General features: G+C 39.4%; 2 protein-coding genes and 1 non-coding gene across 6 annotated transcripts; 1 reads left to right on the top strand and 2 right to left on the bottom strand.

Annotated features, from left to right (window-relative positions):
- Window positions 1-52,660: 52,660 nt before the first annotated feature.
- On the top strand, window positions 52,661-52,733 carry TRNAR-ACG (transfer RNA arginine (anticodon ACG)). Its single transcript has one exon. It is a non-coding gene; the product is annotated as a tRNA-Arg (tRNA).
- Window positions 52,734-54,258: 1,525 nt separating this feature from the next.
- LOC104216114 (DNA-(apurinic or apyrimidinic site) endonuclease 2) lies at window positions 54,259-69,323 on the bottom strand. Of its 4 annotated transcripts, XR_708400.2 has the most exons (11): window positions 68,962-69,323; window positions 67,391-67,618; window positions 67,069-67,154; window positions 65,608-65,723; window positions 65,415-65,495; window positions 64,906-65,106; window positions 59,533-59,684; window positions 58,166-58,761; window positions 56,201-56,345; window positions 55,540-55,649; window positions 54,259-55,054 (listed from the first exon to the last, which is right to left on the bottom strand). XR_708400.2 is itself a non-coding variant. In XM_009766087.2 (9 exons), the coding sequence occupies exons 1-9, from the start codon at window positions 69,194-69,196 to the stop codon at window positions 56,265-56,267; spliced, it is 1,776 nt and encodes a 591-aa protein (XP_009764389.1). In that variant the 5' UTR covers window positions 69,197-69,323; the 3' UTR covers window positions 55,829-56,264. The 4 variants fall into 4 exon arrangements, 1 of the variants encoding a protein (XP_009764389.1); XR_011402189.1 differs by lacking the exon at window positions 55,540-55,649 and having other exon boundaries at window positions 54,260-55,054; XR_708399.2 differs by lacking the exon at window positions 54,259-55,054 and having other exon boundaries at window positions 55,056-55,649.
- Window positions 69,324-87,268: 17,945 nt separating this feature from the next.
- On the bottom strand, window positions 87,269-93,000 carry LOC104216115 (calcium-dependent protein kinase 18-like). Its single transcript, XM_009766088.2, has 12 exons — window positions 92,340-93,000; window positions 91,070-91,200; window positions 90,918-90,959; window positions 90,715-90,826; window positions 90,551-90,629; window positions 90,232-90,401; window positions 89,624-89,750; window positions 89,338-89,453; window positions 89,135-89,242; window positions 88,901-88,963; window positions 87,974-88,147; window positions 87,269-87,832 (listed from the first exon to the last, which is right to left on the bottom strand). Exons 1-12 carry the CDS (start codon window positions 92,766-92,768, stop codon window positions 87,677-87,679), a joined length of 1,707 nt encoding a protein of 568 aa, XP_009764390.1. The 5' UTR covers window positions 92,769-93,000; the 3' UTR covers window positions 87,269-87,676.
- Between the last annotated feature and the right edge of the window lie 25,936 nt (window positions 93,001-118,936).

The raw sequence follows: 118,936 nt of genomic DNA, 5'->3' as shown, positions 1-118,936 counted from the left end.
TGATTGTTTGGAATGGTTTGAAGTCATATATATAGGGGAGGTGTTGTCCGTTTCATCGTAAAATAGGTTGTGGTCGATACATAATAGTTATGACGCTTAAATGATAACGATAGTATCGTTTCTCTTATTGTAGACTAAGGAGTTTTGACAATTGCATAGCTTGAGATTGGGGCAGTATATACAAGGTATGTGAGGCTATCCCTTTCCTTCTTTTGCACGACTCCGATTGTACATAATGTAATGAACGAGCTTCCAAGATACTCTACTCTTAGAAGCTAGCAGTACTTACATTGTTTTCCCTCTTATGGAACGATTGATGTTAATGTTGCTTCTCTTATTCTTATGTTATCAATGTTATTGGTACTTCCTGATTCTTATAAGGTTCATAGTGAAGAGTTAGTCCTAATAACGTGTACAGAGGATACCGACCTTACGTCACTCCGAAAGGTTTAGAATGTGATTCCATGAGTCGAGCATGCATTATATATATGTATCTATTTTACTCTACCGAGCCACGCTATAGTTGGCCGGGTACGGCACCTATTGTGCAACCACTGATCAGTTGGGTTTTACCGAGCTCCACGTGGCCGGGTACGATTCTACCGAGCCTTATGATGGCCGGGTACGTTTTTTTACCGAGCCTATTATGGTCGGGTACGATATGATGATGATGATGCCCACAGAGGCGAATGCTTTAAAGGTTTATGTATTTATACATATGTATCATGCATTTCATGTAAGTAGCCCTCAGAGGTACTAAGATGTTACAGGTTGTATATTCTCTATCCTTGCTTACATTACTGATCGTATTTATGGTTCCTTGCCTTACATACTCAGTACTTTATTCGTACTGACGTCCTTTTATTTGTGGACGCTGCATGTCGTGCTGCAGGTCCTGATAGACAGGCAGGTGCAGCTCCCCCACCACAGTAGACTGTCCAGTTCAGCGGTGATTGGCGAGATCCCTTCTCCGGACTTGCCTTGGTCTTGGTATGCAATTTTTGTTATAGACATTATGGGTATGTCGGGGCCCTATTCCGGCTATGTTGCAACACTTATGTTCTTTTAGAGGCTCATAGACAGGTGTCGGCTCATGTATAGTTTGGTATGCCTTGTCGGCTAGTTTTTGTTGTATAGTTTTTCATAGTAGCGTGGTAGCTCATACCTTATATGTAGTTTCTTGATTGTCTGGTCATCCCCTGCTATGTATGTTCATGCCGTCATATTTTATTGCTGGTTGTCCATGATCTTGGTCTACCATTTATATTGATCTCGTCAGCCCTAAAAGATAATAATGAAGGTTAGATGAAATGTACGTTGGTGCTTGGCAAGTGTGGTCGGGTGCTAGTCATGGCCCTTCAGTTTGGGTCGTGACAACGGATTATTCTATTGTTCAGAGTCGCTACTTGGAATTGATTTTTTGGGTTTTCCAAGTCACCTTTTGTTTGAATCCCTAGTCAAAGGAAGGTTTGACTCTATTATTATTGGTCTGCGAAAATAAAATTCGGGTAAGAAATTCTATTGACCGGGAAGAAGGTGTAAGGCATTCTCCGAGTCTCGTGGTTCTAGCACGGTCACTTTATTGACTAAAACCTGGCTTGAATTAATTTTGGACAAACTGTGATTTATATGATTTTCATGTTTTACCTATCCGTTTTTATTCCTTTATTATTAGAAAAATTAAAGAAAATTTTGAATAATAAAATGTCATAACCACACTACGCAAGCGCATGCGTGATCGAGACAAAATTTATTAATTTTCTCATAACAGCGCTACGCAAGTGAATCCGCAGTTATGACAAAGATTATAAGTACATTATTACTTTGAAAAAAAGTTACTACACTTAAAGAAATTACTAAAATATTAAGTATCGCGCTACGCAAGCAGATCCGCGATTTTAGCAAAAGAATTAATTAGATTAGAAATTAATTAAACTAATGGGTATGATATGAGATTATTGAATTGATTTATTGAATGTTAAGTATCACGCTATGCAGTGATTTCGTGAGTTAAAGCGTGCCTACTAATTGCCTAGCGTTTTATATTATTTAAAATGAGATAATTATGAGTGATTAAAAATAATTTTTAGTATTATGAAAATTTTATTGTTATTGGAGTTGGTAAAAGGAATGAGCACTTGAAAGCTTGGGTGATTTCTTTCTTATTGGCTTTTCAAAGCATCGGGCCACCTTATATGAGGCGGAGGGCCTAGATTTGATGCCACGAGATGGCCTGATATTGCGCTTGGGCCGTAAGGGGCCCCTCTCGGAGTCTGTACACCCCCAGTGAGCGCGGGTACCCATTGTGATGTGAGATATAGCCCGAGGGGCTGATATTGTTCTATGTGATAGCCCGAGGGACTGGTATTGTTCTATGTGATTTACCCGAGGGACTGGTACCGTTCTATGTGATTGCCCGATGGGCTATTATTGTTCTGAGATATTGCTCGAGGGGCGGAGTTGTTGACATTGTTCCTGATGGGCGAACCTTTATGTGTTTATCTTTCATATTTACTTGTCATTTACCTGTTAAACTATGGGATTTGTGCCTGAGAGGCGGATTTTTATGCTTATCTGCACTATCTGTTTTGCATTCATTTGCGTAACTTTTGAAAAAGTCATTTTCAAAGAAGTTTCAACCGATCTAAGATGTTTTAAGATATTTTTACAGCTTCAGTGCTTTCTTACTGATTTTTGAACTGCTTCTATACAGCACCTTGATATGCTTTACGTGATTTCTTACCATTCAAACTTTATTTATGATTATTACTCGCTGAGTTGGAGTACTCACTTTACTCCCTGCACCTTGTGTGCAGATTCAGGTATTTATACACCCGGTAGCGGGTTTTGGTTGATTGGAGGCAGAGTCATCGGAGTTTAGCAAGGTAGCTGCCGGCGTTCGCAGCACTGCTTCTCTCTCTCTCTCTTCATTCATTAGTCTATATTTGTACACTCAGACTTTCAGTTGTATTTATACCCTAATAGATGCTCGTGACTTGTGACACTCCGGTTTGGGCTGTGTCGGGTTATATTTCCGCTACTTATTATCATTAAATCATGTTTAGACTGCTTTTATATTGTTTAACTGTTTTAAAAAGGTGAATTGGGTTTAGTTGGCTGGCCTTGTCTTCACGAGAGAAGCCATCATGACCAGGGTCGGGGTTTGGGTCGTGACAGAATTCCACCATTGACACCTATTAAAAAGCTTTGAAGCTTTGAATTCGAATTTGAGTTTTCAAAAATCATGATTTTTTTGGATTGGGTGTTGTTGCAAATAATTGAGAATATGATTTGGAGTTTATATCTCCATTTTGAGAGGTTTTGGTGAAGATTAGACTTGGTTTTGGCTGAATTTCATTGAAAGAAGAAGAAGAAGACATATTGCAGAAATTGTAGATTATTTATATTCTGATTATGGATGCTTTATTTTCTGTTTTTTTCAAATAAAAAATGGTTAAAACTCCTACAAATCTTCTGAAAAAACGCAATTATGTCAAAAATCACAATTATGCTACAATTGGATGGGAATTGGGATATAAAAATTTAATGTACCCAGTTTGTAGATATTTTGTAGATAAATTATAGATTATTTGTATTCTGATTGTAGATGCTTTGTTTTCTGTTTTCACAAATCAAAAACGTCAAAAACTTCTACAAATCTTCTGCAAAAAACGCAATTACGTCGAAAATGTCAATTATGCTACAATCGAATGAGAATTGAGATATTAAAATTCAATATACCACATTTGTAGATATTTTGTAGATAAATTATAGATTATTTGTATTCCGATTGTAGATGCGTTGTTTTCTGTTTTCACAAATCCAAAACGACTAAAACTCTTACAAAATCTTTTGCAAAAAATACAATTATGTCGAAAATACCAATTAAGCTACAATTGAATGAGAATTGGGATATTAAAATTCAATGTACCCAGTTTGTAGATATTTTGTAGATAAATTGTAGATTATTTGTATTCTGATTTTAGATGTTTTATTTTTTGTTTTCACAAATCAAAAACGACTAAAACTTCTACAAATCTTCTGCAAAAAACAGTCTACAATTTATCTACAATTACTGCAATATGTCTTTTTCTTCTTCTTCTTCTTCTTCTTCGAGTTTCAATCTGAAATTCAGCCAAAACCAAGTCTAAATCTTCACCAAAACCCCTCAAAATTGAGATATAAACTCCAAAACATATTCCCAATTATTTACAACAACACCCAATCAAAACAAATAATGATTTTTGAAAACCCAAATTTGAATTCAAAGCTTTTTAATGGCTGTCAATGGTGGAATTGCTGCTCTCTTGTCTCTTTGAAGGTTTGTTCTTCTTCATTGAGAAAATTTGAAGCTGAAGGTAAATGTGTGTATGAACTTTGAAGATTTGACTTCAATTTTGATGAACTTTGTTGTTCTTCATTGATGCACTTCAACTGGAGTAAAATGGGGAACTAACTTTGTTGAAGGGTTTCTTCAATTTTCTGTGAATTTAGAGGGAGAATTTGGTTTCAGAAGATGGAAAATAGTAAAAAGAATGTGGGTATAGGTAAAACGTGGGTGGGACTTAGGGGTTAGGAGAGAGAAACGTTCAGATTCCTTTAATTAAGGAGTAAAAAATGTACAATTAATTATACCCTTAATTAATTATGGTATAGAATTGTTAATTTGGTATACTAAGTGTAATTAAGTCAAACCTTAAACATTGAAGTCAATAAGGTTTCTCATGAGGCATAGGAATGTAAAAATTCCTTTATTCTTAAATCAAAAACTCTAGGAATATGCCAATTTTATGTAACCAACGTTTGCCCCAAAACTTGATTCCATTCACAAAAATACGTCTCTAATTTATTTATCTATCTAGTGCAACATTAGAACCAAAACCAAGTCACTCTGACTCAAAATCACCTAAATTGAGCAAGTAATAAAATACATGTTCGAATGGTCATTAGTTCACAAAGTTATCTTAGCACTAAATGAAGTGCACTCACATGATACTTGAACATCTACATGTTACTTTGCTTATTACACAATGTTCCAGATATATATAATCATTTATCACGTTAGAACCCTCAAATAACAAGGATTTAGGCATACGAAGATAAATAAGGAATCAGTAATATCTCAAACGAAATATGCCTGGCATAAATACTCGTTTTACTAAGACATAAGTACTAATTATGAACCAAGTTTTTGAATGAAACTCAAGAGAATGTTGTTCCATAATTACTGTTGAAACTCAAACCTTGAACTAGCACATGGAAACTTAGAGTGACAATTTCAGTACTATAGAGGAGAAACTAAAAGAACATGGAAAATATTATTCTTACTAACCCGAGACTCGAAATGTCTGAAACAATATATAATTCTCATGTGAGCAGCATACACGAACCTAAATACTAATAGCATAGTCTCAAATCAAGCAAGTACAAATAGCCAAACATCCATGTGAAGTAGCTAAAGGCAGTTAGGTAGGGAGCTAAAATTTCAGCATTCATTCATGATAAATAAACTCACATTACAAGTTGAGAGAGATACCTAGATGGCAGGAAAAATTAGATAATCAGTAGTGATGCCCTCTACTTTCCGCGAGCTACTAATAACAGCAACAATATAGCCAATAGCAACAACCAAACAGCAGCGAGATACCAACAAGAGACTCAGAAAGAACGAACTCCAAAACCCAGCAATGTAAACTTTTGAACCAAGGAAGCACCTTGAAACTTTTATGAAGAAAATTCTTAAGTGAAGAGAGGCTGCCAGAGGTATTTCTTGGTGTTCCCAGCTACTCCCCTGATGTTGTCTTTTCTTAGTGTGTGAAGATGTGTCTTTTTTTTTTAGTGAAAGATGTGTTTCTGAATGTTCTTGAAAGGAACAGCCCTTAAGTAAGCAAAGAAAATCACTTTTGGTCTGTCCAAAAGGACTGACTTTTGTTCATCAAAACAAAATTGCTCCAAAGACCCACTTTTGTGTACTAAAAGTCTGTTTAAGGACTGTCCAAAAGGGGAAAGGACAGTCCTTCAACAAGTGTGGCAGAAGCATGGGAAAAAGAAAGTATTTCAGCCACTCTAACACTAAAAGCAAGCTGCTACTGTAGCCGAAGACATGATTACTCATCTACTCTTCAGCTTTTTACCAAAAATCAATACCAACCATGTGATTCAAACTAAACCAAGATAGAAAGAACACATAACTAGACTCAACAACTCAACTAATAATCAACTAAGAGAAACTCAAAACCTAATGACTAAGATTTACTAAATGATGCATTGATCAGTGAAGACATTAATGAAACTCACAACCTTAAACAAAAATGAAATCAGAAATGTTACACATAAAACCAAGACTCAAACGACTAATGCAAAGCAAAAATCCTATCAATTGTGAGGTAAACCAGAATAATCAATTAAGTTAAAACAGAAACAAAAAATCAGAAATTAGATTGAGAGTTAGCCAAAACGATCGCTAACAACATTTAAACTACAAAAAAACTACGATAAAATGACAAAGAAACAGAAAATTCAAAACATGGAGGAAAGCATTAAGGTTAGAGTTTTACCAAATTTGAGTGTTCGAACAGTGGTGGCGTAGTGACGATTGGGCAGCGAGAAATGGCGGGACAGTGGTACGGCTTCGAGCAAGCTTCTATTGTCGATTTTCATCGAAACCATGACTCCGGATAATTGGAGGCTAGTTTCGATGAAAATCGACAGCAAAACCTTGCTTGAGGCTAGTGTGAAGAGAGCAACGAGAGGCCGCGGAACGGCAGTGACGGAGGTCAGCGGTGATCGCGGCAGTGGAGGACGATAGAGTTCCGGTCGCCGGAGTTTGGATTTGAAACCAACACAAAGAGATAGAACCAAGCAAGACATACACATATATGAAAGTCTTATATGAAAATGGGGCGTTGAACTTCATCAATTTTGAAAAAAAAAACTAAGTTTTTTTTCGGATTTTGATAGATTTATGGAGATTGGTGGAGATTTGGAGGATATGAGGCTTGGATTCAGAGATAGGGTAGTGAGATGAAGGGAATGGTGTAAATTGGGTGGTGTTTGGAGCAGTGGAGGAGGCGGCGGCTCATGCGAGGGGTTATGAGAGAGAGGAGAGATGAGATAGGGAAGATTAGATTTAGGAGAATGGCAAAAAAATTGATTTTTTATGTGTTTTATTTGATATGGGATATCAAATCAAGGCCGTTGGATCAAGGAAATTGGACGGATGAGATTGATTGTTGAAACCACTTAACCAAAACGATGTAGTTTTGATCCAAAACTACGTCATTTGGACCCGCCCCTGGCAGCCCCATGTGAACCGGGTTTGTGCTATTTGGGCTTCTAATTTTGGGCCAATTTCAACTTTGAAATAATTAACTCAATCCATTAAACCTTTTAACAAACTAAATAGACTAAAAATTCAAAAATCTATAAATGCACACAATAAACCTAGAAGAAGAATAAAATGTAGGAGAAATAGAAAGAGCAAAAATTAGGTATTTACAAATACTAAAGAAGAAATATATATATATATATATATAACGACCTGGTCGTTCGTTCTGAGAGTTATAGCCTCATTTCCACCATCTATGCTTATTTATGTGTTGTTCAGCTGTGTTAAGTTGTATCGAGTTGGTAGATTTGGGTTCGGAGTAGTTCTGGAGTAAAATGAACACTTAGTCTCTTAGTTAGAAAGCTAAGTTAGAAAAGTCAATCAGAAGTTGACTTATGAGTAATCGAATTCGGATTTGGATTTTTATGATTCGGTTAGCTTCGTTGGGTGATTTTAGACTTAGGAGTGTATTCGAAATGTAATTTGGAGGTCCGTGGTAGAATTAGGCTTGAATTGGCGAAACTTGAAATTTTTGGCGATTTTGGTCGGCAACGGAAAACTAGGTATCGGGGTCGAAATGGAATTTCGGAAGTTAGAGTAAGTTCGTAGTGTCATTTGTGACGTGTGTGCAAAATTTGAGATCATTCAGAACCGGTTTGATAGGTTTCGGAGTCATTGGCAACTTTTGGAAGTTTAGAAGTTCTTAGGCTTGAATCACAGGTTGATTGTTGTTTTGGTGTTGTTTTGGGTGTTCCAGAGGTTCGACTAAGTTTGGGTAGTAATATATGACTTGTTGGAATTATTGGTTGAGGTCATGACGGCCTCGGGTGAGTTTTGAATAGGTTTAGGTTGTGTTGTGCTCGTTTTTCTTATGTTTCGACGTTGTTTCTTCAAGCATAAATGATATTATATTGAGCAAATGAGCTCCGATTTCTTTTTTTAATTGAGGCATTAGATCCGTATCGTAATTACAGACCCGTAGCAAAAAGAATCATCGAATTTGGACATCATATGAGGATTTTAGGGTCATTTTACTAAGAATTAGGTTGCCAGATTTTTCAGAGTAATTATGGAATTGCCACTGACGGCGTAATTAAAAATTTGCACTATTTGCAAATATTAAAACCTACATATCCTATTCATTATAAGGTCAAATTGAGTAATTCAAAAACCTAACTTGACTAGAATTTCACAAGGAATCCATTGGAGACATATAATACGAGTTTCGGGATCGTTTGGTACGAGAAACGAGGCAGAATAACTTGCAGAAAAATATATAAAATTAGAGTTTGTTCATTTGGTCATATTTTGAGTTGTGGAGCTCGGATTTGGGCGATTTTCACCATATGGATTGGGGTAAGTGTTCTTTACTCGGTTTTGGTTATATTTCATAAATCCATCTTCATTTTTGGGATTTGATTATGATTTCAAAGTGAAATTGAGGGAGTTATGGCTTGAGTTTTGGAGAGTTTTAGGTAGGGATTTGAGGGACCAAACGAAGTCCGATTTTGATAAATTCTATATGGTTATACTCGAGAGAGGGAGGTTTATTATTCTGCCATTTTTGACTGGTTTCGAAATGTGGGCTCGGGGGCCGGGTTTTGGTCGATTTCGGATTTTTGGCATGTTTATGTAGTTTTTATTGTGGAATTTAATTCTTTAGACTATGTTGATAGTAGTATTATGATTATGGTTAGATTCAGAGCTTTTGGAGACCGAGTCCAGAGACGAGGACATCCCGGAGCAGTAACAGTTTTAACTCTGGCTTTGAGGGTATAAACCTGGAGAACTTGATATCATGTGATTGTTTGGAGGTGATAACCATGCTAGGTGACGGGCGTGTGGGTGTATACCCCGAGGGATTGAGACTTGGTCCGTCTCGTGAGGCCTCATAGCCATCATCTATATGTACGAAGTTACTTGTTGTTGAACTTGGTTGCCTTCATGTTAGAGATCATGCTTAGGCTTTATTCATGCTCACATTATTTGTACTCAGTCATAGAAATTATTGTACATGTTTACCTCAGTCTCTATTATTTGCTAATATGTTGTGATACTTGATGTGGGTTGTGTTCCCTTATTTGTTGATGATGGTGAGGCTAGTGAGGTACATGACTGAGTAAGGCCGAGGGCCTGGTTGTGAGGATATGGATACCATAGCGCGTGAGTTGTCCGTGTAGCATGTGAGTTGACTGTGCGGATACAGGTATTGATACCATAGCGCGTGAGTTGTTCGTGTAGCACGTGAGTTGACCGTGCGGATCCAGGTATTGATATTATGGCACGTGAATTGTCTGTGCAATACATGAGTTGTCCGTGCTTAGCGCTTGGGCTTTGGGAGCCCCTCCAGGCACCCTCAGTGAGCGCAGTGTGTTGAGTGTATTGAGTGTTGAGTGTTGAGTGTTGAGTGTTGAGTGTAAGTGATGAGTGATGGAGTGACATTGCTTTGAGGTTGCATTTACTTTTGATGTTGTTGCATTTACCTGTTAATTTCTTTGTGGCATTTGTTGGTTTTATGTAATTTATCTGTTTATTTAGGTTTATTGTAAATTATGAAAATAAATAATTGGACTGTTTTACTTAGCTCGTCAATACTGCTCAGTTCCTTAGTTATTTTTGTTACTATTGAGTCAGTTGTACTCATACTACACTCTGTACTTTATGTGCAGATCCAGGTGAGTTAGAGCGCGGCGATCGTTGAGTTTAGGCCGACTATTTGTGTAGATTGCAAGGTAGCTGCTAGTGTCCGCAAGACCTTGTTACTCTTTGTCATTTCTTCTTTTGGACAGTTAGATAGTTTATATATCTTAGTTCATAGTTTTAGACGCTCATGACTTAGTGACACCCTAATGTTTGGGACTCCTTTTCGTATTTTATATTATTTATATTTAGAGTTGGTTTAGTTTATCAGAAATTAAATTATTGCAAATATTTATTAAAATCTTATAATCAAATTAATAGTAATATTTTGAAAAATAGGCTTGCCTTATAACACGATAGGCACCATCACGACATGGTTAGATTTTGGGTCGTGTGTATGTGTGTGTGTGTGTGTATATATATATATATATATATTGATTTTTAAAATTAGTACTTTAATTGAACAAATATGCTTAACTAAAAGATTTAAAATTGAAGTGTTTTGGTGAAACCTAGAGAAATTGTGTTGTGATTTTCTTTATTAAAGATCTATATTAGTATTAGGGGTGTATAAGCCATAATGGTTTGGTTGTTTCATTTAGAACAAAGACCTAAATTTAAAACTTGCATAACCATTTCTTACGTGTTTAAAATAAATTAAAAAAATCAGAAAGGTTTAAAAAAAATCCTAAATTTTAGAAAAGTAATTTAATAATCAAACTTTTAGTTGACTTTCAAATTTTAAATATTCAAAAAAAAAAATTAAAACTTTTTAATGTAACAATTAGTTACATTTAGTTTTAGATAACATAAAATTATTTTCAAATTATGAAGATACTTTTAACAATTCCTGAGGTAAATAAAAAATAAATACAATAATTGCATAGATGGTAGTAGATCAAATAGGGAAGGACATAAAAAAACAAAATATTAGTTGATTTCAACGTTCTAATTTAGTTATAGTACACAATTCAAATAAGGAAAGAATTTACGTAAGGTAATAGATTTTAAAGTTCTGTATATTAAAAAATAAATTAAATTATAATTATAATTAGTTTATATAGTAATATAACCTAACTCTAGATCATCAACGTGTCTATATTGGAACGTCATTCAAATAGTTCCTTAGTTTACTTTAAATACCTGTATATTAGATACTTTACACAGGTTAAACAATAAAAAAGAGAATATTTCATATTAGGACTTTTTACCTAGTTCAATAAGGTAAAATTAATAATCAAAATTTTAGTTGATTGTAGTATCCAAAATATTAGGAAAGTAACCTAAATTACAATTTTGTTCAATGTGAATTTAATTTTTGAAGGGTAAAAAAGGCGAATAATATTTCGATAAGGGCTTTCGTGCTTTTAATATAGTACTAGTATCTACAATTGTGCGTTGCACGTTAATAATAGCACTTGATAGTTTAAACATTTATTTATACGAAGGAACAATAAAATTTAATTAATGAGAGAAATTTTATGTATAATAATACAACAATCATCTAAATGCCAAAAAATATTATTACATTTGCATAATACATGAATTTAAAATAAAAGGACATCAAACTTACACAAATGATCAATTTTGTCATGTTACTTAGATAATTATGTATTACTTCCTCTAGTCCACTTTAAGTGATTTTTTGATTGCTTTCAGACATTAAGGAATCCACTTTTTAGCATTAATTAACAATGTAATTGACCATATTGGCCTTAAAGTGGACCGGAGAGAGTATAGTTTAAAAGCATTTAATGTGATAGTATCTTACCGAACACTTCTTTGTTGATGATATTTTTTTGTGTGTATGTTTCCTCCTAATGATTTGGGTGTTTGCCTTAACCAGAACTCTTGTTATCGATCCTGATATGCCTCTCGAAAGTGCAGCATACAGATTGTTCTGCAATTCATTCACACTCTTATATCTTTTTTGTTAGCCTAATCTTTTTAATTTGATGTCGTAAATATGAAGTTACCATGTTGCATTTACAATTTATGTATTTATTGATTTGGAACTACTGATAGTACTTGACATAAATTACTTTCAAAAATTATCTTTTTGCCCAATAATTCCTCGACGTCCATTATATCTTAAAGCTCATGCCGCTGGTGTTGATGATATGACGCTTCTCCATATAAGTGGTTTATCCCAGATTAGTTTTTCTTTTCTATCGATATAGCATATCTTCACTATACTTTGATATTTTTATGATGGTTGTGTCGATTATTTAAAGAGGTATGTTAAATTTAGAGTGAACCATATGACCACTTGATAAATCCGTTATTGCTATATATACCACTTGTTATAATAGGTAACATTATCATGCCTTTCGGTGTTTCAAGTTATGTACAATATAAGAATATTCTTTCGATTCATCCTATCTATCCACAAAGAACAATCCAACAATATTAGAGTTGACTTTTTGTAATATAGTTTTAAAAGAGAGAAAGTAAAAAGAATTAGTCTAAGGCGATTGAGGTTTAGCTCTAATTTCTTTTTCCAATTCTAACACAATATTGCCACGTTGTGGAATTGTCACGTGACTTAGAAGAAAGTTCGACATTTTTAGTTTTAGGACTTTAATATTACTACTATAGTCAAATAACAATTTTGGTTGGATTTAAAGTTCTAAAATTAAGCAAAATCTTAAATATTAGTACATTTTTATTCAATACAGATAGTAGTTTTAAAACAGTAGCCCTTAGCTTGGAAGTAGTTGTGATGCCTAAGTTTTTGAGAAATCCCCAAAGCCATAAACTTCTTTTTGAATATCAGTTATTACTTGTAATTATTATTTATTCTCTTTGTCACGACCCCGATTCGCCCTCTGTGAACCATCGTGATGGCACCTAGTCTCTACGACTAGGTAAGCCTAAATTGCGAAAGAAAAACTAAAATTTGTGGAAGTAAAACAATTTAAAACAAGAATAAAGTAATAACAATGTTTAATGTGCCGCTCGGCATACTTCATGTTTAACTCTCAATACCAATACGAAAATTCAAGACCCAGAAACCAACGAATCACAAGCTAAGAAAAATACTACATAGCTCTAACTCCGGAATGTCTAATAAGAACAGAAAAATACAGAAGGGCTAAATACTAAAAGCAGGAATAGAAAGGGACTTCTCGGTCTACGGACGCAACAGATGTACCTCGAAGTCTCTAAGCAGTCGCCTCCCTCAAGGATGGTAGGCCTGAGTAACGGTACCTGGATCTTTACATGAAAAACATGCGCAGAAGGGGCATGAGTACACCACAGCGGTACTCAGTAAGCGCCAAGCCTAACCTCGGTCGGGTAGTGATGAGGAAGGTCAGGGCCCTACTGAGATTAAATAAATAATAAGATGACAGGATAAGATAAGCAGTACAATTGAGAATCTACAGTAAGAATCTATACAGGATAATAAGAGTACAATAACGGAAATAGAGATAAAGGCAAACCACAAGGACATACCACTCATAGCAAGGATGATAATCGGGGGATCTCTTGGTATCCCGAGGATCTCTTGGTATCCTCTATGTATACAAGGGATCTCTTGGTATCATGAGGATCTCTTGGTATCCTCAATATATGCTAGGGATCTCTTGGTATCCTCAATATATGTGACAGGGATCTCTTGGTATCCCGAGGATCTCTTGGTATCCTCAATAAACGTGCCAGGGATCTCTTGATATCCCGCACCTCAGTCCAGATCATAATTACGTACATGGGATCTCCCGGGATGCCGTCTCGTAGTCCCAAATTAAAAACATACAGAAACAACACAAGAATACTCAAATTAAATGTTAATTTCGTATCAAGTACACAGTTAATTCTAGCCTAACATGATTCACGTAATAAAATTAAGGTAGTTTAACCAAATAGGCAATTAAGTCAGCTAAACATGCTTTTCTAAACTAACAACAGGCTAAATTCACAAGTAGAATAAAACAGGAAAAAGGAACTCAATTGAAATACTTAAAGTAAAATCGAATTTTCAATAATTAGCTCAAGTACGCACTCGTCACCTCAGGTACAAGGCATTTCAATTATCAAATATATCATATCCTAAGGGGAAGGTCCCCCCCCCCACACACACACACACAAGGTTAGACAAGCCACGTACCTCGAACCAGCTCAAAATCAACCCGAGACCATATTCTTGCCACGAGTACTCGACTCCGAATGGCCTAAATCTATTCAATTCAATTTTATAATGTAAATAACACTTCAAGTAACTGATTCTACAATTAAACTCTAAGCTAATACGCGAAATTATGTAAAATGACCAAAATTCCCCTCGTGTCGATGTCTTAGAATCGGGTAAAATTTATGTTTCCAGAATCCTCACACTCTCACGAGTTCAGTCATACCAAAAGCATCAAAATCGGACCTCAAATGGTCCCTCAAATCATCACTCAAAGGCCTCAAGTTAGTCAAGCCCTAACCCCCAATTACCATTGATTTTCCTTAATTTTTCATGCTTAAATTGATAAAAATCATTCCAATAACGAGTTTAGGGACCAAAAACCTTACCCCAATGAACTCCTCTGATAATCCCTCTTGAAACGTGCTCCACAAGCTTCTTCCCGCTTTGAAAAAAATGAAAATGGCTAAATTTCGCGAAGGCAAGAATTTATATGTTCTGCCCAGCGATTTCTGCATTTGTGGCCCTGGGACTGCATCTGCGGTCCCGCTTCTGCGGAGACTAGGTCGCATCTGCGACTTTCACTTAAAGGCCCATTTCTGCATCTGCGGTTACCCTTCCGCAGGTGCGGTACCGCTTCTGCGTTGAACTACTCGCATCTGTGGTTCCTGATGAGGTGGCCAAATTTCGCTTCTGCGGCCGCTTAGCCGCTTCTGCGACGCCGCACCTGCGGAACCCAAACTGCAGGTGCGGTTATAACAGAACCAGCAACTGAAGCTGCAACTTTAATTCCAAAATCTTTCAGTCAACCATCCGAATTCATCCTGAGGCCCCCGGGACCTCAACCAAAGGCACCAACAAGTCACAAACCACTATCCAAACTTTTATCAATCCTTAACATACCTAAAACAACATCGAAACCTCGAATTAACTATGGATTTGAGCGTAAGAACTCCAAAATTCTCAAAATATGCTTTCGATCAAAAAGTCTATCAAGCCTCGTCCAAATGACCTGAAATTTTGCACACACGTCACATTCACCCTTACGGAGCTACTCCAACTTCCGAAAATTCCAAAAGACCTAAAATTTTGCACACACGTCACATTCACCCTTACGGAGCTACTCCAACTTCCGGAAATTCCATTCCGACCCTCGGATCAAAATCTCACTATCGGACCAAAAACTTCAAAAATTCAACTTTTGGCATTTCAAGCCTAAATTAGCTACGGACCTCCAAAACACAATCCGAACATGCCCCTAAGCCCTAAATCACCCAACGAAGCTAACGGAATCATCGGATTTCCATTACTAGGCCATCTTCACACTGTTCCGACTACGGTCAACTCTCCAACACTTAAGCTCTCATTTAGGGACTAAGTGTCCCAAAACTCTCCGAAAACTCAAAATCGAACATCCCGGCAACTCAAAATAGCAGAAATAAACTTGGGGAAAGCAGTTAATTAGGGATCGAGACGTTAATTCTTAAGATGACCGGCCGGGTCATCACATCCTCCTACACTTAAACATTCGTTCATCCTCGAACGAGTATAGAGACACACCTGAAGTAGTGAAAAGATGAGGGTAATGGCTGCGCATATCCTGCTTGGTCTCCCAGGTCGCTTCCTCGACCGGCTGGCCCCACCACTGAACCTTTACTGATGCAATATTTTTTGACCTCAGCTTCCTAACCTGCCTATCCAATATTGCCACTGGCTCCTCAACATAGGATAGATCCTTGTCCAACTGGACTAAACTGAATCCAACATGTGCGAAGGATTACCGTGATACCTCCGGAGCATCGAAACATGAAATACCGGGTGAACTCCTGCTAAGCTGGGAGGTAGGGCAAGCTCATAAGCAACCTCCCCAACACGTCTCAATATCTCAAAAGGGGCCAATAAACCTCGGACTCAACTTCCCTTTCTTCCCAAATCTCATGATGCCCTTCATAGGCGAAACCCGAAGCAGAACCCGCTCTCCAACCATATAGGAAACATCACGAACCTTTCGGTCCGCATAACTCTTCTGTCTAGACTGGGCTGTACGGAGTCTATCCTGAATCACCTTAACCTTCTCCAAAGCATCCTGAACTAAGTCTGTGCCCAATAATCTAGCCTCACCCAGCTCAAACCAGTCCACCGGGGATCTACACCCCCTACCATATAAAGCCTCATACTGTGCCATCTGAATGCTGGACGGATAGCTGTTGTTGTAGACAAACTCCGCCAATGGCAAGAACTGATCCTAAGACCCTCCAAACTCAATCACACACGCACGGAACATATCCTCAAGAATCTGAATAGTGTGCTCGGACTGTCCGTCCGTCTGAGGGTGAAATGTTGTACTCAACTCCACCCAAGTACCCAACTCGTGTTGAACGGCCCTCCAGAACCGCAATGTGAACTGAGTACCTCTATCTGAAATGATGGACACTTGAATACCATGTAGACAAACAATCTCCCAGATATAAATCTCCGCCAACCGCTCCGAAGAATAAGTAGTACACACAGGAATGAAATGAGCGAACTTGGTCCATCCACAATCACCCAAATGGCATCAAACCTCTTCAAAGTCTGTGGGAGCCCAACTACAATGTCCATGGTGATCCGCTCCCACTTCCACTCCGAAATCTCTATCTGCTGAAGCAACCCACCCGGTCTCTGGTGCTCATACTTCACCTACTGACAGTTGAGACACCGAGCTACGAATCCAACTATATCTCTATTCATCCGCCTCCACAAATAGTGCTGTATCAAATCCTGATACATCTTCACGGCACCCGGATGGATGGAATATCGCGAACTATAGGCCTCCTCTAGATTCAACTCTCGCAGCCCATCAACATTGGGTACACAAATCCGACCCTACATCTTCAATACCCCATCATCACCAATACTCATATCTTTGGTATCACCGTGCTGAACCTTGTCCTTGAGGACAAGCAAATGAGGGTCATCATACTGCCGCTCCCTGATACGATCAAATAAGGAAGACCGAGAGACCACGCAATCTAGAACCCGACTGGGCTCCGAAAGATCCAATCTCACAAACTGGTTGGCTAAGGCCTGAACATCCATCGCCATAGGCCTCTCCGATGCTGGTAAATAAGTCAAACTCCCCAAACGCTTCACCCGACGACTCAAAGCATCGGCCAACACATTGGCCTTGCCCGGGTGATACAAAATAGTGATATCATAGTCTTTTAGCAACTCTAACCATCTCCTCTGGTGCAAATTTAGATCCTTTTGCTTGAACAAGTGCTGCAAGCTCCGATGGTCGGTATAAATCTCACATGGAACCCCGTATAAATAATGGCGCCAAATCTTCAGGGCATGAACAATGGCAGCCAACTCAAGGTCATATATAGGGTAATTCTTCTCATGTATCTTCAACTGCCTGGACGCGTAGGCAATCACCCTACTGCCCTGCATCAACACCGCTCAGAGGCCAATCCTCAAGGCATCACAATAGACCGTATAAGACCCTGAACCTAAAGGCAATATCAAAACTGGGGCTATGGTCAAAGTTGTCTTGAGCTTCTGAAATCTCGCCTCTCACTCCTTCGTCCACTGGAACGGAGCACCCTTCTGGGTCAACCTGGTCATGAGGGCTGCAATCGATGAAAATCCCTCCACAAAGCGACGGTAGTAGCCCGCCAAGCCAAGAAAACTACGGATCTCTGTAGCTGAGGATGGTCTGGGCCAACTCTACACGACCTCTATCTTCTTCGGATCCACCTGAATACCCTCACTCGATACCACGTGGCCTAAGAACGCCACTGAATCCAACCAAAACTCACATTTTGAGAACTTAGCATATAACTTCTTCTCTCTCAAAGTCTGAAGCACAGTCCTCAGGTGCTGCTCATGATCTTCCCGACTCTAGGAATACACCAGAATATCATCAATAAAGACAATGACAAACGAGTCAAGATACGACTGGAACACACTGTGCATCAAATGTATAAAGGTTGTTGGGGCATTGGTCAGCCAAAATAACATAACAAGGAACTCGTAATGGCCATACCGAGTCCTGAAAGTAGTATTCGGGATATCTGGATCCCAAATCTTCAATTGATGGTAACCTGAGCGCAAATCGATTTTAGAAAACACCCGTGCGCCCTGAAGTTGGTCAAATAGATCATTAATACGAGGCAAAGGATAACGGTTCTCCACTGTAACCTTGTTCAACTGGTGATAATCAATGCACATACGCATGGAACCATCATTTTTCTTCACAAACAAGACAGGAGCACCCCAAGCTGAAACACTGGGCCGGATAAAACCCTTATCAAGCAATTCATGTAACCGATCCTTCAACTCCTTCAACTCAGGAGGAGCCATATGATACGGAGGAATAGAAATGAGCTGAGTGCCCGGCAATAGATCAATGCCAAAATCAATATCTCTATCAGGCGACATGCTCAGAAGGTCAAATGGAAACACATCGGGAAAATTCTGTACTACTGGAACTGAATCAACTGAATCAATACTGACATCTCTCACATAAGCTAAATATGTGTCACACCCTTTCTCAACCATACGCTGAGCTTTAAGAAAAGAAATGACTCTACTGGGAGTGTGATCTAAAGTACCTTTCCACTCAACACGCGGTACACCTGGCATAGCCAGTGTCACGATTTTGGCGTGACAATCAAGAATAGCATAATGGGGCGACAACCAGTCCATGCCTAAGATAATATCAAAATCAACCATGCTGAGTAACAATAGATGGCTCTGGTCTCAAAACCATTAAGAGCAACCAAACATGACCAATAAACACGGTCCACAACAAGAGAATCTCCCACAGGAGAAGAAATATAAACAGAGGAACTCAAAGAATCCCGAGGTACACCCAAATGCAGGGTAAAATAAGGAGACACATAAGAGTAAGTAGATCCTGGATCGAATAGAACCGATGCATCTTTGTGGCAAACCAATATAATACCTGTGATGACAGAATCAGAGGCAACAACCTCGGTACGGGCAGGAAGGGCATAGTATCTGTCCTGGCCTCCCCCTCTAGGGCGACCTCTACCTCCCCGACCTCCACCTCTAGCTGGCTGAGCAAGTGGGGTAGCAACTAGAGCTGTAATCATAGCCTGAGAGCTCTACGGGGCACGTTGTGGCTGAGAAGTCTGTGGAGGTAAACTCCTCCCAAGTCTAGGGCAATCCCTCACCACGTGGCGTGTGTCACCACACTCAAAACAAGCTCTGGGAGGACGTGGTGGCTGCGACTGGCTTGGGCCAGGTCTGCTGGACTGACCTCTGAAAGCACCCTGCGCAGGAGGTGCACTAGAAATCGGAGGTGCATAATAAGGCTCCTGAGGCCTAGGAGGAGCTGGAGCATTACTGGTTGCTGGAAAAGCTGAATGAATAGGGCAACTCATATAACCCCTACCATGACGACCTGCAGCTGGGGCACGGGCACTAGAGAAATGGCCCGACTCTCAAGACCTCTTAGCATCCATCTCCTCTCTCTCCCTAGCATGCATACCCTCAATCCTCCTAGTAATGCTCACCACCTGCTGATAAGAAATATCCATCTCCAACTCACGAGCCATGCTAGATCTAATGTTGGGAATAAGTACCTCAATAAACCGGCGAACCCTCTCGCGAATAGTAGAAACCAAGGCTGGTGCATGCCTAGCCAAACTAGTATAATGGACAGCATACTCTGAGATAGTCATAGCACCCTGGCGCAAATGCTCAAAATCTGTGCGTCATGCATCCCTAAGGCTCTGAGGAACAAACTCTCTCAGGAACAGATCTGAAAATTGGGTCCAAGTCAGTGAAGCAACCCCGTCCGGACTGTCTAACTCATAGGTGGCTCCTCGAAGCTGGAAAGTAGTGAAGGAAACCCCGCTCGATCCTGATATACCCATGGTTCGGAGAATACAATAACACTCATCCAGAAATCCCAAGGCATCATCTGATGCTAATCCACTGAATACCGGAGGATCATACTTCTTGAACCTCTCAAGTCTCCGCTACTCATACTCTAAAGCAGATGCCCTATCCTCGGGCTGAACTGGCACTGCAGGCGGTACAGGAATAATCTCTAGGACCTGATCAACATGCACTCGATGCTCAGGAGTGAGGATGGCAGGAGTCTGTGCTCCTCCCCCGGCCTGGGATGTGGCTGCAGCAAGGGGAAGCAACCCTGCCTGAGCCAAGGTGGTGTACATGCTCATAAACTTGCCAGAGTCTCCTGGAGTGTTGGAGTGGTAGTAGCAGTAGGCGTGTCAGGTGCCTGGACTCCGGCTGGAACTGCAGGTGGTATCTCGGTGGCAGCTCGCGCAGGTGCTCTGGCTGCACTATGTGCGCGTCCTCAGCCTCTACCCCGACCCCGGCCTCTGACGACTGCAGTAGGGGGCGCAGGTGCCTGATCATCTCGAGTAGCATGTGTCCTCACCATCTGTGAGAGAATAGTAGACAAAAGTTTAGAATTGTGATGTCAAAATATCGCACAACAAGGAAATCAAATAAAGTGAAAATTTTCCTAACAGTTACATAGCCCCTCGTAGATAAGTACAGACATCTCTGTACCGATCAGCGAGACTTTAATAAACCAGATTATGATCCATGACTCCTATGAACCTAGAGCTCTGATACCAACTTGTCACGACCCTGGTTCTCCCTCTATGAACCATCGTGACGGCACCTAGTCTCTACGACTAGGTAAGCCTAAATTGCAGAAGAAAAACCAAAATTTACGGAAGTAAAATAATTTAAAATAGGAATAAAGTAATAACAGTGTTTAAATGTACCGCTCGGCATACACCATGTTTAAATCTCAATACCAATACGAAAATCCAAGATTCGGAAATCCACGAATCATAAGCTAAGAAAAATACTACATAGCTCTAACTCCGGAATGTCTAATAAGAACAGAAAAATACAAAAGGGCTCAATACTAAAAGAAAGAATAAAAAGGGACTCCTCGGTCTACGGATGCGGCAGATGTACCTCGAAGTCTCTAAGCAGTCGCCTCCCTCAAAGATGGTAGGCCTGAGTAGCGGTACCTGGATCTGTACATGAAAAACATACGCAGAAGGGGCATGAGTATATTACAGCGGTACTCAGTAAGTGCCAAGCCAACCTCGGTCGTGTAGTGATGAGGAAGGTCAGGGCCCTACTGAGATTAAATAAATAATAAGATGACAGGATACGATAAGCAGTACAATTGAGAATCTACAGTAAGAATCTATACAGGATAATAAGAGTACATTAATAGAAACAGAGATAAAGGCAAACCACAAGGACATACCACTTGTCGCACCTCCTTTTTCCGCACCCGCGAGGGTGCAAGGGGAGTTTTTTCCAATTAAAGGACAATCGAAACGGGATTGGTTTATTTATTTCAGATTCGCCACTTGGGAGATTTAGGGTGTCCCAAGTCACCAATTTTAATCCCAAATCGAGGAAAAGAATGACTCCATATTACAGTCTGCGTACCAGAAATCCGGATAAGGAATTCTGTTAACCCGGGAGAAGGTGTTAGGCATTCCCGAGTTCCGTGGTTCTAGCACGGTCGCTCAACTGTTATATTCGGCTTGATTATCTGATTTTATACAAATATGAACTTATGTGCAAATTTTAACTTTTTACCGCTTTTATCATTCACTGCTATTTTATAGGACTTGCAACGTCGTGAAAATATATCTCGAACCACGTTACATCAATGCACCCGTGGTTATTGACATATCTCGACTCGGTTGAGATTTGGATTTGGGTCACATAAATGTGCACCCGAATTAAGGAGAATAAATTATTAAGACGCGCCTAAAGCGATTAACGTATTGTTATTTTGGGGAAGACCGTAAAATTTGCTAAACGGCCTGTCCCGGATTCTGAGTATTTAATACATATATTTTGTGAGGGCCCCGCAATTTTTCCCTTTTGTTTGGCGAGGCTCGTCTCATTTTTATTTTTAAAACTAATTTTGCGACATCATGGACACGTATCTCGAACCACATCACAATCAATGTACCCGTGATTAGAAACACATCTCGAATCCGTCAAGATTTGGATTTGAGTCAGATAAATGCGCACCCGAATTTAAGAAGGTAAAATTATTAAATACGCGCTTGAAAAGGCTATCGCGTTATTATTCCGGGAGGTCGTGAGATTTGCTAAACGACCCACCTTAGGGACTGAATGCTTCAATATATACATTTAACGAGGGCCCCGCAATTTGTGCGTTTTTCTTTATTTTTGTCGAGGCTCATCTCGTCCTTATTTTAAAAGGATATCCTATAGCAACTACGTTTCTTGTCGCGTTTGTCTCTACTAATAGAAAACAGAAATAGTCCTAGTTAATTACATGCTTGTAGGCTTATTTATAGCAGGATTCAAAATGCTTTTACAGAATAAGTAAACGTCATTACGCACACGGACAGCTGATTGAACATTACGGGCCCAAATCCAGCTCATGCGGGATGGGCCAGACCTGGGCCACTATTTGTTCGATGCGGGCCTGCTTGGTCTGTTTTGACCTGGGCTCGACCTTCATGAGGTTGAGATTGCAAGCTTTGTGTTCTTTGTCTTAACGTGTGGTTTACCAGTTATATGAGACAATTTATCAGAAGAGAAAGAGCTTAGCTAATAATGTACAGTTTTCATGCTTGGCATACATTACAGAATATACCACACAATTAAACCAAATCTAAGATTCAACCTACTGCATTGGGAATACTTTTATCTACTAGCCTGCATATACAAACTAACGTTTAATTACCCTACAATTGATATCTACTAGGCATGCAAACTATCTTCAGTATCCAAACAACACTGCAAACTATCATGCATTACATGAGGTTTAACATAACAAAAAAAATCTTCAGATCTTCTCTTTTGTATTAATGCTCAGCCTTCAAGTTACATTGACAATGTTCTAATCGTGTACCTGGTATAGCCAAGCAAAAGAAGAAAGGAATGATCAGCTGAGTAGTATGCAACAAACACAGCAACAGCAGATACACAGCAACAACAACCAGCCAACGATGATGAAGCTCACGAGTAGTCGAGCAACAAACAAACAATCCCAGAACCAGAGTAATGAACCAACAGAAATAATAGAGTATTCAATGCAACAACACCAGCAGTTCAACAATCACAAGCAGCTCAATCAGGGCAAACAACAGAACTTGGCCAAGACAACTTGACCAATGTGAACTCTTCTGTAGTTTTCAGACAGCGTTTGGTTACAATATTCTCAGAATTTATGTTTCTTTCTTTCAGTTTTTTAAAAAAACCTTCTCTTTTAGGCTCCAAAAAAGAATCCCCTTTTCTAAATGGAAGGTCTGCCTCTTTTATAGCCTGAATTCAGCACTTTACAGCCTGCTGGACAACTCAAAATTCCCCCCTCTGTGTTGTTTTTCCACTCAGTTATTTTAAATAACAAAACTCCCATGAGATCCCTGACAGCCCCTCTCTCTTTTGTTGTTAAAGTGTCCTAATCTCTTGTTTATTTAGCCAAAGTATGGGCAGCAGGAATATAATCTGACAGCACATGCTGTCCAATTATTTTAATTCCTTAACAGCTCACCATATGCATGTTGCCCACAATCTGAGCCAAGTAAACATGGCATCCATTTAAAATCAAAGTCTGAACTGCCATTATAACCTACCCCTAGATGTTTTTGATTCAAATTGAACAAAACCATTAGGCAATACAATTCAGTTCCTAATGGGATTCAAATACGATCACAGCAGAAATAAACAACATGAATCAAGTTGTTATCATTAATGACTGAAACTAATTGACGACATACATCGACTCGACTATATTAATCGTAACACATAATAATTAGTCGTTCATATAAACAACACGTACAGAGTCCCGAATGACTTCAGACAATTTTGTTCAATTACTGGGAACCTATATGAATTAACTTATTTGACGACTAATCTAATTGACGATCACGTATATCACAGAATACATTCAAAAACACACAGACAAACCAACGACCAAATAAAGGCCTTACAAAGATGGAAGGAATTAAGAAAAATATCAGAAATAATAAGCAATCACAAAAAAAACATGCTAACAACTTAATTACCACTCGAATAAAACAGAAAGAAAAAAAAGAAAACTTACCGAAAAATGCCCAAACAAAATTGACCCAAGTCTGACTCAACTTTGACCATTTGAGGCCGAACAAACTTTAATCAGGGTGTTCTCACACGAGAACACCTTGATTAAGGTCTATTAGACCTCAAACCCCCGTTAAGACTAGTTGGATTCCCCAGGTTCATGTGTTCTAGGGTCTGGATCTTCAGATCTGGTTTTTTAGAAGTTGTGGGTAGATTCGGACCAAACCAAGCCTGGTTTGGTCACGGGGTAGGTCAGGGGAGTGTCTGGTACGAAGATGGTGAGGTTTGGTATAGGTCCGGGTTCGACTCGAATCTTCAAATGAAGATTCGAGACGAAGGAAGGTGATTTGAGGCAAATGGATAGCAGATCCATGTTCAGGACAGTGAGGTGGTCCTAGGGTGTTCAGGAGGTGGTCATCGGCGTTCATGCCGCCGGGTTCTGGTGAAAGGGAAATCAGGGCGGCTGCTAGGGTTTGGGGGGTTTCAGTGTTTGGTGAAGACGATGAGTGGAGGGGGTTCGAATAGGGGGCGTGGGGTGTGAGGGAAAGCTTATATACGGAGTAGAGGATTAGATCTGGGTCGTTAGATCAGATGATCTCAACGGCTTGGATCCGATGGTGAGAAGTGAGACGGGGTCGTTTGATATTAAAACGGGGTCGTTTGGTTTAAGTGAGGGGTTGGGCTGGACCGGCTAAACAGGTCGGGTTACGGGTGCGGATGTGGACCGTTGGATGGGTGTGGTTGAATTGCTCAGATCAGACGCCTGATGCGGCGTCGTTTCGGGAGGTGCCTGGGCAGGCCTAGTCTGGATCGGGTCCTTGGACGTGGCTGATGTGGGCTGAACTTGGGCCTCAATTCAAAAATAGGCCCAAGTCCGATTTACTACACCATTTGCATTCTTTTTCTTTTGTTTTTTCCAATTTTAAAAATACAACTAAATTAAAATGAACTTGCCACATCCAACTAATCAATGCTTAACACACACATACTAAAAAAAATTCTAAATGGTTAAATCACAACCTAAAATAAAAGATGCACACATATTTTTTGTGAATTTTCTTTTTTAATGACCGAATTATGGTTTAATTACCATGACATACATACTTTGTATTTTGATCGGTAAGATTAAAATGCAACATGGACCGAACCACAAATGACTAACAGCACATGCCACGAAAAATCGAAAAATTATACAGCGGAGTCATTTGTCACTATTTTTTTGTTTTCTTTTGGAGCGATTGTCCGTGAAGCAAAAATCACGTGCTTACAGCTGCCCCTCTTTACCCGAAGACACGAAGGGTTTTCGCGCAAAGATAAAGCGGGCGATTTTTGCTCGTCCGAGTACTCCGTGTGAAGCATTTTTTGGAAAAGGTTTGACCGAGCCTTTGCTTCAGAGGTTTCCTACATATCCTGGGCTGAACAGGAATCAGGTCAATGTAGTTCGGGAAATTTTGGTAGCTGGGACTACCGTGTGACTGTAGTGCTTGTTGTTGTTGTGCGCTGTTGCATGCTGCTGCAGGATGCTACCGCTCGCCAATCTCCTTGTTACATTGTTCTGAAAGGAAAAATAAGAAGCTAAGCTAGACTATGGATCATGAGGTCTCATCTATCTTCAACTTGTTCTTGTTGCCTTGCTTTCTTGTCGGCTAACGCTTTCCTCCGATGCCTTTATTTTGTGAACTTGGGGGATGATATAGGTCCTTCGCCTTTTCTGAATGCCAGTTTTCATCACTTCGTTTGATCTGCTGGGAACATGGCCCTCTTATTTAAGCCTTTCAATGGTTTCTTCAGTGGTATGGCTTTCTTCATCAAAATTGTTATGTTGGGCATGCTATAACGTTCCCAAATTGCTTTTTTTAAGACGCGTTCCTTCTTCCTTTTGAATCGCGCGTTTGCCTTTGCAGCCTTCTGCTTCTTGGTGCTGGGGATTTTATTGTTTCCTGCTTGGGGATCTCTGTTGTAACCTTCCGCCTTCATGTGGGGTTACTGATTCCAGAATCTAGAGCTGAAAAGTATTCCCGCATTTTACTGGTGGGCGACCTAGAACTTAAAAGTATTCCCGCATTTCACTGGTGGGCGACCTAGAACTTAAATGTATTCCCGCATTTTACTGGTGGGCGACCTAGAACTTAAATGTATTCCTGCATTTTACTGGTGGGCGACCTAGAACTTAAATGTATTCCCGCATTTTACTGGTGGGCGACCTAGAACTTAAATGTATTCCCGCATTTTACTGGTGGGCGACCTAGAACTTAAAAGTATTCCCGCATTTTACTGGTGGGCGACCTAGAACTTAAATGTATTCCCGCATTTTACTGGTGGGCGACCTAGAACTTAAAAGTATTCCCGCATTTTACTGGTGGGCGACCTAGAACTTAAAAGTATTCCCGCATTTTACTGGTGGGCGACCTAGAACTTAAATGTATTCCCGCATTTTACTGGTGGGCGACCTAGAACTTAAAAGTATTCCCGCATTTTACTGGTGGGCGACCTAGAACTTAAATGTATTCCCGCATTTTACTGGTGGGCGACCTAGAACAGAAAAGTATTCCCGCATTTTATTGGTGGGCGACCTAGAACTTAAATGTATTCCCGCATTTTACTGGTGGGCGACCTAGAACTTAAATGTATTCCCGCATTTTACTGGTGGGCGACCTAGAACTTAAATGTATTCCCGCATTTTACTGGTGGGCGACCTAGAACTTAAATGTATTCCCGCATTTTACTGGTGGGCGACCTAGAACTTAAATGTATTCCCGCATTTTACTGGTGGGCGACCTAAAACTTAAAAGTATTCTCGCATTTTACTGGTGGGCGACCTAGAACTTAAATGTATTCCCGCATTTTACTGGTGGGCGACCTAGAACTTAAAAGTATTCCCGCATTTTACTGGTGGGCGACCTAGAACTTAAATGTATTCCCGCATTTTACTGGTGGGCGACCTAGAACTTAAATGTATTCCCGCATTTTACTGGTGGGCGACCTAGAACTTAAATGTATTCCCGCATTTTACTGGTGGGCGACCTAGAACTTAAATGTATTCCCGCATTTTACTGGTGGGCGACCTAGAACTTAAAAGTATTCCCGCATTTTACTGGTGGGCGACCTAGAACTTAAATGTATTCCCGCATTTTACTGGTGGGCGACCTAGAACTTAAAAGTATTCCCGCATTTTACTGGTGGGCGACCTAAAACTTAAATGTATTCTCGCATTTTACTGGTGGGCGACCTAGAAATTAAATGTATTCCCGCATTTTACTGGTGAGCGACCTAGAACTTAAATGTATTCCCGCATTTTACTGGTGGGCGACCTAGAACTTAAATGTATTCCCGCATTTTACTGGTGGGCGACCTAAAACTTAAAAGTATTCTCGCATTTTACTGGTGGGCGACCTAGAACTTAAATGTATTGAAATTGTTTTCCCGTTCTTCCGAGAAAATTTTTGACAATCGGCAGAAAATTTTCTGCCCCGGTTTTTGGTGATTTCCCTGGCGTTGCGTCTTGCTGCCATTATCAATCCTTTGTTTTCCTGCAGTAGACAAAAATATTTAGTTAGTTTTAATCATGGTGGGAGGAGGTGCCTTTTCGGCGGATGATTTTTCTCTCTTCCCTTTTTCTTGCTCTATGCCTCCATAATTGGTTGGTGGACAAAATTGCTTGCTGGGGGTATCCGGCCTGCTGGGGGCTGGTTTTCAATTTATCCCCCTTTCTGCTTTCTCTTTAAGCACATGCTGTGGGAGTCTGCTTTTACTCCCGAAACCACTCCCTTTAGGAGCTTACTTCCTCCAAAACTGCAAGGCACGATCATTTTATTGCCTAGGGCCGGCCTTTAAGACTGTTTGTGTTATCCTGCATTGGATGAATTCCCCTTCGGTCTCTGGTAGTAAGCTTTGAAAAATTCTTTTCTAGACAAATTTTTAGGAAGAGAAATAAAAGATGGAAAAAGGAGAAAATCTTTCTGAACCAATATTTGGTGGGAGAAGAAATTCAGAAGAATTTATCTGGAGGACATGATAGGTCCCCATGATCATGACGTGCACCATAGATTCCCGACCCAGTCTATTTGTATCAATCGTCTTGCCTGATGGCCTGACTTGCTGGGGATAAATGAGTGTCCATTTTTTGCGAATGTGGACGCTTTTGTTGATCTGTCTTGTCGCCTCATAGTGCCCTTCGAGGGGTTTTCACTAATGAGACTCTCTCTTTTCTCTCAACTCCCGGCGCGTTATGGTGCCTGTGAAGGTTTTTACCGATAAGACTCTCTCATTTTATATCTCTCATCTTACGTCGCCTTCCGGTGCCTGTGAAGGTTTTCACCGATAAGACTCTCTCATTTTATTTCTTCATCGAGGAATCGAAGGGTTGTCGATATGACCCTCTCTTCTGGAGATTCCTTTGACCATCAATTCATTCCCAGTCTTATGATCCTCTTCTTTGCTGGGGATCGGTGTATTATTCTCGGCCTTATTTGCCTGACTTGGCATCTCTTGGATATTGATCGGGAGGTCTTTTGGGCGTCGATGCTGGTTTTGGTGTGAGGCTAAAGAAAGGCTATCAAAAATGAAATAATTTGATGGGTGATCTGCTACAACTTTTGGAATCAAACCTTTGTTGGAACTTAAAACATAACCTCTGCCCCAGTTTTCTTGCTTGGGGAATTTTATTTTTTTATACTTATGTTGAGCTAAGTGCGTTACGCACACTGCGCCTATTATGCACACTATGTACATTATGCATCCTATATACACTATGATGCACACTATGACCGAGCCGTGAGGCGCCTACGTATCCTCTTTGAGGAATCAGGTCAAACGTAGTTCCCACGGTTTGTGGTTTTTATCTTCTGCTTTTTTTTTTCCATTTTTCCTTAAAAATTATCTTTTCTTCTTTCTCTTTTCATATCTTTTCCGTTAGTGATTCCAAAAGAGGGGTATGAAAGAATAACTTAAGGCTCAAAAAGGGGGAAACAAGGGTTAAAGTGTTTGGATAGAAGAAAGAATTGCCTCCGTCATCTCATTATCCAACAAATACCAGATACAAACAAACAAACCAAAAATTGCCATAATTAAAGAAATTACGCATAATATCTCTTGACTGCATCCGAATTGATAGCCATGTCGACACATCTCCCCTCGATATCTGTCAAACACAAAGCACCGTTGGACAATACCCTGGTCACAATATAAGGCCCTCGCCAATTCGGGGAGAATTTGCCTTTTGCCTCGACCTGATGTGGGAGGATCTTCTTCAATACCTGCTGCCCTACTTCAAACTTCCTGGGGCGCACCTTCTTATTATATGTCCTTGCCATTCTCTTCTAATACAGCTGACCATGGCACACTGCTGCCAATCTTTTCTCGTCTATCAAGCTCAACTGTTCCAATCGAGCTTTGACCCATTCATCATCATCAATCGCGGCTTCAGCGACAATCCGGAGGGATGGAATTTCGACCTCCGCTGGTATTACGGCCTCAGTTCCGTACACAAACAAATAAGGAGTTGTACCTATGGAAGTCCGGACGGTAGTGCGGTAACCCAACAAAGCAAAGGGTAATCTCTCGTGCCATTTTCTGGATCCTTCCACCATCTTTCGCAGTATCTTCTTGATGTTCTTATTGGCTGCTTCGACCGCTCCATTCACCTTGGGACGATATGGGGTGGAATTGCAGTGTGTAATCTTGAATTGTTAGCATACCTCTCTCATCAGGCTACTGTTAAGATTCGCACCGTTATCCGTGATGATCACTTTTGGGATTCCAAATCTGCAGATGATATGGGAGTGAACAAAGTCCACTACTGCCTTTTTGGTTACCGACTTGAAGGTTTTAGCCTCAACCCATTTGGTGAAGTAATCAATGGTCACTAGAATGAACCTATGACCGTTGGATGCTGCCGGCTCAATAGGTCCAATGACATCCATGCCCCATGCCACAAACGGCCAGGGTGCTGACATCGTATGTAACTCTGTTGGCGGAGAATGAATCAGATCTCCATGTATCTGGCACTGATGGCATTTCCTCACGAAAGTGATACAGTCGTGTTCCATGGTGAGCCAATAACACCCTGTTCGAAGGATTTTCCTTGCCAATACATATCCGCTCATGTGTGGCCCACAAAACTCCAGCATGTACCTCTGCCATAACCGTCGTGGCTTGACCGGCATCTATACATCTCAACAATCCCAAATCCGGGGTTCTTTTGTACAACACTCCTCCGCTGAGGAAGAAACCATTCGACAAACGCCGAAGGGCTCTTTTTTGGTCTCTAGAGGCCTGTTCCGGATATATCCCCATTCTGAGGTATTCCTTGATATCATGAAACCAGGGTTTTCCATCTGCTTCTTCTTCTATGGCGTTGCAGTAAGCGTGCTGATCACGGACCTGGATGTGCAGGGGATCCACATACATTTTGTCAGGGTGGTGCAGCATTGATGCTAAGGTGGCCAAGGCATCTGCAACCTCATTGTGAACCCTCGGGATATGTTTGAACTTCACCGATCGAAATCGCTTGCTCAGATCATGCAAGCATTGTCGATATGGTATGAGCTTTAAATCTCGCGTTTCCCATTCACCCTAAATCTGATGTACCAAGAGGTCCGAGTCTCCCAAGACCAAGACGTCTTGGACATCCATGTCCGCAGCTAAGCGCAGACCCAGAATGCAAGCTTCATACTCGGCCATATTATTGGTGCAATAGAAGCGTAGTTGAGCCGTAACAGGATAATGGCGTCCTGTTTCAGAAATGAGTACTGCTCCTATTCCAACCCCTTTTGCGTTTGCAGCTCCATCGAAGAAAAGCTTCCAACCCGGTTCCTCAGGTAATTCCAACTCATTTGTATGCATTACCTCTTCGTCGGGAAAATACGTTCTTAAGGGCTCATATTTTTCATCGACGGGATTCTCTGCCAAATGGTCGGCCAACGCCTGGGCTTTCATGGCTGTCCTCGTCACATAGACGATATCAAACTCTGTGAGCAGAATTTGCCATTTTGCCAACCTTCCCGTGGGCATAGGTTTCTGAAAGATATACTTCAATGGGTCCAAACGGGATATGAGATAAGTAGTATACGAAGACAGGTAGTGCTTCAACTTCTGAGCTACCCAAGTTAGGGCGCAACATGTTTTCTCGAGTTGAGTGTACTTGACCTCATGTACTGTGAATTTCTTGCTAAGATAGTAGATGGCCTGCTCCTTCCTTCCTGTGTCATCATGTTGCCCCAGTACACAACCAAATGAATTTTCCAAGACCGTCAGGTAAAGGATTAGGGGTTTCCCGGGCTTAGGCGGGACCAATACGGGTGGATTAGACAGATACCCTTTGATTTGGTCGAAGGCCTCCTGACACTCTGCTGTCCAACCTACTGCAGCGTCCTTTCTCAGCAGCCGAAATATGGGCTCACAAGTTGCTGTGAGTTGAGCGATGAACCTGCTGATATAATTGAGTCTACCCAGCAAACTCATTACCTCTGTTTTGTTCCTTGGCGGTGGCAAATCTCGGATGGATTCAATTTTGGATGGGTCTAACTCAATCCCTCGTCGACTGACGATGAACCCTAGCAGCTTTCCTGATGGAACCCCGAATGCGCATTTGGCCGGGTTAAGCTTGATATCATACCTTCGGAGTCTTTGGAAAAATCTCCTTAGGTCTGCTACATGGTCCTCCTAACGCCAAGATTTGATGATCACATCATCGATGTACACCTCGATTTCTTTGTGTATCATGTCATGAAACACAGCAGTTATTGCTCGCATGTACATTGCCCCGGCGTTCTTTAATCCGAACGGCATTACCCGATAGTAGTAAGTTCCCCATGGCGTAATAAACGCTGTCTTTTCCGCATCCTCCTCGTCCATTAGGATCTGATGATAACCCGCATAGCAATCTACAAAGGATCCGATCTCGCGCCCAGCGCAATTATCGATCAAGATATGGATGTTGGGCAATGGAAAATTGTCCTTGGGACTTGCTTTGTTGAGGTTGCGGTAGTCGACGCACACCCTGATTTTCCCATACTTCTTTGGAACTGGTACCACATTGGCCAGCCATTCGGGGTATCGAGTGACCCGAATGACCTTCGCCTGCAACTGCTTAATCACCTCTTCTTTGATCTTTACACTCATTTCTGTTTTAAACTTCCTTAGCTTTTGCTTGACCGGAGGGTATGCCGGGTCAGTGGGCAATTTGTGAACCACTAAATTGGTGCTTAATCCAGGCATATCGTCATATGACCATGCAAAAACATCTTTGAATTCCATGAGGGTTTTGATCAATTCTTCCCTGACATTCGGCTCAATGTGGATGCTAATTTTGGTCTCTTGGACGTTATCAGCGTCTCCTAGATTCACAGCCTCAGTGTCATTTAGGTTAGGCTTGGGTTTCTCTTCAAATTGGCACAGTTCTCGGTTTATCTCTTCGAAGGCTTCATCTTCATCATATTCAAATTCATCGTTGCAAACGACCTCTTGCATCATTGAGTCGGATTCAGATTGATTTATTAGACTAGGTTGAAGATCCGTTGTGCATGCCATGTCATTAGAACCAGTAAAAAGAGAACTGTTCAGAAAGAGAAAGAACAAAACAAAATTAAAATGGGACAAAAGAAGAGAACTTTATTAAACTTACGGGATAAAAGGGTTCACACTTTTACAAAAACGAAAGTAAAATTTGGATTACACCCTGGAATAATCCGAACAAAACAAAACACACAAAACATAAATCAAAGCCTACTACCAAGACTCCCCTCGGACAGGAAGAGGAGTAACTGTCCAATTGTTGGTCTTGGCCTCGGTCCCCACAAACTGTATCTCTGTTCTGCTGGAACCTTCTCCAGCTTCTACCATACTGACATCAACGAATAGCCTCTCAAAACTCTGATTCAGGTCCTCATTTATACCGATCAATGGCCCTAGAATCTTTGGGATCGGTGACCCCTTGGCACTTGTTTTGACAAAAGACCTTGAGAGACGTGGCACTGGTTTAGGCAGAAACCAAACCTTCTTCCTCATTTTTCGCGCTTGCTTCCTATCTGTTGCGGTTGGTTTGAACCCCAATCCGAAAGTTTCCAGATTTTTAGGTAAGGTGACAGGTTGGACAATCCCCTGAAGCTCGATTCCCAGGCTTTTTCCCGGCACGAATCCATTACCCAGCATTTCCGAGACCATCATGACTGTTGCGGCAGCTACCCTAGGGTGTGGGATGATCTCTCCTTCAGAAATTTTGTTGGCCGACCCTGTATCGAAAATCTGGTAGACCCAAGGACCGTTGTCATCAGCTGTCTCTATGAAAGGTACAATGGCTCCGCCCATGGTGCACGTTGTGTCCTCGCCGTGTAACACGACCTCTTGTCTTTCCCACTCGAACTTCACCATCTGATGTAGGGTGGAGGGCACTGCTTTGGCTGCATAAATCCATGGTCGCCCCAACAGAAGGTTATAAGATACTGTGGCATCTAACACCTGGAACTCCATGGTAAACAGGACTGGCCCGATGGTTAATTCAAGTACAACATCACCCACAGTGGCTGTTCCGTTTCCGTCGAACCCTCGGACACATATGTTGTTCTTGTGGATCCTTCCGTGGTCGATCTTTAACTGGTTCAGGGTAGATAGTGGACAAATATTGGCACTTGAGCCGTTATCCACCAATACTCGAGTTACCACCGAGTCTTTACATTTGACAGCTAGGTATAGAGCTTTATTATGCTCCGTACCTTCCACCGGCAGATCATCATCTGAGAATGTCACCCTATTCACCTCGAAAATCTTGTTGGCAATGGTTTCTAGGTGGTTTACAGAAATCTCATTGGGTACATGAGCTTCGTTTAATATCTTCATCAGGGCCCGCCGATGCTCCTCAGAATGGATCAGCAATGATAGAAGTGAGATCTGGGCCGGTGTTTTTCTCAGCTGTTCGACCACGGAGTAGTCCTGCACTTTCATCTTCCTCAGGAACTCCTCAGCCTCTTCTTCGGACACAGGTTTCTTGGTTGCAACTGGGTTGGTTCTTCTTAGCTCCACTGGAGCAAAACAACGACCTGATCGAGTCAGCCCTTGCGCTTCACAACTGACTTCTTCCACCTGTTTTCCTTTGTACATCACCACCGCCTTTTCATATTTCCAAGGCACAGCCTTGCTATCAATCATCGGCAGCTGGACTACAGGCTTTATGGTGACCAGTTCTCTATATGCCCCCTTCAACACAACTGCAGGTGCGGGCGGAATCCCTGATATTACCAACTTGTTTGGCTCGGGTTTGCTTGTTATGGCGGACGGGCTCTTTCCCAATATCACCACTGGTTTGACGCCTTCTCCCTACGACTGTACCCTCGTTCCCCCATTGGTTGAGACTTCTTTCGGGGCGGCCTGGATCATCATCACTGTTTGTGAGGGTTTTCTCAACTCTCCTCCCTCATACACCAACTCAATCATGTGAGTCTCGTGGTGCGTTGGTAGTGGGTTTTGGTTGATGTTAGGAGCCTCCGGTGTCTGGACCTCGATCTTATTAGTGTCAATAAGATCCTGTATGGCATGCCTCAATTTCCAACACTTCTCGGTATCATGCCCGAGCATCCCTGAGCAGTATTCACAACTTATTGATCGATCCAAATTCTGAGGTGGGGGATTTGGTTCTCGAGTCTGGACAGGACTAACCAAACCCAATTGCCTCAGCTTGTGGAACAAAGCGGTGTAGGTTTCTCCCAACTCCGTGAAAATTCTCTGTTTCCGCAACCTGTCATTCCTAGCATCTGGATTTCCCCGAAAGCCTGCCCCTGAAGGGTTTCTATACGCCCTTGGTGGAGGATAGGTGTGTTGTGGTGATGTATATATGTTCTGGGGAGCCGGTGCGCGCCATTGCGGGCGAACCGGAGGCTGAGCGTATGCCTGGGCCTGGTGTACGGAACAATGTGGTTCTAGAGGTGGATAGAAATTTTGGGGTGGGTTGTAGGGGTAGTGTGACCTGTGAGGTCTGGGTTGGTTGTAGTGTGGCTTGCCAGCCCTGGACCAACTGCCTTCTTCGATCGTGGCAACCTCTTCTTTCTTTCTTCTCAGCGCACCTCCCGTGCCGCTTTGAATAGCCTAGGTTGTGGCCTTGAGTGCCGAGTAGTTCAAGATTTTGTCAGACCTCAGACCCTCTTCTATCATGACCCCTATCTTGACCACCTCGTTGAAGGATTTTCCAACCGTTGTCACCAAGTGACCAAAGTAGGTTGGATCCAATGTTTGCAAGAAATAGTCCACCATCTCTCCCTCTCTCATGGGAGGATCGACTCTAGCTGCTTGTTCTCTCCAGCGGAACCCGAACTCGCGAAAACTTTCCCCGGGTTTCTTCCCAGTTCTCAATAATGTGAGACGGTCAGGGACTATCTCGAGATTGTACTGGAAATGACCTGCAAAAGCCTGCGCCAGATCATCCCACGTGTACCACCTGCTGGAATCCTGCCTGGTATACCATTCTAGTGCAGATCCGCTCAGACTTTGGCCGAAATAAGCTATCAGCAGCTCATCCTTGCCGCCTGCCCCTCTCATTTTGCTACAGAATCCCCGCAAATGTGCCATGGGATCACCGTGCCCTTCATATAAATCAAACTTAGGCATCTTGAACCCAGCCGGGAGTTGGACGTCTGGGAAAGGGCATAGATCTTTGTAAGCTACGCTGACTTGGTTGCCCAGTCCGTGCAGGTTCCTGAAGGACTGCTCCAGGCTTTTGAACTTTCTCAATACCTCATCCTGTTCAGGGGCTTTAACCGGCTTTTCAATCTCTGCCGGTACCTCCAAGTGTGGATTGTAAGCCTGTGGCTCGGGGGCATGAAACGTAGGCTCGGGGGGATAGTATTGTGTATCGTGAGCCTGAAACAATGGCTCACTGGTCGTTCTTTGCAAGGAGGCTGATGTTGGTCCCACAAAAATGGGAATATTGGGTGTTGGGAGAGGTTGATGGGGTGGTGGAGCTTGGGAATCATGAGGGCTTCTTTCTTGATGATAACGGGGATTTGGGAGGCTTGTGGAAGGGCCGGAGTGAGGGTATTCCGGCGTGTGTCCCAGTGTTTCAGGGCTCTTTTGTGTTTTGGCTATGGCTAGCTGCATTGCGTTCATCTCTAGTCCCATCCTTTCAATCTTTTCCATCGCTTCTTTTAACAACTGGCTCATCGGCCTCTCTTCCTCATTGCTATTCTCTGAGGTAGTCATGCTTGTTGCTATCGGTCCTTTGGATCTGGTTTGATAGGAGTGTGTTGCCAGAGTTCTTTAACAACTAACTTGTCTGGTACAGACAACAACAAACTTTGTTAGCGTTAGAGCTTAACAGATTTGATCATATCACATAGAGGATGCAATGCTCCTAGGCATTTAACCGTTTCTACATGCTTTGCTTCGAACAACATGCGTCATCCCGGCTTTCTTTTTAGGCTTCTAGCTATGTTTTTATTTTGCGGTAAAAATGCGACCGGATCCGATGAGGATTGCCTACGTATCACGATGCCACATGAATCAGATCATTACGTAGTTCAAAACACAAATGAGCGTAAAAGCAAACAACCTTTTATTGTTGAAATAGTCTATTACAAACTACATTTTGCAAAAGAAAGAGCAAACTTTGAAAATAAGCCTAGACTCAAAAAATAGACCAAAAATCACCCTGATGAAAAAAAACAGGCAGAAGGTGCTAAGATACAGACTTGACTTATGAGTACATTATGGTTTTGAAAATTGGTGTCCGCGGGGCATCGTTCGGCCTTGCCGCGGTCCTAGGTGCGAGATCCCTCTCAAGTTGCTCCAGCTCATGCATAGTCTGCTTGACATAACCCATCACTGCCGAGAGGACGGTAATGCTGGTCATGTTCTCACATTGTAGACATCGTCTGGTGATGGCATGGGCAATGGCCTTGATCCTATCTCTGGCTTGCTTCTTCTCCATGAGTAGGCGTTTTATCTGATCGCTACATATCTTGAATGCCTGAGCATCCTGTACATGCTGATGCTTCAGTTGCCGTACTTCTAACTTCATCTGGGCCAACAAGTCGTACTAGTATCTGCTCTCAATTTGGAAATCCTTGGCCTGATTAGCTGCTCTAATCTCAAGTGTAGCCATCTCTCTCTTCATTTTAGCAACATTTTTCTCGTGGTCGCCTTCCAATTGATTCAAGTATCAGCGATGCTTATCTGCTCTTGTATCCCACTGTGCCCTGAGCTCTATTATGACGTTTTTAGATTTCTCTAAATCCTCTTGCCATTCCCTGACTTTGCCTTTTAGCCTTTTTATCAACTGCTCATCTGATCGACGCCTTAGCTGTTTATCCGCATCCATCCTTATCTGTTTGATCTGTGCTCTGAGCATTTCGTTTTCCTAAATTAACCTGTTCTGCTCTCCCAGATCAGTAGCAACTTGCACGTTGTGCTCATATTTCAAGCTTTCCACTTGTTGCTTCAACCTGCTGATTTCGGCGCAATAGCCTCTTTCTTTCGCTAACCAATCCCACTACTTTCGCGATGATTCGGCAAAATTCAGGATGTGGGGTCTCTTAGTCGGCCTTTGATGCTCAAGTTCCCTTCTATACCATGCAAGGTAACCTGGTGCCGTCTCACCTTTGGCTCGATCCCGCACACAAGTATCTGATTTCAAATATTGACACTCACTCCAGATTTGGCGAATTTTCGCTTCTGGAAACTATCCGTCAGGACTTATCTCAACTGCTTGAGTGCTAAGATCTTCCTCATGAGGTACTGTCTGGCATCTTCCGAGCTGTCTCAAAACTCGGCAGGGCGCGTAAGGTTGAATGCTCTTAAGCCCCATCAGTAAGAAATGAGTTTTAGCTGCCGGCATATATATGACTTCATCAACAGGCAACCATCCCAGCGTCCATTGTATTTGGCTGTCAGTAAGAGCTTGGAAGAACGAGGTCCATGCCAGGACTCCTTTGGGCAAACTGATCTCTTTGGTTCTCGTGTAAAATTCTTCTATGCAAGTCTTTTCCGGGGAACTATGGCTCAAAATCTCGGAACGATGGTAGAGGTGCTCAGTCATCTACATTTGTAGGAGCAAGTTACAACCTTCGAAAACTTTTCCCCCAGCTTTACAAGCTGTGAGGGCTCAGAAGATGTCAGATACCACCATAGGTACGAGAGTACTGTCACTTTGCGTGAGTAAGGTGCTGATGACCCCGGATATCTTCAAATCAATGTTTCCGTCTTTCCTTGGAAATACCAGAAGGCCCAGGAACATCATCATGAAGGCTACCCGTCTGTGTTTGTCCCACTTCTGACGAATACCTTTGCTGCACAGTTTGTTGATTGGATTATTGAATCCCTCTTCATGACCGTACCTATCATATATGAAGCATGAAGTGCAAAAACCGGCAGCCAGATCCGGGTTATGGACCGTTTTGGGTATCTTCAGTGAATCGAGGAACCGATGTACCGTGACAGCTCTTGGGGCGACCAAGTACTTTTGCTTTAACGGAAGTTCAGCAATTCCGATGTACCCAGCCATTTCTTCCAAAGTCGGGGTGAGTTCAAAATCAGAGAAATGGAAAACATTGTGCGTCGGGTCCCAGTAGGTAACCAAAGCTCTTATGATATCTCCCCGAGGTTGGATTTCCAACAAACCCACGAGACCTTTCAAATATTTCTTGACCTCATTTTGTCCTTCAACACCTAGATCATTCCACCATAGCCGTAACTTGACAGGGATTTTGGTCATTATTGAAAAATGTTCATTTTGCATCGTGCTCATCCTGCACATTTATTAAGGTGATTTTAACAAAAATGACTGACTCAAAATATTTTACAGAGGGGACCAAGCTTTGAACACGGCCTTTAAGCACTTCGGGGACGAAGATTTTAAGGCTGTGTGGGTCTAAAAATGCTAAGCAAAACCCAAAAGTGGCTATTTATGCAAAGTCAGCCTTCCGGCGTCCCTTTCGGGAACATTCGGCTATTCATGTCAAAACAGCATCACCTGACTTATTTATGACTCTTTAAAAATTTGAAACATATTTTTTTTTTGATTTTGGCTATTTTAGCAAAATGGGGGTTGAACCCGACGAGGGTTGCCTACGTATCTCACATCCGGTGAGAATCAAACCGGCGTAGTTCGGTACATCATGAATAGAAAAATCAATTAAACCCAGAAAGCAAGAATATATTTTTCTTTTTGAAAAGAGATAAATACTAAAGAAAATATATTTTTTTTGAAAATATAGAAAAGGTAAAAGAAACAACATTTTTTTTGAATTACGAATTTTCCATTTTTTTTTATTTTTTTATAAAAAAAAATAAATACCCCTTTTTGAAAGTAATTAAAGAGAATATTTTTTGACCCTTTTTGCTAAATTTTTTTTTTTTTTTAGAAACCGGTCAGCATGCGGAACTGAAGCAAATAAATGCGCAAACAAGTAGGATGCAGCAGGATGGTCTTTTCATTTCAGGTTGCCTGTCCTAGACGGACCCAACCCCTGTGTTGAGTCCCCTAAGTCAAATGCAACATGATGCAAATAAGCGTTCCTACTAGGGATCCGGCATGAAGTTTCGTTATACTAGGTTTATAACCTGGGTATTTGTTCTAGACTGTGTACCCGAGCGGACAACTCGAGTCGAGGAGGGGGCTACGTACCGGGGACCCGCGAGATCGTCCGGCTTTGTAACTTGTCCGACCTCTTTCTTATTTCAGGGTATGACACTAACAGAATAGGGAGTCTCGACCAGCGAGCTTCTCCCCGGAGGTAAGAAGAGAAGGGTTTCGGCACAGTTTATATACAGTTCAGATAACATCAAAGCGGTAAAAGACAAAATTTAGCACGTTATGCAAAAACATATAATAAAGATCAGATAATAAAACCGAATATAACAATTTGTCTAAGCTCGAATTCTAACCCTGAACCAGTGGTTCTGGGTCTACTAATTCCCCAGCAGAGTCGCCAGAGCTGTCGCACCTCCTTTTTCCGCACCCGCGAGGGTGCAAGGGGAGTTTTTTCCAATTAAAGGACAATCGAAACGGGATTGGTTTATTTATTTCAGAGTCGCCACTTGGGAGATTTAGGGTGTCCCAAGTCACCAATTTTAATCCCAAATCGAGGAAAAGAATGACTCCATATTACAGTCTGCGTACCAGAAATCCGGATAAGGAATTTTGTTAACCCGGGAGAAGGTGTTAGGCATTCCCGAGTTCCGTGGTTCTAGCACGGTCGCTCAACTGTTATATTCGGCTTGATTATCTGATTTTATACAAATATGAACTTATGTGCAAATTTTAACTTTTAACCGTTTTTATCATTCACTGTTATTTTATAGGACTTGCAACGTCGTGAAAATATATCTCGAACCACGTTACATCAATGCACCCGTGGTTATTGACATATCTCGACTCGGTTGAGATTTGGATTTGGGTCACATAAATGTGCACCCGAATTAAGGAGAATAAATTATTAAGACGCGCCTAAAGCGATTAACGTATTGTTATTTTGGGGAAGACCGTAAAATTTGCTAAACGGTCTGTCCCGGATTCTGAGTATTTAATACATATATTTTGTGAGGGCCCCGCAATTTGTCCCTTTTGTTTGGCGAGGCTCGTCTCATTTTTATTTTTAAAAGGAATTTTGCGACATCATGGACACGCATCTCGAACCACGTCACAATCAATGTACCCGTGATTAGAAACACATCTCGAATCCGTCAAGATTTGGATTTGAGTCACATAAATGTGCACCCGAATTTAAGAAGGTAAAATTATTAAATACGCGCTTAAAAGGGATATCGCGTTATTATTCCGGGGGGGTCGTGAGATTTGCTAACCGACCCACCTTGGAGACTGAATGCTTCAATATATACATTTAACGAGGGCCCCGCAATTTGTGCATTTTTCTTTATTTTTGTCGAGGCTCATCTCGTCCTTATTTTAAAAGGATATCCTATAGCAACTACGTTTCTTGTCGCGTTGGTCTCTACTAATCGAAAACAGAAATAGTCCTAGTTAATGACATGCTTGTAGGCTTATTTATAGCAGGATTCAAAATGCTTTTACAGAATAAGTAAACGTCATTACGCACACGGACAGCTGATTGAACATTACGGGCCCAAATCCAGCTCATGCGGGATGGGCCAGACCTGGGCCACTATTTGTTCGATGCGGGCCTGCTTGGTCTGTTTTGACCTGGGCTCGACCTTCATGAGGTTGAGGTTGCAAGCTTTGTGTTCTTTGTCTTAACGTGTGGTTTACCAGTTATATGAGACAATTTATCAGAAGAGAAAGAGCTTAGCTAATAATGTACAGTTTTCATGCTTGGCATACATTACAGAATATACCACACAATTAAACCAAATCTAAGATTCAACCTACTGCATTGGGAATACTTTTATCTACTAGCCTGCATATACAAACTAACGTTTAATTACCCTACAATTGATATCTACTAGGCATGCAAACTATCTTCAGTATCCAAACAACACTGCAAACTATCATGCATTACATGAGGTTTAACATAACAAAAAAAATCTTCAGATCTTCTCTTTTGTATTAATGCTCAGCCTTCAAGTTACATTGACAATGTTCTAATCGTGTACCTGGTATAGCCAAGCAAAAGAAGAAAGGAATGATCAGCTGAGTAGTATGCAACAAACACAGCAACAGCAGATACACAGCAACAACACAGCAACAACAACCAGCCAACAATGATGAAGCTCACGAGCAGTCGAGCAACAAACAAACAATCCCAGAACCAGAGTAATGAACCAACAGAAATAACAGAGTATTCAATGCAGCAACACCAGCAGTTCAACAATCACAAGCAGCTCAATCAGGGCAAACAACAGAACTTGGCCAAGACAACTTGACCAATGTGAACTCTTCTGTAGTTTTCAGACAGCGTTTGGTTACAATATTCTCAGAATTTATGTTTCTTTCTTTCAGTTTTTTAAGAAAACCTTCTCTTTTAGGCTCCAAAAAAGAATCCCCTTTTCTAAATGGAAGGTATGCCTCTTTTATAGCCTGAATTCAGCACTTTACAGCCTGCTGGACAACTCAAAATTCCCCCCTCTGTGTTGTTTTTCCACTCAGTTATTTTAAATAACAAAACTCCCATGAGATCCCTGACAGCCCCTCTCTCTTTTGTTGTTAAAGTGTCCTAATCTCTTGTTTATTTAGCCAAAGTATGGGCAGCAGGAATATAATCTGACAGCACATGCTGTCCAATTATTTTAATTCCTTAACAGCTGACCATATGCATGCTGCCCACAATCTGAGCCAAGTAAACATGGCATCCATTTAAAATCAAAGTCTGAACTGCCATTATAACCTACCCCCTAGATGTTTTTGATTCAAATTGAACAAAACCATTAGGCAATACAATTCAGTTCCTAATGGGATTCAAATACGATCACAGCAGAAATAAACAACACGAATCAAGTTGTTATCATTAATGACTGAAACTAATTGACGACATACATCGACTCGACTATATTAATCGTAACACATAATAATCAGTCGTTCATATAAACAACACGTACAGAGTCCCGAATGACTTCAGACAATTTTGTTCAATTACTGGGAACCTATATGAATTAACTTATTTGACGACTAATCTAATTGACGATCACGTATATCACAGAATACATTCAAAAACACACAGACAAACCAACGACCAAATAAAGGCCTTACAAAGATGGAAGGAATTAAGAAAAATATCAGAAATAATAAGCAATCACAAAAAAAACATGCTAACAACTTAATTACCACTCGAATAAAACAGAAAGAAAAAAAAGAAAACTTACCGAAAAATGCCCAAACAAAATTGACCCAAGTCTGACTCAACTTTGACCATTTGAGGCCGAACAAACTTTAATCAGGGTGTTCTCACACGAGAACACCTTGATTAAGGTCTATTATACCTCAAACCCCCGTTAAGACTAGCTGGATTCCCCAGGTTCATGTGTTCTAGGGTCTGGATCTTCAGATCTGGTTTTTTAGAAGTTGTGGGTAGATTCGGACCAAACCAAGCCTGGTTTGGTCACGGGGTAGGTCAGGGGAGTGTCTGGTACGAAGATGGTGAGGTTTGGTATAGGTCCGGGTTCGACTCGAATCTTCAAATGAAGATTCGAGACGAAGGAAGGTGATTTGAGGCAAATGGATAGCAGATCCATGTTCAGGACAGTGAGGTGGTCCTAGGGTGTTCAGGAGGTGGTCATCGGCGTTCATGCCGCCGGGTTCTGGTGAAAGGGAAATCAGGGCGGCTGCTAGGGTTTGGGGGGTTTCAGTGTTTGGTGAAGACGATGAGTGGAGGGGGTTCGAATAGGGGGCGTGGGGTGTGAGGGAAAGCTTATATACGGAGTAGAGGATTAGATCTGGGTCGTTAGATCAGATGATCTCAACGGCTTGGATCCGATGGTGAGAAGTGAGACTGGGTCGTTTGATATTAAAACGGGGTCGTTTGGTTTAAGTGAGGGGTTGGGCTGGACTGGCTAAACAGGTCGGGTTACGGGTGCGGATGTGGACCGTTGGATGGGTGTGGTTGAACTGCTCAGATCAGACGCCTGATGCGGCGTCGTTTCGGGAGGTGCCTGGGCAGGCCTAGTCTGGACCGGGTCCTTGGACGTGGCTGATGTGGGCTGAACTTGGGCCTCAATTCAAAAATAGGCCCAAGTCCGATTTACTACACCATTTGCATTCTTTTTCTTTTGTTTTTTCCAATTTTAAAAATACAACTAAATTAAAATGAACTTGCCACATCCAACTAATCAATGCTTAACACACACATACTAAAAAAAATTCTAAATGGTTAAATCACAACCTAAAATAAAAGATGCACACATATTTTTTGTGAATTTTTTTTTTTAATGACCGAATTATGGTTTAATTACCATGACATACATACTTTGTATTTTGATCGGTAAAATTAAAATGCAACATGGACCGAACCACAAATGACTAACAGCACATGCCACGAAAAATCAAAAAATTGTACAGCGGAGTCATTTGTCAAGATTTATATTGGGAGGAAAATCCATCAGACTAGGACTTTTTATCCTAGGAGGAAAAATGTGAAGATCAATGGCAAGATTTTATGCACAATAGCAAGACAAATAAAGACAAAAATTTGAGAAACTTCCCTTTGTCGGCTTTTCTCGTCTTTTCTTTTTCTTCTCTTTTTTTTTTGTTTTTTTTCTCTTTTTGAATCACTTTCCATGCACCGCTTTGTTCCTGTTTCATAAAAAGGAAAATTTATTAGTTTTGAAAATGGTGGTCAGTTTGTGGCCTTGAGTCTTGGGCAGCTTGGCTTTTGCTCAATTAGCTTGAGTCGGCTTCAAGAGACTTTTGCTCTACATCAACCCTAATTGTTTCACACCCGGTACCATTGTATTTATGGCTCAATCAGCATTATCCCAACTGGAGATCTTTTCTTAGATGACCTTTTTCTGATATCTTGAATGACTTCCTGTTTTTGAGCAATTTGTCTGTAAGAGAGAATCACAAGTTATCTTTGCTTACGCCAAATAGGATGACAAGAGTCTTTTGGGGGAGCCTTTGCATGAATCCTCAAGGCACGTTGACAGTAACAACCAAGTGTACTGGCCAAATTTACTTTGTGCAACTGAAAAGCTGGTAGCAGATTTTGAAATTTTTTCTTGCTTGTTTTGACAAGACTGACTCAGAGGGAAGGACACAATGCTATAAAGAAACAATATTAACAAGAAATTCCCCTGTCGGAAGGACAGAAGGAAGAGTTTTCTTCTTGTTTTTTCAATAACTAGCCTTAATGGTCATGACATGCATTTTGGACTCAACGGCCTGATCTATCAAACTAATCCAATCTTCCCTTTTTCCATTCTTATGAGCTTTGAAGTCGGGCATGTTCGTGCCAATTCTTTGCATCAGCTTCACGACTCACTTTCGACTAGTGGTGCCCCGAGGGGTTTTCACCAACAAGTCTCTCTCATTTATTCATCTTTGCTTACCGTCGTTTTATAGTGCCCGTGAGGGTTTTCACTAATAAGACTCTTTCATTTTTCTTTTCTTTTCTTTCCCTTTTTGTGAGAAATTCGACGGTATTCTACGTCCGTGGTTCTATCACGGTCACTCAACTATTATTATTGGCCTAATTATCTAATTTAATTACACATTTTAAACCTACGTGCATTCTTAACTTTAAAATCGCTTTTATTTATTTAAAGAGTTAATTCAAGGTTATTTAAAACATATCGCGAGCCACGCCACATGAAATGCACCCGCGTTTCACGACACGTTTTATTTAACCTTGTTGCAATTAGAACCGGGTCACATAAAATACACCCCCGTATTTATATAAATCAAGTATCACAACTACGTCACGGGAACCGTACCCATAGCCATGATGGTTTATTTAATCGCGTCTAAAGCAAGCTACGAATGTTCAGGAAATGAATTATTACTAAACATCATTTACTTTTTACGTAATGCAATTATTCATAATTATCCTAGTGAAATCACCTAGAAAAGAAGGAAATACTATAGCAATTAAAGATACCAAATGCCACCAAACAAAATAAGGTCCGAAACCATACCAAATATACAAACAAACCTACAAATAAACACCAGATAGCATCACTAGGAAATAGACTAAGGGAACGAAATCCATATATTCTTATAGCTTAAAGGATTCAATACCACATAATTCTATATCCATACCAAACATAAAAAATGAACTACGATAACAGAACTAATGGGAATTAGAACATTGAACTTGCAGAGCATTGACATAGCTACTCAATTTATGTACAAGTAGGAAAATCCAACAGGATCTCGGTCAAAACAAATACGTACCAACTAATTGACATAACTATTGTTTAGTTCAAATAAGGGTTTAAAAATAGAGATTAAGTAGTAAACATATAAATGTGAACAGAACTATTTTAAAAGATGATAATTCCTTCTAGATTTGTGATTATGCTTGAAGAGCTAGAATGCTAATAGTATTTAATTACCACAAAAAAAAATTCATGCATAAGAAGAGCTAAAATGCTACGATCGTGCATTAAGATTTCTTTGTAACACATATGAAGACATAACACCCAAATACTTTAACTTTCAATTAATAGAAGCGAAAATGATATTCACAGCTAGCAACACAGTAAGAAGATAAAAAGTCGGACCTTTGTATTGATGGATCTTGAGCTCAAACTACAATAACTGTATAATTTCTTAAACGGAACGTTAGCCGGTGACTCAAAACCTGCCGGAAAAACTCGAATCCCAACGGTGAAGAAGACTGAACGGTTTCAGAGCTATTTTTGAGGTGTTGTTTCAAGGTGCTTTGGAGCTTGAGTTTGAGGCAATTTTTGGGATGTTAATGGCTAATTATTCCATGAAGAAAGGGGTGGCAGAAGCTTAAGCAATTTGGTCCCTTTTTCAAGATGCCAACAACTGTTTTTGTCTTAGGAGATTCCAAGTTTTTTTTGTTTTGGTTGATTCTTTTAGTGAGAATGGAAAGAAGGATCGATCCTTCTCTAATTGGGGGGGGGGAGGGTGTTCTATCTAGATCCGCCGTTTTCTCCCTTTTTTGGAGTTGTAGCTCCTCTTCATTTTAGGAGTTAGGGGTTATTTTATAGGGGTACGAATTAAGTTAGGTCAAATGGGAACGAGGTATGGGCTCAATGTTTTGGGCTTGAAGGGATTTAGGTCATGAATTTGGGCTAATTAACTTTGGGGTAGGAAGACTAAATCAAAATCTTTTTTTTCATTTTTCTTTTCTTTTGATTTTAAAAATGAATTAAAAATAACTTTATAAAGATACTAGTATATTTAAGGTAATAAAAATATTAGAGAAGACATATAATTACCATATTAATGAAATTTAAATACCACTCAATATATACTAAAAATGTAAAATATTATTTTTTTTAAACTTTTCTTCTTATCTTTTTTGGAATAAAAAAATGCCAAGACTGTTTTTGTATTTGTTTCTAAAATAAAACTAACTAGACAAAATATCGCCTAGCTAGAATAAGGGAAAATATTTTTGTAGTTTATTTTTTTAGATAAAATAAAGTATAGAGAGCGATACTAAACCTAAACTGAATATTTACGCTAAAATATGAAAAATCTTGGGAAAGATTAAAATCACATATCTACAGTTGCCCTTCTTTGACTGGAAGTACGAAGTATTTTCTCACAAAGAACGACTAGACATATTTTTTGATCCGACCCATATTTAAAGAGACCAAAAACTAAAGAAAGTAGAATGTGATCGAGCCCTGGTATTTGAGCTGCCTACATATCCTTGGCTATAAAGGAATCAGGTCACGTGTAGTTCACAGGTGAATGAGGTGATGGAGTATGCCGAGGTGGAGAGCCGATCGAGGTGACATTCCACTGAGGTTCCTGTCCGCGGTCCTGATGTTACATCAAAAATCAAAATATGAAAAAGACTAGCTAAGCCTATCAACTACGAGTTACAAGATTCCTATCTATAAGTCTTTTGAAGCTTGATCTTGAGTCTTGAGTGGTTCTTCATGCAGACTTTAGACTTGAACCTTGACGCTTGCTAGTTACAGGTTCTAGTTCATTCTTCTTCAGCTTTTCGGATCAAGACCAGGCATGCAGTACTTGTGATCTCGGCCATATCTTGAGCAACCCACATCTTCTATCAACTTCTGCATTTGGATTAACTTCTTGCCTTTCTCTTTTTTTCTTTATTGTGACTAACTTATGTTGATCACCTCGGACTGTTGACTCGCACTCTTGCCGCGAGCTTCTTTTGTTGCTGACTTGAATTGTATTCTGAAGTGAATTCTCTTATTCTCCAGGTAGGCACCTGATTGCTGAACTTGAACCGTCTTCTCTTGTTACTTGACACTGTTTTTCCTTGCACCTTGAACCATTTTCCCTTGAAACTTGAACTGTCTTCCTTCGAAACTGCTTTCCCTTGAAACTTGAGTTGTCTTCCTTCGAAACTGCTTTCCCTTGAAACTTGAGTTTTCTTCCTTTGAAACTCGAGTTGCCTTCCCTTGTTCTCCAGGTGGGTGCTTGATTACAACAAAACAGACAAAACAAAAGAAATTTTTTTTGCCCTAATTTGCACTAGGAAGATTTATGAGTTGTTAGAAAAATTGTAAACTACTTATACTATTGATGGAATGATGAGTAAACTAAAGACTAGACTAGGATTTACTTCTCCTAAAAGTGATTGATCTTGCGGAAAACTATAAACTAAGCTTGACTAATGTAAAGACTGACCCTATTCTCCAGGTGGGGCCCCCTAATCTCAGGAAAACTAAACATTGATAACCTTAAGAAAACTAAAAAATGACTCCTCTTTTTTTTCAAATTCATACTTCCTTTATTTAAAAAAATTATTATCCTAGGAGAAAATTCATCGGACTAGGTTTTCTATCTTAGGAGAAAGATTCATCAGACTAAGATTTTGATCCTAGGAGAAAGTTCATCAGACTAGGTCTTTTTTCTACTTCTTTTTTGGTATCTTAGGAAAAAGATTCATCAGACTAAGATTTTGATCCTAGGAGAAAATTCATCAGACTAGGTCTCTTTTTTGGTATCTTAGGAGAAAGATTCATCAGACTAAGATTTTATCCTAGGAGAAAATTCATCAGACTAGGTTCCCTTTTTTGTTATCTTAGGAGAAAGATTCATCAAACTAAGATTTATATCCTAGGAGAAAGTTCATCAGACTAGGTTTTCTATCTTAGGAGAAAGGTTCATCAGACTAAGATTTGGATGCTAGGAGAAAAGTTCATCAGACTAGGTCTCTTTTCTTATCTTAGGAGAAAAATTCATCAGACTAAGATTTATATCCTAGGAGAAAATTCATCAGACTAGGTTTTCTATCTACCCAAAATATTGTACTGAGAAACTTAAAATTGAACCAATCTAACCAATGCAACATTTCTTCCTATGTCACTTCCCTCTTTTTCTATTTCTTTTTCCTTTTATTTACTCCAAAAAGAGCAAAAATTATCTTATCGGCCAGTACATTTTAGTGTCAACCCCTTATCCTTAAACCTTAGAAAGCATTTCTCAAACCATTAAACCATGAAATTCTTCTTTATTTTCAAGTGTGGGAGACATCCAAGTAATATTTTTTTATAGATATCATCTGTCTATTGTAGGAATATTCAAATTGAGCAATGTTGCAATTTGATCTCTTCGCGCATGTATGTGCTTTCTGTATATTTTCTTCTATTTATTTTGCCGATCAAACGCTTCGTTGTGGTAACTCTTTTTATTCAAAGAATTTCAGTACAAATTGAATCGAGAAAAGCTCTTTGGAATACTTTTTTAGATATTTGGGATCACAAAATATAAGATATTAGGACAACATACTGAAACGACCTGATTTGCAAAATTGAAAATCAAATACTATACCGAGAAACTAAAAAATTAGATCAAACCAGTGGCGAAACCAGGAATTTCATTTAGGGTATTCAAACTTGAAATAAGTAAAGAAAATCCCCGATAAAGGGTGTTCAATATACATTATACACCATTAAAATCTATATATTTTACCTATATATATAATATTTTTCGGCGACCTCAGTCCAGATCATAAATATGTATAGGGGATCTCCCGAGATGCCGTCCTGTAGTCCCAAATTAAAAACACACAGAAGCAACACAAGAATGCTCAATTTAAATGCTAATTTCGTACCAAGTACACAGTTAATTCTAGCCTAACATGCTTCACGTAATGCAATTAAGGCAATTTAAGCAAATAGGCAATTAAGTCAGCTAAACATGCTTTTCTAAACTAACAACATGCTAAATTCACAAGTAGAATAAAGCAGAAAAAAGGAACTCAATTGAAATACTTAAAGTAAAACCGAATTTTCAACAATTAGCTCAAGTACGCACTCGTCACCTCACGTACAAGGCAAATCAATTATCAAATATATCATATCATAAGGAGAAGGGCCCCCATACAATGTTAGACAAGCCACTTACCTCGAACCAGCTCAAAATCAACCCGAAACCACATTCTTTCCACGAGTACTCGACTCTGAATGGCCCAAATCTATTCAATTCAATTTCATAATGTAAATAACACTTCAAGCAACTGATTCTACAATGAAACTCTAAGTTAATACGCGAAATTATGTAAAATGACCAAAACGTCCCTCGGGCCCACGTCTCGAAATTGGGTAAAATTTATGTTTCCAGAATCCTTACACTCTCACGAGTTCATTCATACCAAAAGCATCAAAATCGAACCTTAAATGGTCTCTCAAATCATCACTCAAAAGCCTCCAATTAGTCAAGCCCTAACCCCCCAATTACCACTGATTTTTCTCAATTGTTCATGCTTAAAATGATAAAAATTATTCCAATAACGAGTTTAGGGACCAAAAACCTTACCCAATGAACTCCTCTGAAAATCCCTCTTGAAAAGTGCTCCCTAAGCTTCTTCCCGTTTTGAAAAAGATGAAAATGGCTAAATTTCGCGAAGGCAAGAATTTATATGTTCTGCCCAACGATTTCCGCATTTGTCTGCAGAGACTAGGTCGCATCTATGACTTTCACTTAAAGGCCCATTTCCGCATCTGCGGTTACCCTTCCGCAGGTGCGGTACCGCTTCTGCGGTGAACTACCCGCATCTGCGGTTCCTGAAGAGGTGGCCAAATTCTGTTTATGCGGCCACTTAGCCGCTTCTGCGGTGCCGCACCTGCGGAACCCAAACCGCAGGTGCGGTTATGACAGAACCAGCAACTGAAGCTGCAACTTTAATTCCAAAATCTTTCAGTCAACCATCTGAATTCATTCTGAGGCCCCCGGAACCTCAACCAAAGGCACCAACAAGTCACAAACCACTATCGAAACTTATACCAATCCTTAAAACACTTAAAACAACATCGAAACCTCGAATTAACCATGGATTTGTGCCTAAGAACTCCAAAATTCTCAAAATATGCTTTCGATCAAAAAATCTATCAAACCTCGTCTGAATGACCTGAAATTTTGCACACACGTCACATTCACCCTTACGGAGCTACTCCAACTTCCAGAATTCCATTCCGACCCTCGGATCAAAATCTCACTATCAGACCGGAAATTTCAAAAATTCAACTTTCGGCATTTCAAGCGTAAATTAGCTACGGACCTCCAAAACACAATCCGAACACGCCCCTATGCCCTAAATCACCCAACGAAGCTAACAGAACCATCAGATTTCCATTCCGATGTCGTTTTCACATTGTTCCGACTACGGTCAACTCTCCAACACTTAAGCTCTTATTTAGGGACTAAGTGTCCCAAAATTCTCCGAAAACTCAAAACCGAATATCCCGGCAACTCAAAATAGCATAAATAAACTTGGGAAAAGCAGTTAATAAGGAATCGGGGTGTTAATTCTTAAGACGACCGCCCGGGTCGTCACACTCTTTCACTTCTTATTAATGCAACAAATTTTGACATATATTCTCATTTCCTCTATTATTCAGTCTAGAACTTTCAGTTTCCAAGTATTATTACCAAGATTAAAGGAATAATTTTAAATTTGTATAACTTGCATAAATATTGTGAAAACTATTACTTCTTTGGTTGAAAATATTTATTTAGTTGATTGTATATAATCAGTATATAACTTAAAGTTGTTTGGTTGTATATAACTAATATATAATTTAAAGTTGTTTAGCTCATTTTTATTTTGGACCGAGGCATAGTTATTACTGTTATTGTATTAAAAATACTTTATCAATTTTTTTGATTGCAAAAATTAATAAAATAATTTCAAATTAAGATTAAGGAGTTTTTTCTTTCCGAAGAAGTAGATTTTCTGGGCAGTCTTTAACTTCAAAAGAAACTTCCTATTAGAAGGAAATAGGACTTATTTTTTCTTAATTTATAACAGATGTTATAATAACTATCGATGCATCTAAATTTTAAATTATTAATGGTGATTATAATTTTATCTAGCATATATTGTAGCAAAATATAATTAATTTTTCCAATACGGAATTATCTTTTGAAGAAAAAATACAGCTATTTGATGGTATTTTATCGTTTGTTGACTCAAGAATTTGTTAATTATAATTAGGGTAGTTTTAATACAGTTTTATTGGATGGGAGGACTTCAGACAATAAATATTTATTGTCTCTATATTGTTTCGGGAGAAAGCAAAAGTTTATGATATTAAGTTTATAGTATAGTTTTGTTCAACGTAGAATCCAAAACCAAAATGAATATTAATCAAATAAGGAAAGACTTATAAACATAATTTTAATTGATTTCAAAATCTTAAATATTAGGAAAATAGTAAATGACCATTTTGTCTAATATAAAATTTATTTTTAAGGTTATTTTGTAGACCGACATTATATTTGTGCTTTTATAATAATAGATAGATAGATACATAGATAGATAGATAAACTAAAATTGAAGAAAATAAATAGTTTCCTTTTGAAAACCATTCACCAAAGATAGTTCCGTCACTAGGCAACTGTTGGTAAACCATTTCACCTTCATTATAGTAATATTTCATTTTAGTGCCAACTTGACTCCGTGGCCCAATGGATAAGGCGCTGGTCTACGAAACCAGAGATTCTGGGTTCGATCCCCAGCGGAGTCGCATGATGTGTATTTAATTTTGACTTTTATTGCATTTCTTTTTGTATTGCAGCTCTCTTGTTTTGGTTATAGTACTTTTTTATCTGTAAGTTAAAATACGCTTCCCGACAATTTCTCCTCAGTTAATTTCCAGTGTTGCTTTGACTGCTCTCCTTATTTCAAGCAATTCATAAATGATGTTCCTTTCCTTCTATTTCGTGTTAAAATATTTGACTTGATATAGAATTCAAAAAATTAAAGATGGATATTTAACATATAAATCAAATTTAGCAACAATTATTTAGTAGCAGTAAATAATTGAAAATAATTTATTCTATAAAATCAAATATTACGGATAAATAAACTTTTTGATAATAAATACAATACTATTTACTAATCCCCATTTTTTTATGTGATCCAATTTGACTGGTCAGAGTAATAAGAAAGAAATAAGGAGTTTTGTAATTTGTGACATTAAGTGTGCCATAATATTTATGTGACAATAAGACTTTTGGAATTTGTTATCTAAATTATGTTATAATATTTGTGTGATTATAAAAGCTTCCCGGTAAGATAGAAAGTTTCAATCTAAATTATTTTTAAATTTAAGAAATGAAAGATCATTCTTTCTGAAACATACAAAAAAGAAAATAGGGTCAAATAATCTAGGATGTGATGTTTTTTACTTACAATTGAAAGAAATGACCACTAGGAGCAGATATAGAGATGACGCTGGGTTCGACAGACCAATAGATTTGGCTGGAACCTTATCTGTATTTAAATTTTTAATTTATATTTAGAAATTTCAAATTTATATGTAGAAATTTATTAGAACTCTTGATGACTATTCTAAGTTATGCTACGTTCCATCTGCCTTAAACTTTGGTGGTTAGAGTTACGTGATAGATGTTATTGGTAAAAAATAACAGATACCTAAAAGAATAATTACTTAACATCCACATAGTAGCAGGCTGATATTTTAACCAAAGGACGTAGCAAATCTCAACATTCTTTTCTACTTTTCAAGCTAGCGATGAAGAACACCTTCATCTCCCCCAGCCTGAGGACCGGGGGAGAGGGGCGGGGGGTTGCAAAGGAGAACATCGTGTCTACCATAGTTACTTGACTGAAGTTACATCTTACCATAGTTAATAGCTAGTTAGGGGTGTGTTAGATGCTATAAATTAATACACGTACAGTTCATGACTCGGATACCTAATACACAAATATTTCTCTCTTCGATTCTCCTCTTCCGCAATACATCTGTTACCTCAGATTCAGTTGCAACTGAATGAAATTCAAGTAATTTGACATATGAACTTGACATGACGTCCAAAATTAGTGATCTCTGGTCCAAGTTAGATTTTGACCACTAAAATAGATAACTTTCGTTTATTCATCAGATCGTTTAGTATGAGCTAAATATACAACTTACTGCTGTAATCTAATTGCTTATCCGTTTATTTTGAATGTATGGGTTTTAATTTTGAATAGACTCATAAAATCACCAGCAATGTTGTACATGACAAATGAAACTTTTCAAGTGACCAGCAAAAAGCAGTGCCATGTTGTACATTTATCAAAAAAACTAAAATCCCCAGGTTGCTTTCACAATTCACAATTTTCAAAATATTCAACCCCTCTGAAATCTTCCCATGAAACATCTTTAGATACAAGACAATTACATTACCAAGCAAATTCTTTGCTTAATCCATCTATTGGTAAGTATGACCCTCTAAATATCCTTTCTTCGATTCTTTTCTTTATTCATCCAGCAATAAAACAAAACTTACATATATAATGCGACCAGGAGGTCACGGGTTCGAGCCGTGAAAATAGCATCTTGAAATGTAAGGTTAGGATGCGTACAATAGACCCTTGTAGTCTGGCCCTTTCCTGAACCCCGCGCATAGCGGGAGCTTAGTACACCAGGCTGCCTTTTTTTTTTTTTAAATAATGCAAAGCAATTACAGAGGTGTTTGAGTAAAACATTTCCAACACCCAACACCTCATCTTTTTTCCTCCGCCTTCCTCTTGTCATTGACCCTTTCTTTTCTGCTACGCCTATCTCATGTGCATTCCCTTCGTGTTTCCGGAATGAACACTTTGAACCAAAAAACCAAATATGACTTGGAGTACAACAACAACAACAACAAACCTAGTGTAATCCCACAAGTGGGGTCTGGGGAAGGTAGTGTGTATATAGACCTTACCCCTACCTTGTGAAAGTAGAGAGACTATTTTCAAATATGACTTGGGAGTCTCACACGCAAAAGCAGATCTTGATGTCCATCAATATCATGGCCAGCATGTATCAAATTCAAGGTTATCTACATCAAATTCCTAGAGAAATTGCACATTGGCAACACATTATTATATCGTCCTGTATTATGAAAATTTCATAGTGAAAAAGTAAGCACCTTCCTTAGATGGCCAACAAAAGAAACCTTTTGTTTTCATCAATTCAAAATCAGTATACAAATAATGATTGTAACAAGTGTAATAAAGATCAACCGAAGTCCTCTATTCCCATCTCTTGGCAGTTTGTGTTAATTCCTTTTTGTTTGCTTCTAACAGCCCTAGCTAGTGCTAATTTGGTGTCCGTTCCTACTCCAGGAACAACCAGACTGAGAAATAAATCAGTAGAACAAGAAAGAATGGCAGTAGCGCCATTACGGCAAATACTACCAATTTACAGATCTCAAGGAAATGTTCTTTTTTTTTTTGGTCAAAAGGAAATGTTCTTCTCACCATAAAAACTTAGTTCTTTTTTTTATTAGAAAGAAATAAAGGAAAAAACGTAGAAGTAGAAGAAAACAACCACTTGCCTTCCACTCTCCTCGTATTTCCTCCCTTGAGCTTCGCCTCTGCCACCTCCTTCGTCACTACCACCACCAACACTTTTCTCCATCTCCCACCACATATTATCTCAGGCGCACTGATCACAAAGATTATGAGAAAATTCAAAGGCACAATGTTTTGATTAATTTTAAAATAAAGTCCCCAGTTTACTAATATTTCCTTCAAAAATCTAGGTATGATAATATGTATAGCCAACATGCACCTTCTTTAAATTGAAAGCTAATAATAACAGGGACTTAAAATAGTGGTAGAAGGTTTCAATAGAAACAAACTTTATCCATGAAATTCATACCACCGCATGTGGAACGATGTAAGGTTGTGAAGGAAGATGACTAATTTCCAAGTAATTATGCCAAAGAATACAATGGGAAGAAGAAAAGAATGATATTCCTCATGCCAAAGGTCCCGCCCAAGTAAACATCTAAAATTATACAGCTACCAGATAATTTTAGCTAACGACAAGACAGAACACTGAATCTATTGATTTTGCAGTTTATCACGTAAATAAACTGCTATAAATTCCCACGTCAGTACTGTGGGGAAATAGAAGGTTGACTGCCGAGAAAAATACAAGAACGTGGAGATACCACATGCTCCCACTGAGCAAGATCCGCAATTTTAACTAACCTGAACTCTCTCATTATGCAGAACTTTAGTTGTTTATCACGTACGAATATATGCTGCAGAGACTTCACTTTCCTTTCTCCTTACATTTTGAAGCAGCAGCCCATTTGAAATAACCACAATTTGCTTCAGGATTTGATGCAGGTCCCTGAATAGAGAATGTCGGTTTTGTAAGAAAATTCTGGAAGACAGATGGTTTAATGTACAAATCTCTTATTAGACAAAATTCCACCATTCCTAGGGCTGCTGCATGAAAAGATTTGGTGAGACTACCACTCTTTCCTATTGCCAAAGAGAATAATGAGTTCAGGTCATAAAAATGCAGTTGCTAAATCAAAAGATATATCAAGCTAAACAGATTAGAAAAGAGTGCAAGTCTAACAGTTAGCTCCACGATACAGACAGAAAACACTAAGATTACCATACCGAGAAAAACCCTCATCCATTTCTTTTTACCAAGTAAAGAAGTAACTTTATTCAATATTACCCAGAGAGTGCAATGTGTGTGTGTGTGTGTATTACTGAAACTCCTTTAGCTAGATAAAGAGTCCTAAAAGTTCATAAGAGTATCCAGATTATGTACAATATATTTACAGCATAGCCCATAAACCAAAGATTGCAAATGTGCATATTTTATGCTGCGTACAGTTTACACTTTTCACCAAAACATCAAAGATTTCGTTCTTCTCATACATTCCAAAGAATGCATAAAGGGATTGTATTCCCAAAACCTTTTAAAGGCAGTACAGATTATAACCCAAGAAGATTTTGGAATAAACACAACAGCCAGTTACAGTTAAAATGCAAATGAAGATGAGAAGCAGCTTCACAGAAACTTATGCACATATAACATCTGTTGCAGATACAGATCTCTCATCTTTGTAACTTATCCAACAGTATAAGCGCCTCATAAGCTGCAATTCATGTTAAACAAACCACTTTTGGAGGAGATTTAATTCTCTAAATTATTTTTCATGGCCATTGTATCACTCCTAATGTTGTGTTATGCAGTCAATCATTGCAGGACTTGACTGTGAACTTCCAATCTTTAGTTGCTTTCCAGAATAGAGAATCTAATTCAGAACCTAATTCAGAGAATTTCCAGTTTTTTTCTTCTTTTTTTGGGAAAATATCAAGCTATCTTTTTCTACTTCTGGATCATAAGAGTTCCAGCTGAAATTAATATTCTAGCTATCTCCATTTCTCGCAATCTGCCACAGTAGCCTCTTATTGACTACTCGTGTATGCATATCAGGGATTTGTTCTAGCCATTTAACCTGCCAAAATCTTGTTTTCTTCTCATCAGCCATATTTGACAAGATAATAGAATTCATCTAAAAGCTTTTAATATCTCTCCAAAGAAGTGCTACCCAATTTGATATGTTAGCAGGTAACTAGTGCTATGAAAAATATATTATAGGTCTATGTAACACTACTTTTTCGAGGTCACCAAAAAACTTCTCAGCCTCCACCCCTCCTCCCAAATACAAAAAAAGGAACGATGAGAAAGTTCTAGATAAACTTATATATTAGCTAACCGGAAAAACCAAAAAGCCAAGTAGAAATTTGACCGTAAGGTGAAATATTATGTTGCATGGTACCAGGTATCAAATTTCTCGAAATCAAATGGAATTTTTCTATGAACTGGATCACCATGTCACTTAAGCTTGAATCAGAAAAAATCAAAATGTTTTCACATGCTCACACAACTCCAAATTGCTCCCCCCCCCCCCCCCACCCCTCCCCAAAAAAAAAAAAAAAAAAAGAGGAAAACTTGGGTCCAGCCCTTACATCTATATTCTGTTATAAAATTAATATTGAAGTGTATAAGGTAGATAGAGGGGGACACCCATTTTCCACAATTGAGACGAGTTTTCTTCATTCTTTTAAACTCATATTAATATCTACAAAAATCTTACGCCATTGCTTACAAAGTATTTAACTCTATCCACTAACAATGAGACATACCTCAGCTCGAGCACAGACATAAAATCTGCGGCCCAAATTGGGGCCTGCTTTTTTAACAATCCGTGGAACACAAGGTTCTCGATGGCCCTTACAAAGAGGTACAGTATTCTGCATTAATTGCTGAATCCTTTGCCACTCCTGTAATGCCACTTTCCTCTTCTCTTTATCTGAATCGCATGCATCTAACTGGCCTTCATTTTGAATATTGTCAATAGCATTTAATCTGCAGTCCTTTGAAGGACCACTTTCATCATCAGCAGAAGGAACTCCATTGAGGTCAATCTGAGAGTAAGAAATGTCTGTCTGACAAATTTTAAGATCAGCAGAGCTACTGTCAGAAGTCTCACTTCTAGTGCATTTCTGGAAGAACGAGTTGAGTGTGAGCTGAGACCCCTGACCATGCCTTGATTTCTTCTTGGCTACAATGCTCGGCAGAATATTAGCGTTACTTCGAGAACCAAGCACCCTAATTTGCGAAGCTTTACTATCGTAGTTCTCTGGAGTTGAGGTAAACTTTTCATGACTTGGGAACAGAGGGCTTATCCTTTCCTCTGAAATAACTTGCTCAATTGATTGCCTTCTTGCGAACATAGACACTGCACTTTTGAGCAGGAAATTTCAGCAACAAACTATAATATGATAAACTGAACGCAATGTCGCACTATATTTACAAAAACCAAACTTAACACAGTAACTCAAAACATACATGACGATTAAAAGGACACCTTGACTGATGGATAAACACAACTAGTTATACTTGACAAACCATGAATATGGAACACAGAAATGTAAACATTAGAAACTCCTCATATCACTTTATTGGCAATCAAGCATGATCCTTTTGGTTCAGTAACTGACTACTCACTGTTTAAAAGCCTTTCGGAAAATGTATGAAAGATATAGGTTAGATTGATTTTTTCCTGAAGTAAAATTTCTGCGACATTCTTCTACTTTTAGACATTATGATGACCTCCCTTCCTAGAGACAAACAGAATTGAGACTAACAGCTATGCTAGATTAATTTCTTTTCCACTTTGTTTTGAGTTGATCTGAACTTCGAGAAAAAAAATAAGAGATTGATTTGATGCACTAGGTAACTAGCATGAATATGAACGCCCTAGATTGTTTGCTGCTCTAATACTACCTACTCCCGTCAATAATAAACCCATAGGTCTTATTTGCATATTACACATGCTGATTTCTATCACATTCTGGAATAAATTTTTGCAAAAACAGCAATAAACTTGATTTAAAGTAGTGCCTGTCAAATGTGTGAGCAGACATCTATATCAAAAATGTTCGAGTAAAACAATCGCAACAGCGTCCAATAAAATTAATATTCATGCAACTTGACTAGAGACTCTCACCAAGAGTTTGCTGACTCCCGCAGACCTGGGGATGGTATCTGGTAGACAATGATGGGGTGCTATGCTCCAATACTTCAGGGATTTCTACTAAACTCGTGTAAACTGGAACATGATCAGAACCTTCTAATTTGATGCTCCTCCCTCCTTTCCACCTGTAGCATGTAGATTCTCAAGTACGATTGTGAGATCCTCCATCACCATGTTATGGGTCAATGAGTGATAAAAATTGTTAACTCAAACGATAATGAACAATTGAATATCCAATCAGAAAAGTTGGCCAATCATGTATGTGCTTAACTACTCAGCTACTTCTGGAGACAATCTTTTGCACTATATATTTTTCACTGGAAACAAGAGCCGCAGAATATAACTAATGTTAGATAGTTATGTAAATAACGTGAATTAGTCCTAGTCCCCACATAGAATACGAGTAGGACATGTATTGTATAAAATATAAATAGGGCTCATTATATTATAATTGAATAGAATATCAATAATATATTTTTCTCCCGTGCTTTCTCACACGGTATCAGACCAATAGTGAGAAAATACTCGATGTGCAATCTAACAGTGATTCCGGGAAGAAACAGTTTGCCGTGCAACTTTTCCGGTGGTTGTTTGCGTCAAAATCACTATTTATCAGTGTTGTGCACAAACCAACACCACCATAAGATCCGCCGTAGTCCCACTACCAAACCTCACCAGAAAAATATGCCCCGCGTGCCCTCACACGCCGGACAGACAGAAATTTCTCCGGCGAGATTTGTGCATGCGCCGGGCGCGTGAGCCCTCTTACAATCAGATTCTGACAGAGGTCCTTCAGGACAGCTGACTCGTACAGTAATTCCGAGCCAACCCATCCAATTTAAACCAAGTTCCGACAACTTTATTTTTTCCCGGTATAAACAGTGCACTTTTTCCGGCGTGAACATTGTTTTTCTGTTGTGAACAGTGTTTTCTCAGATATTTCTTCCGTTTTTCACTATTTCAAGGCAAGAACTTGGTTCCCAGAGGTCGTCTTTCCCTTTCCAACTCCGTCTAACTAAGAAAAAAAAGGAAGTTTCCAGCTTAACTAACTTGTTCTGATTTGGCATTCTAAGGTTAACCATACAAGTATTAGTCAAGAATTTGAGAAATTGGTTGTAGCGAAATGGGATACAATACTATGAATAGTTGGATGGTTTCTCTACCAGATTATATTGAGTTTCTTCGGTACAAAACATATAAACAGACATCTTCAGAGATAGCTTCCATTGTTCAACCAGGTAATAGCGTGACTTGTGTCTCCTCTTCATCCTCCGATTCTTGGCTCATTGATTCAGGTGCATCTGATCACATTTCTGGTAACCAATCCCTTTTCACTACTATTTCATATTCTCAATCTCTTCCATCAGTCACAATGGCCAATGGATCTCAAACCATGGCAACTGGAATAGGTCAAGCAAGTCCATTTCCTTCCTTACCTTTAGATTCAGTTCTTTATATTCCCAGCAGTCCTTTTAATCTCATAGTCATTAGTCGCTTAGCCAAATCACTTAAATGCTTTGTTTTATTTCTTAATGGCCTTGTTTTTGTACCGAAACGCAGTACGGGGCGGATCATTGGTACCAGGCGTGAATCAAATGGACTTTATTACTTTATCCTTGCTAAATCACGTGAACTCACATCTTGTCTTTCTTCAATAACTTGTCATGTTACTGATTAATCAGATTTATAACATAAAAGATTGGGAGTTTGTCAAAACTTCAGAAAATGGTACCTGGATTATCTCACTTGTCCACTCTAGAGTGTGAGTCATGTCAGCTCGGTAAGCATACTTGCTCTCATTTCCCTCGGCGTCCTGATAATCAAGCAGAGTCACCGTTCACTTTAGTCCATTCAGATGTTTGGGTTCCTAGTCGGGTTAGTTCTACCTTGGGATTCCGCTCAACTTTGTCAGTTTCATTGATGATTATTCCAGGTGCACTTGGATATTTTTTAGGAAAAATAGATCTGAGTTGTTTTCTATTTTCCAGACCTTCTACGCCGAAATTCAAAATCAATTTGGGGTTTCAATCCGAACATTTCGTAGTGATAATGCCCTAGAGTATTTATCTTCCCCATTTCAGCAGTTTATGAACTCTCATTGGAATTATTCATCAAACATCTTGTTCGTACACATCTCAACAGGATGGGGTAGCTGAAAGAAAGAATAGACATCTCATTGAAATTGCTCGTACCCTACTCATACAATCTCATCTTCCGTTGCGTTTTTGGGGGGATGCAGTTCTCACATCCTGTTATTTTATTAATCTTATGCCAGCCTCAGCTATCCAGAATCAAGTTTCATTCTCTGTCTTGTTTCCCTACTCACCTTTATTCTCTCTTCCACCTTTGAGAGCATGTGTTTTGTTCATATCCTTACTCCAGGAAAAGATAAGTTAGTTCCTCGTGCTCTTAAGTGTGTATTTCTAGGTTACTCGAGAACGCAAAAGGGATATCGATGTTATTCACCTGACCTCCAGCGGTACCTTATGCCTGCTACTGTTACCTCTTTGAAACCCAGTCATACTTCACAAGTTCAGGTGATTGCTTAGATATTTCTAAGGTGCTACTAGTTCCATATTTTGGAGATTCATTTCCCATTCATCTTCCTCCACAACTCCAGTTACACCACCTACAGCTCTAGTCCCAACTCCACCACCTACAGCTCCAGTTCCAGCTCCACCACCTACAGCTCCAGTTTCAGCTCCACCACCTACAGCTCCACTACTCCTAACTTGTCATCGTCGTCCACGCCCAGCATCAGATCCAGCTTATTCACGTCATGCACCTGACCCTACTCCTATTGCGGACTTGTCGCCTCTTAGTCAACTGATTGCACTTCGAAAAGGTATATGGTCCATACTTAATCTTAATTTCCACTATGTCGGTATAAGTTACCATTTTTTCATCACCCCACTATGCGCTTGTATCATCTTTTTTCCTCTGTTTCCATCCCTAAGCCTACAGGTGAAGCATTGTCTCATCTAAGATGGCGGCAGGGTTATGATTGACGAGATGTCTGCTTTACATACGAGTGGTACTTGGGAGCTTGTTCCTCTTCCTTCAGGTAAATCAACTGTTGGTTGTCGCTGGGTGTATGCAGTCAAAGTTGGTCCAGATGACCAGGTTGATCGACTTACGGCTCGTCTTGTTGCCAAAGGGTATACTCAAATATTTGGGCTCGATTATAGTGACACTTTCTCTCCCATGGCTATCCATGGATGTCGTTCGCCATTTGCCTCTTTATTAGTTGGACATTAACAATGCTTTTCTTCGCGGTGATTAGGGGTGGCAAACGGGCGGGTCGGGTCGGATATGAGCGGGTCAAAACGAGTAATTTAAAAAACGGATAAATTATCTGACCCGATCCGCATTTGAGACGGATATAAAACGAATTTATCCGGCGGATAATATGGATATCCATATTATCCATGGCTTCTTAAATATGATCACTTATGACAGAATTCCTTGTCTTCCAAACTTGAGGAACTCCAATTTGAGGCTTTACAAATGTAAAAGCTAAACACATTAGTTATCCATTGGTTATCCATTTGGTTAATCATTTTCTAAGTGGATAATATGGTTCTTTATCCATATTCGACCCGTTTTTAAATGGTTCATTATCCAACCCATTTTTCGATGGATAATATGGGTGGATAACTGTTTTCTTTTAACCATTTTTCCACCTTTAACGGTGATCTTGAGGATGAGGTTTATATGGAGCAACCACCTGGTTTTGTTTCTAGGGGAGTCTAGTGGTCGGGTATATCGGTTGTGCCGGTCCCTCTATGCTCTAAAGTAGTCTCCTCGAGCCTGGTCTGGTAAGTTCAGCACAGTAATTCAGGAGTTGAGCATGACTCGTAGTAAAGTTGATCACTATGTATTTTATCGGCATTCTGCTTCAAAACTCTGTATTTATCTGGTGGTTTATGTTGACGATATTGTTGTTATTGGCAGTGATCATGATGGTATTAGTAGGTTGAAAAACCATCATTCTTTATCACTTTCAGACTAAGGATCTAGGCAGATTAAAGTTTTTCTAGGTATTGAGGTCGCTCAATCTAGCTTAGGTATTGTACAATAGAAGTATGTCTTGGGCATTCTTGAGGAGACAAGAATGACAGGTTGTAGACCTGTTGACACTCCTATGGATTCGAATTCTAAATTTCTGTCCGGACATGAGGAGCCGCTTAGTGATCCTACAAGATATAGGTGGCTAGTTGATAAACTAAATTACCTCACAGTCACCAGACCTGACATTTCCTTTCTTGTGAGTGTTGTGAGTCAGTTTATGGATTATCCCTGTGCTAGCCATTGGGATGCAGTTGTCCGTATTCTTCATTATATAAAATCAGCTCCGAGCAAAGGATATTGTTTGAGGATCGAGGCCATGAGCAGATCGTTGGATACTCAGATGTTGATTGGGCAGGATCACCTTCTGATAGACGTTCTATGTCTGGATATTGTGTTTTAGTATGAGGTAATTTGGTATCTTGGAAGAGCAAAAAACAGAATGTGATTGTTCGATCTAGTGTAGAAGCAGAGTATCGAGCAATGGCTATGGAAACATGTGAGCTAGTTTGGATCAAACAGTTGCTCAAAGAGTTGAAATTTGGTAAGATCAACAAGATGGAATTTGGGTGTGATAAGCAAGATACCCTTCATATTGCATCAAATCCAGTATTCCGTGAGAGAACTAAATACATTGAGATTGACTGTCAATTCTTTAGAGAAAAGATACTCTCAGGAGATATTATGACAAAGTTTGTGAAGCCGGACGATCAGCTTGCAGATATTCTCACCTAGTCCCTCACAAGTCCTTGTATTAGTTACATACGTAACAAGCTCGGTACATATGACTTGTAGGCACCGACTTGAGGGGCAGTGTTAGATAGTTATGTAAATAACATGAATTAGTCCTAGTTCATATAGTAGGAGTAGGATATGCATTGTATAAATAGGGCTCATTGTATTATAATTGAATAGAATATCAATAATATATTTTTCTCCCGTGCTTTCTCACAACTAAGAATACAAGTTGGAATTTTTTCTTGCTATATCCTTATAAATTTTTACTTCTAGGTTTTTTGTTGTTGTTGTTGTATATCCTTATAACAGATTAACAGAAACTGTAACATGACAGATTTACGAAGTCGTAACACAAATCTTTTCATCGCAGCAAAGCACACAGGTAATCAGAACAAACTAATGTCTACTGATATCGAGCAGCTAAGTTACATTCTTATCTCTTTCAGAACTATCCTCACTTGTTTTTGAGAGTTCATGCTTCGAAGGTCATTCATCCATAATGCGATCATGTAATTTTCCATACTACAAACTAAAGTTTACCTTGGCGTATTTCCAGGTTTCCACCTTTGAAATTGCATCAATATGTCACACTCTGCAACATGGCAAGTACCAAAGTCATGCCCTTCTTGATTTTCCTCACCATGCAAGCATGATCCTGCACTAAGTATATGGTCAATCCTAGAACCAAAATTAAATTCCTCGGCTCCTGTACTCTGTGACCAGCAAGTATAGGCTCCTTTTCTGTAGCAAAAATGCAAAATACAAGACGAAGTAAGATGACAAAAGGTTCATACAACAAGATGACAAGAAATACAATAGTTAAGGGAGATGAGGATGACTACTCTATCTCATTTCTTATTTGACTTTGAAAACAATGAAAGTTTCAGCCAGTATGTGCTTTTGTGGAAAAACGTACGGAGAAGGACTTAAAAAATGACCTTTAGAAGCACTACATGTTCGCATGTCAAGAGGATTTCCTCCCTTTTCCCCTTAGCTGTGTAGAGAAATTAGAAAATTACAAAAGTAAACATAAGTAGAAAGAGAGAAACCTATCAGGATGTTTTGCTCTAAAAACATCAAGGAGACGCCCTCCATTCTGCAATAATAACGATCTAAACCATTTCCTGAACCTGCAACACAGTGGAAATTCACCAGTTACCAAGTAGAATTGTTATCTTAATAAAACGAGACCAAAGAATTAATCTATATCTTGCATAAACAATATTTCAGGAAGCAGCTTACTCGTTCTTCTCAAAATCAGGTTCTGCGTCACAGCGATCTATGGCAGCAGGAGCAATATTGAGATCCCCTACGATGATAATCCTCCTTCCTTGATGCAGGAGACACTCCCATCTTCTCTACATAAAAATGACTAGTATGAAGCAAAGAGTGTGAAGTTCAGAAATGCATGTTTACACTGTAAGTACAGGCTATTTCTGCAGTCAATGAAGAAATATGCTAATAGACATAATATCCTGGAAAAGATAGCAGAGATATATAAAGGGCAGCACGGTGTGCGAAGCATCTCGCGTTCACGCAGGGACGGGGGAAGGGTTGCACCCTACGCAAGCATCACGACATATTTCATGGATCGAACCCGTGTCCTATAGGTCACATGGAGACAAAAATAATTAGCTAACAAAATAGATAGAGAATTGCAAGATACCAAAATAGCATTAAACAACCATAAATAATTGGACGTAAAGTATGTAATACGATTAGTTAAAACATCAATCAAATTGATGCTTTCACTTCCTTGTCCCTTTTCTTTTTAAATGGGTAGCTTTGTTTTTTCATTTCCTTATCTGTAATAAGAAAAGGAGAAACTTTAAGTAAATAAACACACCAAGGGACGACACCAATCATAGTCACCTTTCTATCACCAAACAAGGCTCAATATGCTACAAAAATGATAAAATCTCTAGAAGAATGACCAACTCGTCCTTGCAGGATTAGCCATACCACAATCCTAGTGGCAATCTTCCTAATTTCTGCTATAATCACCTCCTTTTCAGTATTTATTGGACCAGTACACAAAACTAATGCACCATGTGGCAAGCAAAAATTGAAGTATGATACCAGCTCCTCAGATTCCTAACATCCTTCATCACATACTACAGCCATTACAACCCACAAAAACTTAATTCCAAGGGTTTAAGAACAAACTTCTCCCAGCTAAAGAATTGTAAATTCGCATCCCACATATCAGAGTTGCTTTATAAAGCCGCAGTCAGGGCCTGGTCGAGACTTGGAGCCTTAGATAAATGACAACAATGAGGAAAGTAACATGGGATTCTCACAACATTTTCCAAATAGAAATTTGACATTTTCTAAACCTTTCCACCCACTACACACTGATAGAAATTTATGTTAAACATTTAGATCAACTACTCCTTGATCCCAAATTAGTTGGGGCGGCTATATGAATCCTCTATATCCATTCTGCTCTACTTAGATCCCAATTTCAATAATTTGTGCTAAGATTTGGTGCGATTAAAATTTCAAAATGAACCTCTGTAGTGGACATATCACCAAGAAAAAAAAAACAAACTTAATGCTAAGATTACAGGAGTTATTGATATATTTGGTGCAAGATTTCCTCATCAATAGAGCAAAAGCTAATTTAGTAATTGAAAATAGGAGAAAAGAAAATGTCATTTCTCAGGTTCTCATAATTTTACAACCAAATTGAGAATTGATTACCTCTAACATCTTGAAAAACGTCAGCTTAAATTGGATTCTCTCAGAGTCATCCTGAACAGCTCTGGGCCCATATATATTGAATAAAACTGCAAGAAGAAACACTGGTCAATCACCAAGCTATGGTGGGAGTAAGAGACTCGAATGTGCAATAAAATATCAATATATATATATATATATATATATATATATATAGAAGAGTTATATCACATAGTGAGCCAGAAAAAGAAAAGGACAGGGCTTTCAACAAATGTTTAGACTATGATTTGTTCTTCCAATTAGAAATTATCCATCGCTATTGTTTCCGGGGATAGCATGTACTCACCAAAATGACCATGATCAGTAATCAGACAACGTCCCTCACTATCAACTTTAAGAAGCTCATCTTTAGAAAAGCACTCAAGGCCTTCTGCTATTGAAGGACACTCATCCTTTCTAGATTCATATCCGTTAGATGTCCCAAGGAGACCAGTGAAGCCCTCTTCTGCAGCAATTGGCAGAGCTACCTCATTGCTCAAGAATGCAGATTTTACACGGCAAAATGTTGCAACACCTGGACAAGTAGACATAAATTCAATTATTTGTCTCCGTAATGCATGCCTATATATGCATACATGAAAAAATAAAAGAAGAATTTACTAAGGCCATTCCACTCCTACAGAAACTTTTTGCATTAGTTAGCACTGTCCTACTTCAGATATACCAAGTCGAAAAAGAAACGTTCAAACTTATACACAAAAACAAATTCCTAAACAAGCTCCACCAAGAATAGCTTAGCCTGCAAGACTTTATTGTTAGCAATCCACAAGACTACTCTCTATGTTCATCAACTTCAAGATTATGAAGATAAAGAGAGATGTAGGGTGTTGTTGCTATGATGAAAATGTTTTCTTAGATGTTTATCACTTTACAGTGTTAGGTTACTTCCAATTGCTGGAAGAAATATCAAAAATGAGGAAACGATTTTTGTCCCTTAAAGAGGCAAAAAGTCATTTTTCCTTTACAAAATTTCTAACTCTTACTTTGTATCACTTGCTTCAACCAAAAGTTAGACATTGTTGTCAATCTTTAATACTCATGAATATGACAAAAACACTATAGGCATACCCTATCCACCACCTTGTACTATTACTATACTCGGCCTATTTTTTTACAAGCCAAACACTCAAAAATGATCCAACCATGATATCCAAAGTCAAGGAATTTCGACGAATTGCTCTTTCCACACCATACACACCCTACAATTGAGCTAGCCAAACTTTCCCGATCAATGAAGATCAATTCAGCTAATATTTCATTGAAAAAAGAACTCAGCTGCTGAGATTGACACAAAATGAGCTAATGAAAATTTACACTACATATCAATCAGCCAACTAATCCTCTATCTATTTGAGCATATTTCATTCCAATACTCAATAAATTCCCTCTATTCAGGCATATTTCATTCCAAAATACTAAATAAACAGTAAATTAGGAATTTCAAAACCTATCCAAAACTCACACTTACTCTTACACTGACACACAATACCTAACCAAAAGTTATATACATGAACAAATTTTTACACCATCCGTGTAACTTACCCTTTTTTATGAAGTTACTTGACATTTATTTAAAAATTACCCATCGATGTTACTCCCTTTGTTTCAATTTATGTAAGCCTATTTCTTTTTAGTCTATTTTCAAAAAAATGACCTCCTTTAAACTTTCCATTTTATCCTTAATGACAAGCTTATATAACTAGAACTGAGGTAGCATTACATAGAGTTACTTGCAATTCCTGAGTTTTACACTGTGAGCCCATACAATTTAAACTCACTCAAAATAAACTCTTGCAAACATGCAACCTAACATAAAATAAAAATTTAAAAAAGTAGAGCTAAAACATTAAAAATTACCGGAATAGCCAGCGGAGCGGCCACGATCAGAAGTACGAGTGCAAGAGAAGAAAGACTCGTAACCCTCAGCACGAACCAAATCGGCTCGTAAATCATGTTTGGACAATTTAGTTTCCTGAAAGCAGATGATATCAGCGTCGAGTGAATCTAGAAGTTTCGGAAGTGAACCGTATTGTTGTATGCGTGGCCTTAAGCCGTTCACATTGTATGTCACTATCTTCATTCCTTTCTTCATTCAGGAATTGCAGAACCGATAATTATCACTGTTTGATTTTTTTCCGTCAGCATTTTAGCCTCAAAAACTCACTGCTCCGACAACGAAAGCAAGTGCCGAGTAGTGCATTCCCAACAGTTTTAAGCCTCATTGCTGTTCTTCGTACAGGACTACAGGGGGGAGGAGGGGAACAAACGATGTCGTTTTGAGATGCATTCCAATTGCCACTTTGGCATTGTTTTTTTTTTTTTTTGGTAATACTTTGGCATTGTTTCTTGCTAGTCCCTTCACAAAAGAATGATAAAAATTTATCAATATTTATGTTGATTGTTACTTAAATTTATTATATTGTATCTTAAATCCATCGTTAAATATGTCACTTTATGTAATAATTGATTTGGTGTGATCGTATTGATATCTTATATTTTTCTCTCATCTTGTCCTTCTTTATTATTAAACTAGTAACTTTACCCGCGCTTTGCGCGGGGTTTAAGAAACATCAATAAAACCTTTAAAAAAATTATCTAGTTAATAACAAATGTAGATATATTACTCTTTTTATGAGAAAGAAAATCGTCAACAAATAAAATGCATTTGGTTTAATTTATAAATTTAGTTTATTTGTAGTAAATAATCTATGTGATATATAGTTAACCGTATATTATCAATGAATATTACTTAAGTTTTATCTAATTATAAAAGTCCAAGACTAAGAAAAACAAAAACTAAAATTAAAATAAAAGTTGCATAGATTCTTAAAACTACTTGTGAGCTCGTGATTTTTGCCCTATATGAATTACTCCCACAAATTCAAAACAAAACAAATTTTTTCATTGTTTGCAATTTTGTGAATTTTTGTGGCATTTTTGTCAATTGTATGCATTTGTTTGTGCATGTTTATTTTATTTAATTAATGAAAAACACAAAAATACATTGCATTTGCATTTAGGATCTATTTCACATTTTGAGGTTAATTATTAAATTAGGTGCTTTATTAAAAACAGGAAATCACAAAATTGGTTTATTTTTGCATTTCTAGCCTTTTAACTATAAATCAATAATTTTCCCCTTTAATTTAGAAGTAATTAATTCTTGTAAATATTATGTTAGGTTTTTAGCTTAATTTAGTAAATTAATTACTTTTTAGGAGTTTTTAATTTAAGTTTTAATTAATTAAAAAGGAAAAGAAAAAACAAAAAAAAGGGAATTAAAAAGACTTTTGAAAGAAGGTTGATAGTTTGGGCTGCCTTTAATTAAATTTACACAGGCCCAAGTCATTTTTTCTTTTTCCAAGACCCAGTCAATTCGGCCCAAAACCCACTCCCTACCTGGTCCGTCGCCACACCCCACCAAACGACCTCGTTTCTTTGAGATTCGTCTGAGCCCTTGATCTTGCCCAAATCAACGGCTAGGAACTGGGCCCTCACTTATTATATAATGGTCCTAACAAGTCACCCCCCTCTTCTCGTCTCCCAAACCCCCTCCCTTCAAAGAATCTCATATGAACCTTAACCCGCCGCCCCTTTTCTCCACCGCCTTAAACCCGGCGGCGCCACCTCCTCTCACCCCCAAATCAACATCATGCAATCTCCAAGCCCCCCCCCCCCATTCCGAATCCCCACTTAGTTTCTTTCAAATACCCCCAAAACCTCTCGAATCTTAAATCTAGGGTTCGAGTTCTAGAGGTCAAAGTCAAGTTCATCCATGCAAGGTCATCCCTCCAGTTCCTCCGAGTGTTCAAAGCCTGGTTCATCTCAGAATGGTGTTATTCGTGTGTTCTTAAAAAAGAACAGGCGATTTATACCATTTTGGGATTAAATCAGAACTACCCGGTGATTTCAAGTTTAAATCGGTAAGTTTCTTATCTTTCTTCGCCTTTTTGTTCATCTTTCTGCCCCGCCTCTTCTTCTCCTTTTCTTATCTAGCATGCCCCGACTAAAATCAGCTTCAAGCCTAGTTTTTCCGTTGAGGCAGTTTGTTTTCGTGTGTGGTTGTGTATTTATTTTCGTTTCATTTCCTCAGTTTTCTTTTAAAATATTAACCAATATCCTATGTTTCTCTTGATTTTATGATAACCTTTCTGATAAAATAGCTTAGGTTAGATTGTTAATAAATTGGTAATTTAGTGTTAATTTCAATTTAGTACTTTTAGCTTAAGAAAAATCATCAATCGTAGCTTAGGTTTTCTGAAATCACACAATTATTTCCTTTTTCTGCTTATCAGCAATTTGGTTGGGTTTCTGACTCCTTTTGGTTTGGGCTTGAGGTTCATTTGATTTGTTCATTTGGACCTGAACATATGGGTCATTGACCCATGACCCATACTCATAGGTTTCAGCAGTAAAAACAGGATCATTAAGGGGTAATTTGGGTAGTCTAGTCTAGGAAATCTTTGTATAACTGAAATGGAAGCTTCTTGGAAGCTGACTTTGGGATTGTTTTGAAAATCTGAAAACTAAATAGGGATATCTAGGCAAAAATAAAAACATGAAAAAGGCCTAAAGGAAAATTTGAGTCTCTATTAGTTGCCTTATTGTCTTGCCTTTAAAGGCATCCCTATCTTGCCATTCAAGGCAGACCTGAAGAGATAAAAAGTACTGGGAAAAAACGGCTGAAAATTCCAATACAATTATTGTTGCATTGCATTTCATATGTGATTTTTAAGGTCTTCAATTTCTGAAACAAATTTTGATTCACCTGGGGATGGAAATGGATTGAGTTTGGTTTAAAGCCTGCTGGGCTCTTGCCGATTGAAACTATTTTCTTTTGGATTACTGCACATCATTCCTGGGTTGGAAGCTATGTGAATTTACTGCTCCATCGTTGAAGTTTAGAGTTAACTGTTGTTGCTGCTTCTTGCTACTCACTCATCCTCTGATTTTGTTTTTCTTGTGAATTCCAGGTACATTTTCTTAGTTCTGCCTGATGTAAGTTTCATATTGAAGATGGAAATAAGAGCTAAAAGCATTGCAGTAGATTTAGTTGTGTTTCACTTACATTTCTTCGTGTTTTTTGTGCTTTTGGCCAAACGAAGTGTCATGGGTTCGTTCTAGTTAATTTTTATCTGAGTAATTGAATTCATATAGTTGTATTTGGCTTGAGACTGCTGAAATGTTGTTTTGGGAGAACTCAATCAACTTAGATACGTCCTCAACTCACTTTGGCTTTAGATGAGCCAAATGATAATGTACTGATACCAATCTCATATTTGAATTGCTCTTAAAGATGCTAAGAACAGAAATGATGTTGTTTAAGGTGTTGTTGAAGGGTATGTGATTGAATTTAATTTAGAAGTGTTTTAAAAACTGGAATGCTTCGTCAATCGATTTGAGTATGAACATTTAAAAGGGGAAGCATGACTATCTAGTTAATGTTTCAACGATTTCAATTTATGGTATGTAAATGATTATCATGTGAATGTGGTTAACTTAAAAATGGCTTGGAATGGATTTAAGTTTAGTTTCAATCGGTGCTTCAATGCCTAGTAATTATAGATTTAATATTGGTGGTTGTTCAATATCAAGTTTATGGATCTGTGGTGTTCAAATCCTTTTGTCACTACATTTTTAAAAGTTTGATCGCTTTCTGTTGTTCTCCGGGTTCGACACGCGAACCCCCCTGATACTCGGGTTGTGCGTGGCTTCATAAAATTGAGCTTCATGCATGGGCTCAATGGAATTTGTTGTGGAATTTTACCCTTACAGCTTGACGGTTTTAGTGAGCCGTTGGGCCTCACGTCAGGCCAGGCCCAGGTGGTGAAACAAAATTGAAGTAGACCTCATGCCTTAGCTCGTTTGGATTCACAATTTAGATTCATCTTAACTTAAAAAATAGTTCAAGTTCCTTAAGCCGTATTTAATTGGTAAGCCCTTTTAGTTAATTTGAGGCAAGCTATTAGCTAAGTTACAATTCATGGCTTCAAAGTTTAGCTTTGGATTTCCCCTGAAAATTAGAATCGAGATGTGTCGTGCCGAACAAAATTTCAATTGCACGGCCCTCACTTGATTAATGTTTTATCCTTAGGAATCGAGGCGTTCCATTTAGCGAATTTTCATGGCCCTCGCAAAGTTGCAAACGCGTAATTGCTTTAGGCGCGTTATTTTAATAGCTTACCTTCCTAAACCCGGGTGCGCATTTATGTGACCCAAATCCAAATCTCAACGTTAAATAAAATGTGTTGCGGACTGCGGGTGCATTTATTTGACGTGGTTCAAGACATATTTTAAATGGCAATGCAATCTTCCTTACAAAAAATAAATAAATAAAAGCGGCTAAAAAGTTAAAATTGAACCATAGGCTAAAACATGTATTAAAATCAGATAATAGGCCAGTTATAACCGTTGAGTGACCGAGCTAGAACCACGGAACTCGGGAATGCCTAACACCTTCTCCCGAGTTAACAAAATTCCTTACCCGGACTTCTGTGTTCGCAGACTGTAATACAGAGTCAATCTTTTTCTCGATTCGGGATTTGAACCGGTGACTTGGGACACCATTAATCATCCCAAGTGGCGATTCTGAATTTAATAAATAAATCATCCTGTTTCGATTGTCGCTTAAATTGAAAAAACTCTCTTTATACACCCTCTTGGGGTGTAGTAAAAAAGGAGGTGTGACACTACTAATTACACAAATAAATTAAATTAAATTATTGTTAGTTGTATATTGAGAAACTGAAAAAATTTATGAGAAAAAATATATTTTTTGACAAAACATCATTAGGAAGACCTCCTCCTCTTACCTTGCAACATAAATGTTAAAACTTTTATTCGGTTAATTTATTATATTATTGTGGTAGTTAAAAGCATGCTTTTATGGGATTCATTTAATTGAGTAACTGCAATATTAAATTAGAGATAATGACACGCTAATTTAAAGAATAAAACTCACCAAACATCCACAAGAATATTTAATTTTTTTATAAAAAAAATCTTCAATAACACACTTAATAAGATAAGAACCAAAACTAATTGTGTGTAAATCATAACATTAGAATAATGAGTATTGTTTGCAAGTTGATTATGAACTTTACTAAGTTTTCGATCATCGATAGTATAACCCGAAAATATACTTTATTTCATAAAGTTAATAACTCCTTGTCTAGTGATTTTTAAACTAATGAAAGCCTACCCTATTTACTGCGTTAAAAATTTTGATTGGTAATAACTTATTATTACATGTGTGTCACGATCCAAAATTTACTGATCGTGATAGCACCTAACCCAACCCATTAGGTAAGTCAACTAATAACTATCCAATTTCAATCATATTAATAGAATAATTTAAACAAAGAAATTATCTGAAGTTTTATACATTTTCCATGGACTGGTAGTACAAATCATAAGCTTCTAAGAATAGAATTTACAAAGTTGATATAAAGAAATACATCTTCTGTTTGAAAAGTATATAAATAAAGTTTTATAAATCTACGACTACCATGAACAAGAAGCATCTATAACCAGAACGCAGGTATATCTTCAAATCCAGCAACCATCGAACACAACAATAACAACAACCAACATCTGCATGCAATGTACAGAAGTGTAATATCAGTACAACCAACCCCATATACTGGTAAGTAACAAACTTATCCTTAGGTTGAAAGTAGTGACGAGCTGGAACATAGGTCGGGTCCAACACCAATAACCAACAACAGTTCATAACAACGTGGACCATATAATAAAGAAGTAACTCAGAGATAAAATGCTCAATTTTTCACAATTTTTCCGAAAATAGTTCCGATTTTTCAAGAATATCAGTGAAAATCCAAATCTTTTACCTAAATCGTCAAAAAATATGAGATAGTTTGATACTGCAATTTTTCCAAAAAAAAAAATACTTTAAGTTAGATGTTTCATTTTCTTTCCAGATAGCATATATGAAATACCTCTCTATGCCCACATCTCAATGTGTGTAAAAACTCATGAATGACGTGATACCGTACATCATGAGAAAAAATGTATCTTTATGCCTGTATGTCATGTGTGCATGCCAATGCCATGTATCTCATAGATGAATCATGTACTCACACTCTCAGAGTACTCAATCTCACTGTCTCACACTTTTCACTCATCATGCTCAACCACTTGGTACTGTATATGGCCCATTTGGCCCAAGAAAGATCCATCCCGGAATATATACCTCACTGACCATCAGTCACTCAGTACCGAGGAAGGCCAATCTCGCCCCATGAAGAAGATTCATCTCCAGGTATATAAATGCTTCAAACAAGATCCATGGCCATGGAAGATCCATCCTTCAATATAATCAACCACGCTCACTGGGGGTGTGTACAGACTCCGGAGGGGCTCCTACCGCCCAAGCGATATAATCTGCATGAACAACTCACATGTCATAGTATCAATATCAGAATCCGCACGGACAACTCACATGATGCACGGACAATTCACGTGCTAAAGTATCAATATTAGAATTTGCACGGACAACTCACGTGCTATAGTATCAATATCCTCACAATCAGACCCTTGGCCTCACTCAGTCATCAATCTCTCCAATCTCTCTCTCTCTCTCTCTCTCTCTCTCTCTCTCTCTCTCTCTCTCTCTCTCTCTCTCTCTCTCTCTCTCTCTCTCTCGCTCCCAATATTATGAATCATAGATTGAGATATAATATACATATGAATGCATAAGGCTGAGTATATAAAGCAATGAAAGTAGATAACTCAATAGCAAAAATGACCTCAGTGGGTCCCAACAGGATAAGTATGTAGCCTAGACATGGTGTCTAACCCGCTCAATAACTCAACTACGTAGAAATTTCATGCTTACAAGTAAGATCAGGTAGCTACATAGTACCACAAGAATAGCGGAGCAACAAGTCACACGGTGCACGCCCACACAATCGTCACCTAGCATGTGTGTCACCTCAACACCAGTCACATAGCACGTAATTCGGAGTTTTATACCCTCAGCACTTAGTTTAGAAGAGTCACTTACCTCGAACAAACCAATTTCAATACCGAGCAAGCTAAGTGATGCTCCGAAAATGCCATCTCGCACTTTCCGACCTCCGAACGGCTCGGAACTAACCAAAAAAACTTAAATACATCAAATAATGCTGAAGGAACCAATCCCAATCGAAAAAGATCGAATCTTTAATCAAAAGCTCAAAATCGGCTAAAAAGTCCAACTCGGGCCCGCACCTCGAAACCCGATAAAACTCACAAAATCCGACAACTCATTCAATTATGAGTCCAACCATACTAATTTCATCCAATTCCGACTCTGTCGATGTTCAAAACTCAATTACTCACTATAGAAAAGTTTTTGATAAAAATCCTCAATTCTCCAATCAAAATATGGATTAATTCAAAAATAAACTTCTGTGGTCATATTAAAATACAAAAATTGTATTTAGATACTGATCCCCATAAAAAGAAGAGAAGAACGTCGTGAAAATCACCTCAATCGGAGCTCTAGAAATCAAGATATGCTCAAAATACCCAAAGAATGCACTCTGATTTTTTTTATACACAGGGATTTTTGCTTTTTGATAAAAACTCCACACCTGTGCATTTCCAGCTGTCATTTCCGCTTTTGCGGACCATCATTCACACCCGCGGGGGCGCAGATGCGGACCCAACTTCGCAGTACCAATTATCTTCTCCGACACTAAAATGAGCATAACTCCCTCATACGATGTCCAAATTCGACGATTCTTTTTGCTATGGCTCCGTAATTACGATACGGATGTAATGCTTCAATCAAAATAGAAATTGGAACTTATTTGCTTAATGTGGTACCACTTATGCTTGAAGAAATGACATCAAAAAATAAAAAACGAGCGCAATACAACCCAAACATATCTGAAACTCACCCGAGCCCCTCGGGACCTTATTCGAAAATACCAACAAGTCCATATCATAACACGGACCTTCTTGAGGCCTCAAAACACACATAACAATATCAGAACGATGAATCACGCCTCAATTCAAAATCAATGAACTTGAAACTTCAAACTTCCACAACCGATGCCGAAACCATCAAATCATGTCCGGTTGACCTCGAATTTTGCACACAAATCACATTTGACATTGCGGACCTGCTCCAACTTCCGGAATCGGAATCCAACCCCGGTATCAAAAAGTCCACTCCCGGTCAAACTTTCCAAAATTCCAACTTTCGTCATTTCAAGCCAAATTCTACTACGGACTTCCAAATCACAATTCGAACGCGCTTCTAAGTCCAAAATCACCCAACGGAACTAACGGAACCATCAGGAATCCAATCTGAGATCAAATACTAAAAAAACAAACTTGGTCAAATCTTTCAAATTTAAAGCTTCTAGTTGAGAATCATTCTTCCAAATCAATTCTGAATAACCTGAAAACCAAAACCGATGTTTTACATAAGTCATAATACATCATACAGTGCTACTCAAGCCCGAAAACTAACGAGCGAAGTGCAATTTCTCATAACGATCGGTCAAATCGTTACATTCTCCCCCTACTTAAAAATACGTTCGTCCTCGAACATGCCCAGAGTTGTTCTCAAAGCCATCAAACCACAGTGTAACCTTACCATGTGTATACCCGGGGGTGATCCCACGTCACTTATCCCACATAGGCCTGACAACACAACATAACGAAAATTTCATAATTCATCCTAGCCCATAAATCTTAGAACCAAATTTCCAACATCCGTAATTTCTATAAGATCAGAATCTCGAATCTACTCATTGTATAAGACTAAACAAGCTATATCAAGCCATAGTCATAACCCAAGATGAGATCACATGATATACCACATAACTCAAATACTCATAGCGATAATTTCTAATCAAAGTAGCTGCTCAAAATAACCCAATACTGGTAATAAATCTCATATCAAACAAAGCCTCATTCTAAAAACTTTGTACACTGCCAATGATGTAAGAAACGCGCAGAACTCGTAACCATTCATCATATCAACCAGTCATGGAGCTCCCTATCCTTCAACAAAAACTATAGCAAATTTCTAACCTGATTTTCGATATTATCCTTCCAACCATACTGTAATAAAATCCAATAGTATCCATTCTAGGTCCAACGACCTCATCTCATCCAACACGACCACTCTAGTTACATGGCACCTCAATGCAATCTAAAGCCACAACCCGTGCAAGTCGTGAACCAATAAACAATATTCTAAATGTACTCAAACATGAAAAATGACTCAAACAAGAGAACCGTTCCGCAAGCTCAACGGGTACCACCATAACGCAATGCTAAGAACCCATCACACACCGTAGAACCGAAACACACGAATCTCACACAAAGGATCATACCTCATACAACTCTGTGACAATGCGTGACCCCATCCAAACGTTGATCCATATTATATACCTCGAGCCACCTACTCAAAAATCAATAACCATGTGAAATTCGATATCAAGTACCTAAAGTGCATTACCATAACCACGAAGAAGCAAATGACACACACAAAACCCGAAAGAGCATAACCAATACGCCATCAACCAAGCAATACCTAGTACTCTTTTCACTCAAATTCTACTATAAGACCCCAATAGAACCGCACCATATGTGCATATAACCAATGAATCACAACCTCTCATAGCATAGAAGAGTAACTCACATATCATTTCAGAAGTCGAATAAGCTCAACCATAATCGAATGGCACCTCCCTCAGCAATAGCAGTATGGAGCCAACCAATCTGATGCGGTGTAGGATACACATCCTAATTGGGCCTACCAATGGACCCCCAAATCAACTATAGTCATCCACAAATAGATAAATAACCCTCAGAAAGTCCACAATGACTTAATCATACCACATATTATCATCCGGCTAGCTTCGACCACAACTTCATAGTCCACAACCAAAAAACAATCTGCTCCTGGAAACTCCTAGTCTCCAAATCCATAGAACATACGAATCACTATATCTGATCCCAAAATCCACTGCCCGAATGTCTAACACATCTCTCATACACGATCATCTCGCGAGGAATGAATACTTCTAAAATTCTTTCGTGCCACATAGAAAATTTTGAATATCAGTAGTCGATCAACTAGGAGAGTGCCGCAATACCAATGAAGTATCCATAAATCAAAACACATTGCCCCTTCTGAAATGTATACTCTCATCAAGCCATACCAAATAGTAATTTCATTTACCTAGTCATTTGAAACCGTCCATGTTGCCTAAGAATTTATGTCCTTCCCTTCAAAATCGAATCGTGACCTTGTACATGCCAATCTCGATCCCACACAACACACCGCATATACCATGCCATCATATGAAAAATACGAGAACTTCATAATCCACTACGAGTCACAAGAACCTACATACTCAATTAGACAAGAACTTTCCATTTGGTTTCATCCGAAGAAAATCACTATACATTGCATGCTCCTCACGCCAGTAGGAAATATACTCCTCGAACCGTGGTAGAAACTATTGAGATCTCTTCGAAACCCATTTGCACATGATTAAGCCATCAAAATTAAATCTCTCTAACTCAACCAAGCCATGCCGGTCACCAAAAACCCAAGAGCATTGCCACCAAACACCTGTAGAAACCCACCACATCATAAGCACCCAAAGAACCGATTGTATCCATTACCATGCCGATCCAACCTACTACCAAGTTGTCATATTTCTCCGAGTTCCTTCTGAATTACCTTTAAATTGATAATTCTCCTCGCCATAATACCACAATTCTCAACCAAGACTCACCATACGAGACCCTAGCATAAAACCACACAACCCTAAGGCTCATAAGCCGCTGAATGCTCTCTTAAGCACCCCAAAAGTACCACAACCGAGATACCTACTCTAAAGAGACCTTATGTGAATTTAAAGATGTTCATTTTACCTTCCTGACACTGAATGTAGAATCCATAATGATATAGAAATACTGCGAGTCTCGACACTCCAATGTAACTCTCAACCTCTAGCCATATACAAATCCGCAAAATTCTCAATTGCCACATATAAATCTTGAATCCATTAGAACCGTTCTCGAGAGTCATCCACTATACTCAAATCTCAATTTGCACCGCCCAAACGGACTGAACGACCTGTGCTCCATTAGCACACCAACACCCAAGGAAGTAACCCCACCTCTAAGCAATCGAGCAAATTTCTACTCCATGAACACTACATCCTTCACGAATAACCACTCAATAATTCCATGATTTCCATATACATATAGAGTGTAATACAACCCATATCCAGAAATTCCCTTACTCGAGTCATCCTCGATCTCGACCACTATAAGTCATAACTAATTCACTCGTATACCTCAAACTGAAACCAATACAACACATAACCGCGCAATCAACTCGTTGATAGCAGAGTCCCCCACTTGGCTCAAAGCCAAGGAATAAATCATTTGATAACTTATAATACCCATACTCTGTTGCTTCCCAAATCCCGCACAAGTTCAACTAAATCCTCCATAAGCTTATGTAACACAAACCATCTAATATCTCGAATCATCTTCAAATCTCGCATTCACTTTTGTAACAGTCAAGCCAACTCTCATAAACAATCCAAACTCAAATTGCGACACATATAATTCACTGGTAAAAGAGAACTCGCTACAAAACAACATGGGGATCACACAAACCTCAGGACACCCCGCATGAGATAACCCACTTACTTCGCCTCAAACTAACATCTCGTTATACCCTTCCACAGTCATAACTATTACGCAATCACTTAATTTTCCTGAGCCTGAACTCATATCACGATATGAAAATCTACTTCACTCCTCAACTAAAGAACATGAAAAGATCCTTCAACACACCCATAACTCGAGACTATACGCCAAATCAAGATGGAAATCAAGCACTTAATAGTTCTTTCTACACCTCAAGCAAACCCTTCTAGTCATGTTCAAACCATATGAACACATTTCACAGTCACATCATACTCATCACGTAGTCATCCAACCATAAATTCCACCAATAGGGACAATACCAGACATATAAATCCAAAAGCATGTGCTCACATAATCAACACCTCTATGCTCAAGCTACAATTAAAACCCGGCCTCAAGTCCTCCAAACTGGCCCATCATTAGCATACTGAAATCACATCTTGCACCTGATCCCTGGAATCATAAGCCATCGATGCACAGCTGATACCGAGCGCTTATGTGTGCATACAAATGTGTGGAAGGAATTCAAAGAGTTACGCTTCAAGCTGAATTAATGCCGCACGATAAGGAAAGAAAGATGGAAAGTTTATCCTAAATGCTCTGTAGCCTCTCGAAGATAGGTATAGACGTCATCATACCGATTCAAAAGACTCTACTAGACACTTGCTCATGATTTATAGAACCTATGAACCTAGAGCTCTGATACCAATTTGTCATGACCCAAAATCCACTGGTCGTTATGTCACCTAACCCAACCTGCTATGTAAGCCAACTAATAACTATCAAATTTCAATCATATTAATAAAATAATTTAAACAAAGAAATTATCTGAAGTTTTATATATTTCCCATGGACTGGTAGTACAAATCATGAGCTTCTAAGAATAGAATTTACAAAGTTGATATGAAGAAGTACATCTTCTGTTTGAAAAGTACATAAACAGAGTTTTATAAATCTACGGCTACTATGAACAAAAGGCAGTTATAACCGAAACGCATGTATATCTTCAAATCCAGCAACCATCGAACACAACAACAATAGCAGCCAACATCTGTACGCAATATGCAGAAGTGTAGTATCAGTGCAACGACCCCATATACTAGTAAGTAACAAACCTAACCTTATGTTGAAAGTAGTGAGGAGCTGGAAACTAGGTCAGGTCCAACACCAATAACCAACAGCAGTTCATAACAATGTAGAGCATATAAATAAGGAAGTAACTTATAGATAAAATGTTCAGCTTTTTCACAGCTTTTTCTGAGAATAGTTCCGCTTTTTCAAGAATATTAGTGAAAATCCAAATCTTTTACCGAAATCATCGAAAAATATGAGATAGTTTGATAACTGTAATTTTTTCAAAAAAAAAAAATACTTTCCAAAATAAGTAAGATGTTTCATTTTCTTTCCAGATAGCATGTGTGAAATACCTCTCTATACCCTCATCTCAATGTGTGTAAAAAGTCATGAATGACGTGATACCGTACAACATGAGGAAAAATGCATCTCTATGCCTGTATGTCATGTGTGCATGCCAATGCCATGTATCTCAGAGATGAATCATGTACTCACTCTCTCAGAGTACTCAATCTCACTGACTCACACTTTCCACTCATCGTGCTCAACCACTCGGTACTATATATGTCCCATTTGGCCCAGGGAAGATCCATCCCGGAATATATACATCACTGACCATCAGTCACTCAGTACTGAGGAAGGCCAATCCGGTCCCATGGAGAAGATCCATCTCCGGGTATATAAATGCTTCAAACAAGATTCATGTCCAGGGAAAGTCCACCCCCAATATAATCAACCACACTCACTAGGGGTGTCTACAGACTCCGGAGGGGCTCCTACAGCCCAAGCACTATAATCTGCACGGACAACTCACGTGCCATAGTATCAATATCATAATCCGCACGGACAACTCACGTGCTAAAGTATCAATATCAGAATCTGCACGGATAACTCACGTGCTATAGTATCAATATCCTAAGAATTAGGCCCTCGGCCTCACTCAATCATCAATCTCTCCAGTCTCTCTCTCTCTCTCGGGCTCACAATGTCATAAAACTAGCCCAAATATGATGATATGATGTATCAATAAATAACAGCAGAGATTGAGATATGATATGCATATGAATGCGTAAGACTAAGTATATAAAGCAATGAAAGCAAATAACTCAACAGTAGAAATGACCTCAGTGGGTCCCAACATGATAAACATGTAGCCTAGACATGGTGTCTAATATGGATCACCGCTCAATAGCTCAACTACGTAGAAATTTCATGATGACATGTAAGATCAGATAACTACATAGTACCACAGGAATAGTGGAGCCACAAGTCACACGGTGCATGCCCACACACCTGTCACCTAGCATGTGCGTCACCTCAATACCAGTCACATAGCACGTAATTCGGAGTTTCATACCCTCAGCACTTAGTTTAGAAGAGTTACTTACCTCGAACAAGCCAATTCCAATACCGAGCAAGCCAAACGATGCTCCAAAAATGCCATCTTACGCGTTCTGACCTCCGAATAGAACGAAACTAACTAAAAACAACTCAAATACATCAAATAATGTTAAAGTAACCAATCCCAATCGAAAAAGGTCGAATCTTTAATCAAAGCCCAAAATCGGCCAAAAAGTGCAACCTAGGCTCGCACCTCGAAACCCGATAAAACTCACAAAATCCGACAACATATTCAATTATGAGTCCAACCATACTAATTTCATCCAATTTTGACTCTGAATCGATGTTCAAAACTCAGTTACTCACTTTAGAAAAGTCTTTGATAAAGATCCTCAATTCTCCAATCAAAATATGGATTAATTCAAAACTGAACTTCTGTGATCATATTAAAATACAAAAATTATAGTTATATACTGACCCCCATGAAAAGAAGAGAAGAACGCCGCGATAATCACCTCAATCGGAGCTCTAGAACTCAAGATATGCTCAAAATACCAAAAGAACGCAGTCTGATTTTTTTATACACATGGATTTTCGATTTTGCGATAAAAACTCCGCACCTGTGCATTTTCAGCTGTCATTTCCGCTTTTGCTGACCGTAATTCGCACCCACGGGGCCGCAGATGCACACCCAACTTCGCATCTGCTAAACACCAATACCAGCTTTCTTCTTCGACACTAAAATGAGCATAACTCCCTTATACGATGTCCAAATTCGACGATTCTTTTTGCTATGGCTCTGTACTTACGATATGAATGTAATGCTTTAATAAAAATAGTGATAGGAACTTATTTGCTTAATGTGGTATCATTTATTCTTGAAGAAACGACGTCGAAATATAAAAAACGAGCGCAACACAACCCAAACATATCTGAAACTCACCCGAGTCCCTCGAGACCCCGTTCGAATATACCAACAAGTCTCATATCATAACATGGAACTACTAGAGGCCTCAAAACACACATAACAACATCGGAACGACGAGTCACATTTCAATTCGAAATCAATGAACTTGAAACTTCAAACTTCCACAACCGATGCCGAAACCTATCAAATCATGTCTGATTGACCTCAAATTTTGCACACAAGTCACATTTGATATTACGGACCTGCTCCAACTTCCGAAATTGGAATCCGACCCCGATATCAAGAAGTCCACTTCCCATCAAACTTTCCAAAATTCCAACTTTCGTCATTTCAAGCTAAATTCTACTACGGACCTCCAAATCTCAATCCGAACGCGCTTCTAAGTCCAAAATCACCAACTGAGCTAACGGAACCATCAGGAATTCAATCCGAGGTCAAATACTAAAAAGTCAAACTTGGTCAAACCTTTCAAATTTAATGCTTCTAGCTGAGAATCATTCTTCCAAATCAATTCCGAATAACCTAAAAAACAAAACCGACGATTCACATAAGTCATAATACATCATACAGAGCTACTTATGCCCGAAAACTATCAAGCGAAGTGCAATTGCTCAGAGCGGCCGGTCGGGTCGTTACAATATGATTTCTTAATTAATTAGATTATATTATACGTTAACTTAAAGTTATCTACAAATTGTCAATGTCATAGATTAATACCTAGTGAATTAAATGTTTGAATTTTTTGGCACAACCTTCATAACACAAATAAAGTTTTTACGATAATGGTGGTAGAATTATCTTCGTTCCTCAAGAAAGGTCATGGCGCTATAGTTTTTCTTTGTAGGGCCATTTTTCTTTTGATCTCATTCTTATTTACTTTGGTTTCTTCCTTTTTCTTTTGAACACCAAAAATAAATAAATCTTTGAGTATTATGAAAACATTGAAAGGAACTGAGAATTTTGAAAAAGAACGTTAGTAAATATGGTATAAATTTACAAAACCCATTTGAAGGAAATTTAAGGAGTTATTTAGTGTTAGAAGAGAAACAACTTCGGACAAGGAAAAACAACTCAAAAAAGTTCATTGAAGAAAAGAAATAGAGGCAAAAAGAATTAACAACATATAGAAAAATATATTTATAAAAATGATAAATCTATTTATAACAGGAAAAGAAAAACACATTAGAATCTCACTTCGACATCAGAGAACATCACGACTCAAAGTTATTGCAATTGTAGAGTATAAATATATACAAAAAAACCAGATATCAAAATATCTATGTATTATTTGAAAAAAAAATCACTACTTCAACTTATACAACATAAACCTAAAGATGACAAAATCAAAGACCATTAATGAGAATTGTGAAATATGCTTTACTTCAATCTTCACCTCATTATTTGACACTTTCTCTTAAACATTCTTCTAGAGATTCACGTTTGTATTGAATATCTTCTTGCATTTACCTTAAACAAAAAACAACGAATAAAAATTATACCATACCTTAGTATAATTTTTCTTTTCCACTACAACCTTTGATATAGAGATAGCTCAAATTATTATAAATAGAATATAAAGTTAGTATCGATCATATATGTTCAAAACATAGAAGTCCTTATATAAGTACATGTGGAGGAACATGTATCAATCATATATGTTCAAAACATAGAAGTCCTTATATAAGTACATGTGGAGGAACATGTAATAAATTGTCATAAACTTATACATTAAATATTTAGAGGTTGTGAATGTGAAAGGCATGGGAGTTATTGAGATTATTAAAAATATAGGTTATGAAGATAAAGAGGTGTGAGTTATGAAGATAGAATTTGTAATATAAATAAATGGAAAAAATGATGAATAACTCAAAAAAAGGAGAAAAAAGATAAATGTGTTATTTCTTCCCCTGTCTTTTGATACAATAATTCTTCCATGTGCCTTTTTTTAACAATATTACAAGTTTATTCATATTGTTGGTGCGTGACATTATGAAATAACGATAAATGATACAATCTGTCTAAAATATTGTTTCATCAAAACAATGCAGTACAATACAATACAAAACGATATATTATGAAACGATACGTAACAACCCTCCAAACAAACTGCAATGGGCAGAGTACTAATTCATTATAGTTAGACTATTTCATATGTCTCCCTTTATCTCTTTAAAATTTTATACATGCAATATGTTGAAGTTTATTGTTCCTTCCAATTCTCCTTGCCTTGTTAAGTTAGCTTTCGGATGGCTCAATCCCCCTATGATCATAGATTTTTCCAAATTTTTTTGGCAAATACCTGTTTGTTTATAGATTTTATCTATATTTTGGCAAGTTTTCAAATCCCAAAACCAGCTCAAGAGCTGTTTTTGGCCCAAAATATTACTGTTTAGCTTTTAAAGAAAATTCAAAAATTATATATTTTATAAAAAAAGCCGACTTTCTGTTATTATGACCCAACTAATCCATATCTGCCCACTTTTCCTTCATTAAACTCACGCGGTTTTGCCCTTCTCTATAAACAGTAGAAAACCTTCGCCAAAGTTGTTGTGCCAATCTGTGGCAATCCACCGCAAGGATAAAATTTGAAAGTAATTTGCTAAAATCTACTAATGTTTGTATAAATTTTCTTTAGATTTATTTCGCTTGTTTTGTATAAATTTTCTTCAGAGTTAGTTGAGTATTTTCGATAGTTCTTAAAACTTATGGGTACTAGTAGCATTTCATGTTTTTCCACAAAAAAAAAAAGTAAAATATGTTTTGAAAAGTTATGTCCAAATAAATTTTCATCTTCAAACCAAACTTCACCCAAATCAATTTTTTTTTAAAAATAAATTTAGGAATCTATAGCCAAACGTTTGCTTAAATGATGAAGTTCCAAAATATTATGCCTACTATGACATTATCTACTTCATTTGTGGTGTCCACAGCTCCACGCTCACCTCAACTATTCCATTAGGTGGTATCGAAAGAGAAGAACTTATCTAATATTTATTTTATGCCTCCGCAGAAATTTAAACTTGAAACCTCACAAGTTCTCCTCCCTCAGTGAACCACCAGGCCGCACCCTTGAGTGCTAAAACCTAACCTTTCTCAACCGAGTTTCTGAACAAGTGCCATAAATCATACAGAACAAACCTTTTGATACAGCCAATTTACATTTATGTCGTATATATGACATAATATTAGAAATTTCAAAGGGAGGAAGAACCTGGAGACTCACAACAGAGACAAAGAAGAATATACACTAGAACTACCAGATTACAGACATGTGCAACTGGTTGTTTAGGGAAAAAAGCAACTTCATGCAAAAATTCTTTGTGAAGTGCAAAAGGAAACTCAACAAAACACACTTGGCACGCGACCACTAGCTACACAGTGCCACGTGGCTACGTGTCTCTAAACACCATCATATCGGGAGCCTTCCATTCTGAGACATGCAAGCGCGCGCAAGCACAAGAGAACATGTCTACGAGCATTGTCGTCTTCCCATAAAATTTTCTGATGAAGTCCACCTCTCCGTTTATACATATTTTACAAAGCTACATTTCTCCGTGAATCTCTCACCGTTGGTGAACTCATACTAGCAGTTCTTAAAAGCCTACGGAATTCTGACAGGCTTATCTTCCCGTCTTTGTCAATGTCCGCTTCCTCTAAAAGTGGGTCTATCGAGCCTTTCAAACCCGTGTGCTGCAAAACAATAGTAGGGTTGGTCAACAACATGGTTAATATTGTAATAACTGACATTCAAGATGCTATGAACCCTTTCTCTTGGGAAGAAATCTGTAAATAACACTGTTTTCACTTGAGCAGAAAACATCAGATACTAACCATTTTAAGTTCTTCAGGAGTTATGAATCCATCTCTATCAACATCAAATTTCTCAAAAGCAGCCTGTGATCTTTGCTGCCATTTTGTAGAATTATGCTCCTCCAACTGATGGACATGTAGAGTGGCGGCCACAAACTCCGGGAAATCAACAAGCCCGTCTGTGTTACTATCAATCTGCCAACCAATGAATAAAATACTTTAGGTCTCTGAACTGCACAAGAGACCATATAGTAGAAAGTGATGAAATTGTGTGTGATGAAAGCTACAGAGATTAAACAGCAATATTAGCCTTGACAGTTGAGTAATTTTCATATCATAACAGGGATTATAGTGCAGGAACTATTTGGAATATGTAATCCGTCATTCAGACGTGTCCTCGACAACCTTAAAGCAACCCCCAGGTATTTGGCCACTTATTTCTTTTTTAGAGCAACCTCGACTATTTTATTGAGTACTTGCTACCTTCAACTAGTTCAGGTAACGGATAACTCTGCCCCACCAAAGCTCCGGGAGATTGGAAGAAAACACCTAGCATGTTTTGCCTCTGCTGGATTTGAACCCTGGTTCTCCGTGGTTTTCATCTCACTTAATTGTCCTCTATGTCACACCCTTGGTTTCAAGAATTTGCACCTATTTCTTGCTATTATCTTCTTACTTTCTTTTTCTCTTTCTTTCATTCTTTTTTTTTTTTTTGGGGGGGGGGGGGGTGTTTGAGTTCATCTGAGGGGGGAGAGGGGACAGAGAGGTAGGCCTGCACATGATTCTTGTTTTCTTCCTTTCCCCTTAGGGGAGAATGTGAATATTAAAGCAGTTCCAAACATGCAACAGCTTAAGGCGACAAAAGGTCCTTTTTGTGATAATTCTCTAATTATTTATCAAATGTCATGTTTTGCTCCTGATACTTCATACTTAGATAAACAAGTTTACCGCTTGAAGAATCTCAAGAACTCGTGACTCTTTCATTTTCCATGGGAGATCCTTGGCAAGGGCCTGCATTAGAAATGAATATGATAAGCCACTAAAACAGATGACGAGATATATATGCATCATATATTGTTTTGCATCAAAATGACACAAAATGTCGGTGCCTCAGATGTTTGCCGATAGCCAGTGAGAGTTGTAAGGACAAAAACAAGCTCCAACATGAAGGATGAGCAATACCTGTCTCATTTCTTCGAGACTGATGACACCATTCTTATCCACATCAATTGCAGAAAATTGATCCTTCAGATCAGAGAGCTCCTCCTCATCAAGCGTGCTAGCTAACGCCTGCCCGATGGTGAAACAGCATCCAGAAATTAGGTTTCGTATATCTGAAATAACCTTAACAGAAGGTCTACGAAATAAGAAAGCAATGAACTTACCCGTAAAGCGAACTGTTTTAGGCGACTGTATCTGACAAATTGCCGCATGTTGGATAAAACAGAAATATCGAGTGGAATCTCAGATGCATCACCTCCTTCTCGGACCCATGGATGCGCTGAAAATGTTCGACCAGATAGTTTCAAAACAATTGTTCATCGTATCAAAAAATTTAAAGGAACGACATTGGTAACATCTTTTTGCAAGTTGATTGGAATACTATGCCACAAGTTGTAATGAGACTTTATATAATTTAATAGTACTAATTCAGGATCATATATTACTTACATAGGGCCTGAGCGGCAGTAAGTCTAGCACGCGGATCCTTCACCAGTAATTTCTTTACAAAATCTTTAGCACTGTTGCTTATGTTTGGCCATGGCTTGCGACGGAAATCAGGCTTGTTTCGTAAGACCTTAGCATATTGGAAAAAGGTTAGAAAAAAGAAACAGGCAAAAAGCAGAGAATTTACAAAATATCGAAATTGTTAAAAATCTTAAAGGAAGAAAAACGCTCTAGATAAGGGCCTCTCCAAGGAAGCATACGTCAAAAACAAAAAAGTTAACCAAATAAATAGCAGCAGCTTCTCTACAAAGGAAACAACATCGATGGTCCAAGACTGAGGATGTTTATGAGATGATATCAAAAGGGTGAACGGTAATCCGGAAATTCCAAATGAATGGGAGATTTATTGAGGAAGTGGAAACTTCAAACTACCACTTAAAGTTAAAAAGAAACCTGAAACATCCTATTGAAAGGACAAAAGGTAAGCATGTAGTTTTATACAGAATGTTAATTGCCTATTAGAGCCCGAAAACTGTGATTTCCTTTCCCTAGGTTTCCCAATTTAAAACACAATTTGAAACGTTTCTAAACTACAGACAAAATATTCTCACCTCCTTGAATATACCATCCTCAGTTTTGTCCCAGAAGGGCCGACGGCCACATAGCAAAATGTATGTAATTACACCTATACTCCATACATCTGATTCAGGTCCTGATCTACGCTTTAACACCTCCGGGGCTACATAATATGCACTGCCAACAATGTCTTGGAATTTTTTTCCTGCATTTATAATTTTCCTCTGATTAGTCTTTTACTTTAAGATAGAAAACCATAACAATAGCCCCTAGATCGTTGACAAATCAATACTTCAGAAAGATGTTTTTATATAAAAATTTACAACTCATTAGATTTCTAAAGAATCCAATTACCTGGTCTTATGAAGTCTGAAAGACCAAAATCTGTGGCTTTTAATGGCGAATCCACCTTTGAAGATTTAAAGAGAAAATTCTACAAAAGAAAAAGAAGTTTGTTTAAAGAAAACAATATCAAGTAGCATTACCAAGCCAAAAGTAGTATTGAACTGTTTGCACACCTCAGGTTTCATATCTCGATGCACCAGACCATGTAAATGACACTCAGCAGCCACTTTTAGCATCTGGCGTACAACTATCGCCGCATCTTTCTCAGTATATCGACTATCTTTTCTGGTTTAGATTTATGTTTAACCCTTATAAGTAAACTTCATAATCAGAAATTTGAATAATCAACTGAAACTGGTAATTTCAGAATACTTACTTGGACAAGATTCGGTCCAATAGTTCCCCACCCTCACATAACCTAAAGAAAAACAAAAAAATTGAAAAACGTTAACTTGTGATTCAAGTGGAAGGAGCAGTTGTAGGCAAATAAACTAGGACGTTAGAAATCAAAAAAACAACCAAACTTACTCCATTACGATGTAGACATAATTATCATCCTCAAATGAATTATAGAACTGAACCACGTTCTCGTGACCAGCTAAGGCCTTCAATATCTTGACTTCTCGTTTCACATCCTCAACCGCAATTGGAAGAACCATCTGCAGCAAAAAAGAATTAGTACGGTATATTGCTACTGTAACGGACTGGATAATCATACAATTAAAGTAAAAGTTAACAAGCTTTGACGATAGAAGAAAGGAAAAAGAAAAACACAATGAAATTACTAGTATTTGCAAACATTCATAAGCCCGTCATCCTATAGGGATGACAACTCCACAACTGACGACAAGTCTACAAACCCCAAAAGACAAACCAAACAAAAGTGCACCTACGTTTTTTCAAATTTGATGTCTATTTACAAGCCAAGATTCACTCTTTAGCCATTTACGATAACTGCTTAAGCAGGTAAAATCAAGGTTTAGCTAAACATACTCCTTTATTAGGCAGAAAATCTAGCAAAATGGACAGTGTTTGCACTAGATAAACATAGACTTCTACTAACAAAAGCCAACATTACAATGGCTGATGGATATTCTTTTCTAGGAACGTAAAGACCCCAAAACAATATGAGCCTACAGAGCATTTATTTCAAGTACAACCAGAGCCAGGGGCGGCTCAACAACATTGGAGGCCTAAAGCCAAGATGGGGTTTGAGCCCTATGGATGATATCCTGTTAGAGTGCGAGTTCCCTTTTGCTTGGCCTTACGTGGTGCAAATTCGAATTAGTCGAGGCCTCAATGAGAATATCGGACACGAGTAAAAAACAAACAAAAAAAATTAGGGCCCCCAAAATTTTGGGGCCTAAAGCTATAGCTTTAATTGCTTGACCCTCTAGCCGCCCCTAACAAAGGCAGATCCAGGATTTTAACTTTATGGGTTCAAGCTTGGAATTTCTGCCAAAGCTCATTTGATTTGCTAGGTTTGAATCTATTACTATTTGTACTTCTTTAGTGGATTTTTTAACACACATACAGAGTCGGAGCCAAAGCTACCATAAGACAAACTTTACAGCCGCCTACATATGATGATAATTGGCAATAATTGGCCATTGAAACTCTATTTACCAGTCAATCGAAGATTTCAAAAAAAAAAAAGAAAAAAAAAAGAACACAAACCATCCCTAGGATTTAATTAAACAAACATTCCACAACCAAAACATACATATAAAATGAATGTTAGAACCAAAAAAAATCAACAAATGAAGCTAAAAAAAACTGATTTTTAATATGGTAGTACCTTGTTTTTCTCAATTTTCTTAACAGCAACACGATCTCCAGAAGATTTATCTGTAGCAACATATGTATACCCAAATTGGCCATGACCCAACAATTTACCAATAGTATACCTCTTATCAAAATCTTTATCATACCCAAAATCTGTTCTTTTCCCACAAGGAATAACCCCTCCACTTTGTCTTCTTGAATTTGGCTTAACAACAACATTCTGCTGAGAACTCCTAGGTTGTTGTTTTTGGTGGCTGTTTTTTGTATTAATATTACCTTTATCTCTATTATAATTTGACCCCTCTTGTTTTCTTGATGTAACAGTTGTTGTTGTTGTTGTTGTTGAAGGACGGTTGTGATGAACATTTACATTTGTAGTAGTTGTAGAAGGGGTATTGCTATTTGAGCCACTAACTTTAGAGCTAGAAAAACAGCTGCCCATATTGGTGAAAATGATGAAAAAATGCAAACTTTTGCCTTTTTCAGATCATAACACAATTGAACATAGATCAATATACATATAATTTCAAGAAAAGAGAAGGTCAAGAAAATATGTTTATATATTAAGGTTGGGTTGGAGAATGTGAAAACAATAATGGAGATTTAAGAGAGGAAAGGAAAGGTTGAAGTAGATAGGAGGAAGAAGGGAAGAAAGAGAGGGTGGTGATGGTGGTGGTCAAAGAGACTTTTTGGAAGAGAGAGAAAGAGAGAGAAGGGGGAAAGGGTTCTCCCCCTAATTTTTCCAGTTTGGATGGTGAAAACTGAAATATTTTACAATTAAGGTATTTATTTACTTACTTATCTATGGTTGTTTTGGCATTTTGCAGCTTAAAAGATTTTGTGTTTTTGCTAAGGGGAGTAGAAGCCAGTCCACTCCTTAGAAGCGTTTTCCACACGTCCTAGGAAAACCTCTTCTATGGACCATTTTTAATTTAAAAAATTAAGGATTAATTGTTTTCATGGTTGATAAACTCAAAATATATGGTGTATATTAAAATAACTTGGCTTAACGTTCCATTTTGTTTCATGCTTTGTTACTATTCAAATCCCACCAAGTTATGATGTCACATGACCCGCTAGGCGAATCAATTAACATAAAAGACAACCAAAATTGAAGTTATATATGGGTAAAATCAGGGAAAATGCATACCTCGATTTCTCGATGAAGAAGACGGAAGAAGGCATGGACACACAAGGGTGAAATAGAGGCTGAGAACCTTTCGTACCGAGACTCATGAAAGGTGAACAATGTGCTCATCGTTGGGCGTGGCAAAGCAACGCTCCCTAGACCCGAAACGAGCTTTAAGACCTTGTGAAATATGGCAAACAGTTACGCACGATTAATAGAGCGTTGTGATATCCGTACCTAACCAGATATCACGGTGCAAATCTAGCTCGATGTCGGTTATGGATCAGTAATTAATGAGAAAGGATGATTTTTACCCCTTTTAGACTTGTACTAGGGATGAAACTCTTTTACTATATAAAGGGAAAATTTTCTTTGATAACGCACATTGTAACACGCAAACCAAGGCAATACAAATTTATTTTTCTGCTCTCTAGCCATTGCAAAGTTCTTACTTTATCGTTTGTTCTTCATTCTCAATTGGCTTCGAACCAAGGGTCCGATCGAGGGCAAGACTACTGTTCCACCTAAGTTCGAGCTAGGTCGTAACATTACAACTGGTTTGATTATTCAATTTTGTCTTTAACTCGTTTGTCTAATATTATTGATTACTTGTGTTGAATCAATCCGCATATCATTAAAACTACGTCCAAATTTAATTGTTATCCGTTTTAAGAGTAAATAGTTTAGCGCCCACCGTGGGGCTAAGGATAATAGTGGAGATTTGATACAAATCTCCATAATACACTCTATTTTATGCTTGTTCTTTAACGTCTTGATTTCATGTCAGTTTAAAAAATGTCAAATTCTCGATCTTCCTACTTGAACATTAACGTTGAGTCTGGCCATCATGGCGAAAACAACAATCAGGTGCCTAGCAATGAGGTACCTCCTACTGATCCCAACGGAGTCCCAGTTGTCGATCCAGTCGATGCTAACTCACAGGTGGTCATCAACGTCAACCTGCCAACTGATCCTAAAAATAGCGATCGCGGAGGGCACCGACCAATAGCTCGAGAAGCGGCCGAAGGTGAAGGTTATGGGTTAAGCCTACGGTTAATATTCGAAATGTTGCAGACCCAACAGACGGCAATAACACAGTTGCAGAATCAAATCCACGCCCCCAGAAGAGTTTGGTCCGAATCGTCCCGGGAAAACATCCAAAGAAATGAGCAGATCACTAAGAGACCGAGTGAAGCTAAGCCCGAGGTCAATCCCGAAATAATGAGAATGCTCGAAGCATTAACGAAGCAGGTGGAGTCAGGTGAAAAGCAAAATTGAGGCTAATGACAAAAAGGTGAAAACATACAATTCCAGGGTCGATCAAATCTCGAAAGCACCCCCAATATTGAAAGGGCCAGATTTTGAGAAGTTTATCAGAAGCCTTTTCCTCCCAGTGCGGCACCGAAGCTGATCCCAAAGAGGTTTTGTATGCCTGATATCCTAAAATACAACGGAACCACGGATCTGAATGAACATGTGACATCTTATACATGCACAATCATAGGGAACGACTTGGAAGATGATGAAACTGAGTCAGTATTACTTAAGAAGTTTGGGGAAACTTTGTCCAAAAGAGCAATGATATAGTATCACAACTTATCCCCAAAATCCATTGACTCGTTTGCTATGCTTGCAGATGCTTTTGTGAAGGCCCATATCGGGGCCATTAAGGTCGAGACTAGAAAGTCGAACCTTTTCAAGGTTAAACAAAGAGACAACGAGATGCTCAGGGAGTTCATGTAGAGTTTCTAGATGGAACGGATGGACCAACCTCTGGTCGTAGATGATTGGGTCATTCGGGCTTTTACTCAAGGGTTTAACCCCTGAAGCTCCTTGGCTTCACAGCAGCTAAAATAAAATATGGTAGAGTACCCGGTGGTAACTTGGACCGACGTCTACAATAGGTACCAGTCCAAGATCAAAGTTGAGGACGACCAACTCGGAGCCCCTTCTAGGTCTGTTTACCCCATCAAGACTGACGACATGTCTAAGAGATTCGTCGATCATAAGTCAAGGCCGGTCCAGGATCAGTACCAACCATGCAGCATACACCGAAGGGGAAATCGGTCTGGGAGTCATCCTATAAGGAATGAAAAGAGAGCCAATCGAAGGCCCAATAGTCGAGGTCTGATGAGCAAAAATGGTTTCTTCAGGCCGTTCGGGGTAAGGAAGCACCAAGATTATCAGAGTGTAACTTCAACGTTGATGCTGCCAGCATCATCTCAGCCATCGGGCATATCAAGGAAACCAAGTGGTCTCGACCATTACTATCCGACCCTACCTAAAGAGATCCTAACTTGATGTATAAGTATCATAGAACTCATGGCCACAGGACCGAGGATTGCCGATAGTTGAGAGAAGAAGTTGCTTGGTTGTTCAATAACGGGCACCTCCGAGAATTTTTGAGTGATCGAGCCAAAAACCACTTCAGGAATAGGGACACTAACAAACAGGTCGAATAAAAGGATCCTCAGCACGTCATCAACAAGGTCATTCAAGGGGTCGATGTCCCCCAAGGGCCAATGATAAAGCCCACCAAAGTACCTATCACAACAGAAAAATGCACCCGAGATTATGTCCCGGAGGGGACCATTTCGTTCAGCGACGAGGATGTCGAGGGCATCGTACAACCTCATAACGATATGCTGGTAATATCCGTACTTATTAATAAATATCGAGAGAAACGTGTGTTGATTGATCCAGGTAGCTCAACCAATATCATCAGATCGAGGGTCGTAGAGCAATTGGGGTTGCAGGACCAAATAGTGTCGTCAGTCAGGGTGTTGAACGGATTTAACATGGCATGCAAAACCACTAAAGGGGAGATAACCCTACCGATAAACACCGCTGAGACGATCCAAGAGACAAAGTTTTATGTGGTCGAAGAGGACATGAGGTACAACGCGTTATTCGGAAGGCCATGGATTTACAATATGAGGGTGGTACCCTCGACCTTGCACTAGGCGTTGAAGTTCCCTATGCCGGGAGGAGTCAAGATGATCTATAGAGAGTAGCTGGCCGCAAAGGAAATATTCGCAATCGACGAGGTAATCCCCATGCCCGTGGGTTCAACATAAAAAGACATGGAGCCGACCAGAAAAGAAGAAATTAAATAGCAATCACAGATGTCGGTCTCGACCGAACAGAAGGAATGAGGAGCAGGCGAGGAGGATAATTACAAAGTTTTGAGATTGTTCATAGCTCCTGATGATACCGACGCCACCAAATTAATGGTCGAAGAGTTGGAGCAAGTCATATTGATCGAACACCTACCAGATCGAAAGGTATACCTGGGCACGGGGTTAACCCTCGAGCTCAGGAAAAAAGCTCATTAATTTCTTAAAACTAACAAAGACTGTTTCTCTTGGTCCCATCTTGATATGACAGGGATTTCACCAGAGGTAACCACTCATAAGCTGAGTTTGGACCTGAAGTTCCATCTGGTTAAGCAAAAGAGGAGACTGCAGTCCAAGGTCAAGCATGCATTCATCAATGACGAAGTATCCAAACTCCTTAAAATAGGGTCCATTCGGGAAGTTAAGTACCTGGACTGGTTAGCTAATGTAATGGTAGTTCCTAAAAAAGGGAATAAGCTAAGAATGTGTGTAGATTACAAATATCTAAACAAGGCATGCCTTAAGGATTCTTTCCCTCTGCCTTACATCGATCGGATGATCGACGCGACAGCTGGGCATGAGATACTCAGCTTTCTCGATTCTAATTCCAGGTACAACCAAATTCGTATGGACCCAGATGATCAGGAAAAGACCTATTTCATCACTAAGTTTCAGCACCTACTATTATAACGTAATGTCGTTCGGATTAAAGAACACTGGTGCCACCTATCAATGACTAGTAAATCAGATGTTCGAAGAACAGATAGGAAAATCAATGGAAGTTTATATTGATGACATGTTAGTCAAGTCCCTACGAGTGAGGACCATTTGGAATATTTGTAGGAGACCTTTGACATACTGAAGAAATTCAACATGAAGCTGAACCTAGAGAATTGCGTATTTGGGGTCAGATCGGGAAAATTTCTCGGGTTCATGGTATCCAATCGAGGGATCGAGATCAACCCCGGAAAAATCAAAGACATAGAGGATATCACCATGGTGGAACATGTCAAGGCCGTTCAAAGGCTGACGGGGCATATAACCACCCTGGGCCAATTCATATTGAGGTCCTCGAACAGAAGCCATCGATTTTTCTCACTGTTTAAAAAGAAGAATAACTTTTCTTGGACCCCGGAATGCCAACAGGCTTAGGAAGAACTCAAATGATACCTATCAAGTCCTTCCATATTGCACACTCTGTAGGCGGACGAACAACTATACTTTTACTTGGCAATTTCCGAGGTGGCAGTAAATGGAGTCTTAATTCAGGAGGAGGAAGGTACGCAATTTCCTATTTACTATGTTAGTAAAACTCTAGGCGAGGCCGAAACACGGTATCCTTACCCCAAAATGTTGGCGCTCGCTTTGCTAAGAGCCTCTAGAAAGCTAAAGTCGTACTTTCAATGCCACCTCATATGTGTCGTGACCTCTTACCCGCCGAGGAGAATCATGCACAAAGCCGAGCTCTCGGCCGGTTGGCCAAATGGGCCGTCAAAATCAACGGGTAAGACATCGATTATCGATCTAGAACCGCCATAAAATCTCAAATTTTGACAGACTTTGTGGCTGACTTTATGTCGGCCTTAATGCCCAAAGCCGAGAGGGAACTACTCTTAACCTTGGGGAGCACTTCGGGAATCTGGCCCCTTTTCACTGACGGTGCCTCGAATGCGAAGGGGTCTGGACTAGGCATCGTATTAAAACCACCTACGGGAAATGTAATTAGGCAATCTATTAAAACTGTGAAATTGACTAACAATGAGGCCGAGTATGAGGCCATGATTACAGGTCCAGAATTGGCTAAAAGCCTTTGGGCGAGGTGATCGAACCTAAGTGCGACTCTCTCCTCGTGGTAAATCAAGTTAACAGGACATTCGAAGTAAAAGAAGAACGGATGCGAAGGTACTTAGACAAACTACAGGTAATGTTGCATCAATTCAAGGAATTGACCCTACAACACATACCCCAAGTTCAGAACAGCGAGGCCGATACTCTAGCTAACTTGAGATCGTCGATCGATGCTAATGAATTCAGTTTAGGAATAGTAGTGCAGCTCATGAAGTCAGCGATAGAAGAGGGCCACGCTGAGGTAAACTCAATGAATTTGACTTGGGATTAGAGGAACAAGTACATAGACTACTTGATGACCGAAAAATTACCTTCGAATCCCAAAGAATCGAGAGCCCTATGTACCAAGGTTGCCATATTTAGCTTGGTCGAAGGGGCACTGTTCAGGAGAACCTTCGACAGCCTGCTAGCTAAATGCTTGGGACTGGGAAAAACTGAATACGCCTTGAGAGAAGTTCATGAAGGCACTTGCGGGAACCATTCAGGGGCAGAATCTTTAGTTCAAAAACTAATTAGGGCCGGCTATTACTGGATCGAGATGGAGAAAGATGCGAAGGACTTTGTACAGAAATGCGACAACTACTAGAGACATGCCCCGATGATCCATCAACCTAGAGAAATGCTCCACTCGGTTTTGTCCCCGTGGCCATTTTGAAGTGGGGAATGGACATTGTCGGTCCCTTACTATGGCCACCCCAAAAATCTCAATTCATATTATTTATGACCGATTAATTTTCCAAATGGGTCAAGTCTCAAGCATTCAAAAAGTTCTGGGAAAAAGAAATCATCGACTTTATCTGGACCACATAATATGCCGATTTGGGATACTAGCCGAGATCATTTGCTATAATGGAAAATAATTCGTCAGCAGCAAGGTAAATAAATTTTTTGAAGATCACAAGATTAAGAAGATACTATTAACAGCCTATCACCCTACTTCAAAGCCCGAAAAGGAGGTTGACCGGTGCAAAAGGAAAGTGGAAGAAGATCCTTCCCGAAGTCCTGTGGGCATACCATACGACATCAAAATCTAGTACCGGGGCCACCCTATTTTCATTGGTCTACGGAGCTGAAGCCTTGATACCAATCGAGGTAGGAGAACCGAGCATCATGTTCCAGTATGCCATAGAAGAGCTAAACAACAAGGCCCTACTCACAAACCTGGAACTATTAGATAAAAGGCAGGAGGCCGCCCTGGTCCGGTTGGTCCCCCAGAAATAACAAATAGAAAGGTACTAAAACCGAAGAGCCAGCCTCCGACACTTTCAAGCCGGGGAGTTAGTATTGAGGAAAACAGCGTTACATACCATGAACTCAAACGAAGGGAAGCTGGGACCGAGCTGGGAAGGACTGTATCGAGTTGTCGGAATAACCGGCAAATGCTCGTACAAACTCGAAGCAGGAAACGACGTACAACTACCGAACAACTGGAACGTGGCACACTTAAAGTGGTATTACTGCAAAGGTATGAACTTAATTACTCTTTAATCATGTTATAAATCGGAATAACATATGCAGGTAAATAGCCAAGAACGGATGTGGTTATTAGCTCTAAAAGCACGCATTGCACTCTTTTTTCCTTAAATCGATTTTGTACCAAAGTGAATTTTTCGGCAAGGTTTTTAACGAGGCAACAGTAAAACGTGCTAACTTAGATCCGATAAACCGGAGTCAGCGATCGTTCGCTTCAGGTCAACAATATCCGAGCCCTCACGAGTTCAACCTTGAATACTAGGGGTCATTGCCCTCGGATTAAGGTCTTTAGCAAGGGAAAAAGGAAACTTTGTGTACTAAAAGCTAAAGCTTGATGGTTAGGATTTATTGTAAGGGCCAAACGACCGTATGAACCATGCCCATGTAGTTCATTCTAGCCATGGCATAAATTTTTATGAGCTTTCGATCATGTACCTTGCATACTAAGAAATGAAAGAAATTTCCGTTTTGCTATTACATGTTTTTTCTTCTTCGATCCCGGATCCTAGAGCCCATGGGCTACCCTACTCGGGGACTATCAAACCTACGGGCTACCCCTACTTAAGGACTATCGAACCCACGGGCTACCCCTACTTGGGGACTATCGAGCCCACGAGCTACCCCTACTAAAGGATTGTCGCTCAAAGAAAATTCGGATGACCCCAGCTACCGAATCCCCAAGACACCTAACCTATTAGACGGTGCCTAAATTTAAAGGCTACAACCACCTTAAAAATGGCTCAGAGACGTCCGAAGCCCGTAATCAGAAAGTAAGGCCTTTACGGAAACTCGAAACCTACTAAAAGGTTACCCTCGGCAAAGACATCATCTAAAAACACTTTAATCTTAGAAACCTCCGGTCTCACTGAGGGTTCGAAGCCACGAGCAAACAAAGTTGCATCAAAGTCGGGATTCATTCGAACCTCCGAAAAATGAATGCCCAGAACCACATTGATTTTATGCTAAGGCATAAAAAATAATACACGAATAGAAATTACAAGAAGATGCTGAAAAAGTAAAGACACAATATTGCCAAAAAGTGTTTTTTTATATATATTCCAAAATTATATTTACAAAGGCCCGATAGAACAACCTCAAAATAAACAAAAAAAATATATAAGGAAAAATAAAAAACTGAAAAAGTACAAAGGCATCTATGCCTGGACTTTACCGGGCCCAACTCGTCACTAGAACCGTCGGAGCCCTTAGAGCCCTAGGAACCCTCGGAGCCTTCTACACCCTCAGGATCGTAGAGATCCTTTGCCTCGGACTCGGTCCTCCTATCTTCTTTGATTTCGGCCGATAGGTCGAAACATCGGGCGTGGATCTCTTCGAGGGTCACCCTTCGGGACAGCCGCTACATGTATTCAGTTTTTGTCTTTAAGTGGGTCTCGGCTGCCTCCACATCATCCTTGTACTAGGCCACCATTTCCTAGGCATCAGCAAAGGTTGTGTCAAATTTGGACCTCAGTGTCGCATATTCTCTTCTGAGAGCATCATGTTCAGCGATGACCGAGCTCAATTGTGCATCGTTCAACTGAGACCACTTGCCATCTTTATCCTTCGCCACCCGAAGTTGGTTCTCGACCGATGCTAGCTCCGCCTTCATAGCTTCCTTCTTCGAGGCTAGCAGGTCTATCCTTCCCTTCCACACTTCAGTCGTAGCCTTGACCTCGTCCATCTCAGCCCGTAGATGGTCAATCAGGTCTATCTTCTGTTGGACCTGTGAAGTTGTATTGTTAATCACCACGACTAGCTGCGCGTTTTTAGCTTCAAAGACCTTTACCTTCTCAACCAGGTTGGCGTGTTCGCTTCAGGGTCAAGGCTTCCTTCTGATATTTTTCCAGCTCTGCCTAGAGAATTGGGAGGTCTTTAAGGGCCTCGTCATGTTGCTCGCTAAGAACCCTATACATGTTCTTCTTTTGGACCTGCTCTTTGGTCTTGAACTCGAGCTGGCTAATTTCCAAGTGGTGCCAAAGGAAGCTTTCATAGTGAAGTATTGACGCTTGTAAAATAATGAAATTAGTAAGTGACATCAAATGAAAACCTATGTGAGATTCACAAACGGGTACAAGGGTTCAGTGCCTTACCTGTTTCAGCGCCTGTTATGCCTCATTAAAGACGCTCAACGTGCCTATCTCGTTCATCTTGGCCTGGTCCTCCTCGGTCACCAGGCATCAGAGGTAGCTGACTATGCCCATCGGAGCAGACAAGACCCGGACATCCTTTGGGACTTTGAGAACGATCGTTATCTTGCACCTGGGGTCCACTCTCGGTGCAGGAAATTGCTTCACCAATTTTAGGCTCAAACTCGGCCTACCAGCTCTCGAGGGCACGTCCTTCTTCGGGACTCCAGGTGACCCAGCCCGAAAAAATCCTCCATTGCGGACATGTCCATGCCATCGTAAAAGGAGTTGAGGGGATCATCTGAACCCTGCACTCCCTCACTTGACTTTTCTTTGCCCGTTTGGGCCTCTTCGAGCATGGACTCAGTATAGGAGGGCGTCTCTATGATGTCAATGACATTGGTCGCCTCTTTCGTAACAAGAGCGACTTCCTGGAAGGTCACGACCTCCATCTTCCCCTCAGGTTCCCGAGTCAGAAGGGGATTGACCTTATAGTCCCCTTTCACGATCATCGCCTGCTCCCCATTAGGGGTCGATCCACAATCAATGAACATGTCGTCTTCTTTGGGCTCATCCCAGAGCCGGTAGAGAATGTCAGGATCCGGTATCCTTGACTTGGTATTCTTCTTGGGCTTCCCGACCTTAGTGGCCGCCCTCTTTTTCCTCTTCGCCTCGGGGTTTGAGAAACCCGAGGAATTTCTCTTTTTCTTCTTCTTCTCCTCCTTCACGGTAGCCCCGGTTGACCCGAAATAGAGGGCTCGACAAGTAAGGAAGTATCTTCGTCCTCATCCACTAGCCTGAGTTCGGTGGCCTTATGCAGACCTATAAAAGAAGAGAAAAGGTTAGAATTGTGTAAATTGTGGGCGTAGTGGTAACTATTCAGGGAAGAACCTCACCATGAGAGGGGGCCTCCCATTTGCCCTTCGAAAGTTTGCGACATGTGCGCTCGGCGTAAGGCATATGCTTATATATCCCTTCGATCCACTCCTTGAACCAGGGGATTGCATCAGGAACTTGGGAAACAACTGCATTGCCGTAAATATAGGCAATGAGAGAAGGAAAAAAAATAAGTTAATACTTAAGAAAGATAACACTTACGAGATGCGTTCCACTTCTCGAGGAACGACAAAAACTCAGGAGAGATTAGGTCTTTGATTTTTGTGCGAACAAACCTCCCATACCACCCTCGGTCTCAGTCCTCATTAATGCTCGAGAAAGAAGCCTTATTTGCTTGGCGGACAAACTTGATCAGCCCCCTCGAAAAATTCGGGGGCTATATAGGCGGAGTAGATGGTCGAGGGTGAACCGTGGGTTGTCAGTATTGTTCACAAAATGATGTAGGAGGATCACGATCCTCCAAAATGATGGATGGATTTGCTTGAGGCACACCTCATACCTCTTGCAAAAAGCCAGGATTACGGGATCTACCGGGCCCAGTATGAAGGTGTAAGTATAAACACTTAAATACCCCCTCACGTGGGTAGTAATATAGTCATTAGGCCTAGGGAAGACCACGTATTTACCTTCCCATTTACAATCCTCTCGGACTATGGGAAGGGTATCTTCAGTGACAGAGCATATGTATCTCCATGCTCCATCACCTTGGTCTTGCTGACTAGAGGCCTCCTCAACCTTGAAATCATCTCCGATAGAGCAACCCCCGAGTATAAAGCTCTTCATGGGAGGCTCGTGAGCCACCTCGACGCTCATGGCCGAATGGAAAGACAATGGAACTGCTTGTTGTGGTACAGACTTGGAAGTTTTAGCCATCGTGATCTGGGAAAATATGAAGATTTGAAGGGAAGTATGACGAATTGAAGGAGAATATGAAGATTCAAAGGAAAAATATGAAGATTTGAAGAAAGATTACGAAGGTTTGAAGGTGTAATGAAGATATGAAGATCTGGGTTGGAAATCTAAGAAAAAATATGAAGATTTGAAGGTCAGAGATGAAGATATGAAGGCTCAAGAAGTAGGGTATGGAGATTTGAAAAAGTTAAAAGCCATTAGAAAATTCGAAGGTAAAAGCTAGGATCGAAAAGTGAAAGAACTGTAAAAGGTCGAAGCTTTTATAGGGGAAAATGCAATTAATGCGCGACGTTTCACATTCGAAGGTAGCCAGCCAATGGCCGACACATGTCCGAAGTCATAACAACGCGATTGATGGGGCATTTTGATTTACCCGTCATCTCAATTATAACGTACGAGGAAAGAAATCAGGGTTCATCTATTTGTTTCCCATCATTCCGTCAAACCTACTCTTCAGAAAATGAGGGGACTAACTGTATACGGGTAAAATCAGGGATAATGCATACCCGATTTCCTAGTGAAGAAGACGGAAGAAGGGCACGAACACACGAGGGTGAAATAGATGTTGGGAGCCTTTCGTACCGAGAGCCATGAAAGGTGAACAATGTTCTCATCGTCGAGCGTGACAAAGCAACGCTCCTCGGACTCGAAGCAAGCTCTAAGACCTCGAAAATATTGCAAACGATTACACACGACTAACAAAGGGCCGTGATATCCATACATTACTGGATACATGGTACAAATCTCACCCGATGTCGGTTACGAATCAGTAATTAACGAGAAAGGAGGATTTTTATCTTTTTTAGACTTGTACTAGGGATGAAACTCACCTACTGTATAAAAGGAAAGTTTTTTTTGATAACGCACATCGTAACATGCAAACCAAGACAATACAAATTTATTTTTCTGCTTTCTGGCTATTGCAAAGTTCTTACTTTATCGTTTGTTCTTCATTCACAATTGGCTTCGAACCAAGATTCGATCGAGGGCAAGACTGGTGTTCAACCTAAGTTCGAGCTAGGGCATAGCATTACAATTGGTTTGATTATTCATTTTATCTTTAACTCGTTTGTCTAATATTCTTGATTATTTGTGTTGAATCAATCTACATATCATTAAAATCGCATATAAATTTAATTATTATCCATTTAAGGATAAACAGAAGTTAATCAAATGAATAATGAAATGCGAGATTTAATACAAACTACCCCAAGAACTGGTGTCACAAGTTATGAGCAATTAAACAATAGAATACAACATTGATATGAAGAAAATACATTATCTATTTAAATTATAAGTTCTAAACTACCATGAATAAAATGGCAGCTAATAACTGGAACACTGATATATTCAATGCTCACCCTAGAATTCCGTAACATCTTAGTTCCAAAATCTGAACACACGGTGCAAAAGTGTAGTATGATTACAACCGATCCATATAATTAGTAAGTATTAAGACTAACCTCAACGAAATAATGACGAGGTTTAGTCAAAATATATTCATTTTATATAGCTAGTGCAATTCATAAACATATATAGAAATAGAAAAAAACAACAAAAAGCAACAAGTATGAATCATAAGGTGCACAGTCGAAGTACAAGTTAAGAATCATATTTTCTTAAATATCATGATAAAAAAACATATATCAATGAACTGAATTTGCATATAAGGGAGATATATATCAAGCAACATTTATTCGAATGCTTCTATATGAGTATAGAATATCTATGTGATATTAGGCTATATATATGATATTTACACCTTAATAGTACTATGCTTTATTGTTGTTTTATAGGTAAATTGCCAACAAAATGCTCTAAATGGTGTTCTTTTGTTTCGCAGGGAATATTCTAAGTGAGGAAGCACCATGGAGTGTTTTGGAGGCAATAATGTGAAGAAAACGCCCACTCGAGAAGTAACCAAGCACAAAGAAGCGAGAAATGGCCTGAGCCAATTCCACCACGACCGCGGCAGACCAAAGCTCGAGGCAGAATGATCAGCTCCCACCGCGGTCTTGCCGCGGTCTTGCCGCGACCGCGTGCACTGTTCACGCGTCAGAAATTTTTGGACCAAAGTGTAACTTCGGCAAAACTTGTTCCAAACTCTTATAAGCTATAGAAACTCACCCAAGATTGTTTTAAGCTTGTTTTTAGACTACTTTGGAGGTAAGAACAAGTGTGAGAAGATCAACCAAACATTAGAGTTTTTCTATCTCTTTTATTCTCTTGCAATTACCCATTATGAATTTTTTAGTAGTTTTATCTTGTTTTGTCATGAGTAGCTAATTCCTTAGTCTAGGGTTTTGATGGAACCTGTTAAAGGATGAACTTCTTGTGATGTTAATATAGTTTGCCATTTTAATCTATATTTATTCAACTACGTGTTTTTTGTAGTTAATTGACAGGATCCTCACTTAGTTGTGCCTATTTAGTGTGCATAACTCGGGAGAGAGTAAATATTTAGGTAGTTGTTGAACAAAACCACTCCCAAAGTATATGAGGGATCAATAATTGCGGGTTTAAAGGCAGGATTAGGGATAACGAAGCCTTGGGTGCAATCTAAAGTGAGCTGTACTAAACAAAACCAGTTAGCGTATCTCAGGAGAGTGCGTCTAGTAAATTATCGTGATTACTCGGGAGAGATTTACGGTAATAGGAATGCTCATGATTGATAGAGATAATTTGGTGAATCTACATGAAACATAACCGGAAGGGATTCCATCAATAGGGAAAATCATTACCTTAGAACCTTCTCTTAATTGGTTACAACTTAATCATAGTTAGTTTTCAGTTGCTTATTTACTTTCATTCTTAGTTAGTAAAAACACCATCAATTGTTATTGACAACGTTTGGGAAGTTGATTCCGTAGAATTTAGTAAATCCAACGAAAGTAATTGATAAGTTGATTCCTTGTGGGTTCGACTCTAGGCTGAATACTCAGATTATATTTGTAACATGCGCATGTCCTTTTAATAGGCATAGTTGGGCGTGATCAAATTTTGGCGTCGTTGTCGTGGAATTAACGATGTTATCATTTACAATTGAACGAAATACAAATTTTTTTAGTGTAGTCAGTTTTCTCTACACCCAATCTATACATTGAAATTTTAACGTTTGTTGACTTGGTTGTACAGGTGCATGCCTAGAAACTCATCGAGAACTGGTAAAGTATTTGAAGCATTATCAGATCCCGAGAAAGTTTTCAAGGCCTTGAATTGGGACAACCGGAAAAACAAACAACTGAACAATTTGAACCAGACATAGGAGATCACGAAGTAGACCCAGCTATACCAATAGCGCCAGAGGCTGCTCTCTATGACTGGGCACAACCCACAACTGAAAATCTGGCCACAACGATTGTAGTCCCGTAGATACAGGCTGAATCATTTCAAATCACGAATAACATGCTGCACTTGTCGCAAAACAAGGGACTATTTTCGGGGTCACAAGTCGAAGATCCTCAACAGAACTTGAAGAATTTCCTGTCAATCTGCAAAACCCAAAGGCAGCCCAACGTAACTCCGAAAGCAATCAAGCTGCTATTGTTTCCATTCTCAATGACATGAGCTACCCAGACCTGGCTAAACTCACTCCCCCTAAATTCCATAACACCTTGGGAGGACTTAGTCAAGCAGTTCCATAACAAGTTCCACCCACCCAACAAGACTGCTCAACAAATTGATGAAATTTTGAGTTTTAAACAGAGACTAATGGAGACACTGCATGAAACATGAGAACATTTCAAAGGGATGCTGGTTATATGTCCGCACCATGGTATTCCAGATCTGATGTTGGGGCAACGGTTTTACACGGGATTGTCAGATAGAGTGAAGAACATTGTTGATGCTTCAGCTGGTGGAGCATTTTTGAGCAAAACATGGAGAGAAAGGCCAGAGTCTGCTTGATAAGATGGCACAGAATTCGGGATGGACAACCAGGAATGCACCTATCACTCCAGTGGTTCACTCAGTGCCCTTAGATCCATCTAACTCTATGGCTGAAAATATGGCCACCTTATTGACACAAATGAGTATACTCATTAAAAAGGTGGAAGAGTTAGGGCAGAAGCAGTAGGTACACATCGTAGATACTACCAATGGGGGCTTGTGCACATCTTGCATTAGTCAGCCAATTGGTAACTAGTGGAATGCAGAACATGATCATCATCACTACCCTGAAGACAATGTGTCTAATTATGGAGGCTAGAGACAGGGTGGTCAGAATTAGGGCCAGCAAAATCAGCCGTACAGGCCAGTCAACCACAGTTTAACAATGGGAACATGGGAGGTATGAGACCTCCCAACAATATGGCACCTTACCCAAGGCCACAGGGATATAACAATCAGAATCAGCAGCAGGGGTATCACCCTCCTCTACAGCAGGGGAATCACCCTCCTCAGCAGCAGCATGGTAGACAACAGGAAGATGGGTTTTCTAGACTTGAGGTAATGATACAGTAGGTTATTGGGTCTAATGCAAAAATTAGTGAGAGAGTAGATGCACACGATTCAGCTATCAAGAATATTGAAATGCAGATGGGCCAAATTTCGATGTCTCTGAACAATTGTCCTCATGGGACATTACCTGCTGATACCCAGATAAATCCAAAATATCAAGGCTCGAAGCAGCTGATGGCAGTGAGTCTACGTAATGGCAGAGATTTAGATGTAGAGCAAGAGAGGGCTAGAGAAACCAGACAGGCTGAGACACTCATACCAGTGCCCATTGAGCTAGATGAGTCAACGAAACTGACAGAGGTGACAGTCCAGCCTGCCTAGGAAGAAAATAACATTCAGATTGAGATTGAGAAAGAAGCTGAGACAACCCAGGAACCAGTCGTTGAGGTGGCAGCTGACAAAGATCAATCCCAAATCATTGGAAAAAAGAGACATCCTGCATCATTTCCTCAGAGGTTGGCTAAGTACCAAAAAGAGGAGCAATACAAAAAATTCTTGGAGATGCTGAAACAAATCCAGGTAAATATTCCATTGATTGATGCTTTGAAAGAGATGCCTGGGTATGCAAAAATGATGAAGGACTTGATGTCCCGAAAATTCAATTTCCAAGACTTGGCCACAATTATTCTTACTCATACCTGTAGTGCAGTGGTGACTAGACCAATTGCGGAAAAGTTGTCTAACCCAAGGAGCTTTACAATTCTATGCACTATTGGTAATTTTGCTTTTGCTAAGGCACTGTGCGATCTAGGGGCCAGCATAAATCTTATGCCCCTGGCAGTTTATAAGAGGCTGGGGATTAGAAGAGCTAGACCCACCTCCATGTTGTTGCAGCTGGCTAACAGGACTGTAAAAAGACCCTCTGGAATCCTGGACGATGTGTTGATTCAAGTAGGGAAATTTGTGTTCCCTGTAGATTTTGTGATCTTAGACTGCAAAGTAGATGAAGAGATTCCCATAATTTTGGGAAGGCTGTTCTTGGCCACTGGGAGAGCTCTCATAGATTGTGAGATTGGGGAGCTAAAGATGAGATTGAATGACGAAGAGATAACATTCAATGTGCAGAAATCTATGAGGCGATCAAGTGAATTCACCAATTGCTCTCTTATTAATACCGTGGATGTAATCGTAGAGACTGATGATGAGATGCTGACTATTGAGGACCCTCTTGCTGCATGTCTGATGAATTTAGATGAGGTAAATGGAGAAGAACTGGCGGAATGGGTGTTGGCATTAGAGGGTAGAGGGTTCTGGGATAGACTCTTGAATTTGAGCCTCTGCGCCTGGAAAATAGAGAAATTCCTCCAGCCAAGCCATCCATCGAAGAGCCACCAAAGCTGGAGTTAAAGCTACTGCCTGCCCATCTCAGGTATGAGTTCCTTGGACCTGACTCCACATTACCTGTTATTATCTCATCTAGCTTGTTAGATGTGCAGGCACAACAACTCTTGCAGGTACTCAAGGAGTGTAAGACTGCCATTGGGTGGACCATGGCAGACATAAAGGGGATCAACCCCGCCTACTGTATGCACAAAATTCTGCTAGAAGAGGGACACAAACCTTCCAGGGAACACCAAAGAAGGCTGAACCCAATATAAAGGAAGTGGTGAAGAAAGGAGTGATAAAATGGTTAGATGCGGGAATCATTTTCCCAATCTCTGACAGTAGCTGGGTTAGCTCGGTTCAATGTGTACCTAAAAAGGGTGGCATGACGGTAGTTAAAAATGAAAATAATGAATTGATCTCTACGAGAACCGTCACGGGCTGGAGAATTTGCATGGATTACAAAAAGTTAAATCTCGCCACCCGAAAAGACCACTTCCCACTTCCCTTCATTGATCAGATGTTAGACAGATTGGCAGGAAGGTCACACTTCTGTTTTCTGGATGGGTACTCAGGGTACAATCAGATCTCCATTGCACCAGAGGACAGAGAGAAGACTTCTTTCACTTGCCCGTATGGCATTTATGCCTTTCGGAGGATGCCCTTTGGCCTGTGCAATGCACCCGCCACATTCCAAAGGTGCATGATAGACATATTCACTAACATGGTAGAGGACATAATGGAGGTGTTCATGGATGATTTCTCAGTGGTGGGGAACTCATTTGATGAGTGCCTTATAAATCTGACTCGTGTGCTAAAACGGTGTATCGAGACTAACCTGGTTCTTAATTGGGAGAAGTGTCATTTCATGGTACAAGAAGGCATAGTCTTGGGGCACCGGGTGTCAAGCAAAGGAATTGAGGTGGATCGTGCTAAAGTGGATGTGATAGCAAAGCTGCCCCCTCCAACTTCAGTCAAGGCAATCAGGAGCTTCCTCGGGCATGCCGATTTCTACCGGAGATTCATAAGAGACTTCTCAAAAATTGCCAACCCCCTCTGTAAGTTGTTAGAAAAGGATCACCCTTTCTTGTTTTCTGATGATTGTAGGGTAGCATTCGAGGAGCTGAAAAAGAGGCTGATCACAACACCTATCATTGTTGCCCCCGACTAGGAGCAACCTTTCAAACTAATGTGTGATGCTAGTGACTACTCAGTGGGGGCAGTGTTGGGACAGCAGAAAGACAAGCTAATGCATCCAATCTACTATGCTAGTAGAACGCCGAGTGGATCCCAGCTAAACTACACTGTGACTGAAAAGGAGATGTTGGCTGTGGTGTTTGCTTTTGACAAGTTTAGATCATACCTGATTGGCTCTAAGGTAATTGTATACACTAATCATGCAGCTCTTAGGTACTTGATTGAGAAGAAGGAGTCTAACCCACGCTTGATTCGTTGGGTGTTGCTACTACATGAATTCGACCTCGAAATTCGTGACCGTAAGGGCACAGAAAACCAAGTCGCTGATCATCTATCACGACTTGAGGGAGTTGAAAAATCAGTTGAGGTCGAGGATATTCTAGAGACCTTTCCAGACGAGCCGCTGCTCGCTACTAGTCTTGAGGAAGTGCCATGGTATGCAGACTTTACAAATTACCTGGCCAGCGGTATAGTTCCCTATGACCTTTCCTCTGTACAAAAGAAAAAGTTTTATCGTGACTGATGCATGTATTATTGGGATGAACCTTACCTGTTTCGAATATGTGTTGATAATATGATCCGAAGGTGCGTCCCTCAGATAGAAGAATCTTCTGTTTTGCAGGCATGTCATGCATCGGTGTATGGAGGGCATTTTGGAGGAGTCAGGATAGCTGCGAAAGTGCTAGAGGCCGGCTTCTTTCGGCCAACAGTGTTTAAAGATGTGTACCAATGGGTGAAGGGCTGCAGTGAATGTTAGCGGATCGGGAACATTTCCCGTCGCCATGGGAAACCCATGAACCCGATTCAAGATGTGGAAGTATTCGATGTCTGGGGGATTGACTTCATGGGACCCTTTGTCAGCTCCTTTGACAATAAGTACATACTTGTTGTTGTGGATTACGTGTCTAAATGGGTAGAAGCTGCAGCATTGCCCACTAATGATGCAAGAGTGGTGGTGGGATTTTTGAAGAAGAACATATTCACCCGCTTTAGGACACCAAGAGCGATTATCAGTGACGGAGGCACCCACTTCTGTAATAGAGCCTTCGAGAAGTTGCTAGCAAAGTATGATGTATGCCATAAGGTGGCTACCCCATATTATCCCCAGACTAGTGGGCAGGTTGAAGTGTCCAACAGAGATATAAAGAGTGTGCTAACCAAGACTATGAACGCCACAAGAACTGATTGGGCGAAAAAGCTAGATGATGCACTCTGGGCTTATAGAACTGCTTTTAAAACACCAATTGGTATGTTACCATATAAGTTGGTATTTGGGAAGGCTTGCCACTTGCCAGTGGAACTTGAACATAAAGCTTGGTGGGCACTGAAACAACTGAACCTAGACATTGAGGCTGAGGGAACAACGAGAATCACATAATTGCATGAGCTTGACGAGTTTAGATATATTGCTTTTGAGAGCACAAGGTTGTACAAGGAAAGAATGAAGAGGTTGCATGACCAGAACTTTGTTGAGTGACATTTCAAACCCGGGGACATGGTATTTCTCTATAACTCCAGATTATGGTTGTTCCCTGGTAAGCTTAAGTCACGATGGTCTGGTCTATTTCGAGTGGTCGAAGTCTTCCCTTCGGGAGCTGTAGAGATTGCCTCAGAGAAAGACTCTCACACATTTAGAGTCAATGGGCAGAGATTGAAGCTATACATAGGCATGAAAGAACCAAAGGAAGTGTCAGAGATCCACCTGACAGAACCTCAGAGGTCGAGCGAGCCTTAAATGTGCTTTTCTGCGTCATGCCGTGACGTTAAATCAGGCGTTGCGTGGGAGGAAACCCAAGAATGTGTTGTTAGAATTCTTGTGTAACTTCCTATATATATATATATATATATATATATATATATATATATAAAAGAGCGACCGCGGTGAAGGCCAGGTATTTTGCCTCGAACTTGCCAGACTCACCGCGACCACGGTGGGACCGCGGTACGACCACGATGAGACATGAACTTTCTGCCTCCGATTTTTTTAAAATCCACCGCGGCCGTGGTTGACTGCGGTGGGTACCCGGTATTTTTTTCCCATTTTTTCTTTATTTTTCTTCTTCTTTTATTTTTCTAACACCTAATTCCATAACCCCAAAAAGACACGACCCCCTCTCTAATTCTCAATCCCTTTCTCTCTCTCTCTAAACCCTAACCCCCCAAATCCTTTCTTCTTCTTCTTCACTCATACTACTCCTTCATCTCCATTCCTCTCAACTCTTCTTCCATTAAGGTATGCTATTCACTTCCCCCCCCTCTTTTCTTTTTGTATTTTGTTGTAGTTTATGCTAGTTTAATGTTGTAATGGTATAGTAATTGTTAGTAGATTTTTGTTAGCTTCTTCTTGTTTTTCTTTTGAATTTCATTTTTGAGATTGATTGGTGAAGGGGCTGTATGTTTAATGTGGTGGAAAAGTGTATGTTGGTGGGTGTTGAATGAAGTATTGTGGGGTGTGATGGTGTAGTAGTCATTTTGATTTGGGGAAAGTTTTGATGTACCCATGAGGGCTATATGTGTTAGGATAGTGCCTTGCCCACAAGGTATTTGGGAAATTGCCCCAATGGAGTTATAAGAGCTAATGTGACATGGTTGTGGTGAAGTCTGAGTAACCACCCATAGTCACACATTTCACACACTCACTAATAGGTATTTCTCTGTTTGACAGGTACAATGAGTTCATCTAGGAAGAGACGCAACACCGAGTCCTCCGCTAGTGGTTTGGGAAGCTCCTCGAGAGCTAGAAGTCAGGCTAGTGCACCACAGTTTGACAACACTAGGTTTGTCTCCCAACCGGCGGTGGACAGATACAATGCAAAGGCAGCAAAGAAATTGCTACATGAGGTGCATATTGATAGACAAGCCTTAGAGGTGGAATGCCCGAACATCTTCAATGAATTGAGGATGTGTCAGCTGGACATCTTCTTTGAGGTACCGGAGGTTGCCAATGTTCAGATGGTCAGGGAGTTCTATGCAAACTGCCCGTAGTGTGAGAATGGGGTTGTTACTGTGTGCAATACTCCGGTAAATGCATCCATCGAGGCCATCCGCAGGGTTTATAGGATGCTAGTGTTCAGGGGAGAAGCTGATGATTATCGTACTTTTAGCCGAACAAGTGCCTTATGGGGAACTCTTCTTGAAACTATCTGTGTGCCATACAAAGAATACATATGGATAAAGCCCAGGATCACACTTAACTCCCAGTCTCTCAATTGGGAGGCTAAGTGTTGGCTAACTATTATCAACAGTCGGCTGTTGCCTTCCAGCAACGCGACTGATGTCAATCTACCACGGGCGTCAGCAATCTACTATTTCATGGCTCACAGGGATTTTGATGTGGCCCGGCTCCTCCATGACGAGATGCTCATTAGATCACCTGAGTTGCTCAAGGGTTTCTACTTCCCTTCTCTAGTCACCAGGTTGTGCCGTCTAGCTAGAGTCCCTGAAGACCTTAGAGTTGATGGGAAACTACCATTGAAAGCTCCTTTCTTGGCAAGAAAAATCAGAATTAGGATGGAACCGGCGGTAAATGTTGATGAATCTGATGATGATGATGCTGATGCTGAGGTAGCTGAGGTCCCACCACCTCCGAGAGTTGAAGAGGCAGGCCCATCTCAGCCCCGCCGGAGTACCTGCATGACAGTTTTGGAGCAGGAGATGGCTGGGTTACGTACCTCAATCACTAATTTGGGTGTCCGCATAGACGCGATGGCTGACCGACAGGTGAAGTCGGAGAAGAAATTCTTAGGTTGGCTGAGAGCTTTGGGTCGTGCTTGCAATGTGAACCCAGACACCGTCTCCGATCAGGAGTGATCCTCCAGGGAAGTTCCTTTACCTCGCTGTTCTATAAATCTTTAGGCCATGAGGACATGTCTACATTTTAAGTGTGGGGTGGGGGATACTTCACTGTATGTATGTATTTGTAACAATTGACTGTTTGATTTTGTTTTGTTTTGTTTTGCTTTGATTGTTTTGGTGTTTTGAGTAATTGTTCATTAGGTAAGTTAAAATAGGTAAGTGACTTGTCCCGACGACGGATCTCTTTTGGCGTGGTTCTTGAGAGACTAATAGCCTGTTTGGCCAAGCTTCTCAAGAGGCCAAAAGTGCTTTTTTTTTCAAAAGCACTTTTTTTCTAACTTGAGGTGTTTGGCCAAGCTTATTTGGGGAAAAAAGTGCTTTTGGGAAGAAGCAGAAGCAGTTTCAGAGAAGCAGAAAAAAGTAGCTTCTTTCCAAAAGTAGAAGCAGAAGCAGTTTTGGCTTTTCTTCTTACCAAAAATACCCTTAATAAAATATAGTATATACCAAAATAACCCTTAAACCTAATACTTAGGATATTAATTTATAAATATTTCTTTTTACTTTTAGGAAAACTTTCTAATATATAGTAACTTTAGGGGTGAATGCTTTTATATAGTTGTTGAAGGAATTTTAATATATTTAACTTATATTAAAAGAATTAAGTACTTTTTAATTTTATTTTCATATTTTACTTAAATAAAATGATTTTTTTTAATTATTGCATGTAATAACAAAATTTTGAGATTATTTATTTACTTATAATATTAATTATTAAGTACATCTATTCATGTCCTTATTCGTAATTTGACACTTAAAAGCACTTTCTAAAAAGCTTGGCCAAACACAAATTATTTCTCAAAAGTGTTTTTTCAGACTGATTAGCCAAACACAATCTGCTTCTCTCCAAAAGTACTTTTTTCAAAAGCACTTTTGAAAAAAGCACTTCTCAAAATAAGCTGATTTCTCTAGCTTGGCCAAACAAGCTATAAGTTGAGAAAAAAAAAGGGAATATAGAGGCTCTTCCTGATAACGGATCCTTTAGACAATTTTCTTGAGGGAAGTTAGTCTAGAGAAAATACCAAAAAGATTTTTTATTTTATTTTTTGGTAGTGTAGTAACTCCCCCTTGGTTTTTCTTTGGGTCACGGTTCTTTTCTAAGGGTTTAGCTTGAACCGGGTGTAGGTAGTTTTTGTTCATTTTGTTTCTTTTTAGTTTTTAGATTAGGATTAATGGTCTTTGAGCTAAAATCAAAGGAGAAACCCTTAGCGTTGATACACATGAACACAATAGACACTAAAGTGTAACGCTTAGTCTCAATGGTGAATCTTGCTAAAGTGCCTTAAAATTGTATGTTTGTATCTAACTTGAACACTCAAAAGGTAATGTCTTGATAAATCAATCCGGAGTGAGTCATGTGCCATGTGTGTGTGAGTTTTACTATATTCCATGATTCACATTTGATGCCTAGAACTTGCCATGTGTGTTTGCAAAGCGAAATAGTAGTTTTATTCAGTTTTAGAAGTGATATAGGCATTTCTTTGTTGATCCAGACACATAAAGTAAACCCACCTGAATATAATACATCTTAGTCAACCCCGTTGAGCCTATAAGCCTGTTTCATTGGCAACCACATTGCGAGCCTTACCCAATTGTTTGAATAGCCTGTTGTTTGAACCCTTTTACCTCCCATAAGCACTTGAATGGTATTAAAATTTTGCAAAAAGCACAAGTGTGGAGTGGTGGTTTGGTTTTTGAGTGGAACCATTGAAATAGAGAAAAGGTGCAGAGTGTTGAAGAGTAAAAGAATGAGAACCACAAAAAAAAAGAGTAAAATGTAGTAATTGATAAGTGGTGGTTTGTTACAACTGCACCTAATGGATGGGGATGTTTTTAAATAAAAGTGGTGGAGTGTTTGGTTGATATAAGTATGGTCTTGAAGGTTAATGTAATTGTATTAAAAGTGCTTAGGGAGGTTAGTCACTATATCCAAATATATCCTACCCGTCCTTTAGCCTACATTACAACCACATGAAGTCCTATTGATCTTAGACTGAGTGGGCTCGATTAGTAGAGTATTACACTACGGGAAAGCTTATGGTGCATCTTTGTGGTATGTGAATGTTCTTTTTGAGAGTGAGCGAATTTTGTCTATCTAAGTTCCCAATTGTTCTAATTATCATCATATGTAGAACTACTCTCTTGTGTGATGTGAGCGCATGTGATTCACAAAGGAAAGGTAAGTCTTGACTCTTGTATAGAGTGGTTTGAGTAAGTGCGAATATTGCATGGTACGAGAGATTTGACTTTTAAGGTAAAGGTGGTTCACTACTAGGTGCAACTTTGGTAAAATGTTCAGGGTATGAGTCGTTAAGGGAAAAGCTTAGGGAAGGAACTTTGATGGAGTGTGGTGGATAGCTCGAGGACTAGCAATGATTTAAGTGTGGGTGTTGATATTAGGCTATATAGATGATATTTACACCTTAATAGTACCATGCTTTATTGTTGTTTTATAGGTAAATTACCAACAAAATGCTCTAAATGGTGTTCTTTTATTTCGCAGGGAATATTCTAAGTGAGGAAGCACCATAGAGTGTTTTGGAGGCAATAATGTGAAGAAAACGCCCACTCGAAAGGTAACCGAGCACAAAGAAGCGAGAAAATGGCCTGAGCAAATTCCACCACGACCGCAGTGCACTGTTCACGCGTCAGAAATTTTTGGACTAAAGTGTAACTTCGGGAAAACTTGTTCCAAACCCTTATAAGCTATAGAAACTCGCCCAAGATTGTTTTAAGCTTGTTTTTAGACTATTTTAGAGGCAAGAACAAGTGTGAGAAGATCAACCAAACATTAGAGTTTTTCTATCTCTTTTATTCTCTTGCAATTACCCATTATGAATGTTTTAGTAGTTTTATCTTGTTTTGTCATGAGTAGCTAACTCCTTAGTCTAGGGTTTTGATGGAACCTATTAAAGGATGAACTTCTTGTGATGTTAATATAGTTTGCTAGTTTAATCTCTATTTGTTCAACTACGTGTTTGTTGTAGTTAATTGACAGGATCCTCAATTAGCTGTACCTATTTAGTGTGCATAACTCGGGAGAGAGTGCATATTTAGGTAGTTGTTGAAAAAAACCACTCCTAAAGTATATGAGGGATCAATAACTGCGGGTTTAAAGGCGGGATTAGGGATAACGAAGCCTTGGGTGCAATCTAAAGTGAGCTGTAATAAACAAAGCCAGCTAGCATATCTCGGAAGAGTGCGTCTAGTAAATTATCGTGCTTACTCGGGAGAGATTTACTGTAATAGGAGTGCTCATGATTGATAGAGATGATTTGGTGAATCTACATGAAACATAACCGGAAGGGATTCCATCAATAAGGGAAATCATAACCTTAGAACCTTCTCTTAATTGGTTACAACTTAATCATAGTTAGTTTTCAGTTGCTTATTTACTTTCATTCTTAGTTAGTAGAAACACCATCAATTGTTATTGACAACATTTGGGAAGTTGATTCCGTAGAATTTACTAAATCCAACGAAAGTAATTGATAGGTTGATTCCTTGTGGGTTCGACTCTGGGCTGAATACTCAGATTATATTTGCAACGCCCGCGTGTGCTTTTAATAGGCATAGTTGAGCGTGATCACTATGTATCATAAAGACTCAAACTTTATATCAATCGACACCTTCTAAATGTCCGACAATCTGCTAATAATTTCATGCATATGTAACGATTAGCATATGAGGATGATATGCATGAATGCTTCATGTAAAAATGCATGAAACACATATCTCATGTCAAATCAGAAAATCGTCGATTTTCTCACAACTTGTGCATACACGGCCTAAGGTAACATGAATAACCACATGACTACATAAGGATAGATCCAATCCGATGCGCCATATCCGGGCATAATAGCTCCACAATCAAGTATGACTCTGCACGGAAATACATGTCTTGCCAGTATCTCTCTCATCCTTACCATATATGTCAATCTGCACGAAAACACCAATCGTGCCAATATCCCTCTCATCCTCACCATTATATATATATATATATATATATATATATATATATATATATATATATATATATATACACCTGTCTTGCCAGTATCTCTCTCATCCTTACCATATATGTCAATTTGCACGAAAACACCCATCGTGTCAATATCCCTCTCATCCTCACCATACATACATACATATATACATATATATATATACATATGATTCGCGCGAAAATACCCATAGTGCCAGTATTATTCTCATCCTGACCATGCATGTACATGAGAGACTAATATGCATGATGCAGTGTATATGTACAAGAGGGATAATT

Source organism: Nicotiana sylvestris, chromosome 9 (assembly GCF_000393655.2).
Source record: "Nicotiana sylvestris chromosome 9, ASM39365v2, whole genome shotgun sequence".
NCBI lineage: Eukaryota > Viridiplantae > Streptophyta > Magnoliopsida > Solanales > Solanaceae > Nicotiana > Nicotiana sylvestris.
The sequence above is the reverse complement of the archived record's forward strand: the minus strand, read 5'-3'. Positions and strand labels throughout refer to the sequence as shown.

What these genes read in the sequence shown, in the direction of transcription:
- LOC104216114 (XM_009766087.2), bottom strand. Translation starts at nt 69,196, where the DNA reads ATGAAGAAAGGAATGAAGATAGTGACATACAATGTGAACGGCTTAAGG. An exon ending in CCTGATTTTGAGAAGAACGA is followed by an intron (nt 65,496 to 65,607) that starts GTAAGCTGCTTC and finishes ACTGTGTTGCAG; the next exon opens with GTTCAGGAAATGGTTTAGAT. An exon ending in ATGTCTGTGCTCGAGCTGAG is followed by an intron (nt 56,346 to 58,165) that starts GTATGTCTCATT and finishes TTCTCTATTCAG; the next exon opens with GGACCTGCATCAAATCCTGA.
- LOC104216115 (XM_009766088.2), bottom strand. Translation starts at nt 92,768, where the DNA reads ATGGGCAGCTGTTTTTCTAGCTCTAAAGTTAGTGGCTCAAATAGCAAT. An exon ending in TAAAACAGTTCGCTTTACGG is followed by an intron (nt 89,243 to 89,337) that starts GTAAGTTCATTG and finishes ACCATCGGGCAG; the next exon opens with GCGTTAGCTAGCACGCTTGA. An exon ending in GTCTCGAAGAAATGAGACAG is followed by an intron (nt 88,964 to 89,134) that starts GTATTGCTCATC and finishes TTTCTAATGCAG; the next exon opens with GCCCTTGCCAAGGATCTCCC.